The 144,179-nt window shown below is 42.8% G+C and overlaps 2 protein-coding genes across 3 annotated transcripts in view; one reads left to right on the forward strand and one right to left on the reverse strand.

The window, feature by feature from the left end:
• Positions 1 to 21,841: 21,841 nt before the first annotated feature.
• CHM (CHM Rab escort protein) lies at positions 21,842 to 95,052 on the reverse strand. Of its 2 annotated transcripts, XM_072981096.2 has the most exons (15): positions 94,913 to 95,052; positions 85,491 to 85,557; positions 79,335 to 79,407; positions 78,795 to 78,919; positions 73,187 to 73,583; positions 70,143 to 70,259; positions 67,954 to 68,074; positions 66,461 to 66,686; positions 53,550 to 53,627; positions 46,183 to 46,287; positions 42,081 to 42,144; positions 41,484 to 41,580; positions 35,109 to 35,201; positions 25,290 to 25,459; positions 21,842 to 22,571 (listed from the first exon to the last, which is right to left on the reverse strand). In XM_072981096.2, exons 1-15 carry the CDS (start codon positions 94,959 to 94,961, stop codon positions 22,380 to 22,382), a joined length of 1,974 nt encoding a protein of 657 aa, XP_072837197.2. In that variant the 5' UTR covers positions 94,962 to 95,052; the 3' UTR covers positions 21,842 to 22,379. The 2 variants fall into 2 exon arrangements, with proteins under 2 accessions (XP_072837197.2, XP_072837199.2); XM_072981098.2 differs by lacking the exon at positions 53,550 to 53,627.
• A 37,152-nt stretch (positions 95,053 to 132,204) lies between these two features.
• The window catches only part of DACH2 (dachshund family transcription factor 2), a 325,199-nt gene continuing 313,224 nt past the window's right edge, over positions 132,205 to 144,179 (forward strand). Inside the window, exon 1 of the mRNA XM_072981094.2 lies at positions 132,205 to 132,708. Coding sequence (XP_072837195.2) covers positions 132,428 to 132,708 — 281 coding nt within the window. The 5' untranslated portion in view covers positions 132,205 to 132,427. The remainder of the gene's footprint in view (positions 132,709 to 144,179) is intronic.

Here is a 144,179-nt window from a genome sequence, read left to right on the forward strand (position 1 = left end):
GAACTTCCAAACTCTTGTTCCACAGCTGGATGCCTTAAACCACTGAGCTATCCAGCAGTTATCCATTACTGTTCGTTTTTTTAGAAGGTGAAGCAATTCATTAAATGGCTGAATCACTGTAGTTCCTATAAAATGGCCACTCTTTCTCTATAGTGGTGAAGATTGTGACTATCGGGTAACTTATGCGTCTGTTCTTTCTGCTGCAGCAAAGAACATACAAGGCTTGTATGTGGGTCTCTCAGGTCAAGAACTGTATTTCAGGGACTGCAGCAAGTCCATTAGCTAGAGGTCCACCCTCTTGTCCTTGGGCAAATCTGTTCTTCCCTTGGTAAGAATTGTCTGTTCAACAACAATCTCTCAAAATTAAATCTCAGAAGTGGAAGAAGACATTAAAGGACACTTAGGATTTCAATCTACTAGATAACCCATCTCCAGAGTTCAGAAAAGTTAATTTTTGGATGACAAGTTCCAGAATCCCCAGGCAGGTTGGCTGGGCTGGGGACTATGAGATATGTAGTCCCCACCGACTCCAAGAAACTTTTTTTCTGACTTAGGTCAGCATCTGGCTATGGAACCAGAGGTTGGGAGTTTGATTCCCCTGCAGTGACTCCTTGACAGGCTGGACGTGATGATCCAGAGGGTCCCTTCCAGCTGTGCAGTTCTAAAATTATTATTATTGCTATTACTACTTGCTTAATGTGGAATTATGGTGACCCTTTGCAGGTTTTCAGTGAATGAGGAACTTCTCAACTGTTCTTCTGATTTTTATCACCCAACTTCCAGTCCCCACAGCCGATTCCCAATCTCTGGGCCAGCTGTGGAAGCATTCAAATTTTGGCTATTGTTTGAAAGATCCGCCTTATCACTCTGGTGTCTGAATTGGCACCTTTATCTGTAGAGTTCCATTACTAAGTTGATCTTCAGTTTCCTTCTGCCCAGACGTGACATCCTCTGATTTTATTTCAAGCTCCTTCTGCTCATAACTGATTGTGATTCTGTTGCATTCCAGATTTCCATTTTTAAATAAAGCAGATAAAACACACACACACACACACACACACACACACGTATCATACAATATTGAGCTCCTTAGCAATTCCATTCCATTTACTGCGCTACTGTGGTTATGAGGACTTCCTCCCATAAGATTGTGCAGGGTATTCCAGCCAATGGCTGTGATCCTGGATGTATTTAAGATTTTATCACATTTATAAAAAGTCCTTCACATTAACTACTCGATTGAGTCAAATAGTGATGACATCTTAATGGTGTCCATCAAAAATAATGAAAAAAAAAACCAGCAGTAAGAATCAATTTGTTTGGCAATCCTGCCTTTGTAAGAACTGATTGAGTAAGGAATCTCCTAAAATAATCACAATGCATACTGTTCATAGATAATTACTGCAGCCGCTCCGCGGTGAAGTGAATTAGATCTCCTGGTGACTCAATCTCATGTGTTAATCCAGACCAAATATTTGTCATCGTTATGTACAGGAGATGTACATTATATGACTCTGGAATTAGGTCCCTAAAGTGACGTTAATGCATTCTAACAAGGAGCACTGCTACACATGGAGGGGGTCCTACATTGATTTGGCATTTCTTATACCACACCCCTGGCAAGCTTTTGCTGCAGAAACTGTTGCTGCTGTTGACACGGAAATTATTAATAATCCCAGGGAGGTCATGCTCAGAACAGGCGATGCTTATCTACAACTAAAAGAATCCTAAAAGCATCAACATCCTGCCATCATATGCTCCAACAGCTGTTAAAAGATGCAGAGAGCATAGAAAAATTCTATACGGAACCCAAACATAGATATACACAAAAACAAATCACCAAAATTTCTTACTGGAGGATTTTAACACTAAGAGGAAGGAGGTTTTGTGGAAAATATAGATTAAGGAGCACAGAGGGAGTTTGCAGAATGAATGATACAGCTTTGCTAAGAAAAAAGAATTTGCACTCACCAATACCACATCATAATCAGACCATAATCCTGCCATTGGAGTAATTAACTTCAGATTAAATAAGATACAAAAAAAGTAAAAACAGAAATAGTGTTCTAGTTAAGTAACCAAGTGATTCAATTGTTTTCACTGTTTTAAGGAAGGGATTGAAAAAGGCATCATTTAGAACACATTCAGATAGCTCAGATATACAGTAAATGGTTCTTGCTATAAACAGACCAAAGTATTAGTAAATGTGACCAACAGCAACATCAGAAGTAGAAATGTAGAGGACCAACAGTGGGTGGCAGAAGTTGTAGTTGAGCTAAAGTAGGAGAGATGGCAATACGCAGGAAAGACAATACCAAATAGAGAGAATTAGGAAAGCATAACTAAAAGAAAATTAGGGAAGCCAAATAAAAATTGTAATCTGAAGTATGCACAGAGATGGAAAAACTAGAAAAGATGTACAACTCATTTAATACGCATAAAGAGGTAATGAAGGGAGCAGACATATTCAATAGTGCCTACTATTGATGGAGAACAATAATTCCTTGATATTCAAAATTGCTGGTAAAATTATAGTGTAGAGTGAGTACATGAAGAGCTGTCTGGAAATAACAGACCAACAACATTTATATATTTATATGGGACTAGAAATACATTGATATGACATGAGAAATATAGAAATCAAAACTCTAAAAGCTAACAAAAGATGACAACTTCACTGTTTTAATCCATTTATTCAATCAGATCTACAGAGGAGGAATCATTCCACAAATTTGGCCGAAATGGACCCAAAATGTCAGTGTTGCAGTGAGAGACTATTATGTTTAATTTATTTGCTGAAAGTTACCTTTTTAAAAATCCACAAGGGGATTTATAAGTGCAAAGAAGGAGCAAGAGAAATTCTGAGGAGGTTTTGGGATCAGGAAAGGATGATTCTTAGGAAGAGATGCCATGGATATGGAACGTGGCTACGAACGCACACTTTCTTAACTATGAGACAGCCTTGCTCTGAAGCCCCTGATTGGAAGGATCATCTTTATCCCTCTCATTTCTTTGTGCATTTTTCCTGGATTTCACACACTTCATATGTGTAGAGCCTCTAATAGGACTTTCAGCTTTAAAATCCATAGCATCCCATGGCCATCTGTGTGGAGGTTTTCTTTGGCTTTCTCCATCTCAGTTCTATGACCAATTGCTCCGTTCCTCCACACCAAGTACTAGCCACCATCCTTTGTCTGTGCCTGTGGATGGTACTGCCATTGTTACAGCCCAAGATCAGGCGATGTGTAGAGATGATTAAGTTCCTCAGACCACCAGCAGCCTCTTGGTCAAGCTTCTTCACTCTAAGCTAATTGGCTCGTCCAATGGCCAAGCTAATTAACCCCTACCTGACCCTGTTATGTTGCTGAAATTCACGGCACCACTGCCCATCAATGTGATGCAGAGGCCAACCCTTGTGTGGCATTTCACAGGACAATCTGTGTAACTGGGCTTTCATATTAGTTCAAGTCTGTTGAGGTGTAATGACCTATAGGCATTACACCATGTCAAGTTTCAGAGTTTTAAAATGCATTCAAAAAGAAATTTGCCTTGTGTACAACACGTTTTTTGCAAAGAGTAGTGCCGTTCTCTGAAGACAGCAGACGCAGAGACTGGTGAAACGTTAGGAAGAACAACCTTCAGAACACGGCCAAAGAGCCCGAAAAACCCACAACAACCATTAGACCCCAGCCGTGAAAGCCTTCGCGAATACAGTAGTCTTAGTCTTGAGGGCTGAATATTTCGATTGACATTTTTGGATGCCTCGCTCTCTTGCTATTGCATATTTCAGACAGTAAAAGAAGGCATGTGATGATGTACCAGGTTCTAACAGGAGACATTCAAAATAACATTGGTCCGGGGGATACCTTAAGAAATCATCCGTTCCTCTGAGCCGTTGGAAGCGCGTCGCAGTGAGTGATGGTATATCATACGTATATGACTTAGTTTTGGAATTGTCAATATGGTAAGATAAAAAGGAGGATTAGATTGGGTAGAATATTTAATTCCCAGGTGAAATAGGGAGCATTTCCCCCTAGCATTCTCTTGGAGGGCGTTCCAGTCTTGTTCAATCACTTCTTCCATAAGTCGTCTTTGCCTTCTCTTCTTTAGGTCTTCTGTTTTCCATAAGCCCAGTTTGCTTGCTTTCGTATGTACGGCATCGATCCAGTTCCAACATTAGAACTACTTTTTCGTTTTCACTTCCATCCGTTTGGTGCACCTTCCGAGCCCGGAAAGAAAGTTGGGTTAGAAACTAAGAAAACCCAAATATTTTTTAAAATGGTGTTGTGTGACAAGGAGGGGAGCAGGAAACAATATAGCCGGGGAAGTTGATAAAGTTTGAACTTCATGAACTGCACCACTCTGGTGCTCCATTGGTATGCAGAGACCTTGCACAGAACGGCTGGTTTTGTAACTGGAATCTATCACTGCAGCTCCTCTCCTGCAGCCAGACAGAGAAAAATGGAGCTGGCGCAATTGAGCTTCCTCATTTCTCTGCTGCGAGAGCTCATACCCATTTCTAGGAATGTTCACAGCTTTTCCAAGGTAGTTTTTCTTAGCAAGAGACCATAAGCGGAGCCACAGATGACTTGGTAAGGACACTCCATCAAAGAAATCATGGCTCGCTCTGCAGGCTCCGTATAAGTGATGCCCAACTGTCTTCATATCCTATTAGAATGCTCTGGGAAAATGTGTCCAGGAACTCTTAATACCTTCAACATTGGTTTTTTGCTCGTCCACTGTCATCCATTCCTCCAGCTGACGGATGGGTCTGCTAGGAGCGCAGTCCTCACGGAGCTTCATCTCCTGTGATGTAGGGGTCATGCACAGCTTTTGAAAGTTTGCTTCTGGGAGACCACAGGAAACAGCTTGGGTGGGGAATGGAGTTCAGAACTGCTAAGTTGTCAATACAGAGAGTCTGAAATGCTTAAATGAAGTCCAGTTCTATGAAAAGTTAAGTCTGTGGCATTTAATTTGAGGTAGACCAGAAACGAGTTCTTTCTAGTTATCCCAGGACTCTGGCTTGCCATAATTGATCAAAGGATCGAGGCGATTACGTCTTAGAAATCAGGCACGTGCAGTAGAATCGAGGTGCAACTATTCCAAAAAGAGTGATTTAATTGCTTTTACGTGTCGTCAAGTCGCCTCCAATTCATGGCAGCCTTTCGAACGAGCAATTTCCAAAGTGTCCAGTTCTCAACTGCCCTGCTCAGCTCTCGTAAACATAAGCCCATGGCTTCCTTTAGGAAGCAAATCCATCTCATATTTAGTCTTCCTCTTTTCCTGCTGCCTTCCACCTTTCCCAGCATTACTGTCTTTTCCAGAAAATCCTGCCTTCTCATAATGTGCCCGAAGTAGAACAGCTTGAGTTTCAACATTTTGCAATTTAATTAATAATAACAATGTAAGGTCAAGTCAATTCTGACTTATTGGAGACCCTTTTTGTGGTTTTCCAAGTGGAGAATGCTCAGAAGATATTCGCCGTTCCCTTGTTCTGGGGTGCATCCTGGGACTGTGCAGCTGGCCCAAGGGAATTTAACTCCAAATCTCTGGCTCTGCAAACCACTGGTCTGTTCATGTAACTCTTGCAATTTAATTAGAATCCAAAATTTCCTGATACGTCAGAGCCAAAAATGGCTTAGGTGAGGGAAATTCCTTTTCTTAGACTGCAGCTCCTGTAATACCGTATTTGGGAGATTTAGAATTTGGAAGCCATCGTTCAAAAAGAAAAGAACTTTTCCCAAAGTGATATTAATTTCACCTCCCACCTGGTCCCTTTGACTGGAGATGATGAGAATGAACCAGAAACCAGAGATGGGGACAAATCTTTGGTTTGGCAGTTCGTCCCAATTCATTTGCTGCTGCAACAGGTGTTTAGCGGTTCAGCATCCTGCCCTCTCTGGCGGGTGACCATTCTGAAGCAGCACCTGGAAAAGGTCGAGCAGGGAATCTGGGACATTGCTTCTGAGTGGGCGCCCACTGTAGGGGGCAAGGAACTCAATGGCCAAACACCTCTTGGAGTGGTAAACAAACCAGGCTGGACCGCCAAAATGGCGGCTCAGGGTCATCTCTACTGGAAGCCTTCTGCACCCAGATTCCTGAAATGTGTCCAAGAAAGCGTGGAATCTCTCTTAGGTAAGAAAAGAACCAGGAGATAACACACTGAAGAAAAAAGGTACCCCTAATGCTTTATATCTTGGGGGTTAGCGAACAGAACAGAACACTTTTGTGTGCATATTGATAGGATAATTTGTGTGCCAAGATGTAAATCTAGCCGTGATCTGAGAACTTTAAATAGAAATACCATATTTTTCCGTGTATAAGACACCCCCATGTATAAGACACCCCCCACTTTTCTAATCCAAAATTAAGAAATCTAAGTGGGGCTTAGCATGGGGGGGGGGGCGGAAAGGGATCAAAGCGCTGCAGGATCGCTTTGATCCCTGCTTTCCACTCCACTTGTTTTTGTTCTCTCCTCAGCTTACTTCCATGTATAAGACGGCCCTCAATTTTTAGTCTAAAGATTTTAGAAAAAAGTATAGTCTTATACACAGGAAAATACGGTACCTATGACTTATGTTCTGGCTTAGTTGATGGGCAATGTCAGAGCCCTCGCCCTCCCTTTCTTATGTTTTCAACCAGCTTGGGACCAGATGCCCCATCAAATAAAGCCATAGTTCTCAATCAGAAGGGTGGAACACATAACCCAGAAAGAACACAGGGCTGTCTAGGGGGGGAAACCGAGCCTTCCTTTGGTGGAATTATGGATTTTAAAATATGTGTTTTAGTAAAAGTGATAAAATATATTTCCAGTAATACTACTGCACTTTTCTCTTTATTACCTTTGTATTTTACAGTTACCATACCTGTAAAATTTATGCTCAACACTATATCTGCAATTTGCAGCTACAAACAGAATTATTTTTCCTTGTCTCCATTCCCAACAATACAATTTTATGTCCTTAAATGTACTGCGAATGATAAATATAGCAGGAGAATGCAAGTGAAAACAAGGACCTATAAATGTCCTTCTTGGGAAAGGCGAACCTTCAGCTCCTATCATGGGGATGCCAGGCTCGTCGGTAGAGTTAATGGTGAAATACAAAATACCATAGACTGAAAACCACTAAAATATTGCAGGGTTTTTAGTTTCTGGTTAAACTCCTTTAAGCTACACAGGAGAAGTCCAGAGATTCACAGAGCAGAATTAGCTTCAGCTTCCCCAGAGTGATCCACCCATGTGTGTTTTTTTTGTTTTTTGTTTTGTCATCAACTGGCACTTACAGTCTCAATTACTCCCTTTGTTTTGTTTTTTGTTTTGTCATCAACTGGCACTTACAGTCTCAATTACTCCCTTTGAACCATACGTAGGAGAAAGAATACAAGGTTTTCTTAACTTACAAATTGAACACTCTACAGCAAACTGAACAAACATGACCAACAGACTTTCAACAACAGGCGTCAACAGACTCACTGATTTTAACAGACAAGGGAGAGAGGCTGGGCTTCTCTTTGAATCAGAGGCAGGGAAGGAACGATTGTTTACTGCTGTTATGGATCCATAGCCACTCCAGCCCAGAAAGGTGCCTCCCGACGACACGTATTAAAAGCAGCATGCAAGGTTGCAAAATTGCAATATGAAACAGACAGGATGACGTCAAATAGAGCACTGGTTCTTAACCTTTGTTACTCAGATGTTTTTGGACTGCAACTCCCGGAAGCCTTCACCATTAGCTCTGCTGGCTGAGGTTTCTGGGAGTTGCAGTTCAAAAACACCTGAGTAACAAAGGTTAAGAACCACTGAAATAGAGCACTATGCACTATAAAGCAGAACACAGGATTACTTTAGACTGGAGGAGGCACAGTGCAGGATTAGGGCCACATGCCACCCTTCAGGGTCTCCTATGTGGTCCCCAGCTACTCCAGACCATCTCCGAATAGCCTTTTTCACAATCTAGAATTGACCATCCATTTTTTTCCCTCCCTCTTGGCCTGAAACAGATGAAGGGAGGCTAATGTCATTGAAATGGCAAGTCTACAACTCTCCCTGCCTTACTTTCTCACAGGATCACACCCCTTTGGTCTGCCTCTAACCCCAGTGCTTGCAGAAGACGGCTAAACCAAACTGTACCTGAACTCTATGTACCTTACTTACCCCCCAAGAAGAGAAAGCCTGTGGCTGATGGAGCCATCCGGGGTGGGTGTGGGAGAGAGAGAAAGCAATTGTGTAAAAATGAGATACAATAACACACTGATGAATGAAGGCCCTGGGAGCTGAGATGAAAGTGAAGCAGGGCAGAGAGGTAAATCATTTTGATGCTTATGTTAGTGCTGAAATAATCTGCTTGTACTTGTAGGGGGTGTCCTCTCCCCCCCCCACCTGCTCTGTTGTGCTGACGGCCGTGTGGGGCGATGAAAAAAAAAACCCATCCAGTTCTGTTGCTGACACAAGAGAAGGATAGCAAACGGTTTTAAGATTTGATGCTGAGAAGCCACACACCTGAGTCCTAAGGAAACAGCAGTAATTTAGGGCCTTATTTTTTAAACAAACAAACAAACCCAGATACCTAATTATATATCTGCTCATTTACTTCACACTTGAGGAATCCAGAAATCTTACCTGAAGGCAGTAATGGTTCTTTCTGAGGAAATGTGCACCTTGTAATAGGCACTACAATAACCACAAGTCTCCAATTCCCGGCATTCTAACCGGCTGACGGACACCTTTTCAAACACCTAAATGGGACTCACCTGGAAGAAATGCCTTAATCGGAAGGCTCTGATCTCTAGCTCAGCCTAGCTTCCTCTTCAAAAGGAAAGCTCCCAGCTAGCACTGGGGCCGGAAATGGGAGCTCAAAAACCTTATAAGTCAGGCCCTTCTCCCAGGTGCACCACATTCAGGTATTTGCAAGGTCAAGGCAGTGGTTCTTAACCTTTGTTACTCAGGTGTTTTTGAACTGCAACTCCCAGAAACCCCAGCCAGCAGAGCTGACGGTGAAGGCTTCTGGGAGTTGCAGTCCAAAAACATCTGAGTAGCAAAGGTTAAGAACCAGTGCTGAACCAGGTAGGTAGGACTCCCAGAATGGAGAATCATAGTATTTGTAGTCTAAAAATAATTTCCAAAAACCCCATCCCTGTTGGCTGAAATCCTGTTGCTCCAGTGCAGTAGACTGCAACTGCAATAGGCCCATTGAGTCGGTGGGATTTAGAGTCCTCTCCTCTGTAAGTTCCATGGATTCAATGGAGCTACTCTAGTTGTGACTTACGATTCTAAGCAACAGCATTTCAGCCACAGAATTGTACTGTGAGGACATTTCTGCGTGGATTACGCCTCATGTTAGCAGTTAGAGACAGAACTGGAATTGTCCTGCTTGCATTGCCAGCTTTTCCAACTTTCTTCTTCTAGCTATCTTACTCAAATTCACAGAAGAATGTTTTCACTTCATTTAGCCTTTCCCAGGATGGCTGGACAGCTCAATGGTTTCAGTATCTGGAGGTGCAGGCAGAGATTTCATTCCCCACTGCTGTGCCTCCTGAGAGAAGAGCCAGCCTGGGTGGCCTTGGGCCAGCTGCACAGTCCCAAGGCTGCCCCTAGAGGAAGGGAAGGGTAAAGCACTTCTGAGTATTCTCTATCTGGAAAACCCTGAGAAAGGTCATATTGTATTTGGAGTCTTTATTGTTTTGACTACTTTGGCCATCCAACTTCCACCAATTTAAAACATAAGTACAAATAATAATATATGCACAAGCATGGTGCCAGCTGAACAGACACAATGCTAGCAGATTAAAAAGTACAAATATTTCTCCAAAATGCTGGGTTAAAAACAAAACACAAAAAGATTAAAATATAATTTCAGTATTAAAAACCATGTGGGTCTTCAGATGAGGCATGAGGGTCGTCAAAAGCGGGAATTGACTGGACAGCACTAGAAATGGGCACAAATCAGAAAAAAGATGATTCATTTTGATTTGTGATTCCTCAAAGCTGAAGGAATTACACATTTATGATTTTTTTGATTGATCAATTTATGTTTGCCTTTCAAACTCTATAAAACAGACCCCCCCCCAAGCGCCTAGAGCGACTAAAATGGCAGAGAAGCTTCCCATGACTCTGCTATACATGTTCTCCATGTTCGGTGAAGTTTGGCTTTTGGACGTCCGATTTATACACCCACAAAGAGGGGGCCCCCAGGAAAACTCCCCCCAGGCACCTAGAAACACCAAAATCATGGAGAAGCCTCCCTGGACTCTCCTCTACAATCCCTCCTTGTTTGGTGACAATGTGGTTTTAAAACATTGTCGTTATACACTCACAAAGTGGGTCCCCCAAGGAAATTCCCCTTTAGCAGCTGGTTTGGGGAAACCCAATCTTCACCAAAGGTGCTGGGATTGTAGAGGAGAGTCAATGGAAGTTTTCATGGGATTTTGGCATCTCTAGGTGCTAGAGTGGGGCATTTTATAGCCAAACGAATTGACAAATCAAAAATCACTACAAATTCATTGATTTGTATTTGCCGGGGCCACTAATTTTTATGAATACAAATTAGTAATTTTTGAATGCATTTGGCAGTTGATTTGTTAAAATCCATGCCCATTTATAGATGGCATACAATTATTAGCATTTCCCAGGCAGCTAAGACTTCATGATGATGGCCAATGAAAAGATGTTGCCAATATAGTCAGCAAGTCAACAGAAGGACCTTGTTCCAAATGATAGATCTTATCTCTGAACGATCTGATGCTATGCTCTGGAGCACCAGGCCTGTCATGTTATGTCATGTCATATCAGGCATATTTCATGCATCTAACAAAGAGCTGTGTGTTTGTGGGGGGGACGTTGCAGGGAATCAGTTTAATGTGGCATGAATGAATGGCCAAATCGGGAAGCCAAAAAGAACTTCAGCAAATGAATCTCCAGAATTATTGTTGTGGGTTTTTCGGGCTCTTTGGCCATGTTCTGAAGTTTGTTCTTCCTAATGTTTTGCCAGTCTCTGTGGCCGGCATCTTCAGAGGTATTTAAATACTCCACTCCCAAGCCAACTACACCAGAGCACAGAGTGCTGTCCTCTGAAGATGCCCATGGCGACAGCGACTGGCGAAACGTCACTGTAGGAAGTTAGTTGTTTATAAACAAAGAAAACTTATAAACAAAGAAATATGGGAGCCCAGTGCTGGTGACAATATCCTTTGAGCCGGTCCAACTTATATTTGGTCTTCCTTTTTTTTTACCTACTGCCTTCCACCTTTCCCAGCATTATTGTCTTTTCCAGGAAATCTTGCTTTCTCACGACGTGGCCAAAATACAACAGCCTCGGCAGCATAATTTTTGCCTCCAGAGATAGTTCAGGCTTGATTTGATCTATGGCCCCCTTGTTTGTTTTTCCGGCAGTCCAGGGTCTTCGTGAAGCTCTCTCCACATTTCAAGTAAATCAATTATTTTCCTGCCAGCTTTCTTAACTATCCGGTTTCCACACCCACCCATAGGTGACTGTAAATATGAAAGTGCGGATGATCATGGTCTTGGTCACCAATGACTCACATCCTTAACGCTTGGTTATCTTTTCTAGTTCCTTCATTGCTCCCTAGTTCCAGTTTTCTTCTGATTTCTTGGCTACAGTCTCCATTTAGATGGTTGGTTGAACTGAGGTTTACAAAATTTCTCATCATGTTGATTTCTTCATCATCAACGCTAAAGCAAAATAGTTCTTCTGTAGTCATGATTTTTTGCCTTAATGTTCAGCTGCAGTTCTTACGGGCCTCCTTACCCAGAATCAAGTTCATTTATGAAGCAGTAGGTTTTGAGATGAGTCATCATCTTAAATCATGCTCACAAGACTGGGGCGGCATACAAATTAAAGAAATAAATAAAATAAATAAACTGTTCTCTCTACGGAAGTCAACGAGGAGCATCACGCAGCTCGGCCAAAAGCCCAAGGAAAGCCTAGGAGAGATGTGGGCTGTGTCTCTGGCGGTTTAACAATGGTGTATTCCCTAACTGTTTCTATAAAATACAGTATAAATGGCAATACATTCTACTGGATTATTGCAAGGTGTTCAGAACTCTCCATATAATATCACAAACCAGCCGTAATTTGGCACAGTTTATCACATTATCCCTGTCTGATGGCTCGGAGAAATTGCTCTCAAAATAAGATTGGAGTCCTAAAGAAAGCAGTACGAAATGTGTTTTTTCATACGGTAGAGCTTGGTGGATTTCTATAATCACTTAAAAACTAAGGAAGCTTGGCCTTTCCCGAATCCCCCCCCTCCCTTTGTAGTTATTATTGCCTCATTATACAGTCATTTGTACAATGTTTTGGCAGACTTTCCCTGTTGCATAAATTAAAGTCACTGCATCTAGTTTTTGCCTACAGGTCTTTGATGAAAATACCAAGAACATTTTTATTTGAATGTCAAAGTTTGTCAACCATTAAACTGATTGATTTTTCATTATACAATTCAATAGGAGAGGCAATCTCCAGCTTGTATGCAACATTACACTGAGAGATATACTCATCTCGGGCAAGGAAAAAAAAAGGGGGGGGAGGAGGAATCCCTTCCTGCTTATGCTTTAAACAAATGAAATGCTTGGCGCATATGGACCACATGTTCCTAAGCCATCTCTTGACATGAATGGTTTTGTTAATATGCCCAAGACAGGTAGGCTGCCGTAATTCAATTTTCATGAAAATAAATGAAAAGACATAACCTACCATCAAAGTTTCACTTTAACAACTTTTCAGTCTTCAGAAATCAGAGGGTGAGGGAAGATTTTAGGGAACTGTGAGGGAAATTGGGTGTGTGTGTGTTTGTGTGTGTGTGTGTGTGAGAGAGAGAGAGAGAGAGAAATTGAAGCAGACATCCTTTCTAATTTATGAACCTGGTTCTGCATGGCAGTTACTCTGAAACCAAGTGGTAAATTATCAGTAGCTAGTAATTTTAAGTACAGTGGTGCCTCGCTTGATGACATTAATTCGCAAAAACATCGCCGTGAAGCGGATTCGTCGTTATATGGGGTAATCGTTAAGCGGGGCATGACTGTATTCACTTGCTAGCTGGCAGACAGGCTATATCTTCTTTCTGTAGGATTCTGGTTGTACATGCCTCAGGCAGCAAACATTGGGACGCAGCACTGCCCCCCCCCAGTTGCCCCTGCTGAAACCTCTGGTTATTCCTCTCCTTGGAAGACAAAACTCTTTGGGGCACAGAGGCTGTTCTGCACCCCCTAAACGGGCCTGACGTTATCAGGTATGGCAGAAGAACCCTTTTGTATTGACAACGTTGGCACAAGTGTTCCTTCAGCGAAGGTCAAACCAGGTGTTAAAGGAATGTGCATTAACTTGTTTCATCTCCCACAACAGGATTTCTTCAGATCTTCAAGAAATCTGGACAATCAGACTTGCAAATAAAGCCCATGTTCACCTCCCGGTGGCCAATCACAAAACAAATCATGTTGAAATACTGTATAAGATACGGTGGCAAATCATTTTTAATTTATGTAAAATATTTTACCCCGCTTTTGTCCTGAAAAAGGACCCAAGGGGGCTTACATCATTAAATGACAATATTTGAAACTAAAAAACAGTAAGTATTCACATATTAAAAATGAACAAACAAAAACCACTCTGAGAAATGGTAAACGAAAGCAGTACTAAAAACACAGTAAGACAAATAGATGCCATTTAATAGCTAAGAGAGTACTACTTCTAAACAGTAGCTGAGTGAAATAGCTTGTGTGTTATTTCTGAATATGAAGGAAGTGCCATTTTCCTTGTTTATTACATTTATATTCTATTTTTGTTTCAAAGTGCTCAGGGCAGCCTACAATTTATACTCACAACAACCAGGTGAGGTAGGCTGTGTTCAGAGGGAGTGACTAGCACAAAGCCATCCAAATAGTCTAATAAGCCCCAATCCCGCAGACCTTCGTGCACCATCCTGTATGCTGCTTTCTTTACTGCACACATACCTCACAACCAACTGGACAGATCAACAGCAAACAACTGCCACCATGAGACTGAAGAGAGGGGAAGAAACACCTTGTCCAGATGTAGGGCTCCCTATGAATTCAGGGGCTGAAAGAACAATTGGTCATTGCTGGATAGATATAATCAGCCCAGAAAAGGCCCTTCTAGTCACAAAAACAATAGATAGCATGTGAGGTTGCAAATAAAACTCCAACAGTACAACCACCAGAAGATCTAAGAGATCTAAAATTGTATATACCGGTATATCAAAAAAGTGAATTTTTATATATATATTTCAGATGTCATATCGGAAAGGAAAAACAGATACTGCTTGGTTGGTGCATATGGTAGTAATTGGATTGAACATGCGGGATCCTTAACAAAGCTGAAAATGAATATCGGATCCTTGTTAATTCAAAAATCACTTTTAATTAAATTGCACAGTCAGAAGTCCTTTGCTGCAAAAAAAAATTACAATTCCACATCATTATCTGCTCATAAATAGCCAACTTCGCAGATTAACACACAAAATGTTAATGACCCTGGCATTAAGTCCTAATTAAACAATGAAGTAATGCGTACATTACGATCTGTCGGTGGAACATATGCCCGAGTGAGACGCGTTTCAATAAAATGTCATTTTACGTTAAGATTTCGGTGCTTTTTGCTCGCTTCTTCCTTCCCTCCCCTGAAAGCACTAGCAAAAAAATAGCATATGTGAAGAACAATTTAAAAAACAAAAACAAAACGCTTAACCCTAATATTGAGTAGATATTTGATGGGTGCAGACAGAAGCGAGCCAGCCAAACATCTGCCATCCTGCATCGTCATAGATTCCATTTTTGACACTGGTAAATGTGTACACCTGTACTCAGCATATTTCAGAGTACCTATTTATGCCACCTTTACCTCCTGTTTGTTTTAGGCACTTCACAGCAGTGCATTGACACTGGCATCGGGCATTCCTCCATTCTGTCCCTGGCAATGTACACCTCTTAGTTTGAGGCATAAATTTAAGAACAGGGCCTCCAGGTTTCAGAGGAATTCTGTGGAAACTATTCTTTTCCCCATCCTGGTATGGTTGGTTTAATTTTCAGCCTCACATGCTATCTGTTATTTGTGGGACTTTTCTAGGCAGGGGTGATTGTCTATCTATTCAGCAGTAACCGATGGTTCCTTCCAGCCTTTGAATTCGAAGAGAGTTCTGCCTCTCCGCTGAGTGTTTGCTTTCCCTCGCTTTCCTCTGTTGGTGGCGGCTGTTTGTTCGCTGTTGATTTGTTCGGTTGGTGGCTGAGCATGTAGAAAAAAGCAGCACACGCTAGTCTGTAATTTCAAGCAACGGTAAGTGAATAAATGGTTTTTATTCTTTCTCTTACAAATTTCGTGGAATGAGTAATGGAGACATTAAGTTAAGCGCCTGCTCCCACCAAGATCTAGCTGGATCACCCGCATGAGTCAGGAGGTGAGGCTGAGGAGCCTGACGCCGAGGGAGGCCCAGAGGGAAAAGACATGAAGCCGGGCCTTCTCGGCGGTGGCTCCTCGTCTTTCGAACAACCTTCCTCCGGAAATTCGCGAGGCCCCAACGCTGGGTACTTTCAAATGCCAACTGAAAACATGGATGTACATCCAGGCCTTCCCTCCTGTCAACTACTGATTTCTTTGCTTTGCTATTTATTATTTATTTATTCCTGCACTATTTGTTATTGTTGTGTGCTAATATTTTTATCTTTTTTAAAAATTGTTTTTTATATTCTGTAAGCCGCCTAGAGTGGTAGAATATACCAGATGGGCGGGATATAAATCGAACAAATAAATAAATAAATTAAGTGCCAGTTAATGTGAAAGGAGTGGACTCTGGGAAATTTGTAGGTCTCTTCCCCTGTGGACCTCTGTACCTCTACTGAGGAGCAAAAAGAGGATTTTACCAGAAATTCAAAAATGTGCAACAGGTATTTGGAGGAGGTGGGGAAAGAGATAAATCTCAGGGGGAATGGTGTTAGAAGAACTGAACTTCTGATTTTATAAGCGAGAGAATTTAAATCCTGGGCAACCATCCCCACTGTTTCCTGGCAAGCCTTGTTACATCACTGGAAAGATGTTCTCCTTCTGCACTGTCAGGGCACCAGAAAGCCGCTGTCCCTCTACACCACCTCTGGATTGCCGCCTTACCCAGTTCGCCAGGTTCCATCCAGACTCTAGGCCGACTTACCTGGATTCTCCTCGCACCTGGTACCCAGAAATAGTAGGGGTCCCCCTTATGACTCTTGCTTACCCCCACCTCTGTGACCCCATAAGCATCTATGACACCTAAGACCTGTTGGTTGCAGGGATGCTTCAGAAGGAGAGATGGAGGCGCCTGTGGTCCTCCAGATATGTTTAGAGTCTGCCACATCTGGAGGGCTGTATGTTGTCCACCTGTGATGCAGAGATTGCCGGAGTAGATAATGCTACTTGAACTGATCAAAACAAGCAGTTTCTTTATTGACCTCTGAGGCTAAGGGAGGAGGAGGAACCAGGTCAACAGCATCCATTCCTTGAGACTTCAAGACCAAAGCTTGATATTTTGGAGGAGGTCCATGTGATATCAACGACAGACCCATCAGCAGCAGCTGCAACAAACGCAGTTCAGCTTCCTGATAGCCTTCAGCCACTGTGGTGCCCAGATGCTGTAATTAAGATGAGAGGGTAGAGGAGAAGCAATATCCATTTCTCCACCTCTGCACTACATTTCATCTATGTACTTTCAGGTCTATGTCAGCAGCTTCAGTAGAAATTCCTTTTTTATTAAGGGAAAAATTCTTAAGAGGCCTGGGGTTTTGATCATTCCAAACACGTATTACCATATCCATAGAGAGAGAAAAAATGAGATTTTTATTTTTTAAATGATCATGATCAGAGTCTTTCTGTTAAGTACCTACAGGCAAATCCTTCGGAGCTACCTTGAGTGTACACAGCTGGGTTTGATATGCATTCTGCATATTTCCTCATCCTTTTTTTTTTTTTGCTGATGTATGCATGGGCAGAGAATTTATTACCTGTTCAAGTTATGACAAAGAGAAGAGTGCAAGTGTTTTATTATTATTATTGAAGTCTCCTTTGATCAGACCTCCCATGCAGTCAACAACAAACAGCATTTCCTCGATGCTTCACTGTCAACTTTCGGAATCTCAAGTGCCAGGGGGATTTACAACATTCCCCAGCAGTTTTCCCATCCACATTTGGGTAAGTCAACCAAACCTCTATTATAAGCAGCAACTGCACGCCTGTAAATAAAGATAATGGGGAGGGGGGGGTTCTGTGCTTTCAGCCTGGGGGGACTGTATTGATAGATCCAGTTGCAAAGCCTCATCATTCCAGAAGGCTGACAACAGTTTTTGATGGACACCTCAGAACAGGTCTGATAAATGGTCATAGTGAAATGAGATGCTTTCGTAAGTTCAGCTGGAACATTAGAGAATCAAAAACATCACGCTGGACAAGTTGGCTTTTGCGCTACGAGTCCCCTTATTTTCCAGCTAACACTGAGGATTCCAGGATTTGTAGTCTGAAATCATAATTTTTTTCAAGCTCCAGCTGAGGGGACCCAATAGTGTGTATGGAATGACAAAGAATACGCAACAACGCACACCCAATTACGACTAGAAAAGAACACTGGAGAACTGAGTATCAAGGCAGAGCAAAAGTTACAGCCCAGTTTGTAAAGTTTTACTAGGATTTGCTTCTAAATTGTAGAAACAGAAGCCACATCTTTGAAAACTGCTTCTCTTCAGGAAATCTTTCAGATTGTAGGAAAAAGATCTGTATAAACCACTTCCTTGCTGGATCTTTGCATATGAAACTTTTAAAGAAGCTGATCAAAGCAGCCTTATATCATTGAAGGCCGCTTTAGTGGGAGCTCCAGATGTGGAAATGCACCTTCAATTGTAATCTTCATAGCGCTCAACTCCACCCCAGAACAAACCCTGAAACTAAACAAACTATCCCTACAACAGAGATTTTTACAAAAGCACAGAAAGGCGCTGATGGTATCAGATCAAGCCTTGCATCATCTGGATGACGGGAACAGTACAGAAATGAAGAGGACATAACTGGACACTTTGATAGCAAGGTTTGCCTTATTTGGGTAGATCTTGTGTGTTTTCAGAATGGTGTGACTCTTGGCCACCTTGAACTGGAGCCGTTCTATCAAGAGTTGGTAGCACACTAGATGCCTTTAATTCAGATTCCATTTATACTAACTGGGGGAAAAAAAGTTTCAAATACAGCATCGGCAAGCACGCTTTTATTCTTTTCTCCCTTTTCCTTATTTTTTTTTTAAAGAAGTTCTCAGGCATCACAAGAAGAGAAATCCTTGTAGCTCTTCAATGTGATTATTTGCAGAACACAGAGGTGGGTTGAGATGATTGTTAGGTACGACGAAATGAACCATGGCGAGCCGGAAGGAAAGGCTGGCACAGGTCATTTCCGATGGAGAAATTCCATGGCATCTCGAATGCCATTTTGAAAGTCATTCCTGCAGAGAAATGGGGATTTCTTTCAGGGGGCAACTCTGCCATTGGCACAAGTAAAATTTACACACGACAAGTCCCATTATCATTAATATGAGTTACTTACATAAATCCTTCCTTGTAATAATAGGAGGAAAAGGTCTCCTTAGTCTGCAGGCATCCTAGTTCTAATGATTGCCTGTCAAATGGGGCAAAGCGCAATCTCTCAGAGAGGGAGAGGGACACTTCCAAAAGGCAGGTGAACAATGACAGGTATACAGGAAGATACAGAATGGTTTGGAAAGAAGGCGGCAAACACATGAAGAAGGTTGGTTAATTCAATAGCTATCAACATGTTTAGTGATGGAACCCACCCCAGCCTGCAATATGGCAGTCATCTTTAATTACGGTTTTGCAAATATTTATAAACTGCCTGGGTATGAAGGTTTCAAACCTATGTCCACCAATAATAAAACATTTTAATGCACAGAATTAAAATAAATATGTATGTTTTCCATGGTATCCATGATAGTTACTCTACAGCAGGAGCTTATAAAAACAGGTGAGTTTTCAACATACATCTAAAATAAAAAGCATATCAAGTCTCAGCGATTAGTGTCATGGGACACACATTGAATTAAAATGTCCTGCGTAAGCCCTAGTGATATAATATTTCCTTTGATTCAGCTGTTCAAGTCATATTTTTATTCATTTTGCTTTGTTCTGTCAGCACATAATGTGGAAAAAAAACCTCTCTGAGGTTGAGAATTCGATTCCCCACCATGCCTCTCCAGAGAACAGCCAGCTGCACAGTCCCAAGGCTGCCCCTAGAGGAAGGGAAGGGTAAAGCACTTCTGAATATTCTCTACCTGGAAAGTCCTGAAAATAGTCGCCATAAGTCAGCACATGATTATTCTGAAATCAAGCTAAGAGCTGCTGTGCTGTAGGTTTTTTTTTTTTTTGCTCAATTGAAAAGGGGAACCAAAACAATGAAGGGACTGGGAGCAGATCTCTTAGGGGGGAAATTTGCTATGTTTGGGGCACTTTAGCTTAGGAAAAGAGGCAAGTAAAGGGAGATGCAATAGAAGTTTACAGAAAATGCAGAGTGGGGGTAAAATATACTTGGGATAACTCTTCTTCCTTTACTGTATTGTAACACTAGAACCTGTGGTTATGCATTGAAACTCAGTGATGGAAGATCCAGGGGAGAGAAAAGGAGGTACTGTAGTTCTTTACACAATGCATAGTTCAACTGTGGAATCCACTGCCACATGATATAGTGACAGCTGCCAACTAGGGTGGCTTTAAAAATGACTAGTAAATTCATGGAGCTTTGGGCTTTCAGGGCCTCTAGTCCACACGACAGCTAGGATTGGAGGTACTAAGCCTCAGAAAAAATAATACAGAGGGTGCTATTATGTTCATGGCTCTGCTTGTAGGCTTCCCCAAAGCATCTGGTTGGCCACGGAGTAACCAGAATGTTGTAATAGATAGTTTTTTGCTACGATCCAGCATGGCTCTCCTTTATGTTCTTACATTTTAACTGAGAGTGATCCCTCTATCCTCACTTGATTATGATATGCCTTCAAGTCAATTGTGAGTCATGATTTTCTAGGTGGTCCTCAGAAGTGGTCGACCATCCTCTTCTTCTGGGGGCGCCCTGGGACTGTGTGCAGCTTGCCCAAGGCCACCCTGGCTGCCTCTTCTCCCAGGAGACATAGTGGGGAATCGAACTCTCCACCTCGGGCTTCAAAAGCCATACACTTAACTCGCTGAGCTATCTAGCCAAACTGTCTTCACTTGCAAAAATGGCAGTGATGCAGCTGACCTTAAGCCACCTGGACGCAACCTACTAGCGCGTTTGACCCACTGGCTGAAAATGAATATCCCAATACTGTAAATAGAAGTTGATTTTAGAAGCATCACTTTAAAAAAAAAAAGGATTCAAACCTATCAAATCGCTTCCAAGGGGGATAAAAAGGTGCGCATCCATAATGAGCCTTCAAGGTGCTTGAAGGATAACACCACTGCTCATTTAAAAATTCAATTAACCTTATCTTTCTCAAACTTAATTAATAATCCTTTAGATAAAGTATCACTTTAAAAAAACAAAACAAAAACAACCATACTATTTTTCAAATATATTCTGTCTAGCATATCTTATTTTTGTCCAGTTCTCTCCAGGCATGCTTTAATTCTCCTTTTGGCATGCTTAAATTATGAAATTTAATGTAGGGGGGGGGGAATAAAAAAAAACCCAACCCACACCACTTTAATCCATTTGTTCTTGGGAAATGAAAGACTTATGTAGATATAAGTATGAATGGGACTACGAGGCTGGTTTGTGGTTTGATTTGTGAAGCCCATTTTGCTGGAATGAAGCAAAGTGCCGGGCTTCTTTCCACTCAGTGCTTTATATCTGCTTTGGCCAAGCCGATCCTTGCCCTTCCGGCTGCCCCCATCACCTCTCAAACCTGACCCCGCCTTTTCCTTCTTCTCCTGCCCTTTCTTTGAAGATGGCAACGGCAGCTTCGTGGAGCAACAGGAGCAGGTGGGCCCCTTGGACACAAGCCGAAAGCCAAACCACGAACCAGTTTGGTTTTCCAGTCGGTTCGTGGCTAACCATGAGCCATAACGAACCACCATTTTCCAGGCTCATGTCCATCTCTGTTCTTATGGTATAAATAACCCCACAGCAAACTACTGAGCGACTCAAGCAAATACATTTACGAACCTCATCCGGCGCATGAATAAGACATGAGACCGGCTCATAGGCACTCTGCATCATTTAAAATCAAAGACTGCAACCATGATCTCTTTGTTTATGATAAAAAGTGGAACATCAAACCGTTTGAAACTGCAGTGACGCACTTTGCACCGTGCCTGTCGTTTCTAACCAGCTCAGCCTTCCTCAACCTGGTGCGCTCTGAGATGTTGGACAACATCTCCCATCAACCCGAGACAGAGTGACCAAGATAGCTGGGGAACACTAGACAAGGAAGGCTGACCAGTAGAAACCAGTAGCCGCCTAGAGTGGTCGTATAGACCAGATGGGCGAGATACAAATCAAATAAATAAATAAGTAGAAAGAAAAGGTGAACCAGAGAAGAGAATAGGTGACTAAAAGGTGAGGGAAGGGAAGGCAAAGATGATCTGCAAGTGAAGTATCTCAACTATTCAGCTATATTGGCTTGGCGCCTTTTTAATTATCTATGAAATCGTCATTTTCGCAGCATGACGTGGTACCAAGGATTTTCTGCAGTGTGCTCCCTCAAATTACTCGGGATTTTTATACTATTAGACTGTAAGCATCAGTGATATAGCTGATTTCTTTAAAGCAAATAAATGAAGAGGGTTTTAAGTTGTAAATGACCGCCATACAACTACTTTCAAGAAGGCAAGGACTTTATTTATATATATTTATATATATATTATTCTATTGAGCAGATGACACACATCAGCGACATTCTGCACAGCAAGCCAAACAAAATGACAGAACAGGCAAATGCTTTCATCCTGCCAAAGAGCCGATGGTGGAAGGCTGTTACCAAAACTTGCCCTCCAGTTCTGGTCCAAGCAGTTTTTCCCCCCCGGGAATGGAACGAAGGGCTCCCACCTTCTCTGAAACAAAAATCTACGCTTCTATGTTGTGCTGCTGGCTAACTGCATGGGGCCGGGGAATCCCTTATATTTACTAAACAGCAACATGTCTTTCCCAGAGCAATGAGGAAGGCTAATAACATATCTCAGCATGGGATTGCAGACGAGGTTCTTGGGTCTCCAACTCAACTGTCAAGCTACTCAGTCAAGTCCCACTGAATGGCTGGGTTGCCTGTTGTTTACAAGAGTCCGATGGTGGTCCTTCAGATGGGGTTGAACTTCAGAGTCCAGAGCGACGTTGTTCAGGGATGGCCTGGCCAGCGGCTCACTCCTCAGGGGGGACTTCGTTCTCTTCAGTCAGCTTCTCTGGCGTATTCTCGGGATTGTCCTCAGAGGGACTGCTAAATCCAGGATCTTCCGGCTGAGTTCCGTCCCCATCATAGATAATGTCTTCTGGATTTGGAGGCGGTGGGCAGAATTCCTCTTTGGGGAACATCTCTTGAAAAATCACCTCAGCCTGTTTGGAAGGGTTGGGACAGGGGGAGGGAAGAAAACAACACGCAGGTCATTTGCCCTCAGGCCGAGGCCATGATCCACCTCTGTGTGGGTAAGCTGGCAAGTACCCGAATACTGTTCCGATGCTTTGCTGACTAGTGTCCCAATTTGAATTGCCGTGACTACTGTGATGGCTTCAACAGTTTTATACTCCTTGGGCGGCTTCTTTTTCACATTGTTTCTAATGAAGTTTGTGAGCCCCCCCCCCTTGAACACCACATTTTTAAGGAAAAGACAAAAGTGTATTAATGAAAATTTATTCTGGGGAGAAAGGTGGCACATAAATAAATACCGTATTTTTCGTTCCATAAGACGCACCTTTCCATAAGACGCACCAATTTTTTAGGAGAAGAAAACAGGAAAATATAATCTGTTTTCTTCGCTCCATAAGACGCAGAGACTTTCCACCCCCCTGTTTTGTGGGGGGAAAGTGCGTCTTATGGTGCGAAAAATACGGTAAATAAATAAATAAATAAATAAATAAACAAACAAATAAATAAACCAATATGTACAAGATTTCCCTTTCTCCAGCAAACAGACCATTTTGTACTAGTTCTTCTGCCTATTCTCTCTTTTAGTGAGAATGTGGGGCATGTGACTTTTATCTTTGCATTTTGGCAAAGGTGGTATTTTCTCCCACTCAGAAGTCTCACTGGCGTTTTTCGCCTGAAAGTAAATCTTTATGAGTATATCTCACCTCTGTCTTCCAAGAGGAGAAAACTCATGTGGCATCTATAGGGTTCCCACGAGGTCTCCCTTTGAGGTACTCACTGCACTGCGTCCACAAGGTGGTAGCATTGCATGCCTCCAGAAAACACGCTGGGGACACAGTTATTTTTTCATACTTCTCATACAACTGCCGAAGTTCCTCTTCCTGGCCTCCTCAGGTTACAAGGACTTGCCGGTTTTTAAACAAAGAGTACAGTAAATCTAAGCCCTCTTGCATCTTTGGCTAAAGTTAGGAAAGTTCAGCTTAATGTAACACCTTCCTGTTACTCATTGACTGTTTGAAATCTCACCCACTGTCATTATTGATTCTGATGTTTGAAAAGTAGCTGGTTACATTACTTTTTGTGTTGCTTGTCGCCTTTTTGTTCGGGGGGGGGAGCTCAGGACTAATAGCACTGGTTCCCAACCTTGGGTCTCCAGATGTTCTTGGACTAAAACTCCCAGAAGCCTTCGCCACTAGCTGTGCTGGCCAGGATTTATGGGAGTTGTAGTCCAAGAACATCTCAGTCCTCAAGGCTGAGAACCACTGAAACGGAATGACATAAAACCTATCAAAATATCTCTGAATATGCCCCTCTAACTGTAACCTTTGAAAGTAACTAAAATGCAATTAATCATACAAATGAAGTAGCTTAGATTTTGCTTCTTGTGTTGCCATTGAAATGTGACTTTGTTACCCCCCCCCCCAAAAAAAAGGAATTAGCTAAAGGTAACGGTGTCACTTGTAATTTGTAACTTCCAAACTCTGTTTTTTGACTTTAAAAAGACTGGAAACCATGGGGGAACTTTATAGTTTGCAATGCCACCAAAGATGACCGTTTCCAGTCTCACTAATCTCAAAGGGAGAGTATAAAATACCAGCTTGATGTGAAGTGAATAGTCTTTATAAAAAAGTAAAGAACTGGATGCAAGAAGATAAAAGCATTTCAAACCATGTTGCTCTGTGTCCAAACTGAGTGTGCAAGGTTAACTTTTCCAACTTCTGAAGTTCAGAAGGCTAGAGCAGCCATTAAATTTTGAATGACTCAGGTCGGAGAGAATATATGCAAGAAATTTTAAACAGCTGCAGATATTTTTTTTTCCAATGGCCATTATCAATGGGCTTTTTGAAAAGAACAGCTGATGCAGCCCGAACGTTCACATCTGATCCGTATTTTCAAAGGCTAATAGTCATCTTAATTTTGTTTTACAAGGCAATAACTAGCCTGTTAAGAGGATAAAAAAAGATCAAAGACTTAAGAGGAAGCGTACAGCTTCTATGATATTAATAAATGATTTACCCGCCCCCCCTCAAAAAGAGCAGCGTTTTGATGCAGCTAAAGGAAGAAGGAAATTCTTTTATTCCTACAGATGGTGACGTTCGAGGAAATGCCTTGGAAAAACTCTGAGGCGGATGCAGAATTCCCCACCTCCGTTCATCTCCCTGCAGTGTTCTCCTGGTGCATTTGAACGGATCTGGACCGAGCAACAGGACACCACCTCTGCGTCGATAAGTCTAGGGAGTAGAGGGCTTCTGTTCTCCTCCCCAATTCTTCCATGGCATCTCTTCCTTCTGAGCCCAAGATCATGGATTCAAAGTGGCCTCTGGGTGGCCTTTAATTCCTGGACTCAGATGTCAATTCAAATGTCTGGTTTGGGAATAGAGATGGGCATGAACTGCCAGTTTGGCAGTTTGTTTATCGGCCAAACAGGTTTTTGGTGTCTCTCCCCCCCCCCGCCCCCGAGGCAGTGGCCTGGCTTCCCTGCCCTGCCTTCTCTGGGTGCTTACTATGAGTGGGCACCCTCGGAGGAGGTGGGACTCTGAAATGCCAAACACTCATTCGGCTGATAAACGAACCAGCACGAACCACCGGTTCATGCCCACCTCTATTTGGGAATACTCCACTAGCACCATTCCTTCTATTACCAACGTTCAGCCAAAAAACACAGAAAAACCTTGAGACTTTCTTACCTGTTTGACGGCACAGTCGTTCCCCAAAGCACTGTCAGGCCCAGAACAAACGTAGAGATTGGAAGGCAAGTTGTCGTACGAAGCCCTGTCTATACCAGAAGAGTCTCTCATGTTGAAATAGACCGACCACAGAATCTGAGGCTTTTGACCTTCTGCTGTGCCTTCACTTACTGAAATTATGAAAAAAACCCACACATTTAAATCATATCATTCAGCTGTGGTGAGTCTTTTCATGGCTCAGTAAAATGTTGAAAAGCAACTCATCTGAAGTCCTTGCTCAAGAGCCTTCCTCTTTGAAAGGTAAGGAAAAGATTCTTCTCTGTGGTGATGCCCAGATTCTGCAGAAATACGTTCATTTTGGCATGAGGTTAAAAATATTTACAGTGGTGCCTCGCTAGACAGTTAACCCGCATGACAGTTTTTTCGCTAGACATTGACTTTTTGCGATTGCTATAGTGATTCGCAAAACAGTGATTCCTATGGGGGAATTTCGCTGGACAATGTTTGGTCCCTGCTTCACAAACCGATTTTCACTAGACGACGGTTTTGACAGCTCCCTCCGCGCTCGCAAAACAGGTGTTTTTGGGACTTAAGCTTCGCAAGACAGCGATTTAAACAGCTGATCGGCGGTTCACAAAGCGGGTTTCCTATGGCCGATCTTCCCCAGACAACAACGATTCTTCCTCATTGGAACGCATTAAACAGGTTTCAATGCATTCCAATAGGGAAATGCTTTTCGCTAGACAATGATTTCGCTAAACAGCGATTTCAGTGGAACAGATTATCATCGTCTAGCGAGGCACCACTGTACTGGAAAGGACTAGAAGGGCCCCTTCTTGTTGATACTTATATTTGTTTGCGCTTTGCTGCTGTTAAGTGAGATCTAATTTCTTTAAGCGCCACATGTTCTTTGGTGGATTTTTTTAATGGTTCAGTATTTATTTATAGCTAAAATTATGCCAATGCAATTGTGCCGGCATAACTTCTTAATTGGATTCCAGTCAGTGTATTTCAAGCAACGATGGTTATGGATAGATGTTCCAGAGAGAATTACTTCCCATAACCTTACTCTCTCTTTATAAAGAGAGGAAACAGGGTTTGGATAAAGACTGAGTCATAATTAGATCCACTGAAATTAACAGGATTAATTTAAAAGATGCAAAGTGTTGACGCTGATCTTTAAAATGCTAAATGGCACAGAGCCAGTCTACATAAAGGGGTGCTTTCTGTCACATGATCTTGCCTGATAGCTCAGATTATTTCCCAAGGATCTTGCCTGGGTGGGGCCACTGACAATCGTGTAATGGGTGACTACAGGAGCCTTCTCAACATCTAGGACACACCTACCCTAGGAAGATCCACCGGGCACCCTACTTGCGTTCACTTAGATGTCAGGCTACGGCCTTTTTCTTCTTCTGGTTGGTGTTCTATCTCAAACTAGTTATTTTTGATTGGCCCAAATCCTGTTGCTTACCCCACAACCATAACACAAATGCCATAACCTGTAGAGATGGATTATCTCGAGGTTGAAAAACAACAACAACACAGTGTAGGCATTATCTGGCACACACCGAGTTGCCTGACTCAGCAGACAACAAATAATGTCTATGACAACATTCTGACTTGAGGCAATCCACCTGCAAAACATACACTGTTTGCGTGACGCCAGTATAAAATCCCAGTAGGATTCTGGTCACTGTTTCCTGTCTTATAACTTTGGCTGTTTTTTGTTCATTTGGCTATGATGGCTGGGTTATTCTAGGAACTCTAGCCCTAAAATGTAACTTTCCCTGCCTCTGGCTGTTATTTCATTGACTATTTTAAATTTTCACATTTCAAAGCTATCCCAAAGGCATTTGCTAGCTGGGAGACATAAAAATCTAATAAATACATATAGTTTTAAAAACTACACCAGACTAAGGATTCAAGTGCGGGCATAGACACCCATAATGTCAAAGTTCCTCTTCATATTATTTAATTTAAAAATGATATTGTTTGGAGGAGATATTCAGCTGAGAGAGAAAAAAAGTGGCACTCGCTGTGGTAAGGGTTCTTTTAAAAATATTATTAAAAGTTGTGACTTCTACATATTAAAAAAAAGTTACTTCTTCATTTAGTCAGGAAAATGAATAGAGTCCTCTTCCTGCAGGTGACTTTGCCTCTCTGACCTGCCATGGCCCAGTGATCACTTTATCTGGTGATTCATTTTCAATAACTCCAACAGTATTTGTTCTGACATTTTAATTAAAATACGACCACTACCTCATCTTGATGATAAAAAGGCTTATGTGTCAGTGAAAACTAGCTTTTCAGTGCCTCAGTGCACCTGAGGACCCTTCTGATCACAGAGTTCCTCCGAAAGAATTTCAGGCAGCTTCCAAACAATACATCACTTCAAAACCAGATCACTTTAAGCATTAAGATTAATGTTAAGCAAAGAAAAGAGAGGCGGGGAGGAGGGGGACAAGATGACACTAAGCGGTGCGCTAACTGCTTTTTCTTAGTTTGGGTCCCTAAGATCTCTACAAAACAGCTTTTTTTAAAGAAAAAAATTAAGTTGAATTACAGGAGATATATTGGGAGCAACAGGGAACAGATTTCAGCATTGATGTGAACGAGTCTCTCTGGCCTACTAATAAAGCTCGGGAAGAAACAACAGTAAACTTTGTAAATAAAACCCATTGTTCTTTAGCTCGATCTGTTCTCATATGGAGCAAAAAGTTCCACAAAACTCCAAAATGAGGGCCACTCTGGTAGGAGCTGGTATAATTCCCACTCAAGGCCTCTCACAAGTTTAAAATACAGGCAGAACCAGATTCTTATCTGGTGCAATCGAATGTTCCATTTCACCCAACTCTACATTTCTTGTCCTTAAGGAACAAACATTAGACTGACTGCCTATTGACAGATTTCTTTCCCAGCATTAACCACAGCGAATATATTATTCCAATTATCAACATATAATTAGCATTACTATGACTGAAATGCATAGCATTTGTACAGATTATCCCAGGTCCTTCACATCAGTTCTTTTGTAATCCTTCATCGTCATTTAGTCGTTTAGTCGTGTCCGACTCTTCGTGAGCCCATGGACCAGAGCACGCCAGGCCCTCCTGTCTTCCAGTGCCTCCCAGAGTTGGGCCAGATTCATGTTTGTCGCTTCGATGACCCTGTCCAACCATCTCGTCCTCTGTCGTCCCCTTCTCCTCTTGCCTTCACTCTTTCCCAACATCAGGGTCTTTTCCAGGGAGTCTTCTCATGAGATGGCGAAAGGATTGGAGCCTCAGCTTCAGGATCTGTCCTTCCAGTGAGCACTCGGGGTTGATTTCCTTTAGAACGGATAGGTTTGTTCTCCTTGCAGTCCAGGGGACTCTCAAGAGCCTCCTCCAGCACCACAATTCAAAATCACAATTCAAAATTTATATAGCTGTAATCCTTACAGCTATATAAAGGAGGTTGGTCTTCTGAACCTCCGTGTGCAAAAGGTCTGAATCGATCACTGAATGCTGAGTCAACACTGAACACAAAGGGAATTCATTCCGTAGATCATCTGTTCTAGCTAGCACTGCCTGGTGGATTCAGACCTAAGTGTTGATGAGTCACGGAAGGGATGGCTTGATTCCAACTTCTGAACTCCTTCACAGAGATCTTCCTTTCCCTTCTTTGTGTCAGAAGCACCGCCATATAATTAATAAACATATCAGATCAATATTGCCCAATAATGAGCATTTGAGGCAGCCAGCATCAGATCTTCCAGGGTACATGGTGAGGTTATACAGTACACGGACATAGGCGGCCTGTTCTTCTCTGTGCTCACAACATTAGTGTGGAAAAAACAAACATTGGTGTAGGTTCACTTTGGTTCCAACAACTCCAGTCCTACTGTGTGACTCCCAAGTAGCTAAAGCCAAGAGTACAGCACTGTAAAGTGCTCCTGGGGATCGGTCTAAGAAAGTGGTAACGGGAGATGGTTGCTCTAACTCTTGGCTGCTGTCCCGTGGGGCATGTCTGGTGCCACCCAGATTTTTCTACATCTGCACTGGAGTAGAAATTATTTTGGGTACCGAAGTCCTTTCCACAGCTCTTTGGTCATCACAGACCCCACCACGACCATGGAGAGAAAGAGAATTATTGCTTCTAGAAGCCTCCAGGGGTGGTGCTTCTCACTTATTTTTCAAAGTAAACTAACACAAAGGAACCTGGACCTACAACAAACAGATTTAGCCACCTGGAAAACTGGCCACTGGCAGTTTTGATATTATATTTTTTCAACCAGCACAGTGGAATCTGGCCTTAAGAATCCCAGAGTCTGCCTCCCCTCCCCTCCCGTCTTCCCATCAATCTGAATGAAATGTCTGGACGAACTCATTGGGAAATATTATGGTCTAACGAGTCTTCAGTATGACATCAAGCTTTCTCTTATTTTAAATCAGGTCCTAGACTGTGTGTTATTTATGCGGCATGTTAATGGTGCATGCAAGTGAGACTGATGGATGGATGTCTAACTGGACATAAGAGCTTGGAAAGTTACTCTGGAAAAGAATGAATATAATGACGGGGCAAAGTGATAAGGAACTGAGGACTGATAGCATGATGGTCTAGGACTCACAACTGTCACCTTACCGTTTCACAGTTATGGAAAGCTTCAGTGTATTTTCTATGCTTACTATCTTGAAAGTAAATTTCCAAGCTCTGGTGGACATCCAGGGATACCCAGTCAGAATCTTTTCACCCTCATGGTCCCCTTGATATTCTGGATAATCTAAGAAGTATCCTATTCTGAACTGACCTTCTATCCAGCCAACTAAGGAAGACTTGTTCTTGATTCCATTCACTGCAGATGCAAGGTTGACCCTCACAGTAAAGGACAGGACTTTTTTCCATGCTGGCTCCTATTTTTTAATTTTTTTTCCCACGCTCCTTCCTATTGGAGCCTTGGCAGGTGTGTGCTCCTTCTATTTCGGTGGAGGCGAAAACCTTAAGGTTTTTACTATGCTTCCGGACAACTAGATTCCCCAGGTGCCTGAGCTTTAGATGTTAGGAAGACCCTTTTGGAAGTGCCAACCTGTTTATGGAATAATCTCCCCAGAGCGGCACAGTGGGAACATTCTCTGCTTTGATCCTAAACACCAGTTTAGTTTAAGACCATTTTTATCTGTCCAAGCTTTTAATGATGACATTGGTTTTATCTATTCAGAAGTGATGTTCAGCTTGCTTTATCCGTTACCATCTGCTGCTTTATTAGCTACTTTATTGTATCGCTCTCAATTGTCTGCCCCCTCTACTATCTGATCTGCATATTTTAAATTGGGCTTTGTTTTTTTATTGATATTTTATTGTGAGCCATTTTACAAATGTATCTTTAAAAAGGAAGTGGGATAAGCACGTATGTGTGCATTTTTATGCCTTTCCCCCCAATTATTGTATACCTCAGGTTATGTGCGTGAACTGTTACATATGAAAGCCAGTTTATAAATAGACAATCATAGAATCATAGAATAATTGAGTTGGAAGGGCCATCAAGTCCAACTCCCAGCTCAGTGCAGGAATCCAAATCAAGGTACAGTGGTGCCCTGCATGACGACAATAATCTATTCTGTTAAAATCGCTGCACAGCGAAATCGTCGTCATGCAAAAAAACCCACACCATTGGAATGCATTGAAATCCGGTTAATGCGTTCCAATGGGGAAATACCTCATCATTCAGTGAAGATCGCCCATAGAGAACCGCCGATCAGCTGTTTAAAATCACTGTTTTGTGAAGCTCCTGTCTGGAAAACAGCCATTTTGCGAAGGGAAGCCATTTTGCGGAGCTGGAAAAATCATCGTTTTGCAAACAAACGGTTCGAGAAGCAAGGACCTAATCAACGTAAAGTGAAAATCCCCCATAAGAAACATTGTTTTGCGACTGCAATTGCCCTCGCAAAAAAGTAATCGTCAAGTGATTTCGTTGTTCAGTGGGGTAAGCGTCTAGCGGGGCACCACTGTATATCTGACAGGTGGTTGTCTAACTTTCTCTTGAATACCTCCAGCGTTGGGAGTATGCACTGCATGTCCCAGAATCTCCCAGCGATCAAAATCGCTGGAGATTTCTAGGACTTCTTCAAAAAGAATTGTACCTGAGCTCTGCTCCCTACTGATACAGATTTCAAAAACTGGTCCCTAATTTAACTTTGGACCATGGCTACCAATGGAACCCCGGTTGGGGAGTGAAGTTCTTTATTTCAGGGGAATCCATTCATGCTGGCTTTTCCCCTTTTGGTCTTTGTCACATCTCCACTTAGATTCTTCCTATAACCAAGAACCCCGGAAAGAAGCGCATTGTGCAGGATTTCTTCAGTCCTTCCTGCCCTGCCTTGGAGATTCATCATGACCATTGCTTCTGCTACAGTTGACTGCTGGTGGAGATAATGTGTCACTGGCCGTGGTAGTCAATATATGACTAACTCCATCGGACATACTAGCTGACTACTAATGAGAGCGGAGCTTAAAGAGGATACTGTTTTAAAGCAAAACGTGCTTGGCAGGTGGACTGCATGTGAAGTAGAAGACAAGTCACCCTAGAACTAAGCTAAGCAATTTGTGGTCTTCCAGGATGCAGCTCTTATTAACTCCATACGACACAGGCAATTGTTGTTGTTTAGTCATTAAGTCATGTCCACTCTTTGTAACCCCGTGGACCAGAGCATGCCAGGCCCGCCTGTCTTCCACTGCCTCCCGGATTTGTATCAAATTCATGTTGGTTGCTTCGATGACACTGTCCAACCATCTCGTCCTCTGTCGTCTCCTTCTCCTCTTGCCCTCACACCTTCACAACATCAGGGTCTTTTCCAGGGAGTCTTCTCTTCTCATGAGATGGCCAAAGTATTGGAGCCTTAGCTTCAGGATCTGTCTTTCCAGTGAGCATTCAGGGCTGATTTCCTTTAGAATGGATAGGTTTGTTCTCCTTGCAGTCCAGGGGACTCTCAAGAGTCTCCTCCAGCACCACAATTCAAAGGCATCAATTCTTCGGCGGTCAGCCTTCTTTATGGTCCAGCTCTCAATTCCATACATCACGACAGGAAAAACCATAGCTTTGATTATGTGGACCTTTGCCGGCAAGGTGATATCTCTGCTTTTTAAGATGCTGTCTAGGTTTGTCATCGCTTTCCACCCAAGAAGCAGGCATCTTTTAATTTCGTTGCTGCTGTCTCCATCTGCAATCATCATGAAGCCCAAGAAAGTAAAATCTGTCACTGCCTCCATATCTTCCCCTTCTATTTGCCAGGAGGTGAATTCACTCTCCAGTTTGTCTGGCTCAAGGTCAGCAACCACACTATCCAGGTCGTCTGGGACATTCAGATCTGTCTGGTATAATTCCTGTGTATTCTTGCCACCTCTTCTTGATGTCTTCTGCTTCTGTTAGGCCCCTACCATTTTTGTCCTTTATCATGTCCATCTTTGCACAAAATGTTCCTTTAACATCTCCAATTTTCTTGAACAGATCTCTGGTTTTTTTCCCTTTCTATTATTTTCCTCTATATCTTTGCACTGTTCATTTAAGAAGACCCTCTAGTCTCTCCTTGCTATTCTTTGGAAGTCAGCATTCAATTTTCTATAACTTTCCCTATCTCCCTTGCATTTTGCTTCCCTTCTCCTCTCTGCTATTTCTAAGGCCTTGCTGGACAGCCACTTTGCTTTCTTGCATTTCCTTTTCTTTGGGATGGTTTTTGTTGCTGCCTCCTGTACCATGTTATGAGCCTCTATCCAAAGTTCTTCAGGCACTCTGTCCACCAAATCGAGTTCCTTAAATCTGTTCTTCACTTCCACTGTGTATTAATAAGGGTTTTGGTTTAGATTATACTTGACTAGCCCAGTGGTTTTTCCAACTTTCTTCAGTTTAAGTTTGAGCTTTGCTATAAGAAGCTGATGATCAGAGCGACAATCAGCTCCAGGCCTTGTTTTTGCTGAATGTATAGAGCTTCTCCATCTTTGGCTGCAGAGAACATAATCAATCTAATTTCAGTATTGCTTATCTGGTGATGTCCATGTGTAGAGTCACCTCTTGTGTTTTTGGAAAAGAGTGTTTGTGATGACCAGCTTGTTCTCTTGACAAAACTCTATGAGTCTTTGCCCTGCTTCGTTTCAAACTCCAAGGCCAAACTTCCCTGTTGTTCCTTTTATCTTCTGACTCCCTACTTTAGTATTCCAGTCCCCTATAATGACAAGAACATCTTTCTTTGGTGTAAGGTGCTGTAAGTCTTCATAGAACTGGTCAATTTCAGCCTCTTCAGCATCGGTGGTTGGTGAATAAACTTGAATTACTGTGATGTTAAAAAGGTCTGCCTTGGATTCGTATTGAAATCATTCTATCATTTTTGAGATTGTATCCCAGTACAGCTTTTCCCACTCTTTTGTTGACTATCAGGGCTACTCCATTTCTTCTACGGGATTCTTGCCCACAATAGTAGATATGATAATCGTCTGAATTGAATTTGCCCATTCCCATCCATTTTAGTTCACTGATGCCCAGGATGTCAATGTTTATTCTTGCCATCTCCTGTTTGACCACATCCAGCTTCCCAAGGTTCATAGATCTTACATTCCAGGTTCCTATGCAGTACAGTGGTGCCTCGCACAGCAAGGTTAATCCGTCCCGGATTAACCCTATCTGTGTGAAACATTGCTGAGCAGGGCAGAAAAGCCCATTGGAACGCATTAAACAGTGTTTAATGCGTTCCAATCGGCTGCTGTACTCACCGTTCAGCGATGTTTCTCCGATGGCCGGCAGCCATTTTCGCGCCCTCCCCTCACTGAACGAGGGCCCGAAAATGGCTGCGATCAGCTGTCCGGCAGCGTTTTCGTACCCTCCCCTTGCTTACCAAGGGCGCGAAAACGCTGTGCCCGGCTCTTTCGGCTGTTCCGGTGGCCATTTTGAAGCCGCAGAACAGCTGATTGGCGGGTCGCAAAGTGAAGGTCGGTAAGCGAACCGCTTACCGACCTTCGCTCTGCGATTTTCACCCATTGGGGGCATCGCTCTGCGATCACATTAGCGATCGCAAAAGCGTCACCGTAGAGCGAATTCATCGCTCTACGGGGCGCTCGTTGTGCGAGGCACCACTGTATTTTTCTTTGCAGCATCGGACTTTCCTTTCCCTTCCAGGCATGTCCACAGCTGACCGTCCTTTCGGCTTTGGCCCAACCACTTCATTAGCTCTGGAGCTACCTGCACTTGTATTTGTCCTCCGTTCTTCCTCAGTAGCATGTTGGACGCCTTCTGACCTGAGGGGCTCATCTTCTGGAGTCATAGCTTTTAGTCTTTTTTTTTTTTCCTGTTCATGGGGTATTCTTGGCAAAGATACTGGAGTGGCTTGCCAGTTCCTGCTCCAGGTGGATCATGTCTAGTCAGAACTCTCCACTATGACCTGTCTGTCTTGGGTGTCCCTGCATGGCATAGCCCATAGCTTCTCTGAATTACTCAAGCCCCTTCGCCATGACAAGGCAGCAATCCGTAAAGGGGGACACAGGCAATAGTTAGGCATAATAGTTGTTGTAGTCCAAGTCATTTTTGGAGACTTGCCCCAAAATGACTTGAGAGTAGGAGCAACTGCTTTCAGAAAGCAGAACAGAAAAGACAAGAGTAGAAGCTTGTTCTGTTCTGTGAATCATTTACTAAAAGGGAAAGGAACAATCACATGAAACATGCATTCACAGAGTGGCCTTCGCAAAAGTCTTTTGACCTATCTTCTGACACTAATTGGGTGTAAATAATTTTGAGCTTAAAGGACTTATTTGTTGGAATAGAAGACTGAAAATTTGTTTAGTGCCTTTGATTTTTACCTGTTTCTGTAAACTCACTGAATAACTGTTGTACAGCAGGCTCCAAGTCTTCTTTCGCAGTTTTAACAGAAGAACAAGTTAAATGAACTAAATCTGTCAAAAGAATAGAATGAAAAAGTGATTATAAACACACTGAGCCTGGAATTCAGCATATTTAGTATTACTGTTAAAATAGACCACCACATAATTTGGTTGGAAAAGGAAAGTGGACAAACCCAAATAAGAAGCTCTTAAAGTTTCTAGAATTATTAAACAAACAAGCAAGCTATCCAGATATAAGACTTTGACAAACCTTTCCTTTTTCTTATCATTTAAACTATATACTGTATTTCAGGGATGTTTTCTAACCGACAGGTGTGTAAATGTTTTCGAATTGTTTTTAAACTTGATTTAAATCTCAATATACAATTGTTTTTTGTAGAAGGGGTAGTCGTGTGAGTCTGTGCAAGTATTGTAGGTGAAAACAAACAAAAAAAGAGTTTAAAAAAGACAAAAGACTAACTTTTATATTTTTTTAATGTGAGCTTTCGTGGACTTCATCAGAAAGCTCACTTTATTAAAATATAATAGTCTTTAAAGTGCCACCAAATGTTTGTCATTTTTATTCTTTAATTTTTTTCACCTATAATAGTTTTTTAAGTGTGATGCTAATGTAGTGTTTTTAAATCTTTTTTTATCTGTGTTGAATGAATGAATGAATGAATGAATGAATGAATGAATGAATGAATGAATGAATGAATGAATGAATGAAATAGTTGTCTCATGCTGCACAATGGTATGGCCAGCCCTATATTTAGTGCATGAAGTCTCTTAAAGGAGTGAGTATCTGGAAGCATTTGCTGAAAAGCAAACTTCATACTCATCGTATGTCAGCAGCTTCTCTTTGTTCAAAGGCTGCATCAAATGTTCAAATCTGTTTCATTCCACCAAGTTAAAGAGGTTCAGAACTCTATGCCATGAAGCTGTCTTGTCTATTACATGGGAATCCTACGATGCTCTCATGCCAGCCTTCTTTTGCAGTGGGAAAATCACAAGGTACTTTGAGACAATAGTTCTCTAAAACAATGATAGTATAAGATAAACCTGCTTATTACACTTAAACAAACAAACAAAGAACTCTGGTCATGTGAAGCCACCCTGAACTACATCTAAAATTGCAGACAGCTTTGTAATTTAAAAGCACTTCCATTCCAGGCAGTGATAATTAAAAAATAAAACCAACAACAACAACAACTGAAATCAAGTCATGAGTAAAATGTTTTAAACACTAGTTCAACCATTAATATGCAAAATTAGTCTTTGCCTTTAATTACGAATTCTGCTGCCGGATGATGGATTGGGGGTCCATCAGTCAATACACACTGCTCTGGTTTAACAGCAGTTCACTGGCACTGCACCCTGTCTGTTTCTAGATCCAAAGCAAAGTGCCCACTTTAACCTTGAAGCCTTTTAGGGTATAAGACATAGTCACCTCCTTCCCATTCATGAACCTGCTCATTATTCACATCATCCTCTGAGAGCCTTCTCAAGGAGTACCTCCCCTCCCGGGAGGTAAGGTAGACAACAACTGAAAAAAAGGAGTTGGCTGTGTGCTGTCAAGTTGGAATGGACTTACAGGGACCTTAACAGGGCTTTCAGAGTAAGTGAGATATTTAAGGAGTGGTTTTACCAATCCCACTCCTCTAGAGAGCTTCCATGGCCAAGAGGAGATTCAAACTCCTGGTCTCCAGAGTTCTAGTCCATCCCCTGATCCAGTACAGCACGCTGAGTACAGTGGTGCCCTGCTTGATGACAATAATCCGTTCCAGCAAAATCGCTGTAGAGCGAAATCGTCGTCAAGCGGGGGGAACCCATTGAAACGCATTTAAAACCGGATGCGTTCCAATGGGCGAAATACCTCATTGTCCAGCGAAGATCCTCCATAGGGTGGCCATTTTCCGGTGCCTGTAACGCAAAAAATCAGTCCCGAAAACAGCGGGGAGCCATTTTGCACAGTGGGTGGCCATTTTGAAACTCGACGATCAGCTGTTTTTAGATTGTTGTAATGCGAAGAATCGGCTCCTGAATCAGGGAACCGATCGTCGTAAAACGAAAATTGCCCTTTGAAACATCGTTTTGCAATCACTATTGCGATCGCAAAAACATTGTTGTGAAGTGATTTCAGCGTCAAGCGGGGTAATCGTCAAGCGGGGCACCACTGTACTCTACTGCGTTGCTGCGGTGGCAACGCAAAGATGGGGTGGTCCCCCTCAGAGAGCGTGTCTGGTTCCTGTTTCATTGAATCTGAGAAGCCAGATCAAGACCTTCTTTCCTCTTCTGGCTTCAGATCAGCCCAAACGTTTGAGCCGAGATGCCTCTATTACTTTTATAGATGTGATTATGTCTTTGCTTGATTTTCTTTCTCTTCTTTAGCTTCTGTTTATACTAAATTCATTTGATGTGCAACAATTACGTTTATTTCTAGCTATTCTTTCAAAAGGCTTCACGAATTTTTAGTTATAAAAAGGTGGGGTAGGCAAGTATATACCGAAGAGATGAACCGGAGGGGAAGATGAAGCACAAGAAATGGACAGATTTCCAGATGTCGTCTAATAATCTGTTCAACTTCATGTTGCTTTCTAGATCGTTACCTCCTTACCTATAAGTTAATGTTCTGAGTCAAATTGGCGTTGGTGCGTATTTCAAAAATGTGTGTCGGTGGGCCACCTCAACACCGCCCAGGACCCAAGGAATTCTGGAGGGTGAGCTCCTCCATAGACCTAGGGGATGCCCACTTAGTACAACCATTCCCAAGGGAAACTGGACATAAGGCCTCTAGGGCACCAGAACACTGAACCCAGGCAGAGGTTCTAGAGGGGAAGACTTGGGAAGAAAGCCCAGGAGAGAAGTGATCCCTAGAGGAGAAGGACGACCCCCAGGGAGCTTTAAGGGAGATGCTGGAGGCAGAGACACAGACACCGTCAGTAGGGGGGAAGGAGAAGGTGGAGCAAGGGGTCCAGACCAGGGAAGAGGAGACTGAAAAAGAGGGGGCCCCAGGAGAGGCCTTGGAGGAACTGAACAAGAGCTTCTAGGCAAACACAGATCCCCCTGAAGAACCCAAACCTCCCAGTGAGTGGGACTACATCTACAAAGAAGACTCTTGGACTGGAGTATTAGTGCAGTTACGAGAACCCTTCTTCCCTCATACCAGAAGTAAGAATGAGACTCATAGTTAGAGATGGGTACAAGTCACTTCGTGCCAGGTTGTTGCAAGCTGTTGGTGGTGGTGCATGTTCCCTTCTCCCACCCTCCTGGCCAGCTCCCCCACTTATCAGCTGGCGCATGCTGCTTGTCTGCGTGACCATCCAGTTGAAGCAGGAGCACAGACTTCCCTTCTTTGCCTCCTCCAGCAGCTGCCCACTCAGACCAGGAGGTGGGGCAGGGATTCCTGCAGCACTGCCCTGGAACGGCCAGCTGCTGGAGGAGGCAGAGAGGGAAAGCGTGTGCTCCTGCTGCAACTGGACGGTCACGCAAAGAGCAGGAGACAAGCAGGGTGTGCTGGCTGGTGAGTGGGGGAGCCAGCTGGGGGGAAGCATGTGGCACCGGTGGTACTGCATCAATGACTTGCAATGGCCCAGATCTTTACTCATAGTGCAGCTCCCCTCTTCCAACTGCAGGCGATGCAACCAACTTCACTACACTACCAGTCTCTCCTTACATCTCAGATTACAAGAAGGAGTTACATCTCATTTAATCCCCAATGGAGAAATATAATGTGAAGAAACATCAAAGGCAGAGCACACAGGGAAACTTTTGAAGCAAAGCTTGCATACGCTAACAAATGCCAATCACACTATGGCTGAAAACCAGTTGCTTAGCACATTAAGCCACAACTAGAGTAAGCACATTTGATTCAGTTAAAACTAAAAGAGGAACTGACCGACCAATTCCCCAACTAATTCAATGGCTATACTCTAGTGTGACTTACTATGTTCAACAACAGGATTTCAGCCTATGGGTGCCTTATCTACTGTCAGGATGCTTATGTTCTCACCCACAGTCTTGTTAAGGGCCAGTGTTGTCAACTGCCATCATGGGATGGAAAGGAAGGTCAGCAATAGCACAGTTTGCATAGCTTTGTAAAGACGTCTAGACGAGCAAACCATATGGAAAATAAAACTGATGACCCGATTAGGGGTTCAAAGAGGGGCAAAAAGTCCGTCCCTTGTGCATTACCCTGCATCATACTGTATCTATGCTGGTGAACATTCCCCCTCTACCTCTGCTAGGCTGCTTGCTCACTTACATACCGTTCCTTGTGGCATGGCTACTATATTTACATTCAAAGGCTCTGCACTGCCTGCAGATTCGGGGAGAAGACACGGAAATGGTCCGATGACCCTCTCTTGTCTTCCAAGGAGCTACCACTGGCAGTGCTGCTCATCCTACCCTGTCGTAGACGGTGACACAAGTCCTCAACATGCCATACTTTGGGACCAAGAGGCAGCACACGGGGTGAGAAAAATCACGGAGGTGTGCCATCCACTCTCTTTGATTTCTCTTAAGATGCACCACTCAGTTGCCCCCCACAGAACAAAAGAAGGCCATGAACTGCATGGCCCCGTGGGGATCCAGTCTCTGCGATCTCTCCAGAGGGTGGATGACAATACCCAGAACGCTTCGTCAAGGAGCCATGCTTGAAGCGACACCTGGAGGCTGTCGTCCCAAAAGAGAGAAAGAGAGAGAAAGCTTTCCGAGCTCCGGATCTCTCCTATCCGGTCCTTGTGTTCCACTGATCACAGCAGAACAGCAGCCAAGCTAGAAAACTCTAAAACTAACAAATGTATTCACTTCTGATAAGAAAAATGAAATAAATATTCAGAGAGCAGTCATAACCAGGCAGGGCACCCGGGGCACAGCAGAACGCGATGGGGGTTTACCCTCCACTTGGCAAGGCAGCTGCAAACTCATTCACTAGAATAAAAGTTGGCCATTAAAACCTTGCCGATCGGGGCCTCCTGTGGCGTCTTATAATAGTTTTTACAAATTTAGATAACTGTCTGTCATTCTAATGAATGAGCATTTGCAGTCCCATTGACCTGAAGTGTAAATACATAATTATAGCCTTTTTGCAAAAGCTTATTAAAGTGCATTGTTATTAAAAGTAATGAACAGGGAAATAATAATAATTTTAAAAAATCAGTAGAGCCATAAGTGTCTAAGCGGTTGTGACAGAGGGCTACTTTTCAACCTAGATCAAAACTTTCCACTGTTTCCTGCTGCTATTTCCAGTCTGGAAAAGTGAAGAAAAGAGCATGTGTATACGCATCCCATTTAGCCAATGGAGTTACTCCAGGTAGGACTAACAATTAGGGTTTAGGCCAAGCAGTCAAGTGCCAACAGAACAGGACCACGAAGAAACAAGTGGGAAGTTTCAGCGCAGATGGGGAAACCTTAGGGGACTGGGGAACCTCAGTGACTGCTTCCAGATCTGTCCCTTTCTGCAGCCCTAATCCGGACCATTTGGGTTCCCCACAAAAGAATCATAGAATAGTTGAGTTGGGAGAGGCCTACAAGGCCATTGACTCCCACAACCTACTCAGTGCAGGAACCCAAATCAAAGTATATCCGAAGGATGGCTATCTAGCTTTCTCTTGAATTATCTCAGGCGTTGGAGCGCTCACCACCTCCTGAGTTCATGAGTCCCATTGTTGTACTGCTCCAACAGTGAAGTCATTTTCCTGATAGTTAGTCTAAATCTGGCTTTCTTTACCTTGAGCCTATTCTTACATGTCCTGCACTCTGGGATGATTGAAAACAGACCCTGCCCAACTCTGTATGACTACCTTTCAAGTACAGTGGTGCCTCGCTAGACAGTTGCCCCGCATGACAGTTTTTTCGCTAGACATTGACTTTTTGTCAATGTGTCAAAAACAGTGATTCCTATGGGGGAATTTCGCTGGACAATGTTTGGTCCCTGCTTCGCAAACTGATTTTCGCTAGACGACAATTTGCTTTTTGCTAGACAATGATTTCGCTAGACAGCAATTTCAGTGGAACGGATTATCATCATCTAGTGAGGCACCACTGTATATGAAAAGTGCTATCCTACCTCCCCTCCGTCTTCCTTTTCTCAGGCCTAACGCTTCCCAGTTCTTTCAGTCCATACACTCCCGCCCCACATGTCACCACCCTTGGCAGGTTTCATAGCTTTTGTAGAGTTCCCCTTTCTAAAAGGTGGGCATGCCTCTCCTAAGGTGTGGAGTGACTAAAGATAAGCACTTTAAGCTTAAAATAGAGCGGTCATTTCGATCCCACCGTTTGTCCTTGGCCCCACCTGTCACTTTCCTGTTTTAAAAAGGATAGAAAAAGAAAGTCAAAGCAACGTGTACTCACACGTGTTCTTCATGCAGGTCATGGTTGAAGAACAGAGTTCTACGAGGCAAATGGCGGGCTGACCTAACTCCGTAGGCGGAATGGTCAAAATGGAAATCTGAAAAGCAAAAAAGAACAGATTCCTTGGGAGATATGTATTCCAGAAGGAGCCCACCAGTGGCTTTTAACATGCAAAGAGGCAAGCTCTTGTTAGCTTCCCTACCAAATCTTAAATGCAATCAACCACAGAACAGCAGTTCATGCCCATCTCTAGTAACAAGCAAACTGACCCACTGATTTCCAATGGGACAAAGTATGACTAACTTAGCCCGTGGCCAAAACATAAATGTTGTCTTTTTTGAAGAGTTCACATCATTGATCAAGCATTAGACTTCTTTTAGTGGTCATTTCCTAGTCTGGCGCATTTGAATCTTAAAGCTTTCCTGTTATCCGACCAATTTGAGCCTACTTGCTTTATTTTTAAAAAAATCCATTTTAAACATCCAAATAGAAACGGTGATTTAAGTGGAGTTGGTAAGCACGCGGGGGGACGGAAACTGTTTATGGGAGTAGGAGAGGGAGTTAGCAAAATTGTCAATATTAAATTGATGGACTAACCTGCTGATCTGAGCCAGACTTCAATATCGATCGATCCGTAATGAGAATTGCTCGGGAAATCTGCCTGCAAGTGAATAAAGCACTTATGGTTCATCACAAAGCATAAGGAGAGGGGAGCCATATGGATCCAGGTTTTTTTTAAAAAGAAAACCAAAAACATTATTTACCGTCATGAGAAACTAATGTTTCACACTTAGCAAGCTAAATATTGTTAATGACACATCTGCATATGGCCAACGTAGAGGAGAAATTAGCGATGACTCAAGTCACAGATCTATAAAGACTGCCAAATCTAGCTCAATATCTATCAAACGATAATGAATATATTTAGCACTCCGTATGGAATACTATGTTTATTTTAACCATCATAAAGTCACTCTTCACAGCAAATTATTTTATAGAGTGCTAATGTACAGTTATCAACGAAATGGATGGGCTCCAAAGAACTGTACAAAGAGTTGGCATGTGATGCTAGGAGAATGGGGCAAAACTGGAAAAATTTATTTTTTTTAGACTACAACTCCCAGAACCCCCTGGATGGGAGATTTTATGTGTTATAGTCCGAAAAGCATCTCTTCTATGATTTGGAGAAATTACAGAGAATGGGCTCAATTATACCCCTTATAGGCCCCTTCCAACTCAATTATTCTGTGATTCTATCACAGATGGGTCAATTTCCTACCTGACCAAGGTGTTTACAATGTTGAGTTATTCTGTAGGGGGTGATCTTTGTGGCAGGGTATTGACCGAGAACAAATAGGGACACTTCATTGATATAGGCTTCATGATCATGTTGGGCTTTAGCCAGTCAACACCACAATTTATTGTAAGCCCTATAGTCTTATGGTTATAATGCTGAACTGAAACATGGGAGATCTGGCTTCTGTCCCCCACTGAGTCACAGAACCCATGAATGACCTTGAGTCTCTCATTCTCTCTTAGCCTGGGATTATTGCAAAGATGAAATGGGATGGAGTACAGCTATGGGATGGGATATAAATGCAGCTGATACATAAACAATACAGTGGTGCCTCGCAAGACGAATGCCTTGCAGGACGAAAAACCCGCAAGACGATTGTTTTTTGCATTCACTATGGTGCCTTGCAAGACGGTTTCTTCTATGGCAATGCTTCGCAAGAATTTCCCCCCCGAGACCGATGCCTCGCAAGATGAATAAATTTCATTCGTCTTGCGAGGTTCCCATAGGGAATCTCACAAGATGATTTTTTCGGCAAGACAGCGATTCTCGCGGAACGAATTACATTTGTCTTGCGAGGCACCACTTTAAAAGGAAAAAGGTTCGGTGTGTGTGACTTTGCTCTATTAGTCCTCTCTGCACAGTGTTATCACCCAAGGGCTAATCTTACCCAAATCTGCCTTCAAATTCTCTGTCCAACCCAGAGAATAACCAACACATCTTACTGTAAATATTTAAAGATAAATGGTGCAATCATGGCCAAGACGTCAATTTTCCAAAAGAAAAGCTGGACCGTCTTTCCTTCCTAGACAATGTAATGAATGGCACAGGGAAGAGGAAGACACAGGCCAGAATTACATGCTCAGGCTTCAGTGAGACCTTTAGATAGTCCCACAACCCTTTTGTAAAACAGAGCTCAAAACCATGGCCCGGACAAAACTCTAATATAATGAAGTTGGCCAAGGAACTGCATGCAAAAGTGGGATAATAAATCATCAGAAAATAGACTGGAAAGCGAGTTTCTCTAAGGGTCAATAACAGCTCTCATGCTGTTCAGTTCCTTCATCAATAAAAGGGATTAGAGTCCAAGCACAAATTACAATGGATTTAACACTGAGAGACTATTCAAATTTGTAGGAAGAAGTGGGAACCCTACCTTGGTCTAGAGCAGACCAAAGAAACATTTAGTTCAGAGCCGTGTCTTGCAATGACAAACCAGATGCCTCTTGGAGGCTGGCAAAACAGGATGCGAGGGCAGTAACAGGCTCTCTCTTTCTCTGATGTCTCCCAGCAATTGGGGCTTGCAGGAGCACTGAGGCATCAGGTGCCAAGGAACAACAGCAGAAGAGAGATATTGCTCTCAGGTGTCCTTTCTTGCAGGTTTCCTGATGGGACACCTGGTTGGCCAGTGTGGGTAGCGAGAGACTGGATTGGCCTCCTCCAGCACAGGACTTCTGATATGTCCCTGGCCCCCATGTTTCTGAGCTTGGAAAGTTAGTTTTAAGAAGCATCAATACCACAAGTTGCTAAAGCCATCCAGAACTGAATAAAGACAGTGTGATTGCTGGATTGACTGAGTAATTTATTATGGCTTTCTCCTAATACAGTAGGACGACCGTATCCATGGGGAGTGGTTGTGGTCAGTTCCACGGATGCTATACATTGCATGGTCTCTAGCTTCTCTACCAGTCAGTTCTGGTAAACAAATCCTGGAAGTATGTATAAATATGTATTTCTGTGATATTTTTTAAAAAGGAGCTTCAGGCAGCGGATAAGTGAATCCGTGGATAGGGATCCCACGGATGGAGGAGATCCTGCTGCCCCAGGACTCAAGACTCCTCACAGCACGATTAAGCATTATGGGGTGATATCTACAAGTGGAAGGAAGGAATGGAGTTCTAGTTAAAACTGAAGACGTTGCACTGTAAGAACACGATCAAACAGATTACCGTAGGATCACAAAAGAACAAAAAGCAATTTTTTTAAAAAATGTGAAAGATAACAAAAAGAACAGAAAATGTGTAAGATTTTCCATGAAGATCTTATTCCTTATCCAGCCCTTGAGCAGCACAAACACCCGCTAAATCTAAAGGCGGCGGCTTGTAAGGTGAAGGACTACAGCAGCGGGAGCCAGCATCATCTCATCTGCAAGAGAGTTTTCAGAGTCTGGGAGTTGCCACCAAGGAAGGTGTCGTCCACCAAAGATAAGTGTGAGGTTGGTGGGACCAAAACAGACCTATTTATGGAGGGACATACAGCGCAGGGGCCCTGAACGCTCGCCACTGGATGGCTTCCGCATCGCCTTACGTTCATTCTTAAACATCCCTTTCAAAGTTCTGCCATGTTTGCATGCTACACCAAAAGGGTTGGAAAGAAGCAGCGGTTTCAGCTCTTTAAACATTAGGTGTGAAGCTGCCCTAAGTTCAAACAAAAGTGTAACTTCCTATGAATTGAGACAGTGAACTCAGAGTGAAGGGAAAAGGGACAGATGACGCCCCTAATGATCTTATTTTGGTGATATGCCTTCTGAAGCATCCAGTATTGGCCATTGAGAGAAAGAGGAATTGGACCAAATAGACCATTGGGTTCACCCTCAACAGCACTATTGGAGATGTTTAATGTTCTTAAATAGCTATTAACTGGCTAATAATTGCTTCAGCAAAGGTTAATGGCCTATATGAAGCACAGTGGAGGAAGGGGTGTAAAATACAAAACGGTTCAATTCCACGCACCTTCAAGACACTCTCAAGTTGAGTCTTCAATGAGGCTACTTGTCCAACAACAGAACAAGGGCATTTAAAAAAAGAACACCGATGTGATATAAAAGTCAGGTTAAAAGTCCTGTCAGCCGACCAGACTCAAGATTTTGATACACAAGGGACTGATAGGACAGAAACAGGACCTCGATTCAGAAAGAAGACCCAAGAGACCACTTCCTCGTTACTGTTGTCATGAAATACTGGTGTTTGTTTTCCCTTCAAGTGAAAGAAAATGATATTTTCTCCTTCTCATAGGATCTAAAGCACGTAATATTTTGGAGATCATACTTCATGACATATTTTCCATGTTAATAAACAGCTGCCAGGGGAGGAGACTGGACTTAAACTTTCTAGTGGCCGGTTTCCTTGGTCGAGATTCCACAAACCTTGTGCACTGGTGGCCTCGCTGAGGGGGAAAAACTACAGGGGGAAGACGTGGAACTCACAAAACCACCCCTTAACTACCTCACTTACCTTGAAATCCCTGTTAGGGTCACTAGAGGTCGGTTCTGACTTAATGGCAAAGAACAAAGCATTCTAGAATCAATTACCCGAGAGGAAGTGCTATGGAATACAAGACTTCCTTTTGAGTAGACCTGTACTGGAATATACTGTTAGTCACCCTTATCTCTACTTTAGTATTTACCTGTAAGGCACATTTGCGCATATTTTCTCAGAAAGGTAACTGTCTTCCACAACAAAGTAGCTAGCACTTATCCTCTGTCCAAAATGATCTATGATGGCTTTACACCTGTTGAAAAAGGAGAGAAAGGGAAAGACCCAATTAAAAATAAACATGAATTACATTGTAAGATTTCCGGAAGAGCAACAGAAGCAGGCCGAGCTCTCCAACAAGTAAAAGCAGAAGCTCTGAGACAAACGCAGGCAGGCGCTGTGGACAGCAGTCTGAAGCGCATAGAGAAATTCGTGCAGCTCTCAAAGAGAGCCAGCCAGGCCTAAAGGCATAAAGTGCTTCCTCAGAGCCAGGCACTGAAGACTAGAATTCTTATGACATTACCTGTATTGCATCAGCAGCAGCACCAGCCACCTACCAAGATGCTCCATTCACATGGAGGATGCTGGCTAGGGATGGTGGGAAGTGTAGTACAAAGAGGAACTGCTGGATATCTCATTGGTTTAAGTCTCTGGCAGTGGAGCCAGAGGTTGGGAGTTCGATCCCCCACTAGGCCTCCTGGGGCTGGGCTGATGATCCCTAGGGTCCTTTCCAGCTTTGCAGTTCTAAGATTGTTATAAGAGCCAGAAGTGTGTCTACCCTGCCTGTTTATGGCCTCCAGCATCAGAGGCAGTGTATCTCTGAACACCACTCGCTCAGAAATATGAGAGGCAGCGTGTTATGGCATCCATGTTCTGTCTGTGGGCTTCTGGTAGACACTGCCCCCACTGGGAAAGGAGAACATGGACCTCTCGTCTTCAGTACGATCCAGCAGGGCTCCTCTTGCGCTTTTGCATCCACATCGGGAAGAAAAGGTTGTGGGGTGTCCAAAATGGTCAGAACTCAATACCCGAGAGTTCTAAGAACAACAGCAAAGGCACCACATGAACAGTATAAAAATCACACTTCTCAGTTCTACAAAACTGAGACGTGCCCTCTTTACAATGGCCGGTAGAAACAGCAACAGGAACAAAGAGGTCCTCTCAGTTGAACAAAAGAGGGAATTGCAGCCTGGATCAAGAGGCCGTGGGGAGCAGTAGGTCTTTGCTGTGCGTGAGATGCTGGAGCCCCCGAAAAGTTCCATAGCTAAAAAAAAGAAAAAACTATGGCAGAAAAGTCTAATCCTGAGGCAACTCACAAGTAAGGTTAAGAGAGAGACAAAGAGCAGAACAGCCCCGTGAGTAGCTCAAAGAGCCGTCTGTAAAAGGGAGAAAACAAAGTTGGAACCAGATGTTCTCAGAACAAGCTTGAAGGCCAGGAGGAGGACCATGAAGGCCCCCCAACCACCTTTCCTTCTTTTGGAGGGGTGAGTTAGAATACGCTGGAAGGAGCACCCCACTGGGGTCTGTGCATGGGCAAGGCACCCGGTCCCATATCCTCAACACAGAAGTAGGAAGCTGTCTGAAATGCACCAAATCAAACCGATTCTCATTTACAGTAGTTTAGTCCTGGCCATACCAGGAGTGGACAAAGTGTAGCCCTCCAGATGTGGTTGGCCTCCTACTCCCAGCTTTCCTCATTCTGCCTAGTGCCGATGGGTGTTGCCCTCCAAGCACCTCTGGAGGTCCACACATTGCCACCATGGGGGTAGACTCAATGACCACAGCCCTCCAACGTCTTTGTCTTTCACTGATCCATGAAGGCTGTTTTCCACCCTCTGCAACCAAGTGAGGTGAGTTTGGAAGTCTCCTCAGGGGTGACACCTAATTTATGGAAACCCCCCCCCAGGGATTAACTAGCTATTGCTCAGAAGCCACATAAAGCTGCTGGAATCTACTCAGGTTTTAGAAGTATTTTTGAAAAGTATTTCAGGCGTTTATAAAAATCGGCCGTTTTGAACGTATTGTGCTAAATGAAGTTGTCCGTCCTCACCTAGTACAGACCCCATGAACCAATGGGACTTGTCATATAATGTGGGTACAGCAAGTCCCGTTCATTCACTGATCCGCTCTAGCTAGGAGTGCCAACTAAATTCATCTCACTGGTTTTATTGCAATGTGTTTTCTGTGTGGATTTATGCTGTTTTTCTTGTAACTCGAGAATCCCTTCCCAGCTCTGCAGTTGGAAGATGATTAACCCCTTCTAAAGGAATTCTCACTGAAGGCCGAGAGCTGCAACAAAATAGGGTACTGTTCTTCATGCTCTTTCCCAAGACACACTGTTCAAGTCTGCCCCTCCCTAGCTATCAGCCCATCCACCCCCCAACATCACCATTCCATGCCCACCAACCCTCCATGGGCTGGTTGGCCTCCTAGGCTGCAGGTCTCCTTTCGAAAGGTTTCTTAGATTTTTGCAAATTTAGATGTCTTCCAAATCCTGCTGAATCCCTATTACGGATTCAGTGCTGATTGAGCTGCCTAATTATTCTTTATCAAAGGCAGTGAATTTGAAAAAGCAGAACGATGAAGAATGCAGGACGTTGGTTCCACTTGCAACGCAAAACATTCCTTTTATTTATCCGCCCTGAAGTTGATGGATTCCAGTTGCTCTCATTTTAGATGCAGCTTACAAACAAGCCAGTCCAGTGGGCACACTCTGTTTCTAATTATAACCTTTCCTACTGTTTCTGAACCAATTTATCCCTTCACTCTGAATGTTCTGGTGGGAGGGGGGAAAAGCAACACCCCCAAAGTTGATTAAATGTCCTGTTGCAATATTTCGAAGAATGGGATGGAAGGAGGGAAGGGCGGTCCATAGTCCATAGTTCCCCTTTTTAAAATCTGATGATGGTTAACAAGGCAGATGTTTGCTACGGTTTTATCCCAAAAGCAGAGGCCGAGAGAGAACGGCACGGGCCTTTTAATACAGTTTCTACTTTTTCTTAAGATAAAAAAAAAGATTTAAAAAAGGAGGATCAGCAGAAGAATTCTCTTCAAGGGCCACGTTCGAATAAGGAAAACACTTATGCAATGACATTATCAGGTCTCTGTCATCTGATATGTGTTAGGACAATGAATCATACCCAACCCTCCATTGACCTTCTTCAATGTGTCTAGATAAAAGGATGAAAATTAGAATCCATCTCTTGCCAAGTGCCACCAGTTATAAATGTACTTTATAGGGCTCATTATCCAAACTAATGGACTAAGGGCGACATCCTTGAAATGGACTTACCAGCACTGACAAAGCCAGTGTGCAATATTTCAGGAAAGATATGTAAATTACAGTGTTTGCTACATCTTTTTTTTTATTATGGAAATATAAATTTACATTTGTCACATCTTTTCCGTTGGAGACCGGGATGGTTTCACTGAAAACGCACTTAAAACTCAGCTCCAAGTAAAACGTAGGCAATTATTTTTAATGTAAGCCCCGTTCAAAATATACAGATGTAAATTAAAACACCTTAAATCTTATCAAATGAAGCCATGTAAGCAAGATCTATACTGCATAAAGGGAGGGAGAGGCAAAATTAAAAAAAGGAACGAAAGCTAATCGGGAGGGAAATTCAATTTTCATTCCCCTAAAGGCAAAACTTATGAGGAGATTCTCATTTGCGAAGCAAGCAAGCAACCGATTTGATGGGTATTCAGCATGATGAGCAGAACAGAAAGCACGTTATTTGAACGAGAAGGAGGACATATCTCTAAACTTTGCTTTTCGCCAATTTCCACCCCCACTCCCACAATACAAAATAAGATTTACACACACTTGCGGAAAGACCATCAGCATAACTGGCATTAGCTCAGGGTGTTGGACTTGCAGAGCGAAACGGGAGATGGCAACACACTTTAAGTTGCCTTGAAGTGTGTTGCCATTTAGAGTACCGACCCATCTAGTTCAATCCTTTGCCCTCCAGAGGGGCAGCACACTGTGGCTTCTTTTTTAACACTAAAGTACAGGCTAATTGGAAAAGTGTGATAGAGTTTTTATCTATCAACTACAATATTTGTTGTCGTTGTTCTGTGCTGTGCTGTCCAGTCCCCTCTGTCTCAGGCCAACTTTTCTGTAACTTTTTGAGAACAAAATGTCCCACAATCCATCAAGCTTTGGGTAGCTGCAGTGTTTCCATTTTTTTGTTTTTTAAAGGAATGCTTCTAAGCTCCAGGATCAGTCCTAGGCTAAGGGACCAAGCTGGGAGTGCCTTCTTCTCGTTGGTCTGTGCCGTCAAGTTCCCTCCGACTTACGGCGGGCCCATGAACGAGTGACCTCCAAAATGTCCCGCCGTCAACAGCCCTGCTCAGTTCTTGCAAATTCAAGCCTGTGGCTTCCTTTAGGGAATCAGTCCATCTTGTATTTTTTTTCCCTTCCTCTTTCCCTGCTCCCTTCCGCCTTTCCCAGTACGACTGTCTTTCCCAGAGAACCCTGCCTTCTCAGGATGTGCCCAAAGGAGGACAGCCTCGGTCTTAACAATTTTGCCTCCTGAGATTGTTTAGGTTTGATTTGATCTAGGACTTATTTGTTTGTCTTTCTGGCAGTCCAGGTTATCTGCAAGGCTCTCCTCCAGCACCACATTTCGAACAAATTAGATGATCTTCAACTTGGTCTCCAACGACACACAGCTACACTTGACGCTCTTTTCTAATTCCTTAATTCCTACCCTTCGTAGTCTCAGTCTTCTCCCGATTTCTTGCTTGCAGAGTCCGTTCAGACTGATGACTGAATCAAGGTATATAAAATCTCTAACTATTTCTTGTGAACTTATTTCAGACTGGATCTCCACGTCATGTTTTTTCACTCCACATTCCTCTAGGACAAAGCTCACTCACGACATCTTGATATTTTAGCTGGTATGAGTGAAACGTACTAGACCGCTGTCGGATTCCCCACACACCCTGTGGACTAGCATGAGTACCTCTGGCTCATGTGTGCATGCATAAACGGGGTGGGGGGGGGAAGAGGATCTCTCTTACTGACAGATCATCATATTGTTTCTTAAATAAATGTTGTTACTCATCTTGAGACCAAACAGCAGGTTAAGCATCTAATTATATATATATTTTTTAAAACTGCCACCTGCCCCCCCCCCAAAGGAAATTGATAACTTTGGCTAAGAATTTAATTGATTTGGAAGAACCTGCACTGTAAATTTTACTGCTTTACCAGAAAGGTTCCAAACGTGTTATTAGAAAGCGTAGGACTCTGATTCAAAAAGCCTAAGATCTTATTCCTACAAGTGTAGCCATAACTGCTAAATTCAATGGCACCTGCATCTAGGTACCCTGTTTCCTTGAAAATAAGACAGGGTCTAATATTAATTTTTGCTCCAAAACACACACATTAGGGCTTATTTTCAGGGGGTGTTTTTTTAATTCATGTACAGCCATCTACATTTATTCAAATATAGTTATGTCATCTTCTTCCGGTTGCTGCACAATGGTGGAGGGCAGGGTTTCACTTAACATGGGCTTATTTTTGGGGGTAAAGCTTATATTACAAGCATCCTGAAAAACCATACTAGAGCTTATTTTCAGGTTAGGTCTTATTTTTGGGGAAACGGTAGATACTTAAAGATTTGGTTGTTGGACTTAGCTGATAGACTGTGAAGCTAAGAAGCAATGCAATAATTCCTCTGACTTACTAAGCAAAACAGATAGACAGGGGAAAACAGAACCGCTGGATAGCTCCATGATTTAGGTAGGGAGTTTGATTTCCCACTGTACCTCCCTTGATGATCCATAGAATCCCTTGAAGTTCTAAGATGATGATGATGATGATTAAATAAGAGTGTCCTGTAGCATATTATGAAGCGCACTTTTATCTATCTAGCTCACAAACGATCATGAAAACATACCTCTGTCTGTCTATCCATCCATTATGGCAACATGAAAGGTAAATTTTCAGTATTTTACTTACTTACTTAATTTTATTTTCTAGGCCACCTTTCTCCCAGTTCAGGGATCCAAATATTATTAAAATACAAAGCAGATTTTAAAAAAAGAATGAATTATTGCAATTAAAAAAATTCAGCATGCAAGAGTATTAAAATAATTAGTTAAAACTGTTGAAAAATACCTTAAATGGTAGAGTAAAACATACTATACAGTGGTGCCTCGCTAGACAGTTACCCCGCATGACAGGTTTTTTGCTAGACATTGACTTTTTGCGATCGCTATAGCGATTCGCAAAACAGTGATTCCGATGGGGGAATTTCGCTGGACAATGTTTGGTCCCTGCTTCACAAACCGATTTTTGCTAGACAATGATTTTGACAGCTTCCTCTGCGCTCGCAAAACAGGTGTTTTCGGGACCTAAGCTTCGCAAGACAGCTATTTAAACAACTGATCGGCGGTTTGCAAAGCGGCTTTCCTATGGCCGATCTTCGCTAGACAACGATGATTCTTCCCCATTGGGACGCATTAAACAGGTTTCAATGCATTCCAATGGGGAAATGCTTTTCGCTAGATAATGATTTCGCTGAACAGCGATTTCAGTGGAACGGATTATCGTCTAGCGAGGCACCACTGTATGCAGCTCCCAGAATCAAAACCCTTCACTGCCCAGTTATCTGTTAAAAGCCTGCCTGAAACGCGTGGCCTTCAGCTGTGACCGGAAGGACAAGGGGGTAGGGGGCAACCTGGACTCCCGGTGGTAGACATCCCACAGCCTAGGAGCAGCTACAGAGAAGATGGCATACAAGGCAACAGATACATTTTGTGGACTAGAGGCGATGCCACAGAAACTTATACAAACAACATTTTGTTAATTTGAAAGTGTCATACACGTCTTTCTTGATTTTGTTGCTATGGAATTAATATGGTCATCGAGCTGGAAACTCACATGTCTTTGCTAAGCCTGTTCACAGCGGCATGGATTTTAGAACAAAAAGAAACATTGGCCGATTGGGTTCCCAGCTTTAAAAAGTTGCTCGGAAGAAGCCTGAGACGGTTGCAAAAAAGGATTCATCCTCCGGTAAGAGGGCAGCATAGTTTATGACAACAATCTACCTAAAAACTCATTAAAGCCCTTTCTCTTAGAGTGACATGCATTATCAGCAAAGATTAATCTGATGAGTCTTTAGGTGAGCTTCATTTTTAAAAATGCAATAACAGAGGGCTTTGTTGTCATCTGATGAAAATCAATTAGAGTAGGTAAGGCCACAAGGAAAACTAACATCACTCATCACCAGACCCCCGGCAACCGAAATGATTTGTCTTCCAAGCTTGGATGATCAGGAGGCTGCAGTAATATCGCAGGGAAATTAATTTAGTTTCTATATTCTAAACCCACTTTCCTTGTTCTGGAGGACCCGTACACAAATTACTTTTAATCAAGGTTGATGTGTTATTAATACCAAGGAAGATCTTTGAAGAACCATTTTTTAAAAATTGACTCTGGCATTTTTCATCCCGTATGTGTATAAAAAAGAGGGAAGGTTACCACTTCTTCACAATCCTTACCTTCTCGTTTCTTTGTCTACGACAAGACACTGCACGGCGTGGCGCAGACAATAGATCCCACCAAACACAGCACACATCCTGGAAGAACATCAGAAGTTTTGTGTTTTTCCCCCTTCTAAAAAAAGTTACATTTAATGTAGTTCAATCCCATCTTTCATAAGACAGGGCACTCAAACAATTAGTTAAAAACAATTTGCAAAGCAAAGAAAATACCTAAAACTGCAAGTCCATTAAAGTTGTAAAGCTACGTCCAGTTTCCAGGAGAAACTCCCACTAAGATTGGTCATGCCTGGGTGTCACTTTAAACTATGAATCCTGGCTTCAGTAATCATGGTGTGAATGGACCAAACCGGTAAGAATTTCTTTTGAGTAAGCATGCATAGCACAGCACTGCAAAAGTCAAGTTACATGATTTTTTTTTACATTTTTTAAACATGAAACCCATGTGTGATAATGCAGCTTAGTTAACTAGAAAGATCTATTAGATCAGAAACCATATTTGTCACACCAACTTGCTTAAAAGCTTCTTTTATTAATGAAAAAAGAGAATTTCTATTGGACTAAGACTGATTAGCACTGCTAACCACAGCTAATAAAACCAGAAGTTACTTTTGTAAAGATTTTTTATGTCCCTGCAGCTTTTCCCTGCCTTGGGGCAAATTCTTGCTTCTCACTTTTCAGAGTCTGGGAACACATCTCTTAAAACTAAATCCTTACTGCAGGATTGGGAACGCACTCCAAATTTCAGCATTATAATCAAATGGTAACAACAACAATAAACACATTTTTTATTAAAACATACAAAAAAATAAAAATAAAAACTACATAATAAACAACGGAGAAGTAGCCGTGTTAGTGGGCTTCAGCAACAAAAATACAGCGGTGCCTTGCATTACGACGTTAATTCGTTCCAGTGAAATCGATGTAGAACGAAAACATCGTAATGCGAAATTAAAAAGCCCATAGAAATGCATTAAAACCTGATTAATGCGTTCCTATGGGCTTGAAAGTCACCGTCCAGGGAAGATACTCCATAGCGCGGCCATTTTCACTGCCTGTGCAGCGAGGAATCCATCCCAGAAAAGAGCGGGGAGCCATTTTTTTAACCCAGTGGCCATTTTGAAACCGACGATCAGCTGTGTGAAAATCGTTGCTTTGCGAAAATCGGTTCCCGAAACAGGGAGCCGATCATCGCAAAGCGAAATTCCCCCATAGGAAACATTGTTTTGCGATCGCAAAAGAGTCAACGTCAAGCGGTTTTGTCGTAAAACGGAGCATCCGTCTTGCGAGGCACCACTGTACGTAAAACCAAAACAGAAGAAGTTATGGCTTTAAGACTGATACACTCATTTCAGGGTGACCTTTGGGGGCACTACACTGTACCAGAGACATATCAAAGTGAATCAGGGAGCACAGCTAAATGATGGAATCTAGCTTATACAGGAGGCCAAGAGAGCTTCTACTGGATGGAAAGTATTTTGAGAGCTGTTGATTTTGAGAGCCCTGCAATCATTCAGTCATTTCTCTTGCAGCACCAGAGATGAATCAGAAAATTGCAACCCCTTCTCTTTTGCACAGCAAAAACCATCTTTACAGAACCTGATGGGGAGCAAGCAACAGGGACACACTACTCTTTCTTTCCTTTTGGGACTCCAGCTCTCAGAATTTTCCAAGAATTCTGCAGGCAAAATTCTCGCAGAGTTCCGTTCCACAAACCCATACAGTGCTGCCTCACTTAACGGTGATAATCTGTTCCGGGAAAATCCCTGTTAAGCGAAAACATCGTAAAGCGAAAATAAAAATCCCATTGAAACACACTGAAAACCGTTCAATGCGTTCCAATGTGCTAAAAACTCACCATCCAGCGAAGATCCTCCATACGGCAGCCATTTTCGGTGCCTGTATAGCAAGGGATCCATCCCTAAACATAGTGGGTAGCCATTTTTATTACCTGGTGGCCATTTTGAAGCTGCCGATCAGCTGTTAAAAAAACATTGTTTTGCGAAGAATCGGTTCCTGAAGCAGGGAACCGATCATCGCAAAGCGAAAAAACCCTATTTAGACCATCGTTTTGCGATCGCAAAAACGTCATGAAGCGTGATGTGGGGTAATTGTAAAGCGGGGAGCCACTGTACTTGCAGACACCTAAATTCTGCTCACCTGGGCCAGGGTCTATCTCTGGGGCTGCATGGCCTAGTTCCGGCCTTCCTTCCTGGTAGCAATGTACTGAAAAGGGAGTTGCTGTGGTGCTTCCTGGGAGTCATAGTCTCACTACCCGGAGCCGGAAAAATCATCGTTTTGCGAACAGTTTGCGAGGCAAGGACCTAATCGTTGTCAAACGAAAATCCCCCATAGGAAACATCGTTTTGCGAACACTATAGCAATTGCAAAAAAGTCATTGTCATGCAATTTTGTCGTTCTGCGGGGTTGTTGTCATGCAGGGCACCACTGTATATAAATATATTATTGTTTATCCAGTACCAAATGTATACCCAGCATTTCTGGATTTGCTACATTTAAAGTCTGCCTCTTCTACAAAGAACTCAAGGTGGCATTACATGGCTCTTCTCCCTTCTGACTCATGGGTTTCCAATATGATATGCAGCCAAGTAGAAATTGGCACCGAGGTCTACCGAGCACCACGGCACCATTAGCAGACGAGAGAGACTCTGGCCTCTACGGAGTTTATAGGTTTTAATTTTTTTTTTAAAAAATGAAGCTGAGCAATCATTGCAACCACCCCACCCCTTAAAAGTGAGAGCAAGTTTGGTAATTGTAGGAGATTTTGCAGCCTTAGTAGGATTAGCTGGGAGGGACTTTTCTGGGCTGGACTGACTATCCAGCGCTAACCAATCATTCCTTTCCTGCCTCCGCATTCAAAGAGAGCCCCACCTCTCTGCTCAGAGCTCTTCCCCTCTCTACAAACTATGAAAGTCAGTTGCTGAAAGCAGTTGTGTTTGTTGGTTTGCTGTTCACTGTAAATAAAGGAAACGGTTTTTATTCTTTCTACCCCTGATGTCTAAGAGTGACTTTCTGAGACTGTAGGTGCCAGTTAATGAGAAAAGCGGGAGACTAACGTGCGGGACTTGAAGCTAACCTGCGCTGTGAATCTTTGCACTTCTGCTGCACCGCTAGAAGTGTTTAAACAAACATGCAAAACTCTGCAAGAGTAATCACTTCACCCGGCCAAGCAGTCCAGACCACCAAGCCTGGCCATCTCTCCCCCCAGCCCAGCACTGAACTGCCATTAGGTGTCTTGGGTGCATAATAGCGTTCTGAAAGATGGGGGCCAAGGCAGCATTTACCATCAAAATACATTTCCTCGGCCGCCCTCCTTTCTGAGCCCTACAACAATGTCTTTATGCTTCTGTCTCTGCCACCGCACATCTGTGACTTGATAGCAAACCAAATCCATTCAGAGATGATAAAAGGCAACAGCAGATGCCTGAGCCGTGCCTTTTGTGTGTGCGTTTCCAATAAAGGGTTCTCTCTCAATGGAAAGAAAGGTCACCAAACGCAAAAACCACAGCGAATCAACGGATAAGAAGGAACACACAAGGGAGAACACCAGAGAAACCAAGAAGCGCGAAAGCAGAAACGAAGTCCTGATGCTTTCCGTAATAAATAAAGCAAACCAAAACAAAACAAAACAGAAAGAGTAAATATTTCCAAAGGCAAAATCAACACGGTGCAGAATTGCCAAGGGTGCTTGGCAATTCAACGCAGCAAATTAAACAGATGAATTTATTAGGCAAATGTTTATGAATCAGCAAGTGAAGATCTAACAAGAGAAGAGACAGCATATGACCACTTTTTCAATTAAATGGGTTGGGAGGGGAGGCAGTCTGCTGTATCCAGCTGGATCAACAAGTGGGAAAACTTGTATTCTTGAACTTTAAAATTAAAACAAAAAAAAGGTGGAAAAACAGATTGAAGACAAGACGGTCTGTCCCCACCCTGCACTCTTGGATTTCGTGGCTCAGTTGCAAAAGCTTCAGACAGAAATTATGTCGAGAGGAGGATCTTCTACACCAAACAAAGCTCCTAGTATCAGGAATGAGAATGACTGGGCTCTAATGCTATTTTTGCACTGGGTCCTAGGATCTCAGGGTCCAAATCCAGTCCTTCAGAGTGCTCCAGATGTCCACACAAGATCATCATTTCCGATTTTTCCCATTCCAAAATGCTGAAATGCCCTTCCCAAGCCTCTGTTGCTGGCAGGAAGAACTTTAATCTGAAATATTCATTCATTCATTCATTCCATCATTCCTGCCCATCTGAACCAACGGTCATTCTGGGCAGTTTACAACTGTGGCAATAATATAAAATAACATAAACATAATCAAAATTAAAATTAAGTCGATATTATAGTTAAAAGCAGGTGTCCATTGCGAATGGTAGGCTAAAGCTCTCAGTGGCTATTCAAACGGCATGTTTTTAATAATAATAATAATAATAATAATAATAATAATAATAATAATAATAATAATAATAATAATAATAATAATAATAATAATAATAATAATAATAATAATAATGATAATGATAATGATAATGATAATGATAATAATTTATTGTCATTGTAAGTATATACACAGTATACCCATACAACGAAATTCACAGACACCCAGAGACCAGACACATGCAGACACATAAAATTCCCCAAACACTCCCCACCCACAAAAGTCCCCCACTAAAAATACAAACATCTACACCGCAGGCCAAGTAGCACAGTCCAACTAATTATTCACTACTGGTGTCTTTAAGCTCATTATTAATTGCAATTATAGCTCTGGGATAAAAACTATTCAGAAAACAATGAACTGAAATACAGTGTGCAGATATATTTGGTCCTATCTCCTTAGTAGGAATGCAGCCCCCACCCCACCCCAAACTCTGCTGACACTGAAATTTCACCCTCTGGATGAAAGAAATTCTTCTAGCTTGCCCAGAAACATCACCATTCTAGGCTACAGCTTCCAGAACGTTCCATCTTGGCAGGAAAATTCTGGCGCCGGTAGCTCAAAACTAGTTTCCAAACCCTGCCCTTGTATTAGAAAGCAACGTGAGAGACTGAGGCCACCTCCACCTGTTCAGCAGGGAACAACTATCACCTGGTCTCACCTCTCTAAGCACTATCTGTACCTGATCATCCTCACCATTTATGTGAACATCATGTATTAATAAAATATACCGGGGGGTGTCTGTGAGTGGAATGCAATTTGAAATTAACCTTCCAGCATTCTTTATGGGATAGGAATAAGTTAAAATCTACATGGGACGCCCTCATGTCAGTATTATTATTATTTATTCCTTGATCTTTTACGCCAGACGACTCAATACTATTTGGCTAGAACCAAAAGACAACCGAACTCTCCTACTATTGACCCTAAATGACAGATGTTTAAACTGATCCTCCTCTAATTAACTGGCTACTGTCTCTGCCTATAATTCAGGTTTCGCTGAAAGATCGCGGCTGCTCTGCACTCCGCTTCAACTTTGCCCCGCTGACATCAAATATCATTACAACTAAATTAACAGTTGTGAAAATTTTAGGCCTTCTCCTTCCACCCCTCTCCCCAAACATCCCTAGCCCTTAAATTCCATTTCAGTTCCTATCAAGAATCAGCAGCTGCAATTTCTAATACAGCTGCAATATAGCTGAACTTTTGACAGCACATTCAGAATGATTTATGAGTTTGTATATAATTTGATTATTCTATTAATTCTACTGATTACTGTGGAAGCTAATACAGTGAAGGTCACTCCCTAAAATAAATCTTCATTACATTTCACAGAAAGTAACTGCCTCCAACTAGTTGTTTTCTTTAATTAAAACACTAATGTTACAAGGGAAAGTAAAGGGGAGCGTCAGGGTTGCTGCATCCGTTGCGACAGGACGACTCTGCCCCCGGGATCGGATGCTCCTCGATTCACACATTCGGAAGGCAGAGGAGAATTGCAGGTGTCTCTGAATTGGATTCCTTGATTTTGAACAAAGAAAAAAAACACACACAGAAATAATCTCCTTTTAATACTCAGTGAGAGCAGGACTTGGGAGAGCGTGAAGTATGCTTATTTCCTGCCTCGTCAGCAAAAGCGGATTAAAAAAGGACATGTGAACTCGCAATCAACAGAGTCCAGACTGTTCTACGCCTGCACCATGTAGTCATAAGGCTTCCAACAAACTCATAAGGCAAAAGAAGGCAATTCCTAGCAGCCCAGGGTTGCGTTCACACAAACACTAGACTCCTTTGGGGGGGGGGAACTCCATTCTCTTTGGGAGCTTTTTAGGTTTCCGTAAGACCTTGTAGGGATTCTTTCTGTTCAAAATCAGGAGTGACAAGATCATCATTTTTTGTTGGGGTGAGTGGGTGGGGAGACCTCTCTCACGTCTGAAACAGACATGGCACAAAAATGCCAATCATGCCCCACCAAAGGCATGACTGGGCATTTCATGTGTGTTGGGAGGGGCGGGCTGAACCCGACCCACCCCACTCTCGATATATGGCAATCTTCCCCAACCTGGTGACTTTAGATGTACAAGCTACTGCTTTGATCATCTCCAGTGAGCAAGGCCAGAGGCAGCTGCAGCAACAACAACAACAACAACAACAACGTGCTGTCAACTCCATTCTGACCAATGGTGACCCTTTCCAGGATGTTCTAGGTTCAGTTTAGTCAGAAGTGGCTTCCCACCCTCTTCTTCTGGGACCGTGCAGGTAACCCAAGGCTACCCAGGTTGGCTCTTCCCCACACAGTGGCGGAAATTAAACTCCCAACTCCTGGCTCTGCAGCCAGACACCTAACCTGCTGAGCTATCTGGCCTGATATCTCTGATGCATTACCGCCTATATGAGATGAGATGACTGGAATTGGGGGAAAAAAATGGCTTGCTTAGGGGCGCCTAGTGAGATCAGGGAAGAGACGGGATTCATGACGGTCAGGGTGGTATAATGGTTTGAATTTTGAAGAGAAAGACTAAGAAGGTTCAGTGGATTCCCTGGGCGATCATTTCCTCTCTCCCAACTCTAGCTGCCTTATAGCGCAGGAGATAAATGGGGCAGAAGCGTGACTGTGTATAACACACCACTGCTTGGAGGGAAGGAATGGGAAATAGAAGCCGAGGGAATGGGATCTCCAGACCTTTATGGCTGAACATGGATTTGAACTCGATTCTGGGGTCCTGAGTCCAGTTTGGGGCTCTGCAGGCCGGTTCTTACCCTGGGATTTGCCCCGATCACACGGGTCCCTCAAATGAGATGTCGGGTGTCAGTGGAATGGAACCAAAACTGACTTGAAGACTACCTTCAATTTCTGTAAAAAAAAAAGTCTTCTTTTAACATTAAAAATGTGAGGGTGGGATACAGCTTGTTTATAAACAAGAAATGCTGTTCCTAAAGACTTCCCAGGAAATCCCCTGTGGTAACAAATGGTTATGGAGGCCTTGTTGCGAGGAGGCCGGAGAGACCCATGGCCTTCAAAACTATCCAAGGCAGTGGTCCTCAACCTTGGGCCTCCAAATGTTCTTGGACTACAACTCCCAGAAGCCTTCGCTGCCACTTCTGCTGGCCAGGATTTCTGGGAGTTGAAGTCCAAGAACATCTGGAGGCCCAAGGTTGGAGACCACTGATCCAAGGGGTTAAACAGCCCATGTGCCACATGACTGCCATCCTATCCTAGTCTATCATCCTCAGCCACCCTACCACACCAGTTTTCCTGCCCAGCTGGGTTTCTGGGAGAAGCTTCAATGGAAATTCATCATAAATGCAGTTTGTCTCCTTTGAATCCAACGGGTTTCGAAAACTCTGCACTCTCTTCATGACTGTAAGCAACAGCTCTGAGAGCAGTGACATCGCCTTTCTGGATCAGGATATCACCAAATTTATTTGAAACAAGGATGTAGCATGCCTCATTTCCCCCCAAAACTCATGTGTAAACCTATGGCTATTTGGGCTGGGGGCGGCGGGGAGTAGGGAATACACTGGCTGTTTTCCAAAATGGGTGTTTTGCAAGAAACAGGTATCATGCTGAACAAGGGGACAATGAAGCGCTGCACTCTTAAAGGACTTTGTATGCTTAGGAGGCATGTTTCAACACAAAGGTTATTTTCAAATTAAAAGTCTTGTCCTGTCAAAACTTGAGAAATAATATGGGCAAGGACACAAAAGCATTCCATAGCTTTATTAACGACAGCGCTCACTGATCTGTGAATAACCTGAGAGAAAAAAATGAAGATTATTGAGTTACTTTACCAATCTATCCATCCATCACTGGAAAACAGGCCTCAGAAGTGATGGATTATCTCACCTCACCGCTGTTTGTCCCAAACTAAAGATACTCTCCTCGAGGGGAAAAGGCTGGAGGAGAAAAAACACAACCAACCACAAGCACAGTGAAGGTCTCCACACCTTAACTCCACTCACAAAGATCAATTTTTTTAAAAAAAAACACCTCAAACCCCAATATAACAGAAACGCATCAACCAAAATATTTATCCCGCTGTTGTGTTGAAAAATTTCCTACTAGCACAATAAAAGAAACACAGAGTTCAGAAAGTTGCAAATAGAGGAAGCCATCTGAGGTCAGATTAGACTATGCTCTGGCTGGCAGCAGCTTCCCCAGGTGATCGGCTGTGATGTTTTTGGAACCACCTATATCTGATCTCAGATGCTGGGGATTGAACCTTCTGCGCACAAAGCATGCACCAACCTATGGCTATGAAGTACGAATCTTTGCGAATCATCCGAGACATCTATAGTGAAGTTTCAGACAAGATGGTCTGAAGTTTTTAATCCCAATTTATGGGACTCAGTGGGGAGATCATTTTAGTCTATATTCTCTTTAGTTTTCATAACCTAACCCGAAAGGTCTTCTTCCGCACAACCAATGGGAAACAAGACAAGATGTTGCTGGGTGCCATCAGCATACAACATGTAGCCCAGACCTCAGAATGACACTGACATCCAGGAGCTTTCATGTGGGTTTTATCACTAGGTCAGCCTACAAATCATGGAAAAGACCAAAGGGAACAAAAAAGGGGATTCACCAGGTACCCAAAAGAACACAAGGACAGCATCAGACAAACCTCCCTGGAAATTTCTGGTGCTGCTACTAAAAAGACGCTCTTTTGACAATCTTTGGGGTGCTCTTTATAGAGCCCTAATGGGTAGCAAGATTACACCTTCCACAAAGACCCAGACTTCCCAAGGAAGCACTGTGGCGGTTTTCACTTTCACATAGGAGGTAAGTCTGAAACAGACAGAAAGACTGCCCCTGTTCTAGGACGGGTGAAACACAGAAAATAACTTACATGGGTAGGAATTCCCAGAATTCTGGCTAGGGAATTCTTGGACAATACAAGGAAACTGAGTTTTTTTTTAAAAAAAACACCAAATGGTTACACAAATGTAAATACTTCCAGATGCTCACAGATAGTTTAGTTATAGTATACAGCATACTGATAAAAAGGGACAGGATGGCACTGCAGGTTAAGTCATAAGATCGAATCCACGCAACGGAGGGAGCTCCTGTCGCTTGTCCCAGCTCCTGCCAACCTAGCCGTTCGAAAGCATGCAAATGAGAGTAGATAAATAGGGACCACCTCAGTGGGAAGGTAACGGCATTCTGTGTCTAGTGGCACTGGCCACATGATCACGGAAACTATCTCCGGACAAAAAACGCTGGCTCTATAGCTTGGGGACGGGGACGAGCACCGCGCCCTAGAGTCGGACACGACTGGACTAAATGTCAAGGGGAACCTTGACCTTGACCTATACTGATAAAAGACTGAAAAATGAAGCAAACTGAAGCAAAACTAGCTTCTGATTCAAACTGGGAAGGGAAACCAAGGTGATCTGCATAACTCCTGCCATCAGTAGAGCTTTTCTGTGTCCCTACAGCAGCATGAAAAAGGATCCAATTTGTTCTTTCCTTGCTTAGGGGGAAAGGCTGATCATATTCACTCAAACCCTTCCTATAGTTCGAGGGAACACTGCAGAGTTTATGCAGAATTTATTCGGAGTGCAAGGATATGACTTACAAATGTCTTTGAATCATTCACATAAATATGCATGCATGCCATTTATAACAGTAGCCTTGATGAGAACACACAGGGTAACTGACTGCAAGGAACGCTTAAGAGGGTTACATTAAAACAGAATATGAAGAGGTGGTTAGAAATCACAGGACAAGTGACACCTTATTCTGATAACCCGGTGATAAAAATTGTAGGGTATGATGTATAGTCAGGGATGTTACCACTTGGTAGCCTAGCTGAACAGTATTCCTAGAAGTCTTAAAACACTGTTCTGAATTAACAATACACACTGGGATGAAGAAGGCCACACATCCAGAAAATAACATCATTACAAGTTGCAATCTTTGAAAGGAAGAATAAACTACTATCTGAGTTGACTAGGCAGGCACGGAAAGAGTGTCTGAGGAAGTTAATGTCATTTTTGTTATGACAAAATAAATATATTTAATCTGTAATGATTGACTGATTGGATGGATGGATGGATGGATGGATGGATGGATGGATGGATGGATGGATGGATGGATGGATGGATGGATGGATGGATGGATGGATGGATGGATGGATGGATGGATGGATGGATGGATATATTCATTTAAAGAGCTCTACCGTAGCCACTACCATCATCACCCATCTCCTCAGGTAGAGACTACCCTTCTTCCATTTGTGTTTGGCCAATATATTTTGCTGTCTGAGACAATACCCAACTTCACAGTCTGTCTACAGAAGCTGACTAAATTGACTATTGCCTTTTACTTGAATAGGGGCAATCGGAGAGTGCCTTCACTAGAAGCCTCAGAATGGTTGGGGGGAGCAGATAGGAAGGACCGCGTGACACACCCAATTCTGTCCCCCCAAAAGGAGGAAGACTTGGGAAAAGCCAGGTGGTTTTTATTGTCAGCTGCTGTTGCCTGTGATGGTTTCCTCCCACTACATAAAAGTAAAGATTAAATTATAAAAAAGGGGACTGGCTACCTCCCTGAAAGTATTAGGGGCTTACCAGAGGTATCCCCCAAACCTGGTGCTGGCCCTGTTCCCTAGCCTTCCTCCCAGAAGAGGTGAGCAATATTTAAGTAAATAGGGGTGAGGGCACCAGTATAGATGGCCACAGGGCTACTCACTGATTTTCATAACCGAGATGGGGGCTGACCCTGGTTTTCCCACATCGAATTCCAAACAACCACTCCTGAACCCCTGCTGGCTTTCTGGGCATTGGGGAAAGTCTTCAAAAGCACCTCCAGTGTTTAATGGGACAACTGCTGAAAGAGAAATAGATGGCTGTTGGGTGTATGCATGTGAATCTGGTCAGTGGCTCTAGTTGTTGTGTTGTTGTTGTTTTGTTTTATGCATTTTTATACCACTGACATGGTGCAAAGTACTACTCTAAGCAACTTACAGTAAGACAACTCCCACAAAACCCTCTACCCCGTTTACCAACATTAAACACCTCTAAGTACGTAAGACAATAGATTAAAAAAGCCCCAAAGACGGCAAAATGGGGAACACTAAGATTAACTTAGGCAAGCGTGTCCTTGAATGCTTCTTGAAACAAGACCGTCTCGAACATCCTCTTAAAAGATGGCTGAAGACTGAATGGTAAAGCAGCAGCAGAAGTTTACAGAAGTCCACACATCACACCATCCAAAGGGGGCAGCTACAAATTGACATTTCAGACTTTAAACCTTAGCTTATGGACTGGGTAACAGAATACAGTGGTGCCTCGACTTACAAACTTAATCCGTTCCAAAAGATGGCAGTAACTTGAACTGGTCATAAGTCGAAGCACCATTTCTCATAGGAATGCATTGAAACCCCATTAATCCGTTCAGGCCGGGGGGGGGGGGATAAAAAAACAAACAAACAAACAAAAAACCCAAAGCACTGCAAGCCCCATCAGAATGCGTTCAGGCCGGGGGGGAAAAAACACCAAACAACAACAACAACTCCTCAGCAAGCCCCATTGGAATGCGCTGGGGCTGAAAAAAAAATCACCCCAAAAAAATATCACAGCATAGAAACATACCCTGAAGCCCAAACCCACGCTGCAAAACCCTGTATGTACTCACTCAGAAGCAGAAAGCAGCACTAGGCAGTCTGAAGCCTCTCTGAAAATGTACACACTGTAACTCAGAGGTTGTCAACCCCTGGTCCGCGGCCCGGTGACAGTCTGTGGCTTGAGCCGGACTGGGCCGCGAAGACAGACCTCCCGCTCCCCATGCACTTCCCCCCACATTTGTGCATGTGCGCACGTGCCGGCGTGAGCGCTCCCCCTTCATGCATGCGCCTGAGCGCCCGTGTGAAGGGGTGAGGGTTGCGTCTGTGGGGGCAGGACCACCGGCGCATGCGTGAAGGGGTGAGGGAGTGATCGTGCACGCTAGCACATGTGTGCATGCTCCCCACCGCTTCGCGGATGCGCACAAGAGCGAACCCATCCTTGTGCCCAGGTGAGAGCGCTCCTTTGTGCATGTGCACGAAGGCAGGGGTGCTCTGCCTTCCTCAGCCAGTCTGTGGTCCCGAAAAGGTTGGGGACCGCTGCTCTAACCGTTGGGCCGAAAGAGCTACAAAGAAGCAGCCTCTTTGCTGACCAACGGTTAGCAATTTAAATTCCCCACCTTTCTCCCCACCTTTTTTCTGATCATATCTCAAAGCTCCAGTCGCAAAACCCTTTAGAGACTGGTCTGGATGCAACATAAGATCATAACAGCTGCAGAAGCCAGGGTCAGAATAATGATGGTGATGTCCAAACTCCACAAGAGGAGGAACAAGAAGCAGAAGAACGTGATTTTACTGAATTTTTCCCTGCTCTGACATCTCTCGGCACCAGTTTAGATTAGAAACAGTTTAACAAACGAACAAACAAGATTTCTCTACTTACCGGCAAAAGCACTGTGGGATCTCTCCTTGTCCGTACAAAGGAAACAAGAACGGAGTGTTGCCATAACGGCCAAGGCACTGCAGGAATTTCTGGGTCGCCTTCAGCCCATCTAAGGTGCAGCAGTCGGCCTCCGAGACCATCGCGATGGAATACAAGATGAAGTGTTGCAGGTTGGGAGTTAACTTCTGGGTTTTCAGATAGTCTGAAAATTTACTCTCCTTCTGAGCTGTTTTTTTTTTTTTTAGGGACAAGAAGTCACGAGTTAGGGAATCTGGAGCTTCACTTAACAAAAATGACAAGCAACGAACCAATAAAGTCAGAAATCCAGAAACGTGAAACCTGAGGTGCCATAATCATGCGAGAGGTGTCTGTACCATATTGGGGGAAAGTGTTTTTATACAACCAAACAGAACTTGTAGCCAACTTCATTTTTGTTTTCTTGTCAGTGGCAATGGGAAGTGCAGAAGCCCCCAGTGATTCTGGAATTAGGAAATCTGTGCCTGCACCCCTAAAGCTTGCCTGCCCCTGTCCTAAGCTTCAGATCTAAGCTCTGGGAATGGATACACACAAACACACGTGGCATGTCTTCACTCTCTCATCTCAAGGAACAAAAATGCTACTGTGAGATTTTGGTGTGTCTTTGAATACAGAGAGAGAGAGAGAGAGAGAGAGAGAGAGAATATTCCTGTGTGCATTATGAATAGCTACGCTATCACCCTGAAGGCCAACCACTTAAAGGAAGGATAGAGAAACTTTGTAGTCCAGGAGCCAGTTCCATGTCTCTCTCTCTCACCCACAAAAGGGAAACAACGCATGGCTGGAAGACCTGGTTTTGAAAAAATCTGCTCTCTTGAGTCCCTAAAGGCACCTGAGCTGTTTACAAAGAGCAAAACAACAATTAAACAAAAATGGTAAATAAAATAAATACTAAAAACAACAGAGCACAACCATCCATTTAAAAAACCCTCCCAGGCCACCAGTCACTAAGGGGAAAGCCTGCCTGAAGAGAAAGCTCTCATCCTGCTTGCAGAAGAAGGACAGCAAAGATGAGGCCAGCCTGGCCTCCAGTGGGAGAGAGTTCCAAAGTCTGGGGGCAGCCACAGAGAAGGCCCTCTCCCGTGTCCTCGTCAAGCACACCAGTGAGGCTGGTGGGGTGGAGAGAAAGGCCTCACTGAGGAGAATCAATGGTTTTGAAATCTCCCAAACATTTCTCCTTGTCTAAATGGGCGTGGGGGAAAAAAGGGAGATGTAGGATGAAAAAATGGATGGGCGTTGCATGTAGCCTGCACATTGTCTGCTCCTGCCCTCCAGTAAAGTGCTCAGGACATTCACACACATGGGACTCCCTCATGCACTGCAGAGAGAACACAGACTTCTAAAAGAGGGTGCCATGTAGCATTCTAGAGATAGACGTGTAGAAAATTAAATGAAAACGCCAGGAAAGGAAAAGGCATGTAATGAAGATGTCTGGGTCTTTAATAGGAGATCCAAACCTTGATATTCATCAGGGTGTTGTTCGAAGTCCAGGCAAAAAGTCAGGAATCTCATCAGCACTCTCTTCTCCACCATAGTCAACTGCTTGCTGTTGAAGACATCAGCTCTGGAACAGGGCACCTGTAACAAGAGTTTGCAAAGCCGCTGAACAGTTTGGGACTCCACTACTTGGTTAAAGCATCTTTCCCAATGCACCTCAGCCTCACAGGCCTTGCTCCTACAGATCACCATTCTGAGAAAGATAAAAGTCTCTATGAGAAACTGAGCCTTCTCGGTCGTAGCCCCAGGCCTGTGGAATGGGCTCCAGTTAAGAGGTTCAACCAGGCAGGCCCTCTCCCTCCGAATGTTCACAAATACAGTGGTGCCTCGCAAGACGAAATTAATCCATTCCAAGGTTAATATCGTCTTGCGATATTTTCGTCTTGCGAGCTGTTTCCCATAGGAATGCACTGAAATTTAATTAATGCATTCCTATGGGGATTTTTTTTAAAAAAGTCACTTACCATTTAGGGAGCTGGGGAAGCACCATCAGAGGACTGGCAGGGGGGCTCATGCCTGGATCACTGCCTTAGGAGGTCCCCTGGGGCTTCCCTTGCACCATTGAAAGACTGGCAGGGGTCCCTCTGAGTGGCGAGCAGCGCTTGCAAAGGCTTGTCCAGCACCATTTTTGAAGATCGCGCCCCTTCCCCTTGCCTTCAGCAAGCCTCCGAATGGTAAAAGGCTTTCTTTTTTCTTCCTTTTTCCATTTGGGGGCTTGCTGAAGGCAGGGGGAACGGGCATGATCTTCAAAAAAGGTGCTGGCTAGCCTCTGCAAGTGCATTCGTCATGCGAAAAACAGCCATAGGAACAATCGTCTTGCGAGGCACCAAAAACCTTGCCGGACCACTTCGTCTAGCGAGTTTTTCATCCAGCGAGGCAATCGTCTTGCGAGGCACCACTGTAGTATGTTAAAGGCCACTCTTTTTACTGAAGTGTTTAAAGACACCCTCCCCTGAGTTAGTTCTACCTACGAGTTACCCGTTTCTGTCATCATTTGGCACTTAGGTTGCGTTAGGGTTTATTTCTGGATTAATGGATATTTGTTTGTTAATGTTGGTTTGTTGTAAGAGCAAGGCCTGTGAGGACTAGGTGAGGTAAGGGTTAAGGTTTTGTGGGAAAGATGCTTCGACAAGTAACGGATGGTGATCCTTGAAAAGCACAACCCACACTCTACACAGAGGTAAGAATATCCATGCTTCCTTGACTGAGAGAATTATTTCAGCTGATTTGAGGATGAATTACACCTTAGACTTTTGGAGTCTACTGCATGGATTCTTCACTCTTCAAGGTATAACAACAAAAACAACATGAGGCCATCAAGTTGATTCCAGTTTATGCTACCAAATCATATCTCCCAGACCTTCTTTTTCATATAACCTTCTCTCTGTGGATTTCCAGGTTCAAATCAATGCAACAAGAACTATTTGGATGTACCTTTCCCTTAATTTTCCCATTTCCCTTAATTTTCCCATTTCCAAGTCAATGCATGTACTACCTCAACTGACTACAGACATAAAAAGAAGGCCTTTTGATTCAAGCAGGCCTTCAGCAGCTGTGATCTCTCTTGTTATTTTAACCAAAGGCTGCTGTGTTTTCTTTTACTGACATATTTCCAAAATGTGCTTTCGATTCTTATTCTTCTATTCAACCTTCTTTTAACTGTATTTGTTTACTTTTAAGACACCTTACGTCACATTCCTGGGGGAAAGTTTGAATATAGTAACTACATGAACATAAGAATGAATGCTTTTCATATCTCGGGTAATAATTTCAGATTCCCTCATTAAACTAATAGTACTTTCCTCCCTATCATAAGATCTGGAATAGCAACACTTTTAAACCCTATTTCTAATGATTAATAGATCAGTTAAGTAGTAGCACATCAAGTCTAAGACAAAAGGTAAGCAGAGAAGGGGTGACCATGTACGGAAAGTGGGCCTGACTAACACAATCTCACCCAAATAGCTCTCAAAACCCAAAGGCAGCTCTGATTTATCTGGTAGCAAAAATCATGGTTTGGCTATTGTGTCCAAATCTGCTTGCGGTACAAATAACACTACCAGTTCAAAAGAGTTCTCATGCTGTCTTTAAACCCAACTATAAAGGAAGACAGAAAACATTGCAGCTTTGATTTGGGTAGTTCTAGTACCTGCTCCACTCTTCCTTCCCGAAACGCAAGGATCCGAGTGACGTTTTTGAATTCAGCGTATCGACTAACATTTGACTTAATCAGGAGGTCAATCAACAATCCTCGGGAGTATAATAACTGCAGAAGAGAAAGTTTTTAAAAATTACAAATATATCCACAGAGATATACATATATACACAAAGATATACACTCATGCCTATATATGCATATCCACACATTTCTGGAGAACACTTGATTTTTATCAATGCCTTTTCTTTCTTGACAGCACTGTTGACAAGGAACACGACAGCAAGACTGAAAACATTTTGCAAATGAAAGGTATCACCCTAAATCAGTGGCTCCCAACCTTGGGGTTCCAGATGTTCTTAGACTAAAACTCCCAGAAGCCTTCAGCATTAGCTATGCTGGCTAGGATTTCTGGGAGTTGTAGTACAAGAACATCTGCGGTCCAAAGACTTGTCTAAATTATAACAGCAGCAATATCAGATTCTATGTCTTCCTACTGTGGCCCTGGCTGCAAGATGGACGGTAAATAAATAAAGGGAAAATAAGGCATGTAATCCATAGGTGCCCTTTTGCTATTTCTGAGCAAAGATCAAAGCAAGATGTGAATGCTGGAAGGAGAGTTTGCCAGTCAAAACTCAGCCCGGGGGTGTGTGTGTCGGGGGAACACAATAATAGTTTGTAAAGAGGGGGAGCACATCTTTCTAGGTAAATGGCAGAAGAAGCTCTAAACACAGTCAGTTTCTGAATTCCAGTCCTGCAGGATGATAACCAAGGTCCACCAATGTGTTTGAGCATCCCTCCGTCTAACAGTGTATTAGCATCAGTCATTTCCAGAAGTCCAGTGTTATGGAACCATAGAATCATGGAGTTGGAAAGGACTTCTAAGGCGCATCAAATCCAACCCCCTGCTCAGTACAGAAATCCAAATCAAAGCAGATCTGACAGTGGGCTGGCCAATTTACTCCTGAATGCCTCCAGCATTGGAGTGCTCATCACCTCCCCAGATAATTGGTTCCATTGTCGCACTGCTCTAACAGTTAAGAAGTTTTTCCTGATATTCAATCGAAACCTGGATTCCCATGACTTGAGCCCATTATTATGTGCCCTGCACTCTGAGATGGGATATCAACATTGGAGATGTTGAAAAGCCCCTATGGATGAACACAACGCCACATGCATGAGGTTGAGTTTCTTGTCCGATGAACCTGAAGGAGCCAAAGAGGGGCTATAAGAAAGGAACCTGGAGGTGAGGACCATGGAATTCCTAAAGGAGAGGTGTGAAACATTTCACACTGCAAGACGCTTTCTACTACAACTACCATAATGCCTCATCATGCTGCCTGAGGATGATGGAAGTGGCAATATAAATTATTAAAAGACCCACAGGTACCCTACCTCCCCCGCCCCAAAAGAGAACGAGCAGGCTGACTATCGTTCCAAAAGGTGTTAACATAAATTTTGTTAGGTGACCAGAAGTCCAAACTGAGGAAGATGTACCGGTATGTGCTGGAAACTTTCTGGAACCAAATTTGGAAGTAAATTTAGAGAAATTCTTACAGGAGGCCTACAAAACAACCCAAAGCCATCAAGAACGGACTAGATATTTCCAACTTCCCCAGGAGAACACAGTGCTGTGTTTTTGAAATCTTTCAAACCTGCACATACTATTTCCAAATATTCTTGATACAACTGTTTTTCTTTCCAAAAGTTCTATATTTTTGAGACTTCACACTTAACTACTGCCTTATTTCTTCAATATCCTAGGAAGTGGTATGCTCACAATGGTTACAAGTTGGAACCATAAAACTTAATCTTCTAACATCTTTGCTCACTTTGTATAAGCTGCAAATTTATTACACATTCTTGGAAGGACATGAGCGTAAAAAACACTAGCACAAGATGGATGGCTGAACTTAAAAAAAAACACCAATGGTCCACTGGAGAAAGTTACTTAGGCAGCGCCATCATTCTCAAAGTCTTTGCAGTCACAAGAAGGTAACTTTGGAAGGCACAGCAAACAAGATAGGAATTTGTCTCTCAAAGCGGGTCTGTGCCCTGTTATGACCTCAAAGGGAAGTTCACAGGGCAGGAATGAGCAAGCTGACCAAGAAAGTCAGAACCTTGGACAGCACCACGCGAGAAGCTTGTTATGGTAAGATTCTGAAGACCCTTAAATTTTAGGACACATCGCTGTTGCCTTCACGCTCTGCCCTAGAGATATGCCCTTTAGCGGATGGGGGTTTACTCCAAACCCAAGAATTTCCCAAAGCAGAACTTGGGAGTTCCAGCCCACAAGCACACACCTGAAGACACCTTAATTTCACTCACATGGAAAAAGCCTAAGGTCCTCTTCTAGCCTTATTTTATGGTGCAATGCTTCTGGGCTGTACGTGTTGGGGATTTAGAGTCCCCCCAAAAAACAAACAAACAAACAAACAAACGTGATATGCTTATTCTGTCCCTTCTCTAATGAAAGTTTTTTAAATAGGGGGAAGGAGAATTTTTCATCCTTAAAGGCCAAATTGATCAGCAAAAGCATCATTCGAAAAGTTTCAAGAATCATCTTGCTGAAGATACAGTCTGGTTTCTATGTGGTAAAAACAGCCCGAGAGAGAGAGAGAGAGACTTTGAGGAGGGAAGAGGCTAAAATATCCCTTAAAAGCACACACCAAAATGTACTTTGAGCTGATGTTATATCTTTATTTCACATTTTTAAAAAAGTCTGTGCCTCTCAAGAACCCCGAAAATGTTCTTTTGTAATGAAAACTATGCGTTTCACAGAAAAGTATGGTGGATGTCAACCTCAACATCATTATCCTGCTAAAGATTTCAAATGTCTTTTTTTAAAAATGGATAAGAGGTTTATTTATTTATTTATTTTGTATACCGCCCATCTGACTGCAAGGCCACTGTGGGAGGTTCACAAAAAACAAAAAAAAGAACAATAATCAACAGCAATAAATTAAAATAACATAATATCAAAATGATGTTAAACAAACCCCATCTACAAGAGAAATAGCTGTCAATGAATCTCCTACCTTAGAAATTAAATCAATATTAAACCTCCTCCCTTCTTTAACAATTTGGGAATAAGTAATTTGCTTCGGTTCCACTGCAGCTTCTGTTCCTAATGTGTTATTTTCAACGTCCAGTCCTAACTGCTCAGCTGCTACGCAGTCAGACGGTTCCTCTGTCTCAGGGATCACGCTGTCACCCTCCTGGTCAGCTGTACCTTCTGGACCACTTCCAGAAACATTTTCAGGGCACTTTTTCTCATCTTTGGACCCCGAGGACAGATCCTCTGACGGAAGACATTCCTCAGTCTCCAGGGTAGTGGTGACCTCCTCTGCTACAACGTCACCAGAGACAGAGGGATCTAAGGAAGAGAGTTTGGCCAGTGAACCAGCTTCTTCCACATCTTCACTGGAATTCTGGCTGATTTTCAAAAGAGAGAGAGAGAGAGAGAGAGAGAGAGAGAGAAGCTCAGTTTTCAGAGTTCCTTTCCGGGTATAAAAAGCTACATCATCAACTTATTGTCAAAGTTCTGCTGGCTTAGTCTTCTCAATATACATACTGCACGTATCTATACGAACTGGCTATGGCCACCTAAACCTAATCACAAGCCTCTTATAAGCTGAATTACTGTAATGAGCCAAAAGGTTCATAGAGGTCTGGAGGGAACGTGATAGCAATAGAATGTTGACAAACAGCTTAACTTCGGTGAGGGATCTGAAACAACACTTTAAGAATATCATTCCACAGGAAATACAGTCAGGAGTTTATGAAAAAATTCATGAGTTGGAATACAATTAAATAAGCTTCCCCCCCTCCTTAATAATAGGAAATAAACCATATAATCATCATCTGTACTGGCCCCATCCATGTCTTAATGAAGGTATACTTTAAATTTTACTGTTGTGCCCATTAATCCTCTGACTCACTATCATGATAAAGGTAAGCAGGTCAAAAGAACAAGGTCAGCACATGTAATAAGTCCTGGGCATCATCCTCTTTTTTCCCTCTTAATCACAAAATCCTTAACATTCCCTTTCTAAAGCAGCACTCCACACTTCAACTCCTCTTCCTTTTTAATCTTCAACTTCAAGGAAACCTACCTCTGCAACTAAATACTTTGAACTTGGGTTTTCAGTTTATGCTACCAACAGAGATGAATCAAATCAGTGTCATTATTAGTGGGGGAGGGGAGGGGAGAGCTCAGCAACAGTTCTGCATTACCTTTTTTTATCTCTTAACTGCTTAATCCACCAAGAAAACGTTTAAAGTTTCGCTGACAACTAATGAACTGTGATTTCAAAGGTGGTCTGAAATAATAACACCGTAAAAGTTCAGTGGCCGTCATTATAAAAAAGTAGAATTTCCCTAGTTGGCCACGATAATAGCTGCTGCATTTTGTAGGTCCTCTCCTGTCCATCTCTGATGTAATCAGCAACCAGAATACAGGGACAAGAAAGATCCTTGACTGGGCTTGACTCATTCAGGTTGTCATATTACGGAGCCCTTGTCAACATCATGGTGACTGGCTGGATAGCTCAGTGGTTTAGAATCTGGCTACAGAGCCAGAAGTTGGGGGTTCGATTCCTCACTCTGCCTCCAGGGAGAAGAGCCAGCCTGTGTAGCCTTGGGCAAGCTGCACAGTCTCAAGGTTGCCCCTAGAGGAAGAGAATGGTAAAACACTTCTGAGTATTCTGTATTTAGAAAACCCAGAAACGGGTTGTCATAAGTCAGAATTGACTTGACAGTAGATTATTGTTATTATTATTGTCAACATCATGTATTTCAGTTAAAGCTACTGTTTTGGAAATTCAGAATAAATGTAATTTTGAGTCCCAAATACACACATTGAGACAACAGAGCTTACATAAGGCATGTGATGTTAGCCGGGTTTACATAGAGCAAAGCAAAACATGCTGCATGCATACTGTCCCATACTGCTCAAAGCACTCTCTGGGCAGTTTATAATATAATTATGCCCCCACCCACCCAAGTGAGCTGGATACTCAGTTCACTGACCTTGGAAGGCTTGGAAGGCGGAGTGAACTTTGAGTCAGCTACCTGGGATTGAACTTGGGTTCTGAGCAGCGTTTTGGCTGCAGTACTACAGTTGAACCACTGCATCACGAGGCTCATAAGACTTACATTCCTAGAGATTTAGTCACCTAGCAGTGTCTAACAGTGTGCATGCTGCATTAGCAAGTCAATATGTTTTGAACAAATGAGTATATAAGGATGGGGTGTGAATTGCACTGGGGCAGCAATATGTGGGCATGTGTGGTGGTGGTGGGGGTGGACTAAGAATCACCGTCCACCCATATCAAGCAGGAAGAGGTCACCTCTGAACCTTCTTTTATTTAACCCTCGCAGTATCAGTTCCATTCTTTGCAAAGCAAAAGGATGCATGAGCTAAATGGAAAATCAATTCTGTATCTGAACACTGACATTACCGTGTTATAATTTAAATTGTATACAAACGTTACCTTTCACATGACACCAACGATTGTACCCCACTTGTACTTCCCTTGAGTGAGTCTATGGTGGTGTACCTCCCATACACACCTTGCAGTCCTTGATGTTAAGAACTGTAACACCGAAGGAGGCAAAAAAACCCCACCCAAAAATACTAGGAAGTGAGCTTTCTCATCATGGCCCCTTCCTTCTGGAAGAAGCTTCCTACAAAGGTTCGCCACACACCATCCCTTTCTGTTTTTGGGAAGCTAAATGAAGACCAAATTATATAAAACTGCCTTCCTACTGGAAAGGGACGTGGTGGCGCTGCGGGCTAAACCGCAGAAGCCTGTGCTGCAGGGTCAGAAGACCAGCAGTCGTAAGATCGAATCCACATGATGGAGGGAGCGCCCGTCGCTTGTCCCAGCTCCCGCCAACCTAGCGGTTCGAAAGCATGCAAAATGCAAGTAGATAAATAGGGACCACCTTGGTGGGAAGGTAACAGCGTTCCGTGTCTAAGTCACACTGGCCATGTGACCACGGAAAGATTGTCTTCGGACAAAACGCTGGCTCTATGGCTTGGAAACGGGGATGAGCACCGCCCCCTAGAGTCGAACACGACTGGACAAAAATTGTCAAGGGGAACCTTTACCTTTACTTTACTTTGCCTTTCTACTGGTATGAATATATTGTCCTGAGATATTCAAACAGGTTTTGTGTATTTCAATTTAAACGCACTTTCAGCTAGTGACAGGGTTTAGTAGTGTGTTTTTTGTATTTATTATATAGTGTTTTAGTGTATAATTTTATTGTATATTCTTATCTTCACAGAGAGGGGCAACATGAATGGGATGGTATAGAAATGAAAAAATAAAACATAGATAAAACAAAATACGTGGATAGAAATTACGTCGTTTTATACTTATACGTCCTTTGAAGTAGCTTGAGCCCAAAGTCAACTTGGTGGGCAAAGAGGGAGCTAAACATTGCGGTCTATGTGCGATACTTCAGTCCCTGCCAAGGGAAGCTTTAGCCCTTGGGATGGTATTGAACTCCAATTTCCATCGGCACTAACTAGCCTGGCCAACAGTGAGGCGTGATGGGAATCGCTGTTCATCAACACTGTGAAGGCTGCAAGTGCTTTAAACTCAGTTTCAGTCTAAAACACTATGCTTCAATGGACCTTTACTCAAATGCACGGCTCAAGTGTGCTTGCACAGAAGTAACTTGGAATAACTGAAGTTTCTAGTGTCTAGAATTACTGACAGCCACAGCAATACAAGAGACTAATGTTTACAGCTAATACAGTGGTGCCCTGCATAGCGAGGTTACTCCATTCCAGATTAACCTTCGCTATGTGAAAACTTCACTAAACGGAACGGGGAAGCCCATTGGTTAATGCGTTCCAAATGGGCACAAAACTCACAGTTTAGCGAAGTTTCCAGGGTCCGGCAGCCATTTTTGCATCCTCGGTAAGTGAGGGGAGTGCGCCCATTTTGGGCGTCCGGCGGCCATTTTGAAACCGCCGAACAGCTGATCTGCGGGTGTCGCAAAGCGAAGATCAGTAAGCGAAACGCTTACCGATCTTCACTATGCGAGTTTTGCCCATTGGGGCCGACGCTATGCCTCCGCATTAGCAATCCCGAAAACGGGATTGCTATGCGGATTCGTCGTTATACAGTGCGCTCGTTAAGCGAGGCACCACTGTATTTAACATCAAAATTTAAAAACTGCAAAAAAACCCACAACGTCTCCTTCTGGATTTTGTCTGTTATTTTGGAGACTCCCCCCCACCTTTATCCAGGGGACGGGGGTTCGCATCGCAGGACTTGCTGTCTAGTCGGACTTCAGTCACACCAGTGATTCAACTTAGTGGGGTTTTTTTTCCAATGACTAAGACTCAACTTGCAACTTGGAACTCACCCACCCCTCCCTTTTTTTCTGGGGGGAAAAGTTTGCTTTTAATAGGGACTCAGAACTTGGTATCAAAGACTCAAGTCTCGAACTTGGGCCCAAAGATTTGCCAACATCCCTGCTTTTAGCAACCGCCAGAATATTTCCTGTATAAAACATAATTTCTAAGCAGAATGGCTGTGGCTATAAAAACGGGAGGGAGAAAATACAATAATAATTCAAGTTTAGATCTTTGTGGAGACAGGTTTCCCCCCCCAGCCCCCCACCTCACCTCTTTCGGCAATACTAATTCACAAAAAAAGGATACGCCTGCAGCAGAAAACGGTGGTGTAAATTCTGAACATTGCCTAGCGTCATTCATTAATTAATCGTACTAACAAAAGAATCTCTCAAAGCCAATGTGTCTTATTAATGCCTCGTAACAGCCACCCTTTCCGATGGGTCAAAAGAAAAATTGCCAACCAGCTGGTTAATTTATGCAACACAGGTGTTCACTATTTATTTTTCAACCATTTGCCTTTTCTTCAATCCCGCTTGTGGCAGAGATGGTATTCTCCCGCTTTGATGGATGCACTTTGTTCTGTGGCCATTCATTTCAGCTTTGCACACTACCCTGCCACGGCTACCCAGCTGTTTTTATTCTTTCAAAATAAATGTTTCATGGCAACTTCATAGAAGTTTGGGGAAGTTAAGCGACAGTGACAAAAACAAACTCAAGCAAGCAAGCCATCAAAAGAGCTGCGATCGGCTTTCTCTTGAACACAACGTTGCTTGCAGGAAGTAGTCTTTTAAGCTGATCTTTTCAGATACACTCAAAACAGAATTCAGATCATGCTCATTCACGAAAAAGAGCAGGTTCAGATGTAAACAGCCCAACCATGGTTTGAAAGGTAGAGTACAGCTGAAAAATGTGGGGAACAGTCAAAATGATAAAAGGCTGGAAGAGCTACCTTAACAAGAAAAGGTTAGGGGCTCTCTGTTTTTGTTTTTTTTTTAATTTGTTCCAGTTTGTTTTTAGTGGGAAGGAAGGAGGGAGATGACAGCTATATAAAGCTACTGGGAAAAGAGGAAAGAGGACGCTTTTCTTTGCTAGGTGTAGTGATGGCTGTCAACTTGGATAACTTCAAGAAGTGTTTGATGTTTTCGCAACAACAGCTGGAGAATCCTGCAAGCTAGAGCGCAAAAGCTCGGCTACCTCTTCTCTGTCTCTCTCTCTCTCACACACACATATACACACACAAAGTTTAATGTAAAATGCTATGCACTCACCTAACATAACAGAAATCTTCCACATGACGAATGGTTTGGTCCTGCTTGTTCAAAGGAATGCTTTCTTCATTTTCTAGGATCAGCTCCTTCCAGACTGGGCTTTCCTCACATGGGCCCGGCGTTTCCTTCCAAGAATATGCAGAAACAAAACCTCTTTTGTTATTTTTATTTTTTCCCACCAAGCAAACAGCACCTTTACATTTTGGTTTCATAATTCCTTAGACTGCAGTTCTCATTGTGGCCAAGGGAGTGGAGTTGTGGGGTAACCAGCCATGCTCTCTTCCAAGATATTTTATCCCGCCCGCCCCCAACAGTACGTCACCAGTTCAACGAGGACTGAATCCTGTCTTGATACTTTCAATGCTTCATCTATGTACATGTCCAATGGTTACTCCGTTTTCTTAAACAGAGAGGAGGTTTAGGAGAGGAGTGCTCCATAAAACTGAACATGAAAGGATGCAAGTTCCTACTGTACTAAAAATGTACGGAACACTTTTAACAAAAGTATTAGTTGTTTGAGGTAAAACTATTGCTGCTTACTTGATTCTCTTTTATCCAGGATAATAATCCCGAGAAGCTAAAACTTGCCCAGTTTCCTCCATAATAATTTCTCCTGTTTCCAAAAAAAAGGAGAGGAAGAAAAAAAAAACAGCTTAAGATACTTTCATTATTGCATACTTTCCATTGCTATTATCTTAATTAAGTCAGAGACTTTGTCCCAGCCAAAGGGATTCCACAGGCACACAACGAGTAAGAGAATGAAAAAACAAAAAACAGACAAAGCCATCCCCAAATTTGGAGTTCCTATGTTGTTCTTCACATAGTAACACTAATGTTTTGAATGCAAATTGATTTTGGTAAGACTCCAAACATTTAGAATATACGCCTGCTAATTTTTCCCCCCATCTTAAAATAGCATCCCCAAAGGAAATGCATTGCAGAACACAAAAATAAGATTAAGAGCAGACCAACATTTTTGGCACTTGACCATTTGCAAGTACTTATGCATTGTGCGAAGGAACACCATGATGGTAAATGGATATGGGAGAAGAGGCACTCGGTATCATATATGAGTATCGGGTGCCTTTGGCTGGGAGAAAGGTGGTGCTGGATGAGAAAGTTTAATGATTGTTGAGATGCATCTAGAGATGGGCATGAACTGCCAGTCTGTGCTGGTTTGGCTGTCGGCCCAAAAGATGTTCCCTGTTTCCAAGCCCCCACCTCCTCTTGTGCAGTGGTCCCCAACCTTGGGCCTCCAGATGTTCTTGGACTTCAGAAACCCTGGCCAGCAGAGGCAGTGAAGGCTTCTGGGAGTTGTAGTTCAAGAACATCTGGAGGCCCAAGGTTGGGGATCACTGCGTCTAGTGGATGCCCACTTGGAAGTAGCACCCTGGCTTCCCTGCCCCACCTCCTCCAGGTGCTGCCTCCGAATGGACACCCACTGGAAGAGGTGGGGTTCGGAACCACGTCAGAATCACAGAACACCCACTGGGCCAAGAGCCAAATCAGTGGTTTGTGCCCATCTCTAGATGCAGCTAACACATATCGGGGGACAGGCAAATCATACGTTGTTGAACTATAACCCATGCTGATTGAGGGTGATGGGAGCTGTAATCCAACAACATCTGGAGGGCCACACTTTGTCCACCTCTTATCTACTCCTTTTCCTAGCCGTTGGAATGACAATAACTCCAATGCTACCAAAGACCAAATAGTGGCTCTTTCTTGCTATCTCCATACGCAACAATCACGCCCTCCTGTCATCAGCATGTCCCTACACTTGGGCACGTGGTGCTGCTGCGGGCTAATCCGCAGAAGCCTGTGCTGCAGGGTCAGAAGACCAAGCAGTCAAAAGATCGAATCCACGTGACGGAGTGAGCGCCCGTCGCTTGTCCCAGCTCCCGCCAACCTAGCGGTTCGAAAGCATGCAAAATGCAAGTAGATAAATAGGGACCACCTCGGTGGGAAAGTAACAGTGTTCCGTGTCTAAGTCGCACTGGCCATGTGACCATGGAAGATTGTCTTCAGACAAAACGCTGGCTCTATGGCTTGGAAATGGGGATGAGTACCGCCCCCTAGAGTCAAACACGACTGGACAAAAATTGTCAAGGGGAACCTTTACCTTTACCTTTTACACTTGGGCAAGCTAAAAGCCGCAGATCAACAGGAGGGAAGGGGCATGCCAAGAACAACTGGGTTGTGCACAGCTTGCAAATTTCTGGTATCGCCCTTGAGGTAGCTCCCAAGAGGCTGGCCATGGGGAGATGGTTCTTTCACCAAAGGCTATACGCTACTCCTTACTGAAAGGCAGGAGTTGATTCTGCACCAAAAACACTGAGTTCCGGCATAGGTGTGATGTTGTAATTACTATGGCCACTACTGCAAAGACACCAGAACACCAGATATGGAGAGAGGTGAGAAGTGGAGGATGATGGGCTGGAGGAGGAATAATGAAGCACAGTGGTCAAGTGTTATCACAAAGAGGGGGTGGAATTTCTACATAGGACTGCTGACATAATCCCATGGGGGGGTGCCCTCCATTGCTAGGCTGATGGTGAGCAGAGTGTGGAAATTTAATCTGCAGAATAGCAACACAACAGGGACTGGGGAAAAGGGGAGGAAAAACTTGGAAAGCTGAAAACCAGTGTTGCACTGAAGAAGCAGGGAGGGCAACGGCTTGTAAACCCCTACATCAGCTGTACACATTGGTGCGCGCAGACACAGACACACACACACACACAAACAAAAGTCTAATTTCTCCCACTGGCACAAGCACAGCAGCAAATCTGAAGGAATACAACCTACGTCTTGTGTGAAAGTCAATTAGGAAAGCTGCCTCTCTGGAAGATGCAACAGCTCTGGAAAAATGAGTCAAAGCTACTGATGCCTGGGAAGAAGTTGCTGATGCTTCATGATTTCTCCAGAGAGCTGTCCGCAAGTGTCTTCCTTCCGTTTGATCTCCCGGCGGGGCTGAGGAGGGTCTCCTGGCACAAGAATGAGCTGTCTCTCACTCCTGCCACTTTGATTTTGAGAGCAGGAAGGTAACGGGACTTCTCTGCCCTGCCCTGAACGTTCCAACAAAATACCTACTTGAAACACTGAAAAGATCATTTCTGTTTGGCTTCAGGTCCATCCCAAAGGTGTGGGATGCAATCAACTGTTTTGTATCTCCCAGGCTGTCCGGTATCCGGTTTCTCACGGTGGCCCATCTAATGCTTCTGAGAAATAGGACTAAGGAAACTTTACTGCTCTTATCGCTTAAACCATTTTTTTTCTTGTTAGCTTTTTCTTTTTTTCTTTTTTTTACTATCCAGCATTCACATTCACATGGAGTGATCGGAAATACAAGAATGCGGATGATCTTGGTCCCCAGCCACAAATCCTTACCTGCTCTAGTTGTGATTGGATTGGAAGCCACTGGAATGAATGTACAACATTTAATCATGGCTAGTGTTAACCCTGACCAATAAGCAATATGCATGTTTACATTGTTAAGCCTTTTTTGATGATCTATCAATATTTTAGAAATGATCCTGCAACAGAGTTGCAATAAAACCTAATGTGTAATTAGTTAATTTAAATTGATTTTAAAAGGCCATTCAGAGTTCTTCAGGCAGAATATTTAAAAAGCATGTTAAAAGATTTATGGCAAGAACATCTGAATGAGAAAGTTAAAAAGGGAGATTGAAATAAATGTGGAATAAAAGTATAATGAAAAACATGTTTGTAAGGGTGAAGGGCAATTGTAACAAGGTACAGTAGTCTGGAGATGAAACATTGATAGAGTTAAACATAATAAAGATACACCTTCACTATGCTTTATATGTAAAAAAAGGGAACATATATACATATGTGGTGCCTTTGAGAAATAAAGAAGAAGGAATGGACAATGATTTTCAAGAAGATAAGAGAAATAATTGGTGTGGAAGTAATGTCCCCAATGATTATTTTGTTGAATTTGGTTAATAATAATCAATTGAAGAGAGAAGAAAAGGAATTAATTATCATAATGGTGATGGTGGCAAAATTAATACAGTGGTGTCTCGCAAGACGATTGCCTCGCGGGATGATTAATCCGCAAGATGATTGATTTTTGCGATCACTGTTGCGCTTCGCAAGATGATGTTTTCTATGGACGATTTTCGCAAGACGATGATTTTTCCCCATTGGAACACATTAAATCGATTTCAATGCATTCTAATGGGGAACAGCATTCCGCAAGACGATGTTTTCTATGGACGATTTTCACAATATGACTATTTTTCCATTGGAACGCATTAAATAGATTTCAATGCATTCCAATGGGGAACCTCGTTTCGCAAGACGATTTTTCGCAAGACAGCATTTTTCGCGGAACAAATTAACATCGTCTTGCGAGACACCACTGTATTTGCAAAAAACTGGAAAAGTAATAATCAAATTACTATGGAGAAGTGGTACAAAAAACGTGGAATATGGCAATTAATGATAAATTATGATTGTTTTAGGTTTTTCCGGCTGTTTGGCCATGTTCTGGAGGTTTTTCTTCCTAATGTTTCGCCAGTCTCTGTGGCCGGCATCTGTCTGAGTTCTAACTCCTGTCCTCTGGCCACAGAGACTGGAGAAACGTTAGAACCTAGAACCACCATCAGTTCCTGGCCATGAAAGCCTTCAAGAATACAATGATAAATTAACTTGTGAAATTTAGAAGAGGAAGAATGAAATGTAATGATTTTAAACAAATATGAAATTTGTTTTCGGTACACGTGTTTCAGAAAGGGAAGGAGTAAACACCGGGAGAAGAATCAATGTATTGCTGGAGAGAAATGGGGCAATTTGAAATATGGGATTGAAGAACACAGAACAAGTCTTAAGTGGTGGGTGGGTTGCACAGAGTGGAGAAGAGGAGCTGGTTATGTCACAAGTGATATGTGATAAAGGTAAAGGTTCCCCTTGACAATTTGTCCAGTCATGTCCGACTCTAGGTGGCGGTGCTCATCTCCGTTTCCAACCCACAGAGCTAGCATTTGTCCAAAGACAATCCTCTGTGGTCACGTGGCCAGCGTGACTAGACACGGAACGCCGTTTACTTTCCCACCGAGGTGGTACCTATTTATCTACTCGCATTTTTGCATTCTACATGCTTTCAAACCGCTAGGTTGGCGGGAGCTGGGACAAGCGATGGGGGCTCACTCTGTCGCGTAGATTCGATCTTATGACTGCAGGTCTTCTGACCTTGCAGCACAGAGGCTTCTGCGGGTTAACCTGCAGCACCACCACGTCCCTGGACATGTTGTAGTGATTTGTAAAATGGTAGTTTTTGCATATGTCTTTCTTTTCTGTTTAATGAAAAAAAGTTTTTCAAGTTGATCAAGCAACTTGCAAATTTTTTAAATCTCAAAATAAGAAAATGGAGGGTAGGCAAGAAGGGAGGTCACTGGGAAGAAAATCTTCATGAATAAACAGATCTCTTTCATAACTATATTCAATGCTCAACTTCTGCAACTTCAAGTTTAAAGTCAATGCCAAGCCACACGTTCTGAATTGCAAATTACTTTTCTAAATCACTTAGCATCCATCCTTGAAATTTCACATGTCAACAGCTCATTAATATCTACTGTAAATGTAGCTCTCTGAAAAAGAACCACAGATTTTTCTTTTAACATTTTATTGAGACAGATAGCTAGCACCCAGAAAGAGAGACCCCCACTTCAATTACAATTTGGCAGAAGCTAACTTTGGTTTTAAAACATGACTATAGGAATTTATGGCCAGGCTGCAATGGAAGTGACTATTTTGAATAAGATTAGCTGCTTTTGATGGCAGATGCTTGGACAGTGTTTATAAATCAACAGAGGTGCTACTCAGTGGTTTATAATGGTCCACTTCAAACCATCTACCATCATCACATAAGCGGTATATTATGATAAACGCAAAACAGTGGCGGGAGATTAAAAGTAATAAGATCCACCCAGGGTAATGAATCCAGGCAGTACTGGCACACGCAAAGTACTTCAAAAGTTTCATTTGGCTCCCAATTTCTCTGCCTGCCTTCCCCCAATGCCTTCTATCTAACTCCTATCAAAAAGCAAAAGATTTAAAGTTTACCCAGCACCACAAAGGAACAGATTTACAAGTGTGTCCAATGTTCAAGTTTCTCCATCTCCTACGCTGTTCGAAAAAGAATTCTGTGCAGGATTTATGGATATAGATTTTAAGGAACAAATCCAAGTCGTCGTTTTCACTCTTTATTTGCCCAAATTTTGGTTTTATTTATTGGTACAGCTGGCCAGTTCTTAGTCTGTCAATGCCCCTTGACGCAAAAATAGCAGCACAGTAAGTTGAATGAAGAGAGAGAGAGATGTTACTTTATGGGGCAAAACCCGGCCTGTAATATTTTTCATTTCAGCAGGCTGAATTTTATATTTTAAAAATGCAAAATTTAATCTATAACATATATGAACTTACTCAGATTGTTAAGGCAATGCTTTTCTGACACCTTCTCTACCTGATGTTCTCATGGGTTTTTGGAGGTCAGCAAGTTATATTTTTTACATAATGACCAGTGCACTAATTTTGCCACTCCATCATGTCTAATTCTGTAATCTGTTTATGTAGTCTTTGGACATTCGCAGATGATGTGTGACAGTTTCATCATCATCATCATCATCATCATCATCATCATCATCATCATCATCATCAAACTAAAAGACTTACGAATCCACATGCAGAACCCGCTGACCACTTCTTGAGCACGCAGCTGCAATAATAGACTCAGGCAAACCTACCAGACAAAAAAGTTCAATTAAAAAGGTGATTTAAAAACTATGCGTAATAAGGAACACTTAATAAAAAATGGAAACAAGATGGTTTTATACTTCACTGATACCAACTGGTAAGCCATGCAATCTACTAATATTTCATCCAATTAAATAAACGAACAAAAATTGTTGACAGATGAGAAATGCTAAGAATTGCCTACAAAATTTGAATCTATGTCCATCTACTACCATTGGGTACACTTCCTTCTTTTTAACAGTGGCCTGCAAGAGGACCCTGCTAAGAGTCCACAGTCTGGAGCTAGCCAAAGCCAACATCTAAGCCAGAGAATGTGGCTGCCCCAAGTTCCTTCTCTTCATGTCCCATGATGTCTAATATCCGGCAGTGACATTCAGAGCATCAACAGTCAAGCAAGCTGCCCACTGCATTGTTTTGCTCTGTCTAGTACAGCGACTGGCCACTGGTCCCCCAGGCTTGAAGGTGAAATTCCTGAAATCCTTGTATCTGTTCAGAATTACACTGTGATAATTACACAATTTTAGAACTGCAGAGCTGGATGAGACCCACGGATCATCAAGTCCAACCTGTTAAGACGGCCCAGTGCGGGATTGAACTCCCAACCTCTCGCTCTGCAGCCAGAGACCTAAACCACTGAGCTATCCAACAGTTCTCATTCTGAAGAGGCTTGACTCTGCTCACCTTCTGAATTAAGATAAAATTGGGAGTGTTCTTGGTGGTACAGTAGCACAGCATAATGATTTGCACCATTCAGGCCTGAGAGATTCATTTCTAACTTCAAGTGCCCAGAGCAGTCCAAATACAATCCATTCCAGGGAAAGTGTCCAACACGGAATTTGATGGTTGTGGTACACCTGTTAAACTATAACACTGCTATCCTAAGGTGGGCTCTAGAAGGACAGAAGAAAACCTTCCATGGAGCAAAAGGGCAAAAACACACTTGGCTAATCTTCCAAGACAAATACAGACCCTTAAAAGCAAGGACTCACAACGCTTCTAGGCTTTGAGGATTTTAAACAGGAACTGTTAGACAAGTTACCACAGGATTAAGTGGTAAATGAGCGACCAAGCGTTCATATTGGCATGACGTATTGATCTTTCGGTATTAGCTCATTCTATTATTGTGAGTCAGAATCCATCAAGGAATGGATTGTTCCAAGACTAAACTGGCAATATCTGCTGAGTCTGGGCCATTGTGAGCCAGGTTAGTTTTATGATACAGATTATAATATTGTTGCAATGATAATCCTGCTTAACATGAGAGGATCTGCAGGTCTGGATAGATGCCACTGGAAAGGAAGGAGAATCTCTGTCATGCCTTCAGCAGTCTGCTGGGTTGATCCTCTCCTTTTTAAAAAGCTACCACGCCAAGAGGAGAGTGGTTCTTGGTTACACATTCCCCCTCTTCTCTTCCATTCCTCTTATCCTTTGAGGTCCTCTCTACATGGTTGCAAGCCACAATTTTAAAGCATTAATTGCTTTCAGTACATCTGCAGACAGGCAATATATAAACACATGCACACCTAAATGAATGCAAAGTTTTATAATCAATTCATATTCGGTCCATATGTCAGCAAAAAATCTTTAAATTAAATCTTAAAACTGAGTGGTCTCCTAGCCCCTGGCTCCAGAGGAGCCTTCCGTACTGCACTGAAAGCAAATTGCAGCAAATTCTGTGCCAATATGGAACTGGCTGGTTTCGGGTTTACTTGATAGAGAAAGTAAAACCAACACTGTCTATCACATCAGGTCATAAAAAGGACCAAGCTCGCTGACAAGTTTGCTGCAAGATCAGCAAAAGGGCTCCATAACAAGATCAGGAATTGGTATGAACCCAGAAAACATTCTAGTTATTTCATATCTTTAGGTGCCCTCAAGGTAGAGAAATTCAGCCATCCAGTTTCTTTTTTGTCAGTTTTAAGGCCTACCTCTTTGACAGATAGTGGGAGATTTAATCTCAAATTGCAAATTTGAGGGGAAGGGAATTATGAGCTTCCAACGCTAGTCTCCAGCATCAATGGTCACTTCATTGCTGCGGAATATCATGAAACACCCAAGTTTCAGAGACTGGAGTGAACACTGTGGTAGGAATAGATGAAAGTTTATTTTGCCTAGTAGACAATTTGGAAGGTGTTGAGATTGTCAAACCACAGGTCAAGATTTCTATCAGCAATGTTTCAAACTTCCATGAAGTATCCCCAGATCTGTATGCCAATTAGCATATTGATTCCACGCAAGGCTAAGTGCTTGTCAGACCTTTCTAGCCATTCACAACAACACAGAATACCGCACTGCAATATATCGCATCTGTAGCTTGTGCTTCTTTGGTGTCACAAGCCTTTCAAATGCCCTTAAATGTATAAGCAATGCAGACCAGGAATTCAACAGCTCTATTACGATGAAGCAATCTCTATTATGATGAAGCAATAGCAACCTTACTTACTTTTAATCCAGAGACCCCTAAGAGCTATTTTACAGGCTAAATGTGCAAAGGCTTGTTATTCTTACATTTGAAAGCAGTATTATTAACATGCAAATTGATATTAGCTTGGAAATGAACATTGTATACAATGGATAAGCAGGCTAAGCAAACCCTTTTCAAATCTGAGATGGGAGCAACATTTTAAATACCCAGCATGAAACAAGATGTATCTTAAGCGATGATTGTGCATTGGTTTAAAAGCAAGGATGGAGAACTTTTGACACTCCAGATATTTTTAACTACAGGTCCCAGAATCCTCAACCTGCATTGTCAATGATATGGGACTGTGGGTTCAAAACTTTACAGAATGGCCTCGAGCCCATACCTGAATTGTAATTCCTGGAGAGATCACACGCCCACCAGTTACACTCATGAGCTTTTCGCTTCCCATCGTCTGCACCAAGGGCAAACTGACCAAGAGACACCAGACAGGTTGCTGAAGGACCCCCCCCCCCGCCCCATTAAGAAGGCCATAGGACTACCATTTTAATACTGTACTTCCTATGCTTGCACAAAAAGGGCCCACAGCTAAGATCCCTTCGGACTTGAATGGAACAAGCAGCAAGCATGGAGCTATCCAGGGTCCTGCAATGTCTGCCCTCTTGCCTTCCTTTCCCTGGATTAGGGCAAGACCATCAACTTTTATGCTTCAACAGCTCTTCCCCAGGTCATTTTTTTCAGTCTAGGAACCATTACTGTACAAATTGGGAGAGACCACCGCTCAGTAGTAGAGCAGATAAGCTTTGCACGCAGAAAGGGGGGGGCAGTTCAAAGCATGAGGGCAAGGCTGGAAAAACTCTAGCCTGAAATCCTGGAAGAGCTACTGCTGCCGGGTCCCCATGGACAAGTGGCCGACCTTCTGAAACGCAAACTGCCCGGAAAGACATGCTGTCATTCCACCATACATCAGTGCTGTCCCAAGGCAAACACTATGACAACAAGGAACTTTGCTGAACATGAGCATCAAATGAGGCAATTGTGGGAAATGCTTGCTGAACTTCATGAACATTTATTTTACACAGACCAAAAATATTAGGGGGGACCACGATAGCAGATTATTTCCACTAACTTCAAAGGAGAGGCAGCTACTCATTTATTGCTTTTAACATAATCAACTGAGAATCTCTCTGTTACCCCATAATTAACTGGCACAAAAATGGAGCAAAGCCCGTATAATGATCAAGTACCGGCTATCAAACTGTTTGGGTTTTTGTTTGATCTCTGCCCCCTTTGCCAAATGTTTAAATATGTACTTGCATGGAAAAAGGAGCCCAGTTATTTAAAAAAAAAATCTGAGCTCTCAAACTATCAGAACAAGAAACGCATTACAAGGTTCAGAGGAAAAAGTACACTCCAAATCATTTTAGGAGCAATCAAAATATTTAAGGAACCTGTTTTCTTCTCTGGAAGGAGGAGTTAAAAACATCATTCCTAATGTTTCAATTTATAACTTGTCTCTCTAATATTCAGTTAGCTTGCCACAATAGATTTTTAAAACTGTATTAGTATTTGGAATTGATTTTTCTTAACACTATACTTACCTAAGATAAACATAAAATAAAGTACTACCACCATCACCCCCGGCATATCGAACAATAAATAATAGATTCCCCAGACAGGATTTTGAAGACTGGGCAAAGCCCAAATGCTCTCAGCCAAAATCATATGGAGCCATAAATCACTCTTTATTTTATAGAATATTTCAAAATGGATTCCTGCTTTCTACCTTGAAAGTCATTTCATGTGTTATTTATAACTAGTGAAAACCAGAAAGAGAAAGGAGGGGAAAATTGCATAGAACCAGAAAATTTACAGTGACTGCTTTTTGCTTTTTGCATGTTTATATGAGGAACAACTTATTTGGGGGGGGGGGGGGAGAGAATGGAAAGAAAAAAAGGAAATATGGGATATTTGTATTGTATTTAACAGTAATAAAGAAAATAACTTCTGCAATATTACCAGCAAATTTAAATGCAGGAAAACAACAATAATCCAGGAACTAAACATGGAAATGCAGAAGGAAGGCATAATATTGCATTATCCCATATTTCTATAATGATGGGGCTCAGGTTGTTTCACAGAATGGTGATACACCAACAGAGCAGAGAAGTAATATTAATTTTAATGCATTAATGTCATTTTCATTACTTTTTGACCCAATGACCCAAAATGCCATGATAAATGTAATATTCTGACAACATTTAAAGGAACGGTTGACAAAATGTTAAGCTGTTAAACATCATCATGTCATGTTTTGTCCATGGTGAAGGTATGTGTGGTCCTACATTCACTTAAACACCTAAAATCTGCTTTACAAAGATCAATTCCTACATTAATAATATAGGAGTTTTTGGACTACAGCTTCCAGAATCCATAATAGATACAGGCAGTGGTTAAGTCTTGCATGTCACAAAAGACAGACAATAACTTGTTAACCAACTTTGTATGATCTTCTACAAAGAAGCCAGTGAAGAAAACAGATTGGGTGGGCACTGAGAAAAATCTGCCCAGCTATTTCAGATCCCAATGACTACTTTACTCACAAGCACAGGGCAATTGCCATCTGCAGTTCTAGGATGATAACAATGATGAAAACTACTGCTTCCAGCCTCAGATAAATAATTTAGTTTAAGAAATGCTGCAGACATTTGAAAAATGGTTCTATCATTTGAAGCAATTTGAAGCAAAGCCTCACTCTGATTCAAAGCGAGAAAGCATGCGGAGGTGATCCATACGGACCCTCCCTTAAGTGGAGCTATTAAAATTCAAAGCTATTCTGCCAAGAAAGTTGGCGATGCATGGGGTTTCTTTCTCTAGAGGGCAATAGACAAGATTATATCTTTTACGACAAATAATATTTTCCATCATTGACAAGATATGTTAGAGCCTATTAACAATTATCCCCAGCTAATAGTTCTATTGGGAGATTTGTAGTCTGTTTATTTAAAATTGCTTAATCAAAGACAATTTTAAAACAGCAAAAGAAGGGGCACTTCTGAAGGACCCACTGGCAAATGTACCATTAAGGGTCAGTAGTGCAAGAACTTGTAAACTGTTTATTAATTATTTAATACCACCAGCTGAACAATATAATGTTTTCATTTTTAACATTAACAGCAATGAATTAATTTCCTAGTTTTTAACAATAACAAACTAAATTTCATATATCACATTCCAAGTGATGAATATAAGAGATAAAAGGTGGGAAACCGCTCAACAAGTATATAATATAGGATGTTGTAGTAAACTCTAACCCTCCGGATATTTCGGAATTACAGCTCTTATAAACCTCCAGTACTAACTATGTTGGCTACTGCTGCTGGAAACAGTAAATCAAAATAATCTGGAGGATAACAGTGGATCAATCCTGGCCTAGGACATCCAACAGTAACATTATGAAACAACATAAACACTTACATGAAAATACAACTAGAGCCAATCAACCTTGTGAAAACACACAAAACTATTATTCATATTTTAACTGTCTCGGCAGTACCAATGAGGAATGCATCTTAATTTATTACACTGATATCTTGTTTTTCTTCTTCAGAACAGGAAGCACTATATATAGGATTCACAGAGTCCTATCCAGACCCAGCTCTGCTCAGCTTCTCCGTGGTTGCTTCCCATGGCTTCTTCAAATCATCTCTTCCCATGGTTTCCACTAGGAATTTCTCTGACAATTTTCATTTCATGCTGCTTCCTCTTTGCTTTTCTAACCTTCTTTCAAAGAGGAAGAGATAGGCAGCAATATATTGGTACTAGGAATATTCTTTATGCAATATTTGTCTCCTTCCTAGATCGGGACAATAAGTAGGAGACCAAGCTCACTGTATATTTCAAAATTATTGCCTCTCTATCTGAACCTTCCTTTGAGGAGGTCAAGATGGTTCTCTTTCTCTAGTGGTCACTCAATGAACTTCATCAGCCCAAAGGGAATCTGAACTCAAATTTTCCTGGTGGTACGCCAAGATGATAATCACTTGTTAACACCAGAACACCTGTGTGGACTGAAATCTAGACCAACCAACTTCACAAGTATTACCAACCAGCAAACATTAGAGTAGTTCGCTATTCTATATGGTATCCTTACCTCATCCTTCTAATTGCATATACCAAAGGCAGAATCGTTATGCACATAAACTACACGTTCAGCTATTGCAGTACAGTACAGCTGCTCCTTTCTGACTTGAAAACTGCACCACCTCTTCCCTTCCACTCTGGACATTTTTTACAAGCCAATCCTCTGAAAGGATGATTTTAACTTGCACTACGCGATCAAATAATTTGCTAGATCCTTTCAAACAATCAACTCCCACCTGATGTTCACAAAAAAAATACCTGTTGGCAAAGACCTGTACACTCGTCTTCCCCAAAGCTGAGAGCGCACTGTGAAAAGGTAGAAAAGTCTCATGGTGTCCAGAAGATTTCACAGCCATAATGAGACTAGGAGAATATTTTGCAATGGGGTTTTCAATGGCTGTGAGCACTAAGGGGAGATCTATAGAAGACTTCTGCCCACATTGTCCAGCAGGAGAAAGGACGGGCATAAAGCATGGAGATTCAAAAAGAGCAGCAGCACCTTGGTAAATCTTACTTTCTCCTTATGGCTTTTAACCTCCATTTAATTTAGGCTTGCTAGATTTGTTGCTGTCATAGCCCCCAAGTAACTACATAACTACTAACCTGTTTCCCCGAAAATAAGACCTAACCTGAAAATAAGCCCTAGTATGATTTTTCAGGATGCTAGCAATATAAGACCTACACCCCAAAATAAGCCCCAGTTAAGTGAAATCCCGTCCTCCACCTTTGTGCAGCAACCAGACGAAGATACGATTGTCTTTGAATCAATGTAGATTGTTGTACATGAAAAAATAAAACATCCCCTGAAAATCAGCCCTAATGCGTTTTTTCAAAGCAAAAATTAATGTAAGACCCTGTTTTATTTTCGGGGAAACACGATTGAAATTCAGCTACTGAAGATTTTCCTATTATTTCTTTTGAAGGGCAGAAATGGCGTTACTCCCAGAATTTCATAAGGTTCTGAGACTTGCCAGCATAAGTCTTCTCCTCTAAAGCTTTCCTGTCTACAGAATTTATGGAGGGGGAAATAATTCATTTAGAATTCCAGTTCCTCTGCAAAAAAAAACAGGAAAAGGAGGAAATGAGAAAACTCTGTTACAAAATTGCTCTCCGAAAATGAATGGACAGTAATTTGCTTTCTAACAAATCAGTCCTTCAGTTCTTCCTGCCCAGAACTTGGAAAAATTAGGCTTTTGAACTGTATCTTCCAGAATCTCTTAGCCAGGCTGGCCGGGGCACTCATAATAAAAAATGTAACTTCTTCAATCTTCTTCTTCTAGAATAGCCTGTGTCAGCTTTTGCCAACTGGTCACTGGTCAGGTGTGCTGGCCTACAATTCCCATCAATCCTGCGTAATGATGATTATTATAGTTCAACACATCTTAGCAGCATCTAGTTGGCAAGAGATACCTAACAGCTTTCACTATAGGCTCTCCAGATTCACCTACAGTGGACCCTCGACTTACAGACGGCTCGACTTACAGTCTTTTCGAGTTACAGACTTCTCTGGCTGCAAAATTTAGGTTCGACTTGCAGCCTGAGAATCGACCTACAGACCAGAAAAAAACAAAATGGAACAAAAATGGAACAAAAATGGAACAAAAACGGCCAGTTATGGGATTAATCGGTTTTCAATGCATTGTAAGTCAATAGAGACTCGACCAACAGACTTTTCGACCTGCAGCCACTGTTCCAATATGGATTAATTCCGTAAGTAGAGGGTCCACTGTATTTAGCCACTATGTGAAACAGGCTGCTAAATTAGCACTGCACAGATCCCATGCAGAGCAAGAATAACAGCCTAACAAATAATTTGAAATGCGGGAAACCCCCAGTTAAATGCTAAAATAAAATAAAGGCAATATTTGATATGAATGCAGCACTATTTAAGAGAAAGTGTACCTACTGAACAGGGGGAAAATACGGATTAAACTGGTGATGTAAACAAGGCAATTCTTATAGAGGGCACGTCCAGCCCCCAAATTCCAGAAGTATCTGTGCTAGTTTGTTGAAGCAGCAAAAGGAAAAACCTTGTGACACCGATTTTAGCTTTAAAATACTTCACAAATTTCTTAGATCTTATTGCAAGGATGAGGAGGAGCCCGAGGCCCTCCTGATCTTGCTCCAGGGCAATCTCCCCCCCCCCCCGGGGTCATCCTCACATTCAGCAATGCTGGCCAGGGTTGATGGGAACTGTAGTCCAGTAACACCTGGTGGGCCATACCTCCCCCCAGCCTGATTTACTCCATGAGATGCGAGGAAGGGGCAGGATGATGATTATCCATGGCTGTGTGTGTGGGAGGAGGACGCAAGCAGCTAGGTGGAGAGGGAAACGAAAGGCAGCAACTGCATAGGGACGAAATCCACGTTACATTTTACACAGGGACCGTTCTCAAAGTAGTTACTACAAATACACCAAGATGGATAAGTGCAGAAACATACTTTAATCACCAGGAACATGGAGGGGAGGGGAAGGAAAGGACGAAGCAGAAAGGACCAGGTGGCAAAATAGGTGCAGGTAAAACCGACCTGCAGCCTCCATTTCTATCTCCTTTTCGTTCCCTCCACCGGCCCTGTCACAATCCCACCCCTGCCTCGATTCCCCTCCCCAGTCCCTGCCTATTCTTCTTCCTATTAGCGGTCCTATTAATTTCCTATAACGTCCTCCCCCCCACTCTGAGGCCGACTCGTCTGTGGGGCTCGACCTTCCTGCCCCCATTCACACGTTACACGGGGACACGCGAGCGAAAACGCGACGCCCCCCCCCCCGACTTACCCGTTCCTATGACCACCACGTCAAACTCCGAAGGCAGGCTGTCCGCCATGTTGGGAAGGGGGGGGGAAAAGTCACCCGCCGGTCATAAGACGCCGCCGCCGCCGCCGCGGCGTGTCCACTCCTGGCGGAAGTGAGCCCGAAGAGGCGCCATCTTGGAAGCGGGAAGGAAGGGCGGCTGGCTGTGACGTAATTCGCGAGGCCTGAGGGGAAATGTAGTTTTTCTGTCAACCATAAAAACCTTAAGGGGGTTTTCGACAAGGGAGAGGCGAACACTTATAATTTTTTTTCTCTATCTTTTCTCCTCACACACACACCCCATTTTGCGCGGTTGATAACAGAAAACAAGTTCAACACGCGCGTTTTGGGCGCTGAAGGAGAGTTAAAATTAGGTATATAATTCGGTTATAAAACTAGAATCACCTTGCATTAAAGCAAAAGTCCAGTTTTCTGCACTGACCAAAATGGTGTGAATAAAGAGGCTCCCACACGTTACTCTAGCATGCAATATGGGCAGATTTTGTGCAGCAGGAAAAAAAAAGCATAACATGTAAAGGAGGAAATAGGGTTTTGAGCAGTTGACAGAATGGGCTTTAATAAGAAAGAAGGTTACATTGTTTCTTAGAATAAATACAAGGGGAGGAAAATATAGAAAACAAACATTAAAACAACAGCCAATGTTACCTTTCAGTCTTCATGACCTTATTTGACCAGAACTTTGTTAAAACTAACTGACTAGTACAAAAATATTAAAATAATGAATTCTGCAAATATAAAGTTGAGATAGTTGTGCAATTGTCTCGTAGCAGTTCCGACACAGAAGGCATAGATGATGGTGCTATCTGTCCTGCACAACATCATATCAAAATTTCCTTTCTTTCAACATTTTGGATTGTAATCATCTGCAACTGGATGAGAGCTGAGTGTTATTTATCTGTCTCTGAAAAAAATTAATCCAAACCACACACAATCTTTTGCTTTTCCTGTGTCTTTATTTTGTGCCCTCGTTTATTAATTCATCCACGGAAACATCAATGCTCTTGGATCCCGTACAGTAATTGGGGAGATGTTGAGAAACATGTACCCGTGTTGATCTTCTGATTCAACTCAGTCTGTTTCTGGACTTCACTAGCGGCTTCACTTAAGACATTCAACCTCCACATTATACGGCATAAATGCTGGAATAAGTGCCAGGAGAGTTGTCACGTTTTTGTATGGTTTAGATCTTGTAAGAAAATGGATGAAATTAAACAAGGCCATCCTGTGAACTTCATCAATGTTGTCAAGCAGAAGCACTGCATCATCCTCTAGCGAAAATCCATCAGATTGAGATTATTATTCAACAGCTTCTGAACTGCTTCTAAATTCATAGCAGTTGCAAATGGCTTCATAATTAGCAAAAGATCAGCATCTTCATAGAACTAATCAAGAACTCATTTTGTGAATCGAAGACTTCATTGGAGTCAACACTAACACTTCTTCTGTTAGATACATACTAATGGCATTCCTTGAAGATTTTTTCTGAGTGTGTTCTTTGTTGCCAGTTGAATTCCTTTCAAAAAACACTGTTCTAATTATCTATAACAGCTTTGTCTTTAAAAACCTTGACCCATCCATCAAGTCAGCACTGTATTTTCAGTGCTAATAGCTTTGATTTCACCAATATTGTCAGCTGATCTATATCAAAGATGGTGACACCAAACCCTAACAGCTGCTTCTGATATCTGCTGAAGACTGTAGTTACTCTGCCACAAAGGATGGAGGAAGGCAAGGAAGTCATGGGTTGCCTTCTTCTTCTGAGTCTTTTCCATGAAGAGGACTAGGAAATGGCAGGGTATTAGGACTGTTCATCTGGTCTCAAAAAGTTTGGAGAATGCAAGGAGCAGCTGGCTTCTGCAAGATCCTGGATTTATCTGAATTGCAATCCTGGTGAGAGGAATTGTGATTTTGTTCTACAAGGTGTCTGAAACATGTAACCAGCTTTGCAGATTCGGTTATCTGTAGACTTCTATTCTAGATTTGACTGGTGGTCTCTACACCAGATCTTCAGAAAAAGAGCACAAGATGCGTAGCCACTATATCTCATTTGGGATTGCAAGAACGTCTTCAAAGGTGATTTCTTAACTGTACTGAGAGGTGTGCCAGAGGTGACCAAAGAAGATACATGCTTGAAGGTATGTTTGGCTGCTTTTTATCAAATTGCCTTGTTTCAAGCATGGCTGGTTCCAATTTGCATATGTTTTCCACCATGACTGTAGGTCCGCTGGCATCTATGAAGTAGTGTTTTTTAATTGCCCAGTTTTGTAATGGCTTTTATGATTATTGGTTCAGTCTATGGTGTTATAACAACTTAGGAACAGAGTCAGTGTATCTTTGGTCAATGTGTTGGTGAAGCTGTCAGTCCCATTTTATGATGCACTGTAGAAATCCTTCATAAGCATTTGGAGTCATGTACTGAAAGTTAATCTCTGTCTTTGTTGTTGTTATATGCTGTTAAAATCAGAATTGACTTTTAGCAGTATTAAAAGGACTCTGTGGGGCCTTGGGCAAGCTGCAGAGTCCCAGGATGCTCCTAGAAGTAGAGAATGGTAAAGCTGAGTACTCTCTATGTGCAAAACCCTGAAAAGGGACACCATAAGTCAGACGTGACTTGACAGCACACAATTATTACTAATACAGCTTTCAAGGTAAGTGAACTGCTTAAGGAATGGTTTGACTAGTTCCATTCCCCCAGTGAATTTCCATTACTGGGTGAGGATTCAAACCTGGGCCTCTTGAATCCTAGTCCATCACTCTATCCAGTATACCTCAATGGGTATCATCTCTGTCTTGCATGCCAGTTTTGCAGTATTATGGGGAAATCCCTGCTAACTTCCTTACAGCTGTTGTTGCAGGAAACAGGAAATAAGTGTGCATTTAAGAGTCAATTTTTTTCTTTGTTTGTTTCATTGTTTGTTTTTGCATCTCAAAGTGTGCAAGAGGGGTCCACCGATTATGTCTGCAGGCATTTCACTGCCCTTGCATATTGCTTTGCTTTGACAGGATTAAGGTTCACAGAGAGAGTGCTTTCACCATGATAGGATTGTACCAAATACCTTTGAATTATCTCATTCCTGTAAATTGTTCCACATTTGTTTCCACATCTTGTTTTCTACAGACCACAAGTCTGTGGTCTGTAGAAATCATTCTTCTCTGTCGAGGAACTGGAAGCATGCTCTGCGCATAGCATAGTGTTGCCTGTTTTGATCAAAATGTTTAGAAATATAGTCCAATCTGGAAACCGATTTCATAACAACCGTCTAATGTGAACATTCTGCCAGATGTGGCTGAATTAAACATAGCGCTTTTGCCTCTCATACACAGGGTTGAGTGCGTCCCCAGCTTCCTCCAGATTATTGACAGATTGAGATGGGGATATGAGAGCCTTCCTTGTGGGGCGGGGAAGTGTATTTGCATCCACTAACACTAGTCAGTCAACAGCAGGTGCAGATGACAGCTTAGTTGCGAACAGTGTGTCAGCAAGTGGTACATGAGGTGTACAAGCCAGCAAAGGTGTTGTAGATGGTGATGTATTCTTGGACAAGGAATTTACAAAGTGCAAAAACGTATCCAAAAAAGGAACTTTTCAAAATTCTGACATGATCCATCTTACTGCATTTCCTGCTTTGGTACTGAGTTGGGTTTCATCACCATTTTGGTCCCTTCTAGCTCTACAATCCTATAGTAGACCTAATAACATGGATGGGGACTTGAGTTGTGGGATTGACCATCCAGTTGGACTTAAGTTGCTTCGGTGACTCAACTCAGACTCAACTCCGTTCCCCCCCCCATTAACTTGGACTCAACCCATGACCTTGAACCCACCCCTTCCCTTTTGTTCTGGGGAAAAAAAGCTTGTTTTTAATAGAGACTTGGGCTTAGGACTTGGTACCAAAGACCTGGACTCAAACTTTGAACTTGGTACCAAAGACTCAGACTTTGGACCCAAAAACTTGTCAACGTTCCTACCTAGTAGTCTGTGATTCCATGGCCTTCTGGAAACATGGGGCCATTTTCTCCAACACTACCACCAAGCTTTTGGGAATGTAGCCCAATGTCTCACCTGTGTGTTGTGCCAGGGGAAAGCAGAGGTTGCAGATGGGCGGGGGGGAGCGAGGGGCAGAATAAATGACTAAAAGCTTCCACTTACTATTATTTTTGTTGTTGAGCTTATGATAGAGACTGCGGTTTTCAAAAAAAAAAAAGGTTTCAGACAACAAGAAATCAGTAATTCTATGTGTTTTTATCTTGGTATGGACCCAAGTCATTTATGACTTTATAGATCAAAACCTCAGTAAATGTGCAGTGGAAATGGATGTCTCTTTACTCATTACAGAGCAAAGAGTGGCAGTATGACCTTGGACTACAACTCCCAGAAATCCTGGCCAGCATAGCAAGTGGTGATGGCTTCTGGGAGTTGCAATCCAAGAACCTCTGGGGACCTCAGTTTGAGAACCACTGTCCTAGCTAACTTGAACAGTGATTGTTCTGGCTGAAGGACTCTGGGTGATGTAGTTTGCTTGCTGAAATGTATTCAAACTCTGGCATTAATTTTATTCCCAACATAGCTTAGCAGGGAAACAGAACCATCGCTAGTGGGAGATGGGGGTTTAGGACGCAAGTGGCATGCTGAATTGGTATTTGCTTCTCGCTGTGTGTGTGATTTCTATACCTTGACCTCAGTCCCCCCCCGTGTATCATTTGGGGGGGGATTCCAGTGATATTCTCAAGAATCTATTCAAGTTTTTTTAAAAAAGACCATCAGGAGAAACTGAAGTTGGCCTCATAGCTCAGTATGCATGTGCCACAAGACAAGAGTCAGCCTATGTAGCTTTGGGCAAACAGCACAGTCTCAGAGCACACACTTCTGAAGAAGGGAATGGTAAACATTTTCTACTTTATACCTAGCAAATCCTGGAAGGGGTCGCCATAAGTTGGAACAGACTGGATGGCAGCATGCAACTGTTATTATTAAAAACTGATAGGAGAAAATAAGGATCATCTTACAAAACTGTTAGCAGATGCCCTAGGTATATGGTGAAATGTTATTTATTTATGTGTACTAGCAATGTCTACATCCCAGTCCCAAAGAAGGGCAATGCCAAAGAATGCTCCAACTACTGTACTATTGCACTCATTCCACACACTATCAAGGTTATGCTCAAAATCCTACGAGCTGCATTTCGAAGGGGCAGAGGAACTAGAGACCAAATTAATAACATGTACTGGATTATGGAGAAAGCCAAAGAGTTCCAGAAAAACATCTACTTCTGCTTCGTTGACTACGCAAGAGCCTTTGACTGTGTGGACCACAGCAAACTATGGCAAGTCCTTAAAGAAATGGGACTGCCTGACCATCTTATCTACCTCCTGAGAAACCTATACAGTATGTGGGACAGGAAACAACAGTTAGAACTGGATATGGAACAAGTGATTGGTTCAAAATTGGAGAAGGAGTACGACAAGGCTCAATATTGTTTCCCTCTTATTTAACTTATATGCAGAATACATCATGCGAAAGGCAGGACTGGAGGAATCCAGACTGCCGGAAGAAATATCAAGAACCTCCGATATGCAGATGGTACCACTCTGATGGCAGAAAATGAGGAGGAATTAAAGAACCTCTTAATGAGGGTGAAAGAGGAGAGTGTCAAAAATGGTCTGAAGCTCAACATCAAAAAAACTAAAGATCATGGTCACTGGCCCCATCACCTCCTGGCAAATAGAAGGGGAAGATATGGAGTCAGTGACAGAGTTTACCTTCTTGGGCTCCATGATCACTGCAGATGGTGACAGCAGCCACAAAATTAAAAGATGCCTGCTTCTTGGGAGGAAAGTGATGACAAACCTAGACAGCATCTTAAAAAGCAGAGACTTCACCTTGTCGATAACGATCCGCATAGTCAAAGCTATGGTTTTTCTGGTAGCGATGTATGGAAGTGAGAGCTGGACCATAAAGAAGGCTGACTGCCAAAGAATTGATGCATTTGAATTGTGGTGCTGGAGGAGACTCTTGAGAGTCCCCTGGACTGCAAGGAGAACAAACCACTGAGTGCTCACTGGAAGGATAGATCCTGAAGCTGAGGCTGCAATACTTTGGCCATCTCATGAGAAGACTCCCTGGAAAAGACCTTAATGTTGGGAAAGCGTGAAGGCAAGAGGAGAAGGGGACGACAGAGGATGAGATGGTTGGACAGTGCCATCGAAGTGACGAACATGAATCTGACCCAACTCCAGGAGGCAGTGGAAGACAGGAGGGCCTGGCGTGCTCTGGTCCAAGGGGTTACGAAGAGTCGGACACGATTTAACGACTAAACAAGAACAACTAGCAATGTACAGTACATGGCTTCCCTACATACTCTTCTCTCCCTACCGTGTTCTGAAAATGATCCTGGAAGACAAGTTTTGATGAGAAGTGCTAATTCACCCAAGGATACCAAGTAAGCTTTGGGACTGGCCAGGGATTTGCACATGTAGTTCTGTGTTCCCAGTGCAGCACTCTTAACAGTTACACTCTGCTGGTTCCCCTCAGATCAGTAGTCACTGGATAAATTATTCCAAGGCTGAAATATATTGGTAGAAAAAAAGTAACAATTATGTGCTTAATTTGCATAATATGAAAATTCTACTTTAATTAGAATATTATGCAAACGTGCACAGTGTGCAAATTGGGCTGTCTGGTTTGCATAAGATGCAAATTCAGATGCCCAGATTTGGAGACCTAGAGAATGGCGACTCAACTCTAAGCCAGCTCTGCGCTCATAGTTGTGTGCTGGCGGCTTGGCGTTTGAAACAAATTCCAGATGCCGCCGACTTCAATCACTTGACTCTGTTCTCACCTTTTAGTAAGGGTTGCGCAGACAAGAAGGTTTTCCTGGATGAAAGGCAGGGTTTGCCAGGAATAAGATGTTGTGGTAGCTGTCGCTCCATAATGTGCGCGAGGAAGGATATATTCAAGTCTTAACACTTGGTATCATGAAGGGTAATAACCAGACTGGCAGCCCATTAACGCCTTGTTATAAGCCCCTTGCTTATTCACTTTGAGGGGGTGGGGGAGGTAAGAGAGCTGGAAAAACCACTAATGGAAACCAGAGACCCTTTTGGCCCTCAGGAATCCGCTCGACACTGGGAAGTCAATGTATGGCTTTAGTAAGTGGAACGTTGACTAGAAGCCAAAAAGTAAAATCTGAGAGGATTGTAATCTCAAAACAGGACATTATGGAGCTGGAGAAAGCACAGAAAAGGGAGTGAGATCAAGTCCTTACAAAGTCAGGTTACGACATGTGGAGATCTTTAATGCAAAAAAGTATCTACAGGGCTACACTTAACTTGTCGTTTGTTATATGCTTTCCAGACAGAACCGACACAGAGCAATCCTAATAGGGTTTTTCAAAGCAAGGATGCGGAGTTCAGTTGCAGGACGTGGCTGTCAAGTCGGATTTAAGTCTCACTGGTGACTCCACTTGGGGATTTTCCCCCCCCATGGCTTGGACTTGATTCTTAACTCGAAAGCCACCCGCCCCTCCTTTTTTTCTGTGGGACGGGGGGAAGCTTGCTTTTAATAGGGACTCAAATTTGGGGCTTGGGACTCGGGACATGGTGCCAAAGAGTCAGGTGGAGATTTGAGACTCAAGATTTGAGAAGGCCTTCTCTGGTGTCCTCACCAGAAGAACTTGGAATGCTGGTGGAAGCAAGAGAAGGGCCTCTCCAGGAGATCTTAAACCCTGAGACAAGACTCATACGAGGTGATACGATCCTCGACAGCATATAATGATGATTCTGCAGAATAATCAAAATGTTAACACTTGAAAATTTGTTTTGTGCGTTTCTAGAGTGAGTGGTGTTTTCATAAGCAGTACAAACACAGAATAATTTCCCTGTCAGCAGATCCTTCTTTCCAAAGCATCACTGTATTTATCCTAGCAGAGCATGCCATTGGCTGGCTGGTTCTCTAGGCTCCTCTTAAGTTCATTCATAAGATGGCAGTCAATGCAATCCTGTTACATGATGACAGTCATTAATCACTGAGCCAGAAACCTTTCTGAACGTTCACTGAGCTGGCCAAAGGTTTATCTAGTTTTCTTAATGGTAGGAGTCCTTGATTTTTCTCTTGTGCAGGAGCAGTCGTTGTTCTACTGGCATCAACTGGTAAAAGCCTAATAGAGAAGGGAAACCGGGTGGAATTCACTATAGGAATAATTTTTTACGGGAATGACATGGCTGTTTAGAAAAATGTCTTACAGGGCTCTCCCCCACCCCCACAGCTATTTAATTGCAGTGTCATAGTAACAGAAAAGAGCATACCCAATTCTGCACGGCTGAATAAGCGCATTCAATAAAGAAGATTTAACAGAGTAAATCAAACACTGGATTAAACATTTTCTGCATAACAGACCACAAAATGAGCTTTCATTTTACCAATAGATTCGCTGCATTAGAAACAAATAGAAGTGCCCACCAACATAATTAAACAGCACATTCAATGGCATGACTGAAAAATTTCTCTATATTTTATTGAACAAGAACCCCAGTCAATTACAATTGCCTGAACTTATTCAAGAACGAGCAAGATTAAATGCAAAAGTGTAGCCATTTGCATTCAATAAATTAATTTGTTTTCTTTTGTACTTTTTTTAATCAGCAAAAGTTGGGACTCATTTGTAATCCGAGGATGGCATTTGAACAAATGATGCCTTTAGTGTAATTAATTAATATATGTGGAGGAGGGGGGAAAATAAAACATGCAAATCTGGATTTAGTGTTCCGTTTTTCTATCCCACCCCCACCCCATTCAGAGGCTTCTGTCTTTAAAAGTGATTTCCCATTAATGTGATTGCTTTGAGAAAAATAAAGAGATCATGAAAAAAACAGGACTTCAGTTTGCTTAGCATTTCAGTTCACAAATTAACAAGTTTATCCCCATTATTATAAAAAAACATAATACTTAGCATTGTCATACTTCAAGTCTCTATTTCTGTCTGAATGATTATTTTCTTTCCATTTCAGGGTGAGGAACAAATTACATAGTGGCTCAATAAACAGGTTTCCTATTGTGCTTCTGGATAATAATACATTTAATTGCATGGGCTGTTTGTTGTTTTTCTAAATTACAAATGCAGACTTGACAACACAGTCCGATGCATGTTTACTCAGAGGTAAAACCAAAGTTGCTCAGTGGTGCTTTTAGGAGGGCAGCTACAGTTATAAATAAAATAAAATAAAATCCACAAATCCAGATAGATTATAAATGTCCACTTGGCTGTTACTCTCAGAGAATAAGACAACTATCTAGGACACATGTAGTAGAAAGTAATTCTTAGTGTTCCATATAACGTGGGGCCGACAAAGAATGAACAATCTTCCAGCTAGTTAGCACACTTCTTTCTGACCAATTCGTCAACCAGTTGAATGAACAGACTGCAACATTTAAATAAAGGTGAGGTGCTTTTCCATCCATCCTGATGGAAGGTGGCAGTTCTGTGTCAAGTCCGAAAGAGCTGCGTTTCAAGAGGCACAGAGAAACCAGCGAACTCTCTCACTGCTTAATGAATGGGATAGGCTTCTTTCCTTGTTTCCCATAGATGTGTGAAACAGGCCAATGGCGTGACCTGCATCAGTTTGCAAGTATAGCTGATGATTTATGAGACAGGGAGGGGTGACAGGGCTAACGACGAGGACACCATTCTCTGTATCAGCTGGAAACCTTCAGCCTGGATATAAAACTCAGCCATTGGTTAACAGTGGTGCAGCCAAAAGATGGTCTCTTAGCTCATTCTCAAATGCTGCCATTTTACAAAGGATTGCTGGCATCCATAGCTTTGTTCAGCTGAGGCCCACAACTTTATATTCAAACACAGGTAATGAGGGGACAGAAGCACACTGGGGGAAAAAAATCCCCTCCATAATGTTACTGAGCTGTTGATTTGCATCTTTCCCTGATGACTTAAAGAAGACAATAGGATGATTGTATCTTATAACATGCATCAGTAGGTTGCATGTACGGACATGCATGCAATGACCCTTGCTATACACACAGGACCTATGTCCACGCATACAACCTACAGATGCATGTACATGTTTACACTCTCTCTCTCTCTCTCTCTCTCTCTCTCTCACACACACACACACACACACACACACACACACACACACGCATGCATATGCTCAACCTCCAGGATTCTTAACCATTAGTCAATTGGTCATATGACTTGGTCTTCTAAGAAACAAAGTTTGAAATAACTACAGGACCAAGATACACTGGTGCCTTGCTTAACGATTGCCTCGTTAAACGACGAAACCGCTTGGAGAAAATTCGCTTAACGATGATCGGTTCCCTGCTCTGGGAACCGATTTTTCGCTAAACAACGATTTAGAAACAGCTGATTGGCGGTTCTAAAATGGCCGCCCGCTGTGCAAAATGGCTCCCCGCTGTGTTTTCAGGATGGATTCCCTGCTTTATAAGCAGCGAAAATGGCCACCCCTGTGGAGGATCTTTGCTGGACGGTGAGTTTTCAGCCCATTGGAATGCATTGAATTGATTTCAGTGCATTTCAATGGGCTTTTTCGTTTCGCAAGACAATGTTTTCATAAGACAGCAATTTTTGCAGAACGAATTAACATTGTCTTGCGAGGCACCACTGTATTGAAAATCATGGGTTCAGAAGGAGGCAGTGCCTCTTGTGTTAGGGCTTTATATAGGGCCTGGTGCATTCTGATTGATTGGCGGAAGGGGTTAGTTGACATAATACTGACAAACCAGAGAGCTAGTAAGTCTGGTCACATCCAGAGTTTGGCACCTTTTAGGTTGTGCTTGATTGGCCCAGGAGCTGGGGCACGGATAATTTAGGAAGGAAGGTTTAAGACTCTGTTGGATGGAGGTCCTGCTTAAGATCCATCCTCTTACAGTGCCTTTCACCACCAGTTCATCCAAAAATCAAAATATGTCAGTTTTATCCATGGACCATTCTCTGATCTGAGCAAACCCAGAGAACGGCAGGAAACAGGCCCATAGATGCCTGTTTTTCTTGGACTAATTGACAGTTCGGGCTTTCCCTTTTGTGTCCTACCAGTCACCTTATCCACATATTACTATTCTGCACCACCTTTTCAGCATGAAGGCAGTGTGTTTTTCAATGACATTCCCCTCCGAAATGGCAAGCAAGGAAGCCAGAGACAGAAAATGAAATTGTCTGAGAAGTGTGTTCTTCAGAGGGTATGCAAAAGTTGAGCCATAAATCAAGATTTGTGAACAGAGATAATTCACAAACCTTGATTTATTGCTATAAGTATTGCTGTACTATTAATAAGTATTACTCTACTATTTTATTCCATTTTCAGTGACAGATTGAAATATCTTAGAATTCTTCAAATTGGCTGTAATAATACAGGTGGCGGGATACCTCAGAGCAGAGGATGGAAGCCAGTCCATAGAAGAGACAATTGCTTTGGTAGCACAATAATAGGGAAAAAGAAGCACATTTAATTTGCACCTCCTCTCTTAGTAAAGAAAGCTGACAGGGGAAAATCGATTTGTTTGGAATGTGGTGCTGGAGGAGAGCTTTGCGGATAACTGGGCGGCGAGAAAGACAAAGAAGTAGGTGAAGCTCCTGAATCGAATCAAACCTGAACTATCTCTGGAGGCAAAAATGATGTGACTGAGGCTGTTCTGCTTTGGGCACATCATCAAAACACAGGATTCTCTGGAAAAGTCAATAATGCTGGGAAAGAAACCAGCAGGAAAAGAGGAAAACCAGATATGAGATGGATTGATTCCCTAAAGGAAGCCAAAGTCTTGAATCGACAAGAGCTGAGCCGGGCTGTTAAGGACATTTTGGAGACCCTTTGTTCATAAGGTTGTCATAAGTCAGGGGTGACTTGATGGCGCATAACGAAAACAACTTCTCTCACTTTTATATCTGAAGTCTCTTGTGGGCGACAATACGACATTATTGGAATTCTGAAGCAAACGCAAGTTTCTCTTTGGGATTGAGATATCTCATTTATTCATTAAATCTACATACCATCCAACGGACAAACACCTTCAGGGCAGTTTGCAATAATAAAAAAACAAAACAAAACAAAAACAGGCCGTAAAATAACAACATAAACAGAGAAGTTGCCCATTCCAGTATTAAAATGTGAAAATATTATGATGTTAAAAGCCAGCACTAAAAATTATAATAAAAAAATTATGGTGATGAAAAACCTGCCTGCATTTCCACAGGATGTAAAAATGTGCACTTGTGTGTACACACACACACACACACACACACACACACAAGCACACACACACACACAAGCACACACACACACACACACACACACAAGCACACACACACACAAGTCCAGTAAGATGAAACACTGATTTATTTCAATCTGGTACCTACCCTGTAACCCCACCCAAGACACACAAATCACAACATGCGCAACCGTAGCCTTTACAATTAAACATTTCTGCCTTGTCGACTACTGCATCATCCTCATCCTCATCATGTGCCGTCAAGTCAATTCTGACTGACAGCAACAGGCCAAAACATATCTTCAACCCATGTGTGTGTCTTCGAAAGGAACGACCACCACTTATCCCCAAAACGGTACTGTAGCTGTGAGCATTTCTCTCCATGATGTTGACTGATGCTGGTGGCTGTCATTTGATTCCTTCCATAAATACTTCTGAGGATCTGATACAGCATGAATCCTTAGTGAAAGCAAGCCAGATGAGAGTTTGGAAAACTTATTTTTCTTGTTTGCCTCTCCCTCCGCCAGCAAAAAGCGTGCTGCCACGGACCACACCATTCTAGCAGTTTTCTCATGGAACCATAGCTTCTGGGGTCAAGAAGACTCAGGGACTTCCTCTGTAGCAGTGGCTAGGGTGCCATCTGTCACCCTTTCAGTTTTCCCTGTTTACACTTAGCTTTTTTGCCACTCTCTCTTAGCTAGGAGAAAAACTGGAAATTCTTAGGAACAGTGTCTTGTCGCCAGCTGTCCTAGCTGTAGTAAAAAAAAGGTTTTCAGGGTGGTTGAATCTTGAAGGAGCAATGAAGAGCTACGAACTTTGCACATACAATCTCATCATTTTTTGATATGCACTGATCTAATGGCATGCATTTCTGTACTTTCTGAGGGGCGCTCTGAAAGCTTGCACTTCCATATTTATCACCACGTGAATGGATTCTGGGAACTGAAGTCCAAGAAGTAACTTTCTGAAGTTCCATCCAAATTTGTCAGATGCATTGAATGGACATGTAAATGATGGGTTGGGCACTACCAACTATTTTTCACTAAAGCTGAAGGACAAGAAAGGCAAAGAGGGGTGGGGATGTTGGAGTTTTTACAACCTCGTATGCTGTCTATAATAGGTGTTGCATGGAGGACCTTTCTGGGCTGACTGTCAATCTATCCAGCACTAACAAATCATTCCTTCCTGCCTCTGAATTCAAAGAGAACCCCGCCTCTCTGGTCAGTGTTCTCTTTCCCTCTCTTTAGTCTATTTAAGGTTTGTTGTCTGTTTGCTGTTGTAATTAATGAAACATTTTTATTCTTTCTCCTGCAAATGTTTTGGCATGAGCTATTGAGACCTTAAGTGCCAGTTAAGGAGAAAGGGGCGGGACTTAGCTATTATCTTCTGTGGTTCTCTGTATTTTTACTGTGTTAAAAAAAAAAGGAATTTTACCAGAAATTCAGAACTGTGCAACAAGGCAAAAGGAATTATGATGAGCATTTATATTATAGATTTAATCTGCTTTAACAGTGGATTCCTTTTACTGGAGATCTTGGTAAAAAGAACTAAGAACTGCTAATAGAGAATTCTCATTGCATTCAGTTGTCATTGAATACATTCTTTCTGTAGATGAAACCATGGCTATTATATTTTCCAGTATGAAGCTAATAGAAACTTTATAAACTATCATACCAGGGAATGAAAAGTAAATATAATAGAAATGAGAGACCCTTGAGATGCCTTAAAGATGAACAAGATTTATTTGGCATAGGTTTTTGCACGAGGCAACCAACTTCATAAGTGGCATCTGATTAAGAATAAAATGTGTTAGTCCTTAAGGTGGCACAAGAACATTCATTGTCATTCTTGGGCAAGTTATCCAGTGCCATCCCATCCTTCCTTGGCATCAGAAGAGAAATGGTCATGCAACCATAGCATGCAATCGGGATAATAAAATGAATCCACCACGGGCATTAAAATGCCATAAATCAGGCTGGCCAGATTAAAATGCTCAAGTAAACAGAAAGGCAGTCACACAATGTTAACGTGACTGCTAGCTTAATGTTGATCACACTTCTGTGAGGCTGGCTGGGTGTGCCAATGGAGAAGATTTTTTTTCTAGTAACTGTGCAGTTGGGGGGGGGGAGTCCAAGATATTTTGCTACCTGAAGCACAGCTCGTGATAGCTCCCATTCAGACCAATTGACCTGACTGGCAGTTGAATCGTGCATCTCTATGGAGATGTGGGCACCTCCGCAACACTGGAGAGCAGCGGGCCAGTTAAGAGGATCAAGGAAGAGCGGGACGCACACGCAGCTGTGTCTTCCCAAAGAGGGGGAGTGCCCAGGGGTCTCCGGAGAAACCGTCAGGGAGCTGCCACTGCTGCAAAATGGCCATTTCCACATCACCACAAGGGAGGAAATTCCCTGCATAAAATGGCATATCCTCATTTATTTGCACAGGTACAAAATTTAGAAATTAGGTCCATTGTTTAAACAGGATTGGAATGCATCTTATTTGAGTAGGCAAGACTTGGATGAGGTCACTGGTACTCTGGTTGCGGGCCTCGCTAGATAAGTACTAGCTGATTCCATATGTAGAAGCTGTGCACCCTTAAGGAGAAAACACAGTCTGTTTGTTTTACCATAAATTATCATTATGCATTTGGTAAATGAGATTGCTTTTGTTCTGTAATTAGCCACCTAATTATTTGCAAACTGGACATCTCAAGACACTAAGACTGGAAGGTCTGTGTTGCCTACAGGGATAACGCTATAGGAGGATGAACAAACTTTTGTCTTAATGGTGACATGGACTTATGAAAAGGGAAACAGCTTAGAAAAGAAGGCTGATCTTTGTAAAAAGGGGGATACAGGGCTGCTCTACTTACGGCCTCTCAGCATCTCCCACCTGAAAGGAGCTTCCTCCTTCTACCTAACCATAGAGCCAGCTGAGCTGTACTTACGACCTGTAGAAGTCACCTTGAGAACAGTCTGCCATGAAGATCCAAAGTATCAGGCAGGTTGGTCTAGACCTTAATTGACTTCTTAATGCATACTTCATAACCAACAGCTGCCTTTCAAAAGTCAGCCACTCCTCCTGCTAAGTGTAGTGTAACTTATATGGCTAGACACTGTATATTTTACACATGATACCTGTGCAGCATGAGAAATGTTTCAAGAAATATATTTAAAATTGTGAGCCTCTATAGTTTCTATTTGGATGAGAGGCAGTTTCCAGGCTGTTTGGGTTTTTTTGAGGGGGAAGAGGGAGAACACTCCTGAGGATGTCATGCTATGATGGGGTATTGGAAACATCTCGACAGAATGCAGCTGGCCAAATCCTAGATCTTGAAACGGCAACCCAGGAGGGTTAGGATGGGAATAAATTCTCCATGCCTTAGAAAATCCAAACATGAAGAAAGGAGAGAGCCCAGAATTTGTTAATCTTCAAAAAGGTCTGAAGCTGCTAAAAAGCTCCTTTGGAAAAATGCCCCATAAATATCATCATACAATTAAAAAGGTTTAAGGTGATCCATAAAGCCGAGTGAATTGATGTCTCTCATATGCAGTATTTTAACTTGAGCTTCAAGAGAGAAACCATAAACAAGAAGCTATAAAGGCATCAGGAGAAATGAGTTCCTGCAAGCGCCGAGGCTTCAAGGAAGCTTATGGTTGAAGCGCTGCAATAGGTTTTGTGCTCAGATAAGGATGCTCCGGTAGAGGATGCCTGTTCGCGGTATGTGCGCCGCACGAGCACCATCAAAACTGCAAAAGGCAGGAAAGCTTTTCTGCAAAAACTGCATGCTTTTCTGCAAAAGGCAGAAAAGCTTGCACGTCACATGTTGCAAGTACGTAGTTTATTCTTCATATTTGATTCCTTCCCAACAAATTAAGTACAACTACATTACATTACAGTTGGCACTCTGGCTGTGGTCAAGTCACTGTGAATGAGGGATCTCCTCTCCTCAGCTGCCCCGCTCACTCTTGCCAAGGGAGTCAATCCATCTCGTATTAGGCCTTCCTCGTTTCCTGCTGTCTTCCACCTTTCCCAGCGTGATTGTCATTCCCAGGGAATCCTGCCTTCTCAGGATGGGCCCAAAGCTGGACAGCCTCAGTTTCAACATTTTTGCCTCCTAACATAGTTCAGGCTTGAATTTATCTGGGACCTACTTGTTCGTCTTTCTGGTGGTCCGAGGTGGGCAAAACTCTTCTCCGGCGCAACCTTTCAAATAAATCAATTTTTCTTTCTGTCTGTTTTCCTCACAGTTCAGCTTTCACACTCGTACATGTTAAGCTGACACTTCGCAAGGCATAATTTCACTCCTTTGGCAATGTAGCTGTTAAGTTTCTGAGGTACTCTCATAGTTACTGCATCTGGCCTGACTTAAATGGTGCTGGTGGGGCTCAAGAGCCGGCGTCGATGTCAGCAACCGCGAAGCAGATGAGAGAAGAGAGTAGTTTGTACCACAGGCCTGCAGCAACTTGTAGCATTCAGTTACCATTTTCCAAAAGTAATTTTAAAATTGGAGAATTATAATTCCCTTTAAAACAGGGCATAATGGGGTAAAACTAGAAAAACAGCTAGCTAACACTCTCTCTCTCTCTCTCTCTCTCTCTCTCTCTCTCTCTCTCTCTCCACTACACTACACTACACTACACTACACCTTCTGTCAAATGACACTCCTTACAATCCTGTGCTTGTTTTCATGGAGGGAAATGTCATTTAACTCAACGAGGATGAACTTCTGAGTTATGGTTTATAGGACTGGCATGGTGGTTCTTCTAAGCCAAGTGCTTGTATTTTGACAGAATTTCTGTGACTTTCTTAATGCAAACGTGCGCTTTTCAAGGAATGCTTTCAAGAGAGAAATAAGCGAACGGCTGGGAGAGGGGCTTCAAATGAGTACAGTTCTCTTAGAAACGTGAAATCTTAATTTGTATTTGTGTGAAGGCAAATGGAGTGAATTATTTGGAGATGATTATAATTGTCATCGTCATCAACTTAATAATCATCATTAGGTTTTGTAAGATGAAGTGGCTGATTCAAGAAGAATTTGGGGGGTTTTCATACCAAAAAAAAACTTCATGTGCCTTTGTGATCCCTGTGGCAACATTCTTGAGGCAGGAAAATGCTTTCTTCAGCCCTTGAACTTTTCACAATGCAGCTGTCATCTTTTAATGAGCATATGAAAGAAAGGAGTCTAAGAATTGCATTTTTATTTTATTTTTTAAAAATCACTCTGTGCTTTAATTTCTGTAGAGTATTTTAAAACAGCACAATGCATAGGTGCCTAACAAGGGATTCTGTATGTCAAGTTATGGTGTATGACTATATTGAATGGACCACAATGTTAGTGACTTCCCTGGGAAAAAAAACCTGCACAGTTTGTGGTCCTGTGTAGATTTTTGGAACACGCTATCCCCATCTTGCTTGATCTTCTCGGTCAGTAGTGTCAAGCTGAAGGTAAGAGCCTCTTTAGTGAATGTGTCTGCACTGCATTGTTACAGCAGTTTGATACTTGATGTTGCAGAGTTTTGAATTTCTGTTAAAATTCTTTGTTACCCAGTAGAAGTACAGAGACCCACAGAGGAGAATAGCTTAAAGTTCCCTAGATAGTCCACCCCTTTCTTATCAACTAGTAGTTAAGGTCTCAATAACTCATTCTGAGATATTTGTAGGAGGAAGAATATTCTGTGTGCTAACAAATCAACAGCAAACAGACAATTAACCTTCAACAGAGGAAAAGAGAACACTGAACAGAGCAGCGGGAAGGTGTCCATCCACTTCTCCTTAACTGGCACTTAAAGTCTCAGTAACTCACTTTGAGACGTTTGTAGAAGAAAGAATTTTTAAAGATATTTACAGTTGCTTGAAATTACAGACTTGTGTAGGCTGCTTTCTTTACTACACACATACTTAGCAACCAACTAAACAAGTCAACAGTAAACAAACAACTGTCGTTAACCAACTTTTTAAAAAAAGGAAAGACACTCGGCAGGGAAGCGTGGCTCTCTTTGAATTAAAAGGCCGAAAGGGACGACAGGCTAGTGCTGGACAAAAAACAGTCACCCCAACCCAGAAAAGTCTCTCAAACTACAGCCAGCATCTGAGGTTGTAAATAAGACTCCAGCACATGCCACTGTAATGGCTCCCTCCTACAAAATCCTGTTTTTGTTTTAATAAAGGCAATTATTGCGACCAGTTTACTTGCTGACCCCCTCCCAAGACCCCTGGCAGTCAGAAGCAAAGGACAAGGGGGTGGCCAGAAACCTGTGACCATTGCATAGTTCATGGGAAAAACTGCATCTCAGGCATACATGATCGTTCTAGCCGCACATGTCACGTGTCTGGGCAAGGTGGCCGATGACCAGAAAACTATAGCAAAAAAACCTTCGAATGCACATCATTTCATAATAGGATTTGGACCAGTGCCTTCTATGCCACGGACAGAAGGTCAGTTGAATTTTTCGTCAGCACTAAGTGGTGGGCTGCGCTCTCCTCAATACCTGAACATACCCGCGTGGTTTGAGGGGTGCAGGACAGGCACCCCTTGTCTGTTGACAGGAGGGCACCAGTGAGGAAGGTGCCATCACAATCCCCGTGCATTTACCACCTAGGGCAGTTCTCCCCCTCTGCCTAATGCTAGGGCCTGGCATAATTTCCCATTTTAAGAGCCAGGGCAACACAGAAATCACAGATAAGAATTCTTTCTTTCCTTCCTTCTTTCCTTTCTTTCTTTCTTTCTTTCTTTCTTTCTTTCTTTCTTTCTTTCTTTCTTTCTTTCTTTCTTTCTTTCTTTCTTTCTTTTCCTTTCCTTTCCTTTCCTTTCCTTTCCTTTCCTTTTTCCACAATGTAATTGTGTGTGGAGAGCACTGCAAGGGACCAGCTTTCAGGTTGTGATATTGAAGGGTGCCACAAGTAGACAACATGTGTCTCTACCCTTCATCTGTGGAGTGGTGTCGGGAACCAACGGCCCAGGTGCCACTGTCCGGATGCCGCCTTCTGCAGGAGAACCCAGCCAGGCGTTATTTCGGCAGCTCCGAGGAGGAGGAAAGAAGGCAATGCGTTCTGTCGCCACTAGATGCCAGCGCTTTCAGATCAGGGCTTTCTCAAGTCCGGCAACAGATGCCAGTGAAGCAGACCCTGTACTCTATTTGGCAGTGTCTGAGAAGTGCAGTCACAGGGGAACAAGGATCAGAGGAATACCAGCACCCGTTGTCATTCTGGAATCAGAGATATGTGTTTGGAAGCGTGCATAGCTTAAAATGTAACCATTATCCGAAGCTTCATATTTCTGTGTCCAAAGCTTTATATTTCTCTGTGTGTGTTTTCAAAATTTTTTAAAAAAGCAGGCACGTAGTAATAATACATTCTGAAGTGCAAGCTGAAGGATCCTCTAAAAAAGTAGATAGCTGTGTTGATTCAGGCACACTCGCGCATAGGAACACACGTGCAGAGGCAGAACAGGTCATAGCTCAATATTCATGTCTCTGGATCCCTGGGCATCACCTCTGATCCCAGTTTTGGAATATTTGACTTCCTCCCACATTTTACACCCTCTTTCCAGGGTGGAGGGTCTGAAGAACTCCTGAAGTGCATCTGATTTGTAACTTTATCTCAATCCAATACAGGTATTGCCCAACCTAGAACTTTGCTTCTATGGTCAGATGGCACCACTTTTTTTCTTTTTCTATTTAAATTAGGAGGCAGGGCAGGGATTCTTCCAGTGCAGCCTCTGAGTAGGCAGCTGCTGGAGGAGGCAGAGAAGGGAAGTCCGTGCTCCTGCCAGGACCAGAAGACCCCGCGACAGGCGAGGAAGGAGCAGCCCGCACCTTCAGGCAGGACAGAGGGGGAGCCGGCCAGGTTGGGTGGGGAAAGTCAACGCTTGGCACTTGTGGTGCTGCGCCAGCAACTTAGATGACATGGCACGAAGTGCTTCGTGCCCATCTCTAACTGTGGACAAGCCAGACCCTTTCCCATGGCTATCTGCACTTTTAAAAATCACTTGCTGCTTTTTTTGTGTGTGTGTTTTTTTTTAGTGCAGGTAAGATTGCTCCATTTTAATTTGGTTTCAGGCATGTGTGATCTCCAGTACTGGACCCAAGTGGCACTGGTAGGGCTTTCCACCAACAATGTGTTGGCATTTTATTGCAACTTCGCATGCTGCCTGTGGCTTGAGTGACCCAGAGGAACGTCTATGGGCTGAGTTGATTGAATATATACTAACCAATCCTTCCCTCCCACCTCTGAATTCAAAGAGAGCCCAGCCTCTCTGCTGAGTGCTTCTTTCTTTAGTTTACTGGTGTCTGTTTGTTTGTTGTCAATCTGTTCACAATCTGAAGACATGGCTATACAGGCAGGCCTTCCCTACAGCCATTACCTAGCCTATTTTTCCTTTTCCCTTTCCCCTTCCTTTTCTTTTCTATCTTGGATTCTGCTTTTAATTTGGGTTTTGTTCTTAGTACGTTTATACTTTCATACTTTATTTTTTTATATTTTGTATAAACTGCCCAGATTAGACACATTCTAGATGTGCAGTATATAAGTTTAATAAAATAAATCAATAAATAATGACACATTTTTATTCTTTCTGCTACAAATGCCTCTCAGTCATTGATACCTTAAGTGTCAGTTAATAAGGGGTGGACTCTGGGGAGCTTGAAACTGTTCTCCTCCGTGAGTCTCTGTACTTGTACTTCTCCTGCACAGCAGAAGGAATTTTACCAGAAATTCTGCAATTCTGCAGTTGACTGCTCTGTCACTTGGGCGGCAAGCCAATGAAATGGTATGCCACATACAAATAACTGGGGGGGGGGGAACAGCTTTCCCTTGCTCCCCATGGAGATGACACAGATGAAGTGGGGAGGGGGCACTGCCCTTTTTTCCTGATTTTCTTTTCTTTTTTAACAATCCAGTACTATGTCACTTCAGTAGCAAGCCAATGAAGTGATATGTCACTTTTCAATACATCCCCCCCCCATGCTTTCCCCCACTCCCCTTGGAGGAGAAGACAGGACAGGATGCAGAGGCATGGAGGCTAAGAGGGAAGAACAAGTTAAATCGGGTCACTTTGAGGTGCACGGTGCTTTCCTATCCTAAACCACCCGGTCCTTGCCTGTGGATGCAGGAATGTTTTTGAATACCAAACTGGACTTTCAGACCCTACCTAGCCCAATCTGGCTTGGGATAACTTCACTGGCTGATTGCACTTTGCAAGATAGTGAGTAAAGTCATCCAGGAGCAGGCAGTGCCAAGATTGAATTCTTTAGTTCTTTCTGTGGTGGTGCATTGTAGCTACAGTGTGGGACTTCATAATAGACTCTGGACAGCCCTCGCTCCGGGTTGAACGTGGCTATTGGACCTTCTAAGGCAGTGGTTCCCAACCTTAGGTCCCCAGATGTTCACTGAAAAAACTCCCACAACAATGCAAGACCCATCGGAAATGTGATTAAGCCGTTCCGGCTGAAGGAAAAAAAGAAAGAAAAGCAAACAAACTGTGCAAGACCCTTCGGAAATGGGAGGGAAAAGACCCCAAAAAGCAAACAAACCCTGCAAGACCCATCGGAAATGGGAGGAAAAAAACCCAAAAAGCAAACAAACCCTGCAAGACCCATCGGAAATGGGAGGGGAAAAAACCCAAAAAGCAAACAAACCCTGCAAGACCCATTGGAAACATGAAAAAAAATCCAAAACAAACCCTGCAAGACCCATCACAGCATTGAAACAGAATCCCACCACCCAGCCCAAAACCACGCTGCAAATCCCACCCAGAACAGTTTTTAAAAAGCAGAAAGCAGCACCTTACCTTACCAGCCGGTCCAAAACCTCCTCCGATCGCACACACTCTAACTGCTGGGGTGAAAGAGCTACAAAGAAGCTGCCTCGTCGCCTACCAACGGTTAGCAGTTTGAATTCCCCACCTTTTTCCCCTGCCTTTTTGGATCATAACTTGAAGCTCGGGTTACAAGTTGAAGCAAAATTTTGCAGCCAGAGCTGGCTGTAACTGTCATCCATCAGGACGGTCGTAAGTCGAGGCACCACTGCACCCAGCTTGCTGGGGAGGGGGCAGCGGCAATGTGTAGCCTGCATAATTAACTTGTAAACTGCCCAGAGAGTGCTTGAAGCGCTATGGGGGCGGTATCTAAGCAGCACGCTTTGCTTTGTTCTTGGACTAAAACTTCCAGAAGCCTTCACCACTAGCTGTGCTGGCTGGGATTTCTGGGAATTGTAGTCCAAGAACATCTGGGGACCCAAGTTTGGGAACAACTGATCTAACGTGTTTCCCCAAAAATAAGACAGGGTGTTATATTAATTCTTGCTCCAGAAAACACAGTAGGGCTTATTTTCAGGGGATGTTTTATTTTTTTCATGTATAACAATCTACGTATATTCATTCAAATACAGTCCTGTCCTCTTCTTCCGGTTGCTGTACAAGGGTGGAGGGTAGAGTTTCACTTAAATAGGGCTTATTTTAGGGGTAGGGCTTATAGTACAAGCATCCTGAAAAATCATACTAGGGCTTATTTTCAGGATAGGTCATATTTTCAGGGAAACATGGTAGCACAATAAAGGCTATGATAATTATTTGCCGGAGTGACAGGGATCTTTCTAGATCTGATCCGTTCAGTGAATCTTCCCTGGTTTCAGTTCATGCAGGTGACAAGAGCTTAGTTTCGACACCCCATTGAACAAGGATGTGACCTTCACTCACCCCATAGCTAGAGTATTGCTCCTCACCAGCTCTCATGTCAATTACAGGTAAAGGTAAAGCTTCCCCTTGACAATTTTTGTCCAGTCGTGTTCGACTCTAGGGGGCGGTGCTCATCCCCGTTTCCAAGCCATAGAGCCAGCGTTTTGTCCGAAGACAATCTTCCGTGGTCACATGGCCAGTGCGACTTAGACACAGAACGCTGTTACCTTCCCACCAAGGTGGTCCCTGTTAATCTATTCACATTTGCATGCTTTCGAACCGCTAGGTTGGCGGGAGCTGGGACAAGCGACGGGCGCTCACTCCGTTGTGTGGATTCGATCTTACAACTGCTTGGTCTTCTGACCCTGCAGCACAGGCTTCTGCGGTTTAGCCCGCAGCGCCACCACGTCCCTCTATACCACCACGTCCCTCTATACTCATGTCAATTACCTCTTGGTTAACACACACACACACACACACAGAGAGAGAGAGAGAGAGATTAATCAAACCAGTATTAGCACTTTTCACCACAGATAGTTCGCATTAAGTCATGATAAAAATATTTTGCAGCAGAGAGATTTCACAATGGCACATTGTGGCTGGGGAAAGCCAAGCCTGTCCCCAAATTATTGTGAGGACAGCAGTTGAACTCAGAGGAAACAGGAAGTCTGCAGTGTAGGCACAGCGGTTGACCTCATTCTCATAACCACTCCAGGAGTCCTGGCATTTCATGGTAGTAAGCACTGCCTCTATTATTGGGATGCACCTGTCCAGTCACATCCAGCCATTCAGAATATGGGGAAGTTCCTGTTTGGGGGGGGGGAGAGAAGGAAACTGCTGTGTGTTCCTTAAGATTATAAAAATGTAAGAGTTTGGAGATACCTTTTATATGACTACTACAAAATCAAACAAATTGCAAGATTTTGTGGAAAAGCCTGATGAAGTGGAATTTTCTTCATGAAAGCTTGCAATTTATGTGCTTTTTAAGTGGTCCAGTGAAAGATATCACACTACTTTTATACAGTATTTTTAAATTACAGTAGGACCCCCATATTGGCAGGATCATTATCTGCAGTTTCAGTTATCTGAAAATATTAACAATATTTTTAAAAAAACTAGAAATATGTATTTTCCCCATGTATTACCAGAACTGGACACTAGAGGGAATCAGAAACTATGCTATGCATTATTGTTGTTGAATACATAGCATGGTCTCTGGCGCACTCTAGTGGACAGTTCTGATGATACACAGTGAAGATACTTTTTTTCTGGATTTTTTTTTACCATGCTATGTATAATGTTCACTATTATTCACAGTTTTCATCATTCGTGGGGGCTTTAAACCAACCCCTTATGGATACAGGGGCTCTACTATGATCAGTAACAGTCCTCAAGGTCTCTCATATTCAAATAGAATTTGGAGAAAGCAAAACTGACAGATGTTCCTATTCATTTCATTGGGGTGACTGTCAAGCTTGTTGAAAGCAGTTATGTTTCCCCATTTGCTGTTTTGATTTGTTCAATTGTAAGTAATAACAAAATTTATTCTTTCTCTTATGTCACAGAGTGATTGAGACTATAAGTGCCAGTTGATGAGAAAAGTGGTGGATAACTCTGGGAAACTTGGTACTATTCTGCTCTGTAAATCCCTGCATGTCTGCTGCACAACTAGAGGAATTTAACCACACTTCAAAACTCTGCAAAATTAGCTACTAAACTCACTTGTCTTAAATGTCAGAGTGCCAGAAGCCTCTGGCCTATAGCACACAACATGGTCATATTCGATCTGCCTCATCACTCCCATTCTCACCGATGATGAAACAGGAGTCAGGGCAAGCCTTAAACCATGCAGAACTCTTTCTTCACCATTTAATAACGGCCAATTTTATGTGTGTTGGAACACTGCCAGTGCACCGACCGTACTTCCTTTTGCTTAATGTCATGTTATTCACATGGCAAAGTGTATCATTGTTATTTCAAATCATGGCTTTAACAAATTCTGTCCACATTTTGCTATTGCCGTGCAAAATTAATTAGTACAATGAAATACTGTTGTGATGGAACCATAGTTATCAGGACATGGATTTCTGTGTGCGCTGGAATCAGTAAAGTGGATGCCAAAAGAGTTAATAACTATACTGTTCTGATCATTCATATGGTTAAAGAATGATACATGGGCACAGTTTACTGTGATGATGAAACAATGGTCTGTGTCAGAACCACACTGTGCAGACTGAAATTCATAACCATCGTACTGCAGCGTTTAAGTGCAGAGAAAAGTGTTGCTGTATATAATATTTACTAATTTACTAATTCAATAAGCTAACATTAATGGATAGTTAGGTTGCGATAAATGTTTTGCTGAAAAGACAAGACATCTGTGCCACACATTTGTATGTTGATCAGAAAGCTTTTAAACAGGCTGGCCAAAATTGTCATGCGTAAATATCGCTGGTAGAAAGGAAATTATGCTATCATGAGCAACAGATTGCAGCTAATTAAAGAGTTCCCTGCATTGATTTCTCATTGCTTAAACTTTATCTCATTGAGCGTGAGTTCGGTGGCTTGGTGCGTGACCCAGGATCGAAGATGCGGCTGTTTAATCAGTGGGAGTCTAATTCATGCAAGAATTGGACATTATAAAAACACTGCCTGGCCACAGTTGAATGGGGAGGGAATGAGAATAATGGGATAGGGAAAACACAAAGGCCAAGAGGCTTGAATATTAACCCTCTCAGAATCTATCTAGTCCAGCATCCTGCTTCCCACGGTGGCCAGAAGCTGAAAGAAGAAAATCAGTCAAAATGGAGAAAAGGGAATAGAAAAGCTCACATACTTGGAGAACCAGTTTACAGTTACATCAAGAGATGGGGGTATTCATATTCTTATATCAATATCCCTGCACAGCTGGAGTTAAAGAGGCTCAGGGGCCGGACCATCTATTCACACATCCAGCCCCTCTCTTCCTTCCAATTGCTCTGGAGCGCCGCTCAGCTAGCCACTCGGTGGCCTTGCCTCCTTCTGCTTCCCTTGTCCTCCCTCTGTCAGGAGTGTCTAGATGATTGGGAAGAGCATGGGGCTTGGGATCAATTAGAAGCATGAGCTGGGCTGCCAGCGCCGGCAGATCTGTAACTGGACGGTTCGGCCCCAGGGGGCCGGACCCTTGCTATCTCCAGCTGCGCAGGGATATTTGTATACGGATAACCCTCATCTCTAGTTACATCGTGGAGTTCTGTCATGAAACTGTTGCAGAGTTTTGAATCTTGGTTAAAAACCTCTGGCTGCACAGCAGAAATGCAGAGATCTACAGAGCAGAATTTGTTTCAAGTCGCTCTCAAGTATACCGCACCTTTTGCTTCTCATCAGCGGGCACTTACAGTCTCAATAACTCACTCTGAAACATTGCTAAAAGAAGCAATAAAAAGGTTTCGTTTACTCACAGTGGAATAGATTGAAGAACACATGGTACAAAAATGACTGCTTGCAGACTTTTAGCAACAGGTTATGTCTGGTTCTAACAGACTCCTGCAGACGATATTCACATAATTGCATACATACTGCTAACTGCATAACAGGCAGCAGACTGAAAAGAGAGAGAAAAAGACTCAAGCAGAGAGGAGGGGCTCTTTTCAAAATCAGAGGCAGGGAAGGAACCATTGGTTACCGCTGGATTGATTGACAGTTACTCCAGTCCAGAAAGGTTCCTTCCAGCCAAAACTATTGAAGGCAGCATGTGAGGTTGAAAATAACTCCAACAGAAGCTTTCTCACATTTTGAACTCTTGATGTCTTAAGGATATAAAAGATATAGAATAAGAAGTCATATGTAGGCAAGTTGTTTTTCTAGAACCTGCTTTGCCTTCAACATTTATGGGTTATCCTTGCATGAAATAAAACTTTTTGTTTGTTTATTCTGGTAGAATTTGGCAACGATGTGGTAGAAATATTTTATTAACTTCACCCGTTTCAAAACAGGCTACCTATAAACCTGTTAGATAAACTGAAATTAGTTATATCTGAAATACTGTATAATGGATTCTTAACTAAATTTTTAAACATGGCTTGTTAGGGAAATTAACCGTTGCACCACGACACAACATGGTAGTTAATATTTCGAGGCACTATTTTTTTCAGCACAGTAATTAAAATGCAATTTCACTTTGTAAATGATAAGAATGCACATTATAACTGTTAAATTGGTATACAGTATTACATTTATAATGATTCACAAGATGAAAATATCCGTTCTCCCTTTTCCCCCCTTCATGGAATTCTCCTTAGACCACACACCATAATTTTAAATGTTACAAGAACAACAGCATTGGGGCTCGTTAAAAAGCAACAAAAACTGTAGCCCCTTCATAGGGATTTTAAAAAAATCACAGTTATACCAGAAACAAAGTGAAGTTGCAACCGTAATTACCTAAATAAATACATAATAATAAAACAATTAATAAATCTATGTATCTATATCCTAGTCCTAACGCTGAAGAATAAGCAAATACTTATGTCAGTCTCATTGGTTCAAAAAATACATTCCAAGAAGGGAATGGTAAACAATTTTTGAGTATTTCCTACCTGTAAAAAGAATGAAAAGGATTACCATTAAATCAGAATTGACTTGGACGCACATAATTATTATAGCTGGCTGGAGAGCTCAGTGGTTAGAGGTTGGGAGTTTGATTCTCCACTGTGCGTCCTGTGAGTAGAGCCAGCCTGTGTGGCCTTGGGCTGGAGAGAGAACTCTATGTTCTCTCTTGATTTGCTTTTTTAAAATGTAATTCAGTTTTGTCCACACTTTATAAAACATACAAATGAAATCTTTAAAGAAATCTGTTTCAAGAAATGGAAGATGACCTACTGAATTGCTCAATGGTTTCAGAATCTGGCTGCGGAGTCCGAAGTTGGGAGTTCGATTCCCCCTTGGGCGTCCTCGAAGATCCATAAGGTACCTTCCAGGTCTGCAGATCTGAGATTATTGACGGATTGGCTGGGCTTGCCAGGGTTGTAACTAGAGTGGAGCTGACTGAGTAGCTCAGTGAGTTAGGTATCTGGCTGTAGAGCCAGAGGTTGGAAGTTCAATTCCCCTCTTTGTCTTCCATGAGTAGAGCCAGCCTGTGTAGCCTTGGACAAGCTGCACAGTCCTAGAGCACCCCTAGAGGAAGAGAATGGTAAATCATTTTTGAGTACTCTCCCTGGAAAAAAAGTCACCATAAGTCAGAATTAACTTGATGGCACACAATAATATATCATGAGAACTAACAATCAAATTTAGGTCAGTTTAACTTAGGTTATTCCTGAGTTCATGCCATAAAGGATACTTTCTTGGCACATCTCTTAGGCGTCCTTCAGTTGTGAGAGACTAGTGTAACATGCTCTGTATGGAGGTCTTGGAACAGCATCTAGTGTGGCTGAAAAGGCCAATTCGAGAGTGACAATCCCTTCCACACTGAAGACAAATACAGTCTGTACCCTGTCCAGCTCCCTGGTTTTGCTGCTTCCGGGACTGCCTCAGCCTGCTGGACAAGTGTCTCTTCAAATTGGGAGAGGCTGTGATGCACCACCTGCCTCTAGGCTGAATGGTCAGATGCCAAGGTTTCCCATCTGTTGAGGTCCATTCCTAAGGCCTTCAGATCCCGCTTGCAGATCTCCTTGTATCGCAGCTGTGGTCTCCCCCTGGGGCAATTTCCCTGTACTAATTCTCCATACAGGAGATGTTTTGGAATCCGACCATCAGCCATTCTCACAACATGCCCAAGCCAACGTAGACGTTGCTGTTTCAGTAATGTATACATGCTGATATTCCAGCTCGATCTAGGACTACTCTATTTGGAACTTTGTCCTGCCAGGTGATGCCAAAAATGTGTCGGAGACAACGCATATGGAACGTGTTCAGCTTCCTCTCCTGCCGTGCACAAAGGGTCCAGAACTCACTGCAGTACAGGAGTGTGCTCAGAACACAGGCTCTATAGACCTGGATCTTGGTATATGCTGTCTGCTTCTTATTGAGCCATACTCTCTTTGTGAGTCTAGAGAACATGGTAGCTGTTTTGCCAATGCGTTTATCCAGCTCAACATCTAGGGAGAGAGTGTCAGAGATCATTGAGCCAAGGTACACAAATTCATGAACAACCTCCAATTCTTGCATGAAGATGGTAATAGAGGGAGGGGAGTCCATGCCCTGGCCCATGACTTGTGTTTTCTTCAGGCTGATTGTTCGTCCAAAGTCTTGTCAGGCCTTGCTAAAACGATTTATAAGTTGTTGGTGGTCTTCAGCAGAGTGGGCAACAATGGCTGCATCATCGGCACAGATGGGCCTTCATTTAATCATCATTGCCGTCATTTTAGAACTGCAGAGCTGGCAGGGATCCCATGGGTCATTGAGTCTGGGCTCTGTCAAGGAGGCATTGCAGGGAATCAAACTCCCAACCTATGGCTCTGCAATCAGATACCTAATCCACTGACCTATTTTGGGAGGTGATGGACCCCAGACGTATCTCAAACTGCCTCTGGTTACATCAGAAAAGTGATTAATTACAAGTAACATATCCTTCTTGTAACTGGTTACAATTTGGTAAGTAGTTTTTTGTAACTACTCACTTCCACATTTTGACCCTGCTGATGGATCTCAGACAGATGTTGGCCTTCAAAGTATCAAACGCCTACCAAATCTACGCACTTGTTTGGAATACTATATAGCAAATTCTTCCAGTCTTTTCTCCCACCCCATCTTGTCTGACTCTAGTGTAGCTGCCAGTCACACAACCCCCATCTAATATTTGATAAGGAATACCACATTTTTGAGACATTAGAAACAGATGCCACTGCATTGCTTCACGGCTGTTGTATCTAATAGAAATGACACTCTAATTAATTTAATGCAGTATAAAAGTACTGATTATTTATCATGGCTGACAATAAAATTAAGAAAACATTCAATTACAATCAGGGTAATTCATTATTTATTGATTTTGCATTATGCACATATTAATAGAATGCATTTAATTACTCAAGACAGGTTATCATTTCTCTGTTGACAGCCAAGCCTCTGAAATCTATTTCAACTCAACACACATATAAATATACTTAACATGGAAGTTTCGAAAGAGAGTTTTAATATCTGTTTTAAGCAACATCAGTACTGTAAGCCTTCCCATGCATGGTCAGTTAAAGAAAAAGAATATGCCCATCTCTGGAGAAGTCTCTCTAGCAACCCAGTGTAACTCTGGGCATAAAGATATCACCCTAATAAAGCTTTGTGGTTCTATGGATGGTGGTGTAATTGCTTTTAGGTGTGCAGAAGGTTTAGTGGAACAAATGTTCTTCATAGGAAACGGTTTGTTTTAACACATCTCCTGCACTCCAAACACCTACCGGTATTACAGGATTGAATACTTTTTTCTTGGGATAGCGGAGTGGATCCTACAACTTAGCGCTATATTCTTGTGCTTCTAATCCACCTGATCAGCACATGTCTAAAGCTGACTCTGATCACACAGAAGCTTTCTATCTACAGCGCTAAGTTTATATAAAAGTAGAAGCCTATGACATTACTTCAGGAAATAAATTCTCAAGGAGTAAATTCGCCTCCTGGATTTGGTTACAGAAGGGCATAGAAATGGCTTCCCTGCATGGAGAACACATTGGGAGCCATGATGGAGAATACCCCATATGTGGGTATCTCATTTCAACAAAGGGTGCAGTAGACAAGACGGCTCTATTAACAGGGTTGAAGTAAGATTCAAGGGTTGGCAGTCCCTTTCGGCACAGAACATCTGCTATTCTCTTGACAGCCAAAATCAAGCAGAAGAGGAAAAAATACGGTTTTCCAATGGGCAGAAGAATCGGAACCACAAGGATCTTTCATGATCCAGGGCTGGTCCTCCACTTACACAAGAGGCTAAATTAGCCAACAAACCAAGCCAAATATGCTCCTGGAAAAGGTTGCCTTTAATTTGCCCAGGAAGTGTGTTCGGTTTGACACGGGCTTTCAGATATTTCCGCCGGCAACAGCTGTCAGCCCTTTCTGCTGTGGCCTATGGTAAGAGACTATGGAATGCCCTCCCGACTGAGATTCGTCTGGCGCCGACGCTGATGACATTTCGGCGCCAGGTCAAAACCTTCCTGTTCCAGAAGGCTTTTAAGTGAAATAATATTAGCTGTGGGTCCGATGGCAATTTTATATATATATTAATTGTATTTTAATTGTTCTGAATTTTAAGATAGATAGATAGATAGATAGATAGATAGATAGATAGATAGATAGATAGATAGATAGATAGATAGATAGATAGATAAGAGGCTGAGGAGTTATCATCCAAAATATGCGGTGCCTTAGAACTCCTCTGCCTCAGCAACATAAGCCAATGGGCTGCCTCGGGAGTAGTGCATGAAGGCTACAGACTTCCTGTGGTTGCTCCCCCACTAGTATTGAGAGGTAGACAGCCCTTGAGCATGGGGGTTTTACAACACTGCAAGCACACCATCCAGATGTTACTGGGATTTGTAACCATTCATTATGCTGTGGGACTCATGAAGATTGGAACAGGTCCTCTCCCCCACAGACTAAAGGAATGAGGAAGAATGCAAACTACGTTAACGTTGTCATTGTCTTGAGAGTTGAATGATGTGGCAAAAGGATCTTTTGGTTTTGTCCTGCAAACTCACAGCGAATAATCCTATTGAGTGATGAGAGTCAGATTGTCTATGCTCAGGTGAGCCAGGCCATTGCGTGGCATTAATTCACAAACCTTGAGCATTTCCTTAGCATAAGCGCACTTCACTTCTCCATGGATAGTCACTTCTCAAGGGTACCATTTTTACTACAGCCTTTATGATTTTATATTGCTTCATGCCACTCTAACACGCACGGGGAGGGGGGCAGGGTTGGAGTTGGGGGGTTGATGCGCAAGGCTTCCTCTGGCCTTGTGAAAACTCAGCCTTATTTAGAAATATATTTAGCTTATGGCAGGCATTAAAGTCCAAAGAAGCAAGGCGGGGCGTCGTCGGCGTTTGGAATCCTAGAGCATGGAATTTGATAGTCTCATTAATCTGAAAGGAAAAAAAATTCCTTGAAAGGGAGGGAAGTAAGGAAAACAACAACAACAGTGCAAAACCCTATAAATCAGATTTATATTTCCTGTTGGGAGATCTTTGTGTGCTTCTTGTTCTTTGCAAGAGGGGAAGCAAAACTTAAAAGTGGACAAAATATAAAAGTTGGGAAGAAATGAACGGTCATACAGTGGGTCATTCTCTGGGTGGCCTGAGCAGTTGCTGCTTTTCAGCCTCTGTGGAAAATGGTCTAATTGGTGGGTCCTTGTGAAGACACATGGCTAGAATTTATTTATTTATTCAAAATATTTTTACCTTGCTTTTCTGCTTGAAAGAACCCAAGGAGGCTCTCATCATTAAAAGGACACTATAAAAAAGCTAAAAATTGTAGGTGTACAAATAGTAAAAAAAAAAAATTGAACAAGCATCTTATTAAAAATGGTCAATAAAATCAATACTAAAAAAAAACACATTTAAAAGCAACAGAGCACAGAACCCATCCCAGAGTTATTAAGGAAAAGCCTCTCTGAAGGGAAAGGTCTTTGCCTGTTTGCGGAAAGACAGCAAAGATGGTGCCAGCCTGGCCTCCAGTGGGAGGGAGTTCCAGAGTCTGTTTTCTCTTCTGTAAAAGAGCTGAAACTTCAATATGTCTGTTTTTCCTTTCACAAAACAGTGGCCCATAGCAGATAGCAAAACCTACAACGGACAAAAACGTATGTTAAATAACTGCCATACGATGTACGAAACAGCTCCACCTTTTATTAACATCGGTCCATAGTGCATTCTTTTCGGAGTTTTTGCTTCCAATTAGAACCGGGCACGAGGAAGGCCTCACAAGGGCTGTAACTTACCTACTGTGGCATTTGCTGTGGTTATATTACAGGCTGGTTCAGTTGTTTTTCCTTTTTCTGACCACGAGATGCACAAGCCAATTTGAATCGTTTCTGCCTTCTTTGCTCCCAACACAGATGTTTTTCTCTACAGCTTGGGAACTTCTAGTTTATTCACCCTGGAATAATTTGAATGGTATTTTCCCTATTTGATCAATTGATTTTGTTCTTGTAAAGACAGGAGCATGTCTGTGGGTAGTACATCTGGGGTGTGATGTTCAGAACTGTTGGAACACCTGCCCCCACGTTCTCTCTCCCCGATCATCCTCAAATTATTTATTTTTTATTTATTGTACATTTGTGAGATTGGCGCTTGATCACCTTATACCTGCCATTGATACACTAGTTTAGTGCTAGATCACTTCTGGAGGAGGGGAGGAAGTAAAAATTACAAACAAAACAGTAAACAACAAAAAATTAAAGACAAAGATGTTGTGGAACCTTAAAGATGAACTGCTATATTTTGATGTGAGCTTTAGTGGAGAAGGCCACTTCCTCAGACCAGCTTGGAAAAAAAGGAGACGCTCCCAGCAGCAGAGATTAAAAAACACATTGGGAGCAAAAAGGGCTGGAGTGATTCAAACTGAACAAAATAGAAACAACCCAGGTCAAATAAGACATTATTGTGGCATGTGGAATTCCTGTGCATGTTAAGAAGGATTTCGAATGCAGCCACCTTTTCCAGAACACGGCGCAAGCCTTTCAAAACCAAGCGGCTTGACGGCAACCCATAAAAAAATCGGCAGAGGTGGGACCAGAGGAGAGAAGGAAGAAAGGGGAGGGCTGTGGGCTGAAAGGCAAATTGAATGGCATTAAGAGTGACCATTAAAACTCCTGAATCAATCTGTAGCCCCTATGTTGACTGAGAATTACAGCCATAATACAAGCTGTGAATCAAACTTCAGCAAAACTGAATTGGAGCGATTCGGCTTGTCACTGTAGACACAGCTAGAGATGGGCACAAATTGCTGCCCATCTCTAAATGTGATGGGCAGTAGTTTGGACAGGTATTTGGCTGATGTCCATTCAGAGGCAGTGGCCTGGTTTCCCTGACCTGCCTCCCTGACCTTCCAGGTGCTGCCTGAGTGGGTACCTGCTAGATGTAGTGGGGCTTTGAAACACCAAATACCTGTTCGGACAGTAACCAAACTGGGACGAACCACCAGACCCGTGGTCTGTGCCCATCTCGAGTCATAGCCTAATTTGGACAAGGAGCAGAAATCAGAAACGTTACTATTCAGACTAGATGTCTTAGAATCTTCCAAAATGTAGTTTTCCCAAGCCATGATCAGAACCACAGTGCACAGGGAGCAGGATCCATTTTCCATCATCAACCTGAGGGGGGGGGGAAACATCTTACTGGTAAAGAGAAAGAAAAAGTTTTTAAAAGTTTAAAAAGCTTCCCTTGTTTTTAAAAAAGGAAAGCTTTTTAGAAATCATTACTCAATGTGCGTGGGAACTTTTGCTTTGACTGTGAAAAGTTAAACTTCTTAGCACCATATATTTTGCCCTGTCTTGATCCCTCCCATTTCCTTTTGGTTTTCATAAAAAAAAAAAAAAACTATCCAAAACCTTGATGCCTCATTCAGTGATGTATTGAAAGCATGGGTGACGAACATGGCCTTCCAGCTGTTATTGGAATGCATTTCCCAGTATTCTTTGCCACTGGGTATGTTGGCTAGGAATGATGGGAGATGCAGGTCAACAGATTGCCCACCCTCTACAGTGGAGCCTTGATTTAGGAATTAATCTGTATTGGAACAGTGGCTGCAGGTCGAAAAGTCTGAAGGTCGAGGCTCCATTGACCTACAATGCATTGAAAACCGATTAATCCGTAACCGGATGTTTTTGTTCCATGTTGGGTTTTTTTCTAGTCTGTAGGTTGATTCTCCGGCTGCAAGTCAAACCTAAATTTTGTGGCCAGAGAAGTCTGTAACTCGAAAAGTCTGTAAGTGGAGCCATCTGTAAGTCGAGGGTCCACTGTACTTTAAGTCAAGGTGTGTTCCTATAATGATTTGGTTTGATGCTATGATTTGGACACATCATGAGAAGAGAAGACTTGCTAGAAAAAGACAATAGTGCTAGGAAAAGTTTAAGGCAACAGGAAAAGAGGAAGAACAAATATGAGATAGAATTACTCCCTAAGGAAGCCACAGGCTTGAATCTAGAAGAGTTGAGCAGGGCTGTTGGCATTTTGGCAACTGCTCATTCGTAGATGCTTTTGAATTGTGGTGCTGGAGGAGACTCTTGAGAGTCCCCTGGACTGCAAAGAGAACAAACCTATTAATTTTGAAGGAAATCAACCCTGAGCGCTCACTGGAAGGACAGATCCTGAAGCTGAGGCTCCAATACTTTGGCCATCTGATAAGAAGAGAAGACTCCTTGGAAAAAACCCTGATGTTGGGAAAGTGTGAGGGCAAGAGGAAAAGGGGACGACAGAGGATGAGATGGTTGGACAGTGTCATCGAAGCTACCAACGTGAATTTGACCCAACTCCAGGAGGCTGTGGAAGACAGGAGGGCCTGGCGTGCTCTGGTCCATGGGGTCACGAAGAGTTGGACAGGACTTAACAACAACATTCATAGGATTGCCATAAGCTGGAGGTGACTTGCTGACACATAATGATGACAATGAAAGTCCTTTACTGTATATGCTTAGTTAGCAGTATTTGTTTTTATTCCTTTAAAATAAACAGGAAGTATAAATTATTTTAAAAGAATCAAACAAGCACCGCACTGAAAGGTAAACAAAGGCAATATCAAAACCCCATGCAAAATAACGAGGCACAACAATGCATTTCAAAACATCTCTCAGAGGGACCGTCACTGAGGGAAAGCTGGCGTGAAGACGACATCTTGGCCTGCTTGCCGGAAGGACAGCAAAGATGGGGCCAGCCCGGCCTCCAGTGGGAAGGAGTTCCAGAGGCTGGGAGTAGCGGTAAATCGATGGCTCAGTAACACACGGATGGGTACAGTGTTGCTTGCTGGGTGATGCTGATGTACAGTTCTCATCAGCCTTAGAGAGCGTAGTCAGAGGTGAAGGATGATGGGGGCCATATTTTGCAACCTTATGGAGTAGCTAAAATCGTCAGCACGTCAATTGCTTTGCCAAACCCCCATCTCCGGCTAGCGAAGGAATTCTCTGAGCCTCCGAAGCTTCCTCGCAAGTCACCAACACGGCGATCACCGACCCCTAATAACGGCCCTACAATAACGCCATGGATTCGGGCTTGACTTCACCAGACATTTTCCTTTTTCCCTTGCACCCTCACGCGGTGCCCGGCGCTCGGAAGTCGGTGTCTCTGAGTTTGGAGGACTCCACAGAGAAGTGGGCACAGGATTCTGGAGCCACTCCGAATCCGCTGCTCCGGTGCACACTTAACCCTTTGGGGAAAGCGCCCGGGCCCTTCTCTTCCCCCTCTCCTCCCCTTTGGGAATCAAAGACACACACACTCCTGGGGGGTGGGTGGGAAATCCCCAGCCGGTGGGGGTCCTACTCCCGAGTAGCCGGTGCAAGGGGTGCGCGCTAGGGTGCCAAACTTGGCAGCCCGCTTCCCATCGCCCTTCTTCCACCCCCTACCCTCAGTCCAGAGCGCGCTCGCTCGCCCGCCTCTCTCGCATGCCGTCTCTCCCCAAAACCGGAGTGACTCCGCTTTTGCCCTCTCCCCCTAACTCCGGCCGGACTGCAGCGGGTCCAGAGCGCGAGGAAAAAACCTTCCCGGGGTACCCATCCCCGCCTGGGAGGGGGGGAGGGAGAGAGAGAGAGAGAGAAGGGGGAGGGGAGAGGGGGCGTGGCCTCCCCAGAGCCCCCGCCCACCGGCCGCCCCTTTTTAGGGAAAGCAGCCAGTGGCGTGGGGTCCGGCCGGCCCCCCGAGCCCAGGCATTGGCTGCCGCTCCGCCCCCTGGCCGGAAAGGGGGAGGCGACTCGGGCAGCGGCTTGGTCGTGGGAGTGCGGGCGCGCGTGTTTGCTTTTCTTTTTTTTCTTTTTTTTCCTCCTCCTCCTCCTCCTCCTCCTCTTCCCTGCCTCCCCCGTTCTTCTTCTTCTTCTTCTTCTTCTTCTGGGCCCCCTTCTTTCCTTCCCTCCCTCCCTCCTTTTCCCTCCTCCCCTCCCTCCCTCCCTCCGCCTCGCCAGCCGCCCTCCTCCTCTCCGCCTCCCTTTCCTCGCGGATCGCGAAACACTTGGGAAGAGAAAGTGGAGCCGGCCAGGCTGGATGGTGGGGCTGCTCCCGTCGCTCCTGCCGCCGCCGCCGTCGTGGATCCCGGCGCCCGGGGCGGTGCAGAGGGCATGGCGGTGTCTTCGCCTCCCAGCATTCCGGCAACTTCGGGCGGCGGCGGCGGCGGCGGCGGCGGGGCCGGTGGTGGGTCGGGCGCGGGGGCTGGCGGCGGGACCGGGAGTTGCAGCGGTGGCGGTGGCAGCAGCAGCAGCAGTGCCGTCGCCGCCGCCGCCGGCAGTTCGGGGGGCGGCTTGTTCCGGGCGGATCCGCTCTATTCCCCGAGCCCGTCCGAATCGCCGCGGCTGACCAGCAGCCTCATCCAGAGCTTCATCGCCAGCGCCGCCACCCCGGCCGGGAGCGGGGCTGGAGGAGGAGGAGGAGGCGGAGGCGGAGGCGGCGGCAACGAGTGCAAGATGGTCGACTTGCACGGGGTGAAGGTGGCCTCCTTCCTGGTGGAAGGGCAGGAGCTGATCTGCCTGCCGCAGGTCTTCGACCTCTTCCTCAAGCACCTGGTCGGGGGGCTGCACACCGTCTACACCAAGCTCAAGCGCCTGGACATCGCGCCCGTGGTCTGCACGGTGGAGCAAGTGCGCATCCTGCGCGGCCTGGGCGCCATCCAGCCGGGCGTCAACCGCTGCAAACTCATCACCCGCAAGGACTTCGAAACTTTGTACAACGACTGCACCAACGCCAGGTGAGGGAGGGGAGGGGAGGGGGGGAACCGGCTTGGTGGTGGGGAGGAGCAGGGAAGGCAAGGGGAAGATGCGCGGCGCCGGGGAAAAGTGCGGGTCGCCTACGCGCCCGCGGTGCGTGGGAACGAAAGGAGGCGCGGGGTTTGCCCGAACGGCCCCGATCGCCTAGACCGGGGTTTCTTTGGGGAGCGGGGCCGTTTTCAGGCCCCCACGCTTAAGGTTGGGGGGTACAGGACTGTCCTGGGCGGGTCTGCGCAGGAAGAGGTCAAGGTACCCCATGCTCGCGGATCAAGTTTGCCTTTTTTGTTTAAAAATGGGGGGGGGGAGGAAGGCAGGTGGTTTTTGGGAACCCAAGTCCCTTTGCGTTTGGAGAGGGCTTGTCCTTAAAAAGTGAAGCTCTCCGTAGAAATGGGAGTGGATTAGGGGGAAGAGAAAGTCTACCTTAAGCAGCCTTCGAAAACGTGAGCCTTGCAGCTCACATGGAAAAGTTAGGTCCCTTCTTCCAGTTCCTTCAACGGGGGATGGGGATGGACGCGACTTTTCTCTTTTTACGAGGAAAACTTCTCAAAGCATCCCGCTTGGGACTTTGAAAAAAAAAAGTTCCTTAAGGGAGAAGGGACTTCCCTGAAAAAGGGAACGTCTTTTTGAGGTCCGCTTGCGCCAGGAAAAGCGATGGGGATCGGGCTGGACCGCTCGGCAACGTGGAGCAAACCGGAAGTTGGGAGAGATGCAGTAGTTAGTAAGCGGTTTCCCACCTAGGATGGAGGGTGTTCGTGGAGCGGATTGGGATGCTCTGTCCACGGAAATCATGAGCAGTGCGCCTTGTGAGAAAACCCCTTTGAGATCTCTTAAGTCAGCTTTTGCTGGACGAGGATCTCACACAGCCGTGTTTACATTTCAAGTAAAGTGATGCAGAAGGCCTGCAAGATGATCCAGGAGCAAGTGGGATAAAGCCTGGGATGTGAGGCCAATTCACATATGATGGCAGACACTTATTCTCAGTTCATTTTTTTTTTTTTGCAATAAAATCCTAGTATAATCAGTAGATCCCCCCCTTTTTTGTTGTTGTTGTTTTTTTTGCTTTGGATAAGATATTTCTATTGTTTTGGTATGGTCAGGAAATCTGTAAAGGGAATCCCCAGCCTTGTTGATTTTTGTTGTGTGTTCAGGACTTCAGTGTCGAAACTCTGTTTCCTGAAAGATCATTACATTGTTTGGGACTGTACTTCTTGTTTTCCAAACAAACGTGTTTTTATTTAACAGCACAGTCCTGTGCAGGTCTGTACACAGAAAGCTGCAGAATGAGTTCTGTAGGACTTACTTCCAGATAAGTGTGTATTAGATTGCAGTGTCTTGAAAGTCTGGACGGGAGAAGTTTTTCCCGACCACAAGCTGCAACATCTTCATCCTGATTCACCCAAGACTCTTTAGAACTTTTTTATTTCTTCAGTATCCCACTGGCTGGGTGGGATGTTGCCTGGTTTCTTTTTTTTTTTTAAGAACGGGTGATCCTTTTGCTTCATTTAATGTTTGATCAGAAAATATAGGAGGAAGTGAAACTGACAAGATTTGTCCATCTTTTTGGGATGAAAAAAAAATCTAGTTTCAGTTAATTTTTGATTAGAAGCTACCAAAATTTGAGTGTTGGGAGCAATGAGGCTTGTGAGTTACCCAATCCTTAGTTTATTTCCCCCCAAAATAGTTTTTCCCAGTCTTTCGCCTTCCTCTTCCTTATCTGAGATCAGCACAGAACCTTCTTTTCCTTTCACTTTCCAGTGTTTTTTCCATGTGAGTCTTTGCTGTATCAAAAGACGGCTGTTGAGGTATGAGTTATCAAAGGTCTTGGAGGTCTCATTGTTCTAATGTATCCCTTTCTGTGGCTGGTAATAACAAAATCAAAGCAGGCCTGTGAGTTTCCTGGTGTTTGTTATTGATGTACCAAAACAAGCAAACAAACAAAAAACAAAAACAAAAACAGCTGCTCTTTGGTTTTGAGTTTTTTTCCCCCTTCTCTTTCTTCAGATTTTAAGCATGTCACAAAGCTGGACAGTCTGGACGATCGGGGGGGGGGGGGGGAATGTAATTTGAGGTTCTGTTCCCTCAAATCGGAAGATGCTCTTAGCCCATCACAAAAAGCCTTAGTCAAGGTTTACGGGATCAGCCCTGCCTGCCTTAGACCTCCATATGGTCTGCCTCGAGTCATTGACCTAAACCTCTAAAGCTGAATGGGCTTCTGTCCTCATTAGATGCTTTTTGCCCAAAGGGGGTTGTGGCTGAATGAGATTATGTAAAAGAGGCCGAGAAGTGTGTTGCAACTTTTCTGAATGGCGATTATAATATACAGAGTGGGGGGTTGGGGTGGTTCAGATGCTAAAACCTTAGCGATTTTCATGTTGGGGATTATCTAGGCTACTAATCCAGAGAGTGGCAATGTTTACATTTCCTCTCTGCAATAGAAGACAAGGACTGTATTTTTAAAGAATGTTTAGAAATAAATAGGATGTAGAACTTTTGTTTGGCACTAGTCTTACTGTTCATTAAGATCCATGAAAGTATATACTGTATATTGCTTTGAACTAAAGCACCAAGTATGTATGCAGTCTTTGATGATTTTGTTGGTTACCTATTTTTGGCTTTACAAAACTTTCTATTTTTTGACTTTTTAGGATGGGAATAAATCTTGGGATGCTGAAGCTGCGTATGGCAGGTGTGAGAGGGAAGAAGGAATGATAAGAGCCTTGTGAGCTAAGAGAGTGATAAGTTTATAGACTATTGTTTGTTGTAACCCTAAAACCATCTTATATGAGTCAACCTAGTTGGTTGTATGCATTGAGAGCCTCTATTGTTTCATCTCCTTTGTAACTGCTAAAAAAACCCTGGCTCATCCTGGAGATTGTTAATAATGTCTCTAAATTTTAGAGTCCACAATTTCAGTGATTGTGGTGGTGGGGAAGCCTTTTGCATATCATAGAGAAAAAAATAAGTGACAGATAGGGCGTTAGAGCCTCCAAACAGAGACCTTAGTGATTCTCAGCAAACTTGCTCATAGACAGACAGATTTGCATTGAAAAGTGTACTTTTGCAGACAAAGTATTGCTTCTTAGGAAAACACATGACAGTTTGTTTCCACATATGGTGACTTAATCAGTTGTTTCGCAACTTTTTCTCCACCGTCCACATGACATTCTTTAGAACCTGTTGTGTGAAAGTGAGGATTTTATTACTCGAAATAACCTGCATTATTCACTTCCTTCTCCCTTGGAAACCAGCAGAAGTAGGAAAACCTCTTTTTCCGCAGGACTAGGTCCTTGATTATTGTGTGTGGACAGTTGGTTTGACAACAGGTATACTTTTAGAGCTGTTTAGGATCATTAATCCTTACCTATATTCATGCCTAGAATAGTTTCCTTTCTTCTTTTGCTTTCCCCCCTCTTTTCTGCCTATTCATTCCATGCAAGCATTTTTACAAGTAATTTAGGTTTGTCTGTAACAGAAGTGCTCTACCTTGAGGTTGTCACTTTATAGGCATAACTGAAGATTCAGGTAAGATGGGAGCAAATTGGTAAAAGGTGCACTGTTGTTTCATTTATGTATGTAAACTCTCTAGCTTTTCATGGGCTGTGTTTGAGCAACGTAAACTTTAAACGTATGCATCCATTCTGTAGGGGTCTCATTTCAGACAATATTTGAAATTGAGGTGAATTTCCTGTATGCCAGGCAGGAGAACTGTCAGGAAAACAACAACAACAGCAATAATAAGAGTTATAGTAGCAGTAACAACAACAATAATAATATTCCACCTGTGGTGCCCCAGCCTCTTGGGCATCTTTCAAAGAGTTATCTGGGTTTTGTGCCTGGCTCCTTTCGTTGGCACCATAGAAATTACCTGGAGATAGTAATTTTCTTCCTTCCGCTGTTAATAGTGGAAGAATTTCTAGTGATCATGCTACAAAAAGTCAAAGCAAACTGTAGAAGCTCCTAGAAGGAATTCTCGAGAAGGTGGAATTGTTAACTGAGTGTTTGCTTGCTTACTTTTGTAAAGCATCGGTGGGCAGTAATGGACCGAACAGTGAAAATATCCCCACTGACAGTAGGATGGAATTAAATGCAAGAATAGCAAACTTTTTTGCTGAAACATCTGAAACAGACTTGCAGATACGAAGAGAGGTAGATGACGAAATAGCAAGGAAGAATCCTGTGGCATCTTGTCTCACCAGTGTGTGGGGGGTGTCAAACTTGTTGACCGCAGTCCACTTTGTAAGATGCACAGGGCTGGGTGTGAATTGTTGATAAGATGCTCATAGCAAAATTACATCCAGAATGAATTGATACACAGAGAGAACAGTGTTAGTAGAATGTGATGCAATAAAGATTTATCTTAAGCAGCTCCATTAATACAAATTGGGGAAAGCCATGCAGGAAAAAATGACTACGGTGTGTGTCTTCAGCTCCAGTGGCATATATGCTGGCTCATGAGTAAGCTCTGTTGAACTCAGTGAGATTTTTGGAAAGATGCATGTTGCTTTCACTATTTATAGTTCTTTCTAGTTAGAGTACAACTAATTTTAGTGGCATCTTCAGCTATCTAACCTTTTAGCTACTGAAGTCTTATTAGGCAAAAGCCAGCCTTATCAAATAGATTCTTCTGATGACATTAATAGGGCTTGTGGAACAACCTCTCTCATACCACCCCTGCCGTTCTTAAAATGTGAAACTCAGTGGCTGCAATCTTATAATATTAAGCCAGCTCTCAGATGCTTCGCTTCTATTGAAACATAGCTAGCAGTTGAAACAGTTCAGTTTGTCCAAACAAATCCATGTTGCATTTTCCTTCGAAATCTGTGACTGTTTCCGGTGGGTCGTGTGGACTGGCATTCTCTCCTGCTTGTGTCAGCATTTCCTACTTATGCATGTGAGATCAATTAAAACAGTGCCCTCTTACTTTGTAACCCAATTTGCAGTTACACTCCTTAATCTGGAACATGCATGCAGTTAATGAGATACTGTGGTGCTTTGGTTTGTCTGGAAGGAATTTTTGCATGCGCCTTAAAAAACCTTGTTCGGTCATTATACTCTGCAGTGGTGGGTTTCTTTTTGGGTTGTGGAGTACACTTAAATAAACTGATACAGAAATCTCAACTCGGGCAAAGACTTTAAAAGTCCCTGTAAGGAGAAAATTAAAAAAAAAACAAAAACCAAAAAATGAAAGCCCAGCAGCTCCTCCATTAAGTGAAATAAGGAAATTTGGCTTTTCTGTCATTTCCATCACCACCCCTTTTGCATTTTTCAGCACAACCTTGTTGCCGAGTTTATGGAAAGCCAGAGAACATTTTAAGTATTTTCACCCAGATCTTTTAGTGTGTTACACGGAAATCCTATTGAAATGCTTTGGGGTCTGTACTCCTGTTATGTCTAAGAATTTCAGGAAATGAAATGTTCATCTGTTTATCTACTAATGTGTATATTTTGCATTGTGCTTGGGTGGATGCAGTCATCTTTTGGAGATAAGTTTATAATATTTTTTTCAGGCATGTATGTGACTCAAATAGACTGCAAGGTTGTGATCCTATAGCTGAAGTTAACATCTGAGTAAGCCTCGCAAAAGACTCCCTATTTCCTGTCTGAGTGCATGAATCAACTGGTGTATCATAAGTTTTTATAACACTGTGGCATAAAATTTGCAGTTTGAAGCAAAGTATTTCCAGTAGTAGAGACTTTTAGGTAAACATATCCAGGACTCGGTTGTGTTGCTGGATCTTAATTATTATAACAATTTGGTGAGTATCAGCCTCACTATACTTTTTAATCCTATCAGCAATACACTTCTGGAATAGAAGGAATTTACAGATTCTTAGATTGTATCTATCAAATTGTTTATCAAATGTAAGTTTTTTTATCCTACAGCAAACAAACAGATGGGGAAAAAACCCAGATGTTCCAGGAAAACAAGATTGTAGATTAATAAACAATTTCCCCTCTTGTAGGGTTCTTTATAATGTCATTTTAGCTTGCTATCCAGAGAGCAAGAGGAGCTCTCTTTTAAAAACTGGATAGCTGGCCGTCTGCTAGCTATTTAACTGTTTCTGGCTGCTAGGTCTGTTTCAAACCTGTCCCGTAAAGCTGCCCAATGCTATTTTGTATTAGCAGGGCCATGTCAAAGTTATAATTAAGGCACCCGACTTGTGCACGCTCCATAGCTTCCAGTACGCTTATTGATCTTCAGTGTTCATGGGCTCAAAATGTTTTTCCCCAGCGAAATTGTTTAGCAAAGATTCAAACTTGCCTCAGGAGCTGATACAGAAGTATTGGATATAGGCAAGGAAAATATCTATTCATTTGCTGGTTTATAGACTGATATAAATTTGGGGTTGGTTGTCCAGGAGGGCTTGGGTTTGAATTTCACCGCACTGCTCTTTTATTCTTGAGTTCAGGCAAGCTCTTACTTTTTATCTCTTCTAGAACAACAGTAGTACTTGTAAGCACTGGTTGAATTAGGCAGGAGAGGACCGGATACGTGAGCCTTCAAGCCATCCACAAAAATCCAAAATCCAAATTCTTACCTGCATCATCCCTATAGCTATTGAAAAGGAATAGCCACAAGAAGGGAATACAGGATCCGGGGGGGGGGGGAGAGACTATACTGACCCTCTTACGCTTACTCAGAAGCAGGCTCCACCAAGGTCTGTGAGATTTACCTCTTTACAGTATGTTTGTCTAAGGTTGTAGTTCATATGAACTGCAGAGAGCTGGTGGAGAAAGAATTTTTTTGCTCCCCCTCTCAAAAAAAGATCAATCATTCATACAGTTTCAGCGTTGTTGGAGGTGAGTGCATGTGTGTGAGAGTGTATGCAATAATAGTTCTGCATGTGTTTGCCTTTAATTCTCCGTCTCTTCTATGCTCGTTTACAAAGAAATCTAATCGGAACGAATGATTATTCTTTTTTTTTTTTTTTTGGGAACCTCGTAATTTCTGAGAGCACTCCATCTCTTCAGCTGCAGATGAAATGTGTTTTTTTTTCCCCTTTGAAAGAAGAGGAAATGTTTATATGGTTCCTCTCCACATTTTGAGTTCTTAGAAAAGCGATGTGTTCCTAAACCATCTTATCACCTGCCCCTTAGTCTAACCTCCCACTGCAATCCATTCTGTTCTCTTGGAACCGAATCAAAATAATTAGGCATTAATGATATTCTTGCCACATATTCAAAAGGTCTTTAGAAGTGTGGGTTGTTGTTGTTGTGTGTGTGTGGGGTTTGCACTGTCTCTGATTCTCTCTTTCTCTGAGGCTCTCTCTCTCTTCCTTTTTCACCATCTCAACCTGCAGAAAAACTCTTCAGTGTCACTTCACATCCCAACATTTCTGAAAAGATAGGGGTTGGGGTGGGGGGGAAATCAAAATGTGCACGCTTTTCAACCCGTTGGCTCGGGCGAAAGGGAAATTGAGCATTTGCGCCCAATAAGCCTGATTGTGGAACTGCATGCAAATTGCGTGTTGATTTATCTCTTTTTTTTCCGCTTTTTTTTCCATTTGAATTGATCTTGCATTAATTTTGCCAAGCCTCTCTGTGAGGCTGCAGATGTTGCCCTGTGTTTAATAAATCAACGAGATGGATCCAAATGAATCACTTCAGATGGATTCTCTGCTCAGTTTGATGTCTAGATGTTATTCTTAGCTTGTTATCCTGACAGATGCATTAATGTTCCCATACACTGCCAGCAATGTCAAAGAGATTGAAGCTTTTAAAGTGCCGGTAACCACTCTACTTCTCTCTCTGTCTCTCTCTCTCTCATTCCCCCCCTCTCTTCAGGCTTTGTAAAGGAGGAAAAATAACCTCTTCTCCAGAAGGCAAAATTGCCTTTTTTAAGGAAGAGGGAGAAGCCATAAATGAAGCCATAAACTTAATCATAACATCATTTTAAGGTGGGAATTAACCTGATTAGTTTGCAGGGGGAAGGTTAAATTTGTTGAATTTCTCCCTGGGTAAGCTTTTCGTTGTGGCGGAAATCGATATATAAAACTAAAAATAGAATGAAGTCTTTTAATCGTGTCGCTGTTTTTTTTTGCTTCCAATATTAATATTTCATGGGCAAAATTAATAATAAAATATGAAGTCTGTACTGGAGTTGTTGTTGCAAACAGTGCCTGATAGATTTCGGCATGTGCGTGGGGGAAACATTTCTCATTTTGAAGGGTGTTTGATTAGTTCGGACCCATTGGTTCTTAGTTTATTTTTTTTTCTCTTGAACCCTTTAATTGCTTGTTCATCCTTTTGAAAAAGTAAACTGATGCTCAGAACGTGGTTCAGTATGAATGAAAATTTGTTGACTGGCAAATTCTGATAACTCTTTCTACTGAAATAAAACTTGGGGACACAGGTCATAAAGCCCCAAATTATTTTAAATAAAGTGTTATTTCAAATTTCAGATGTACTTGGGGGAAGTACATGAGGTCTCTTCCGGCTCTGCAGTTCTAAAGTTATTATTATTAACATTCAATGAATTGATTATTTCATCTTACTGTGTTAAATTCATCAGACAACCTATATTATGATAATATTTTAATGGCATTTTTGGATTTTCGTCCCTTCCGCAGCTCTTTTGACTGGCATAGGATGAGTCTGCATTTGGAACGTGATCCAACCATATTTAGGAGCAATTTCAAACTTTATTTCCATGGGAAATGGGAATGTGTGTCTTGGCTGCTCCTGTTCAGACTAATGCGGCTTACAAGCAACTCCATTCTGCTAGTTCTTCTCTTTGGGGTCCCCTACTTATTATGGTCAACTACTTAATTTATGCTGTGCATGCTGAGCAGCACAGTACTGTTCGTGTTTTCTTGGAAGTAATTCTCCGTGAACATGGTGTGCTTTAGTCCCAGGTAAGCAGACATAAAACTGCACTCTACATAGAGCATGGCATTTCCAACTGAAACCCAACAGAAGGTGTTTTCACTTGCCATCCGAAGCACAAATGGTAGGACAATTGGAGCGACGGTCTCTTGCATGCCTGGGCTTCCCACTGGCCTAACTCTTGTTGTTGTACAAGTTTGAGAATTAGGGCAGGTGACAGGCCAGCTGTAGTCAACAGAGTACTCGTGGTCTTGGCACTCTTGAGTATGTAATTCGTGTGCCTCCTGTTGCTGCTGACTGCCAGCCCCTGATATACAGATGGCCAGGAGGAATCTAGAACAAGGTGATCCTTCCTTCCTTCCTTCCTTCCTTCCTTCCTTCCTTCCTTCCTTCCTTCCTTCCTTCCTTCCTTCCTTCCTTCCTTCCTTCCTTCCTTCCTTCCTTCCTTCCTTCCTTCCTTCCTTCCTTCTTTCTTTCTTTCTTTCTTTCTATTCTTTCTATTCTTTCTATTCTTTCTTTCTATTCTTCCTTCCTTCCTTCCTTCCTTCCTTCCTTCCTTCCTTCCTTCCTTGTATCCATAATCTCTTTCTTTCTTTCTTTCTTTCTTTCTTTCTTTCTTTCTTTCTTTCTTTCTTTCTTTCTTTCTTTCTTTCTTTCTTTCTTTCTTTCTTTCTTTCTTTCTTTCTTTCTTTCTCTCTCTCTCTCTCTCTCTCTCTCTCTCCCTCTCCCTCACTCTCACTCTCACTCTCACTCTCACTCTCACTCTCCTCTTTTTGCATGTACTTCCATTCTGTTCCCTTCCTCGAAATCCATGTTCTAACTCTTGTGCTGCAGAACTCTTGCATAACTCAGTGGTTGGGAGTTCGATTCCCCACTGGGCCTCCATGACAGAGCCCAGACTTCGTGACCCATAGGGTCCCTTTGAGTTCTTGCAGTTCTAAAATGAGGAACTGCTGGAAACCTCAGTGGTTTAGGTGAGGTTGGAAGTTCAGTTCCCCATTGTGCCTCCTCGACAGAGGCTGGACTCGATAAGCCATACCTTGCAGCTCTGCAGTTTTAAGATGATGATGATGATTTTGTGAGCTTATTACACATTGGTTTGCTTTGGTGTTTCCCCCCCCAACATTTCCCCCCCCGTTTCATACCTTTTCCAAAGCCTTTAGATGGTTCTGCTTGGGCTACCTACGGATCCATGCCTCTGTGCAGAATAAGTTAAGTGTACGGGCACACCTGCTTCTAAAGGTGGACGCTCCTTTACCTGTAATGTCTTAACACCTTCCAAATAAATAAATAAATGGTGTGTCCAAGAAAAATGCAATTGTGATTATTGCCCCAAAGCCGTTCTTCTCTGTGGATGCTTATATCTTTTATTCGCTGAATTGTGTTCTTCAAAATTACAGATTTTGCAATAATTGCCTGTATATCATTGATTTACTAGGAAGAAAACCTGCCACTGCCCTGCAAAGGTTCGTTTCACAGACCTTGCCTGCAGTCAGGCCTGTGAATAGCACCTGTCATATTAATGCAAGATCTTTTGCTAAAGAAATTCGGGAGAGAGAATGTATCATGCTAGGACTTTCGGTATACTGCAAATTAGCATTGTGTAGAAGAGAATGTTGCTGTCTTCATATTTTGAATAAATATCTATGAATCTCGGACGGACCAATCCAGAATAGATATGTATGACTTCAGAACTGGCCAGTTGGACCAGTTTCGGTCTTGAAATCCTGCCTGTATCTTGAAGAGGACCGCAAAACTCACTGCAGTTTGGGATCACAGTCACGGATATTCATTTTTAATACATGAATAAAGCCCAAAATGGGCTTGAAGCATAGTTTAAAAAAAAAACAATAATAAAAAAAACCCAGGAAGTTTCTGTCCATAGTTTACTCAAGACAAACCGCCTCAAAGTCAAAGGAAATATGAGTGGGAGACCTTCTATGTTTTGTTGAGGGGAAGCTTCTACGCAGAAAGATTAGGCAAACATCTCGTACATAAGTGATTTAATTTTTATTTTAACAGACAACTTTTAATTATTATTTTTTACGAGTGTCACTTGAACATTTACTAGATGGTTGGGATTCAAACTTGATCATTTTATGAATACATTAGTAATATTATAATTAGTAAGTGGGATTTTATTTTGATTTACCTTGCCCCTCGTGGAGTTTTCCTAGGCACAGAGTACTCAGAAGTGGTTTTTACCAGGTGACGGGGTGCTGGAAATATTGGCCCAAATTCTGCTGCTTAGAATAAATGGCACTCTGGTAGTCCCGTTGACTCAGTGAGGACTCTGCGGATCAGCTCCTTAGGTTCCCTTGATTCAAATGGGTCTGCTCTAACTGCAATGTACTGTACAATTAGAGACCCGTTTGAATCAACAGATTCAGATAAGGAGGAGTTGACTCAATAAGTCCCCATTAATTCAGTTCACCTATTCTAATATGGCTTACACGGTACGACAGCATTTTGACCCTGCCTTCTGGAGTGTTGGATGCCACCCTGTGTCTCCACATAGTGTTGGATGTCGAGTCTGAAAGCTGGAGAACAACTGCTAAGCTAGGAAGATTCATCCTAAGTTAGTAGCTACTCCCAAGCTGTGGAACTCCCTTCCACAGTATACCAG

This window comes from Pogona vitticeps, chromosome 11 (genome assembly GCF_051106095.1).
Source record: "Pogona vitticeps strain Pit_001003342236 chromosome 11, PviZW2.1, whole genome shotgun sequence".
In the NCBI taxonomy this organism is placed as follows: Eukaryota; Metazoa; Chordata; class Lepidosauria; order Squamata; family Agamidae; genus Pogona; species Pogona vitticeps.

Coding starts and splice junctions, on each gene's coding strand:
- CHM (XM_072981096.2), bottom strand. CDS start 94,961: ATGGCGGACAGCCTGCCTTCGGAGTTTGACGTGGTGGTCATAGGAACG. Junction 68,075..70,142: donor GGGAAGGAAGAGTGGAGCAG/GTACTAGAACTA, acceptor CTCTTGTTACAG/GTGCCCTGTTCCAGAGCTGA. Junction 42,145..46,182: donor TGCGCAAATGTGCCTTACAG/GTAAATACTAAA, acceptor ATTCACTTGCAG/GCAGATTTCCCGAGCAATTC.